Here is a 144,179-nt window from a genome sequence, read left to right as displayed (position 1 = left end):
CAAGAACCTTTAAGAGAGGAGTAAGAGGTTGTTTTGCTTCAGAACATCAATAAATTTCAGGCAGTAATGGCACCAGTTACAATATGAGGATGAATGTTCTCAACCCCATAGAACGAAATGGTGGCAACTCACCAAAAAGGGAGGGAAGGGGTTCCCAACAAAACTGTGTGTGTGAGCAGTAGTGGGTAAGGGCTGTGTGGTGGAAGGAATCTCATTTGGATACCAATCATTTACAGGGAAATCTCTGCTTGATAATAGTTCTCTTAAAAGAAGATGCTCTGTAGACTCTCCATCTTCACGGAGAATTAAAGAAGCTGTAAACAATAATTTTGAAAACAGCATAGACAGGGCTGTTATGATCCCAGCTTGCTACTGATACTCAGCATGTGACCTTTAAATAAAAAGCTGGACAAAAGAGACTGAACTCATAAACAGGTAGACCAAACCCTGGCTCTTCCTTCTTGCTCTCATCCACTCCTCGGAGCTGGTGGGGAAGGCCTTGAGCAGTGGAGGGAAGTGGCCTTCGAAGGCCATGGGTTCCCCAGGCTGCCCCAACACAATGGGAGTAGAAGTTGATCCCTTCTCTCTGATGCTTTCTCAGGACTAAGGATGACAAAGGCCGAGAGGCTCTCAGTCTGACCTGTCCAATACTATAGGCACTAGGCACATGTAGCTAGGCACACTAAAACTAACTAATTTTTAATAAAATTTAAAATTCAATTCCTCAGTCACACTGGCACATTTCAAGTGTTCAGTGGCCACAAGCGGCTAGTGGCTGCCATACCGGTCAGAGCAGACACAGAACATTTCCATCATCTTAGAGAATTCTGTTGGACAAGGATGCTCTATTGTGAGCTCACTGACAGAAGAAAGGCAGGTGTGCTGACCACCTGGGGGAAGTCTTTCAAAAGGGAAGGAACAGGATCTCCAACGTCACCTCACTTCCACATTTGGTGCAACTGTTGAAATAAGTTAAGTATCCATGGGAAACAGTGTAACACCCACTGTTTTTAAAATCTTATTTCTACCTTAATGAGTCTTAAGATATAATGGCAGGACATTTTCAAGTACTTAGTAAATGTATCCCTCAATTTGGCTAATTTTCCTCTTCCATTGGATGTTCTTAATTGTTAATATAGGGAAGTTTCTGGACAGAGGAAAAAGCATATTCTGGGCAAAATTATTTTCCATTTCTAAAAAGAAAAGAATAGTGATTGCAATGATAATATGAACTTTTGCATTAAAATATTACAAAATACATTATGTGGAATAAATTCCAAGATATCAGCATTTTATGAAAAGCTAAGATATGGTTACCATCACCCTCTGTCCCACCTGAGAGAGGACCAGGGTCAGCCCTCAGGTGTTCCATTTCCCACCTTCTATCAGGAGCCAGGCACTGTGGCTGGTTCTGAAGGGTATAAATGACCCAGACAGAAGATGCCAACCTCAGTATCAACCCAGGAAATGAGAAGTACAACAACAGGATGCCCTGGAAGGGCAGGGGAGGGGTGTGAGCCTGGATGAAATCTTAATGCCACGTGTAAACTCACTGGATGTGCTTCAAGATATAAATGATTCTGACTTCATATTTTTAAATGCCATATTTAAATAATGCAAATATTAGGATGCTAGAAAATACCAGTATGTTTTACTTTAAAAATAGCACAGGGCTTCCCTGGTGGCGCAGTGTTTGAGAATCTGCCTGCCGATGCAGGGGACACGGGTTCGAGCCCTGGTCTGGGAAGATCCCACATGCCGCGGAGCAACTAGGCCTGTGAGCCACAACTACTGAGCCTGCGCGTCTGGAGCCTGTGCTCTGCAACAAGAGAGGCCACGATAGTGAGAGGCCTGCGCACCGCAATGAAGAGTGGCCCCCGCTTGCCGCAACTAGAGAAAGCCCTCGCACAGAAATGAAGACCCAACACAGCCAAAAATAAATAAATTAATTAATTAATTTAAAAAAAAATAGCACAGACTATGGAATATTGGTGTACTACGCTTAGTATTACCATCACTAGGGGGAAAACAGGCATTCACATTTCTTATTCTTACACTTCGAATAAGAGCAGAAATTTTGAGAGATTTGTTCTGATGTACAGAACATTACACATTTATTTCAAATGTTATTCATCTTTTTTATGGAACTCTGATATCTGACATGACTTGATCACCTTGATTTTCTACCTCAGTATCTCAGATATTTATTCACTCATTGATTTATTCATCTATTCTTTGTTCCCTTGTTCATATACACAAATTTTTTCCTTTCAACAAAAACACACTGAGCATCAGCTATATGCTGTGGTGGATTCAAAGATGCATCAAAAGCCTCCCCAACTAGCAGGCTAGAAAAGACTGGTTCATTTGTTCATTTTTCAAGCATTGTTTACAGGAAGGATTGCCATATGCCGGGCTCTGTGCTAGCGTCTGATAAACCTTCTTTCAAGGTTTTGTAGTCATAAAGAAGAGAGAAACAAGCAGTTAGTCTAATAATGGCAGTGCACAACTGCATGATGATCGCTGAAGGGAAGTGCAGGGAAAGAAAGTACTTGGGGGTTTAGAAGCAGGGGCGCCCACTTCCTGCCTGGACAGCAGGGCCACTTCCTGAAAGAGGTGGCTTTTGAGCTGGATCTTAGAGCTGGAACCCTGGGTACCCCAGTTTAGCTGGATGATAAGCTGAGTAAAGGGAAGTGGAGTGGGGGGAAAGGCCAGAAAGGCAGGTCATGGTCACGGGAGTAACAGAGGACCTAAATGTTGACTGGGCCAGAAGCTTACTACCCTAGTACCATCCCAGTTAACAGTGGAAGGCAGACTCCAGCACCCGCCTTTCTTAACGAAGGGTGGTCACTTTATCCATACTTGTAAACACCTAGGAGCCTCTGTCTATTACATCCATTCTGTGACTGGTGCTCCACGTGACACGAAATAATTATGTCATCAGTTACAATGCCAGGCAGCCACCAACACCAGAATCCACTTACATTCCAACTTAGTTCTTCTCCTTTCCTTAAATGTATACCTGATAGTTCAATTCATCTTCAGAGTGATAGATCTTTTACAAAAGCCCCAGGAAAGTGAAGGAAAGGATTCATCCCCAACGAGCAGAAATTTGTAATGTGCGTGGTGGGAAGAACCCTGGACTTGAAGCCAGAAGACAACTTAGGCCTGGCTCTGTCATTTGGCAGCTGGTGACGAAGGGCAAAGCATATACATGCTCTGACCCTCGATTTCTTATCTTCCTATAAAGTGGAAGGAGACAAATGATGTCTGCCTTCACTCAGCTATAAAATACTGAGAAAATAGTAGCTATTACTACATTTAGATAAGAGTTTGGAATAGTTAAGTGTTGATTCATCATCTGCCAAAAATAAATCTGGAATAACTTTTTCTTTGTGAATAATGTCCTCTTCCTCATCAAAGTACTGATTTTCTTTCTATTTCAAAGCTACTCTTTCTTCAGAAATATTTTATAGGGTTGGCCAAAAAGTTCGTTCAGATTTTTCCATTAACACCTTACAGAAAAACCCAAATGAACTTTTTGGCCAACCCAATATACCCACATTAAGATGATTTCTTCTGTTCTTTTTTTATTCTCTTTCTTAGCTTTTGTTTGTTATTTAATTTAGGAAAAAGCAAAGGATTTATTTTGTGATTTAAATTCTGAAATTGATCATGAATTTTTTGATTTTCTACTATGTGCTTATTAAATTCATATTTCTGGTGGGGGAGGATACAGAAGCAGTATTGGGCATGAGCTCAGACCACAAAGACATTACACTCTAACTAGTTACTTAAGATCATTTATGTTGTTACATTATGTATGCAGTTAAAAAAACAATGTAAAAGAATAACTGAAGGTCATATTATGGTTGAGATTACATGTGCTTCAGAGCATAGGAAAACAGAGAACTCACCTAAAACAGAAGCAGCAGGGAAAGTTTCACACAGTAGGTGGGTTCTGGGGGAGCCCTGAAGGTTAGGCAGGATTTGAATGGACGACAGGAGAGGGAGGGCATCCTGGGCACTGAGAAGGCAAGGCAATGGTTACGAGCAGTACATGATGTGGCCCAGTGAGAAAAGTGGACAAATCAAGTGCATAGAAAATGCTGGAAAATCAAAGGAAATAAGGTTGGGTCAGATTACAAAAGATTCAGAAGCTTAGCTCCTTCGAGCAAATGACTTTTGATCATTTAAACTTCTTGGGGTCACGTGTAACTCACCGCAACGGGTAGAAGATAAGTGAGATACCCTCTTTGCTTCAAGACGCTGGTAGTCTGGGACAGAGGACTGAGTCTCCTAACAAATAACTATTTGCATCCACTGATTTGGGGGAGCCAAGGAACCTCCTAGGGGGAACCAAACAAGCAAGTCAACAAACTTGAAGTGTTTTTATAAATGTTGGTCAGGCAATTTTGTACATGTTTTGAGAGGGGAGGACATCAGAAGCCAAGTTGTGGGGAAGGATGGAGATATCGCCGGAGAGAACTCACCCTATGGGATGGGGTCTCAGAGGGCAAGCCAGTCTGTGAAGAAGGCCCAAGAGCCAGATATGGTAGCAATCCTGGGTAACTGGTGGTGCCTGGTACCTGGAGCCACCTGACCCAGCTAACTTGATGGTGTCTATATACCTGCGTAGGAACTGAGAGAGGGCCTCAATACATTTCTTTAACACCACAGTGCTCAAGCAACAGTATGGTGGGACCCCACTCTTACCGTAACATAATGGAAGGAGACCACCAAGCAGTCATAGCACCTATGAAAACCGCTCATATCAGCGGGGGCAGGCCACTCTTTCGGTATCTGCACTTAAGCAAGGGAGGAGGGCACCACAGAGCAGGCCAGAAGAAGCCACATGGTGGAGACAGCAAAGGCCAAAAGTATTATGATTGACTAGATATATCATCAAGAATATGTACTTTATCCCCCCAACCTCCGTACAAAGAGTGTGCTTCCCTACCCCTTGACTTTGGGAGGGCTAAGTAAATTACTTTGACCAAAAGGGGACACAGGCTGAAGCTTAAAATGTGCTTGTGTGGTGGGGCTTGCCCTCTTGTGCTTCTGCCACCATCTGGAGAAAACTCTGTCCCAGTGAGCCCCTTGGTCCAAGTCGGACCAGACCCAGACCCGCAGGATGAAGCAGAGCTAATCCTGGCCAGCCTGCAGATCCATGAGAATAAGCGACATAACGTAATTCACACAAACTGGTAATCCAAGTCACACAAATTGCAGGATCCAACATTCCACACACTGGGGATTGTCCCTGCCTACCTTGGTGACTGTACCTACCGATAACACAATAACCTGATTGTGTTATTCACAAAAAAAACTATAAATAAAGGCCCCACACAAGGAGTGTTGTTTTATTTTTTTTTCATTGAAAGCAATGATTTACTCCAGCTTTGGCCAAAATAAAGCACGTCTATGAACAAAAGCTAAAACTGGCCCAGACTTCAAGCTGGGTTCTGCGGTGGAAGTTTCTGGAACTCAAGCAAATTTTTTTCCTTTCAGTGCATCATTCCTTTTTTTATATTGTATAACTTTTTATTTTGGAATAACTTTAGACTTACAGAAAAGTTGCAAAAATAGTACGAACAGTTCCTATATTCCCTTCTCTCAGCTTCCCCTAATGCTAACATTTATTTGGATTTCACCAGTTTTTCCCCCGATGTCCTTTTTCTGTTCTAGGATCCAATGCAGAATCCCACAATGTTTTGTCTCCTTAGTCCCTTCAAATTCATGACAGTTCTTTAGTCTTCCTTAACATTCATGTCTTTGACACTCTTGAAGATTACTGGTCAGTTATTTTTCAGAACGGGTTTGTCTGATGTCTTTCATAATTGGAGTGAGGTTACACATTTTTAGTAAGAATACCATGATGTTGTGTTCTTCTCAGTGCATAACAGGGGTCGAGGGGAACTGTCTTATTACTAGTGATGTTAACCTTGATCACTTGGTTAAGGGGTATCTGCTGGGTTTCGCCACTGTAAAGTTACCATTTCTCCTTTGTAATTAATAAACATCTTGAGAAAGATACTTGGAGGCTGTACAAATATACTGTTTATCCTCCAACCTTCACCTGGTGGTTTTAGCATCCATCAGTGGATCTTGCTTGCAACAATTGCTGTGGCATTTGCCAAATGGTAGCTCACACCTGAAACCAGAGGGAAGCAGCTAATGAACCGTCCCTTTGCTTCCCAACCTCAACTTAACCAATAATGAGATTTGAACTAAGTGTGCAAAGGGATAAAAAAGGTCCGGTTCCTGAAACGAAGGCATCTCCGGCACAATTTCTGGGCTGCTTTGCAGAGTTGACTAAACAGCAGCTGACAGATCTTGCTTAGTAGGCAAAGAGCACAACCACGGAGCACACCCAACTCCCCTGCTAATCAAGGTGAATAAAGCCGTGACATACAACAGAAAACCACAGGACTCTGTTTAACACAAGCAGGGGCTCAACTTAGTGAGCCGGCTACCTTGTTTTCCATTTGTAATTAGAGTCACAAAGAAACCGCCTCCTTGAGTGCTACCCCACCAGCAGAGCCCCAGACAACATCCTCATTTTCAATAAGTCTTCCCCTTTATCTCACTCTGCCTGATGCCTAATAAGCTGATTGCTATTTACTTTGGACCAACAGCTAATCTGTTAATGATTGATTTTAAATTTTTACAGTCATTTGTCTCTGGCAGGACCTGAGACTGCAAAAGGCAGTCCTTTCCTACCTGATGAATTGGCTTTTTCTTTAAGAAAAAAAAAGAAAGAAAGAAGAAAAGAAGAAGAAAAAAGAAAGAAAGATTTAAGTCAAAAGTCTTCATGGTTGCATTCTGCTGACAAAGTATTGACATTCAATGAGAAATTTCAATGCAAAAAAAGAAATGGTAATTCTTCCTCTAAAATTCATCTGCTTTTGAAATTGTCAGCAAATAATAAAAGTGGACATTTTGCTAATGGTGGTGTGGGGTAAAGACCCTCTTCCATATGAAGTAAATTGTAATTGTACTATAAATTTGCAGAGCCTGAGATTGTTTTTTTTTTTTAAAGAAACTCACGTTCTTTTATTTATTTATTTATTTATTTATTTATTTATTTATTTATTTATTTATTTATTTATTTATTTATTTATTTATTTATTTATTTATTTATGGCTGTGTTGGGTCTTCGTTTCTGTGCAAGGGCTTTCTCTAGTTGTGGCAAGCGGGGACCACTCTTCATCGCGGTGCGCGGGCCTCTCACTCTCGCGGCCTCTCTTGTTGCGGAGCACAGGCTCCAGACGCGCAGGCTCGGTAATTGTGGCTCACGGGCTTAGTTGCTCCGCGGCATGTGGGATCTTCCCGGACCAGGGCTCGAACCCGTGTCTCCTGCATTGGCAGGCAGATTCTCAACCACTGCGCCACCAGGGAAGACCCCTTGAGATTCTTAATTACCAAAATTGATGCTCATTGCCCAACTGGGATGGGATATCTAAACTAATGTTTTTACTGTCCTTTAAAATGATCTAAATTGCACACCATATGATATGTATATTTTTTGTAGGACATATGCAGAAAACTAAATTTTACTTTCCGTAAAAAATAAAAATTAAAAAAAGTCTGTTTAATAGACAATAGGTGGTTTAACTGGTATCACACGGCAATGGTCTGCAATTTAATCACTGCTTCTGAAAATGGAACAGTGGATAACTACGGTGCTCTGAAAAGTAGAGGGAACAGCAGGCATGAGAGCACTGTGTGCATTTATAAACATCGCTTCTTCCACAAAGTTAAGCTTGCCTCAGAGATGCCATCTCTAACTTTGTAAATGAGCATGACCCCCATGGCTAGCATTCCCATCAAATATTTATTAAAACACACCCTGGTCTTCCCTGGTGGTGCAGTGGTTAAGAATCCACCTGCCAATGCGGGGGACATGGGTTCAAGCCCTGGTCTGGGAAGATCCCACATGCCGCGGAGCAACTAAGCCCGTACATCACAACTACTGAGACTGCACTTTAGAGCCCACGAGCCACAGCTACTGAGCCTGCGTGCCACAATTGCTGAAGCTCTTGCGCCTAGAGCCTGTGCTCTGCAACAAGAGAAGCCACCACAATGAGAAGCCCGTGCACCCCAACGAAGAGTAGCCCCCGCTTGCCGCAACTAGAGAAAGCCCGTGCGCAGCAGTGAAGACCCAATGCAGCCAAAATCAAACAAACAAACAAACAAACAAATAAATAAATAAATAAGCTATACTTAAAAAAAAAAAAACCCCAAGACCTCTCATCTCAAAATGGAATTAAACTCATCCAAGTGTCTCTGAAAGATGAGAGTGATTTAAAATGTGAACCAGCACTTCCACCAAGTAAAAAGGAAGAACTCTAGTACAAAACGGTGTTTGGGTACCTGTAAGTGGTAGCAGGTCTTCCTGGAGGGTCAGTGTTATAAATTAGCAGATTAGACATTTTGCAGAGCCTCTAAACGGAAAGGCTCAACTGTTTGAAGGATAAAAGCCCTAATCTTATTAATATTTTAGATCCTGCAAGACAGTGAGGCTCCATCTGCTATCAGCACTAACTGAGAAAGAACCGAGGCAGCTGGGGGACAGAAACCGCGGCCTCCCAAATGGTCTACTGACCTTCCTGAGAGGCAGATATCATGTGACAGCGATTGCCTATCTCAGCAGACAGGCTGGAAACAGGAGAAAGTGTTAAATATAACCAGGTAGACAGTGATGAATTGACATACTGAAAAATCGAACGCTTCAGTAATCAGCCTAAGGATCTGATATCAACAACATTTTTCAGTTTTGTCCAAATTCATTGAAAGGTGTACTTTAGCAAGTTCACTTCTCATTGGTAAGACCTTTCATCTTTATGCTGCTTTTCTGATTGGATTCTGTGTCATCACCGGTTTGGGTGGCTCTGTGCACAGGAAGCAGACAGACTGTTCACTTGTGAGAGAAGGAGGACTGGGATGAGCACACACATAAATGTGTTTTACGCCAACATTAATTACAAAACTATTAAATATCTATCATAATGGTTATTTAGAAAGAATTATTAAAGCCATGGTATATGAAAATGCATCAGGTACTGTGTTCTAACAGCACAGTAAACCTGAAATATTAATATATTGCCCTCTATTTTGCAGTAGGAAGCTTCTATAACTATAATTCTAATTATAGAACTCTAATTAATGTCTACATGGCCTCAGAAAACTTCATTAAATCTTTGGAATATTTATATTATCCAAAGACACTCTCTACCCATTAGAATAAAGAAATCTCTTAAAATAACTTTTTAAAATCCTACTGATATGCTTTTCTTTTTATAAGACACATAAGTCATATAATTTACTTTAAGATTTATTCATCTCTGTAGCAGTATTCCAAAAATTCTTTAACTCTAAACCACTTTTTGTCCCTGGGACAGACAGATGTAACAAGGTTGTCAGCTGAGGTCACTCCCTCCTTTGAGATTTAAATAAAAACTTGTTCAAGTCTCCAACCCTCATCCTGTGGGAAGTCCAATATTCTCCCCTAGATTTCTGAGAATTCCTGAGAGTTTATGTTCTCATAGTCACTTCTCTCTCCCCAGTGACTTCTTCCGGTTGAATTCTTGATCTCACTGTCTCTCGTATTTTATAGCTGCCCATGCCAACCCAGATTTTGAAGGTAAACCCTTTTTACTTGATTTCTGCCAAAACACCACTCCAATAAAGTATTTGTGTGGAAGAGACTTTCTGTTTCCTTAAAAGTCTCTCATCAGGTCCCATCACTTGCTGCCATCTTGCTTTCTGCCTATTTCATCCCTCTCCTGTCTTCTGTCTCTTCTGCTTTCCCCCATTCCCAAATTCCTCTAAACTTCTTCCACAGAGCAATTCGCTCTCTCTTAGCCTAGCTCCAGACTGTCCAGACTATCTCCTGGGGACCTTATCTTCACAGCCAAATGCTTCCATTAAGGTGGTAGACAGTCTCCTCCCTAAAAGGAATTCCTGGCTAGCTCTTAAAATAACAGCATTTTCCTCTAAGCTGCTCATATATTACAAGAGAGATGTGACTCATTCCTGCAAACATTCAGGAAAAGAAACACAAAGGACAACTAATTTTGTGATAAGCACCATAGGAAAGCATCTACAACAGAAGGTCTACAACAAACAGGGAGATAAGATCAGAATTGGGGGGCACTATAGCTTGGGAGGCAGGACTTTGAGGGGACCCTGCTTTCAAATTCACCCTGCAAGGGCCAATAAAAGTATTGACTCATAGATAGCCAGAGGACCATGTTGAGCTGGAAATAAGCCTCCATCCCAATGTCTTCCTAAGACTCTGAGCTCCTGGCTTTTCCCAGAAAGTTCAGTGTAGGAGCACCATAAATAGTGTTGTATGTGACTGATTTCCTATTGCAGACTAAGCCAGAGCTTAAGATGAGAAAATTCCCTGCTGCATGGATAAGTAGAAAGAGTTCCAGGAACTGACCAGAAGTCAAATTCTTTCACTTTACTCCCAGCTTGAATATAGGAGATAAAGCATCTCTCTACTACGCATAAGCTTCAAGCCAATCAGAAGTATGTGGACATCATTCAATGTGTGGCTCACATACACACATTAGATCAACAGCCTCAGCAGAGTGTTAAAGTCCCAGATCCAAGAACACAAAAAGAGGATGACACGATTCATTAGCAAATTCAGACACATCCTAACCTCTTTAAGATAATTCAAGCAGAAGAATTTTACTTTAAAATGCCCAAATAGGTTTCTATTCAGTGTATTTTTTTCTGGCTCTCATAGCAAAAAAATGATGATTTCTAAACAGATAACAAAAGTAAGTCAATTAGGTTCAAGGCTAAATAAGAATTTTCATTAGTTCAATGTTAGAAGTGTATATTCAATGACTACTACGTTTAACTCAGTGGGAGGCAAGTGTGAATGCCCATCGGTATACATTGGCATAAAATCATTGCAAACTGCTTGAGGGGGAATTCAGTAATTTTATTAAAATTTGTTGCAACTCATAGAAATATTTACCCAGCTATAATATGGCTGGCTCTATCAGAGACATGCTGGATAAAATTTGCCTGTGCACTGAGGAAACTGTTCCATCTCAAAGGTCCCGAAAAGAAAGTGACTTGTAATTGATCAAACAATTGTCCTTTACATCTTAATAATATGATTCACTCTATGCTTACTGAATTCATATATTTGATATATGATAGTACATAGCAAACATTTTCATACTTACTGTAAGCCAGACACCATTATAAAAACTTTATATATGCTAACTCATGTCTTCATCACAACAATATTATAGGATAGGTACTACTATTTTTCCCATTTTACAAATGGGGAAACTGAGACATGGAGAGAGAGTATAACTCACCTAAAGTCCCACAGATAACAAGTAGCCAAACTAGGATCTGAACACAGGCAATCTGGCTGCCCAGGCTTTTACACTTGGCTTCTCTGCTCTCTACAGCTTCCACTGAATGTGGGCCCACAGCTGACCCTCAGCAACTTCACAGTAGCAGCACCAGAAGCAAGAGCTGGCTTCCTGTGGTCTGATTGCCAATAAGTACTTGAGGTTTGAGGACACAAGAAAACCCCGCAAATCCAACCTAACTACAGGGAGGACAATGGCTGAATTGAGAGAATTTGCATTAAAAAGATTATTATTCATAAGTATAATTAATAATGAGAGAAATGCAAATCAACACTACAATGAGGTATCACCTCACACCAGTTAGAATGGGCATCATCAGAAAATCTACAAACAACAAATGCTGGAGAGGGTGTGGAGAAAAGGGAACCCTCTTGCACTGTTGGTGGAAATGTAAACTGATACAGCCACTATGGAGAACAGTATGGAGTTTCCTTAAAAAACTGAAAATAGAATTACCATATGACCCAGCAATCCCACTACTGGGCATATACCCAGAGAAAACCATAATTCAAAAAGACACATGCACCCCAATGTTCATTGCAGCACTATTTACAATAGCCAGGTCATGGAAGCAACCTAAATGCCCATCAACAGACAAATGGATAAAGAAGATGTGGTACATATATACAATGGAATATTACTCCGCCATAAAAAGGAATGAAACTGGGTCATTTGTAGAGACGTGGATGGATCTAGAGACTGTCAGACAGAGTGAAATAAGTCAGAAAGAGAAAAACAAATATCGTATATTAACGCATATATGCGGAACCTAGAAAAATGGTACAGATGAACCGGTTTGCAGGACAGAAATTGAGACACAGATGTAGAGAACAAACGTATGGACACCAAGGGGGGAAAGCGGCAGGGGGGTGGGGGTGGTGGTGTGATGAATTGGGAGATTGGGATTGACATGTATATGCTGATGTGTATAAAATGGATGACTAGTAAGAACCTGCTGTATAAAAAAACAAATTAAATTAAATTTAAAAAAAAAAGAAGTATTTTAGAATTTACTGGTTTGGTTAATTCCAAATGCATATAGTGCCCTTAACCACAAGCCATTTAGTGTGTCAAGTCTAGGTTCCAAGGACCTGCTTAAATAAGCAAATAAATATTATTTGCGTACGAGGTTTTATATGCCAGAATATTAAAAATAATTTGTCAACACATTCCAAAGAGTATAGTACTTGGACTACTCAATTTCTTTGCAAACAATTTCTCCCTCGATAATACCAGAGTAAATGCTAGCCTGGCCAAGTGAACTAGTGCATGCTTTGAGCTAATGGAGGATGCATTAGTGAGATTATACTGCCACAATAACAGTGGGTCTGCATCTCTAACCTAATCCATGAGACACTGCAACACTGCAAAATGTATCTTGCTCTACTTCATCTTGCATTTAAGCACCCCCTTTGTCATAGCCAGTTGGCAACCTTAAACGTATTTGTATTTGTATTTGAATCAGGCAGCAGGGTAGGCTATATTCCTCCAAGTCTCAACATGCAATTCTCTCTTCACTTATTAGCTCCAGCCCTTAATTAATTAATTAATTTATTTATTTGACCACAACATAAGCAACAATGATTGCAATTACCAAACACGAAACACACTCACCAGCCCTTAATTTAGATATGACATAAACATTTACTTGCTCATGTACTTGTTTAATTCATTTTTGCTTAATAATTCTTTTTTCCCTAAGACTCTAAAGAGTAGGTATATCCAACACAGCTGGCTGGCTGCCCTCTGCCCTTTTTGGCAGAGGCCAGAATCTGCTCGGATACCTACCTCTCCCAGACATAACTCAGGATTAATCCTAACTGATATCCAGCAATTGGTTTCAGTGTGTGCAAGTGAGCAAATGCCAGCTGAAGGGTTTCCAGCAAAAGTCAGCTAGAGCATCTCTGAGTTTCTATAGGGAAGACAGACAAGGATGATAGAGACTCTCCCCATTTCTGTTGGGTATTACTACGTCTAGATGTGATGTCTGGAACTGCAGCAGCCATTTATGACTATGAGATGAGCTAGGCCAAAAATGACAGAGCAGAAAGATGAGAAGGACCTGGGCCAGGCATGTGTTAGTGAGCCATCAAATTAATCAACCACAAAAGTTCTCTACTTCCAAACTTCTAGTTGTAGGAAATTACAGATGTTCTCACCAGTTTAGCAAGTTGATTCAAGGTTTTCTGTTGCTCAGAGCTAAAAGTATCCTAAAAGAGACAGCAGGAAATGTGACTGTATAATTCACTTTAATTAATTTGTTCAACATATATTAATTGAGCATCCACTATCCCCAGGCATTGTTCTAGAACTTGGGCATAGAGCAATAAATAAACTAGACGAATCCCTGCCCTTATGAGCATATGTTCTAGGGAGGAATTCACTTTGTGTGATGCCTTGTATGCTCAGCACAGCCCAAAGTGGGAAGAGAAAAGGCATCCAGTACTGGAAGAATGGGAGGAAAGTTGCATTTATTATGCATCAGAACACTTTTCAAAGGCTATCTCATTCAGTCACCATGGGTGCATGGTAAGATTGGTGTTATGGCCCCATTTTACAGATGAGGATGTTGGGGCTCACATATCCAAGGCAGAGCCAGGATAAGAATCCACATCTTCAACACCAACTCTGACACTCTTTCAGCTCTCGTGCTACATTAAGCCTACAGGGTGTCCAGTGGGTCAACAGGAACAGCACAACTAGAGACCCACCAGATCCTGGTGTCCCAGCAGATGGACACGTCATGGAGACATGTCTCTACCTGGTACAAACACAGGACTATTGTATGCCCTGTGAGGACTGTAAACAGGACAAGGCAGTAAAATTCAGAACAATCCCGAACAGATGGATATCTGGCAACTGTGAGATAAACACTCAGAGCTTTTGATGAGTTGGTGACGGTGCAGGAAGGAATGGAGATGAGAGCTCTGAAGGGTCTGTGATTTCCTGGCCTGTCAGCTCTGATCCAGGCTGCCCTGCAAGGGATGTGGCCGCACCCTCTGTAGAAGATAAACACAAACAGCTCTGTGATCATGATTAGGCTGACAAAACGGAGGGGAGTGGGAGCAGGGGTGCTGTTTCATTCAAGAACTGCGTGTTTTCCTATAATAATGCATAAAGGAATCCTTCCAGAAATTTCTGTTTGGGGTGCTATTTACTGACATAATAATGGGGGCTTCTATTTATTGAGCGTTTGATACATGCCAGGCAATGTGCTAAGTCCTTTCTCTGTAGGATCATATTACAAAGTTAATTCTATTGTTATTCTTGTTTTTACAGATGAGGAAACCAAGACACAAAGTGTTTTAGTCATTTGTCGAAGGTCTCAGAAAATAAGTGTCAGAACTGGGTTGTGAACCAAGTCTGTCTTTTGATTACTGGTCTATACTCCCCTCTGTGAGGGTTTATGGAACTTCAAGGCACTGTGTGCTTGCATTCTCCACTCTGACCTAGGACAGTGCTTCTCAGCTTATCCAAAGTGCAGGACTGGTTTGTTTGCTTGCTTTGTTTTGTCCAATCTGCCATGGGCTGATAGAGAGCTCTAATATGCCTACAGAGTTCCACCACATATGACTCATAACCCAATCTGTTCTATATCCTATAAGACCATCCTGACTACTTCTTGGATGGCGCAGCAATGTCAAATCACTATGAGGGTTTTCATTCTGAACATTTCCTCTCAGTGTCCATATTGCCTCATTGTGGACCAGCAGCAAACAGTCCAAGACAGGCACTGGTCCACAGACACACTTTGCACAGCACTGATCCAGGACATTTAACCTGCAGCCCCTAATACTGAAAAGGCAAGAGGGCCACTTAATGATGAGTGTTTGTATGTACAGGGACATCTCAGAGAAGGAAAGTCCAACATTTAAAGTTCCAAATGAAAAAGGGAAAAAAAGGAAGCAAAGACATTTATAAAAAGGTAGTTCACAGACCTAAAAGCGTCTTTCATATTATAAACTAATACGATGCACTTGTCTAACAGTAGAACAGAAAAATAATTCTAGTAAAGCCATTCATTGGAAAAGTACACAGCCATTGGAGGGGTAGATATAATGTTAAGTAGAAAACAAGATTAACATGCAAAATTATATATCCAATGTGATCCCATCTCCAACACATACAAATCTGCTATCAAGAAAGGACTTTATAAAATATCTTGTCCTTAATTGTAATTTGGTAGATTATTTTAGTTACTGACTAGTATCGCTTTTTTCCTTAGCATACGTATTCAGATCTCCTTAACTTATTTTAAGAAAGCTGTTATAGGGAGTTCCCTGGTGGCCTAGTGGTTAGGATTCCGGGCTTTCACTGCCATAGCTCGGGCTCAATCTCTGGTCAGGGAACTGAGATCCTGCAAGCCACAAGGCACGACCGAAAAAAAGAAAAAAAGAAAGCTGTTATAAATTCATACTCACTAAGGTATAAATGACTGATAACTCCTAATATTTCCCAGGGAGCATTTGCCTTTTAATGGAAGACATAGTTAGCTGAAAAGAATTAATTGTCAGATTTCAATCAGCTATGCAATAGGTAAGCTGAAATCAGGCAATAGATGAGGTTGGCTGGAATCCTTGATATTATATGCACGTGCCTCAAAAGCTTGGTCCCAGCTCTTCTTACAAATGAAAAGAACAAGAGTGCTGGCCAACAGCAAAAAACCATGAGACCAAAAATACAGGTGGCTGCCTTGCTCACCCACTTAGGAGGTATACATGTGGAGGCTTTTGAATTATTTACGATTTAAAACTCCCCTACTTCCCAAAAGAATTTGAAAGCACTGATGAAATTTTAAATAATTCAATTTAAAAAAACAGATTACAAACAGTTTACAATATCCAAATGACAGATATAAAGATATTACTATAGTGGAGTAATCAATTCATTTACATTTTCCTCCCAGGATACAGCATTATTTTTTACTCAACAAAAACCTGCTGATCGTTATCTCCCATAGCACTTTCCCCAGTAGGCATTCCAAATGAACAAATTAATCAAAGCACATCAACTTCAAGGTTTAACTATTTCTTCCTAAGGAAACTTGTGGAAATTGATACATAAATTATGAAGTATTTGTTAAATTCCAAAGCAACAGCATATTCTGATCACCATTTTGTTTTTCCACTAAGCCATCTAGAGCATCTCAGGCCTGAAGTACATTATGCACATTATGTGTTAACGCCTTATAATGTATTTAGAACTCAGCAGACTCTCCTTCCCCTCACCTCACCATTCAGATGATCCACACAGGTCGAATTTGGTGTCAAGCAAATTAAAAGTGTTATTTTATTATCCAAAGTAATTGTTTCAACATTAAAAGGCCATTATTATGAATCGGTTATGTTGGTGATTATGCCATTAAGAATGTGGGGCTAACTATTGGTTTAGCTGAACACCCATGTTTATGAAAGCCTTCTTTAGGCTCTACTCTATGTGGCAAACCATTCTTAACTGGGTACTCCAAATGGTCTTTGTACCTCAGATGTATTTTTCGAAGACATTAACACATTGAAGCCTGTCCCCAAACTCCCCAAGCGACCATTAATTAACAGTGTAAGAAGAAAGAACCAGGCCTCCCATTGTGATGTGGCTGAGACTAAAACTTTCAGCAGTGATGGTGCTCAGAACCACACAGTCACTGGATAAGATCTCTTACATCAAATTTTTCAATCATGGGAAGAGGGGTGAGGGGAGGGAAGGCTATTAGAACAGTGCTTTTACTCAGAGCACTCTTTAAAAATCTGCTGGATACAAATATGTTTTTGAAAGCTTCAAGGAATCTCAACCTTGTAAGGAATTTTGAAATGAACTCCTTAGCCTGGCCCTCAAACAGCTCCCATATCTGAGGACTCAGTAAGTGCTAAGCCCTACATTAGGTGTTTCGAGTATTATCACTGATGCTTACAAATCCCTGCAAGGTTTCTATTTTACAGATGAGGGAGAGAAGCTTAGAGAGGAGACTCTTCCCAAAGTATCACAGCAATCTGGAAGCTATAACAAAGATCCACATGGGTCTGTCTCCAAAACACAGGCTTCTATTGCATACCGACCCCTTAAAATGGCAATCCAGCTCCAAGCTTACATTCTATGCCACAGGGTAGCTTCCTTAAGCATATATCTAAGAACCATGTGATTAATCATAAAACCAACAAAACCCTGTAAAACACCCAAAAACAAACTTTACAGGAAACAGGCAATATCTGTTTGTGATACACACACAGAGGGACATTCAAACAAAGGCCTGAGCAACTGGGAAATCATGTGTCATTCTCATGCAAGACTCAGAATTGTGAAGAATCCAATTCTACCCCCAAAATTAAACTATAAATTAAGTGTGATTCTAATGAAAATCCCAACAGGATTTTTTTTGAAAATTTGAAAAATGATTCTAAAGTTCATCTGGAAGAATAAACATTTAAGAAGAGCCAGGGAAATTCTAAAAATGAACAGTAATGAGATATTAAAATGTGTGGACCTGGCACAAAAATGTAGAGTAATCAAATGACCACGGTAGAGCCCAGAAAGTATATATGGACATTTAGTACATAATAAAAGTGGCATTTTATATCAGTGGGAATAAAATAAATTATTCAAGAAACGATCTCAAAAAAATACCTAGTCATTTGGAAAAAAATAAATAGAGCTGGATCCCAACCTCATTCTTTACAGTGAGTTAAATTCCAGAGGGATCAACGATTTAAATATAAAAATTAGAACTATAAAGTAATAGGGGGAAAAAAGATAAAGATTTTTATTATCCTAGAAAAATGGCAGTCTTTCTTATCATGAGTCAGAGGCCACAAATGAAAAGGGGAAAACCTGATAAATTTTATTTTGTAAAAAATGTAAAATCCCTACCAGAGGGCAGACAGCAGAAGCAAGAAGAACTACAATCCTGCAGCCTGTGGAACAAAAACCACATTCACAGAAAGATAGACAAGATAAAAAGGCAGAGGGCTATGTACCAGATGAAGGAACAAGATAAAACCTCAGAAAAACAACTAAATGAAGTGGAGATAGGCAACCTTCCAGAAAAAGAATTCAGAATAATGATAGTGAAGATGATCCAGGACCTCAGAAAAAGAATGGAGGCAAAGATCAAGAAGATGCAGAAATGTTCAACAAAGATCTAGAAGAATTAAAGAACAAACAAACAGAGATGAACAATACAATAACTGAAATGAAAAATACACTAGAAGGAATCAACAGCAGAATAACTGAGGCAGAAGAAAGGATAAGTGAGCTGGAAGACAGAATGGTGGAATTCACTGCTGCGAAACAGAATAAAGAAAAAAGAATGAAAAGAAATGAAGACAGCCTAAGAGACCTCTGGGACAATATTAAACACAACAACATTGGCATTATAGGGGTCCCAGAAGGAGAAGAGAGAGAGAAAGGAACAGAGAAAATACGTGAAGAGATTTTAGTCAAAAACTTCCCTAACATGGGAGAGGAAATAGCCACCCAAGTCCAGGAAGCGCAGAGAGTCCCATACAGGATAAACCTGAGGAGAAACACGCCAAGACACATAGTAATCAAATTGGCAAAAATTAAAGACAAAGAAAAATTATTAAAAGCAGCAAGCGAAAAACGACAAATAACATACAAGGGAACTCCCATAAGGTTAACAGCTGATTTCTCAGCAGAAACTCTACAAGCCAGAAGGGAGTGGCATGATATACTTAAAGTGATGAAAGGGAAGAATGTACAACCAAGATTACTCTACCCAGCAAGGTCTCATTCAGATTCGATGGAGAAATCAAAAGCTTTACAGACAAGCAAAAGCTAAGAGAATTCAGCACCAACAAACCAGCTCTACAACAAATGCTAAAGGAACTTCTCTAAGTGGGAAACACAAGAGAAGAAAAGGACCTACAAAAACAAACCCAAAACAATTAAGAAAATGATAATAGGAACATACATATCAATAATTACCTTAAACATGAATGGATTAAATGCTCCAACCAAAAGACACAGGCTTGCTGAATGGATACAAAAACAAAACCCATATATATGCTGTCTACAAGAGACCCACTTCAGACCTAGGGATGCATACAGACTGAAAGTGAGGGGACAGAAAAAGATATTCCATGCAAATGCAAATCAAAAGAAAGCTGGAGCAGCAATACTCATATCAGATAAAATAGACTTTAAAATAAAGAATGCTACAAGAGACAAGGAAGGACACTACATAATGATCAAGGGATCAATTCAAAAAGAAGATAAAACAATTATAAATATATATACACCCAACATAGGAGCACCTCAATACATAAGGCAACTGCTAACAGCTATAAAAGCGGAAATCGACACTAACACAATAATAGTGGGGGAGTTTAACACCTCACTTACACCAATGGACAGATCATCCAAAATGAAAATTAATAAGGAAACACAAGCTTTAAATGACACCATAGACCAGATAGATTTAATTGATATTTATAGGACATTCCATCCAAAAACAGCAGATTACACTTTCTCCTCAAGTGCACATGGAACATTCTCCAGGACAGATCACATCTTGGGTCACAAATCAAGCCTCAGTAAATTTAAGAAAATTGAAATCATATCAAGCATCTTTTCTGACCACAACGCTATGAGATTAGACATCAATTACAGGGAAAAAAACGTAAAAAACACAGACACATGGAGGCTAAACAATACATTACTAAATAACTAAGAGATCACTGAAGAAATCAAAGAGGAAATCAAAAAATACCTAGAGACAAATGACAATGAAAACACAACAATCCAAAACCTATGGGATGCAGAAAAAGCAGTACTAAGAGGGAAGTTTATAGCTATACAAGGCTACCTCAAGAAACAAGAAAAATCTCAAATAAACAATCTAAACTTATACCTAAAGGAACTAGCGAAAGAAGAACAAACAAAACCCAAAGTTAGCAGAAGGAAAGAAATCATAAAGATCAGAGCAGAAATAAATGAAATAGAAACAAAGAAAACAATAGCAAAGATCAATAAAACTAAAAGCTGGTTCTCTGAGAAGATAAACAAAATTGATAAAGCATTAGCCAGACTCATCAAGAAAAAGAGGGAGAGGACTCAAATCAATAAAATGAGAAATGAAAAAGGAGAAGTTACAATAGACACCGCAGAAATACAAAGCATCCTAAGAGACGACTACAAGCAACTCTATGCCAATAAAATGGACAACCTGGAAGAAATGGACAAATTCTTAGAAAGGTATAACCTTCCAAAACTGAACCAGGATGAAATTGAAAATATGAACAGATCAATCACAAGCACTGAAATTGAAACTGTGATTAAAAATATTCCAACAAACATAAGTCCAGGACCAGATGGCTTCACAGGTGAATTCTATCAAACATTTAGAGAAGAGCTAACACCCATCCTTCTCAAACTCTTCCAAAAAATTGCACAGGAAGGAACAATGCCAAACTCATTCTACGAGGCCACCTTCACCCTAATACCAAAACCAGACAAAGATACTATAAAAAAAGAAAATTACCAACCAATATCACTGATGAATATAGATGCAAAAATCCTCAACAAAATACTAGCAAACAGAATCCAACAACACATTACAAGGGTCATACACCATGATCAAGTGGGATTTATCCCAGGGATGCAAGGATTCTTCAATATATGCAAATCAATCAATGTGATACACCATATTAACAAACTGAAGAATAAAAACCATATGATCATCTCAATAGATGCAGAAAAAGCTTTTGACAAAATTCAACACCCATTCATGTTAAAAAAAACTCTCCAGATAGTGGGCATAGAGGGAACCTACCTCAACATAATAAAGGCCATATATGACAAACCCACAGCAAACATCATTCTCAACGGTGAAAAACTGAAAGCATTTCCTCTAAGATCAGGAACAAGACAAGGATGTCCACTCTCGCCACTATTATTCAACATAGTTTTGGAAGTCCTAGCCACGGCAATCAGAGAAGAAAAAGAAATAAAAGGAATACAAATTGGAAAGGAAGAAGTAAAACTGTCACTGTTTGCAGATGACATGATACTATACATAGAGAATCCTAAAGATGTCACCAGAAAACTACTAGAGCTAATCAATGAATTTGGTAAAGTTGCAGGGTACAAAATTAAGGCACAGAAATCGCCTGCATTCCTATACACTAATGATGAAAAATCTGCAAGAGAAATTAAGGAAACACTCCCATTTACCACTGCAACAAAAAAGAATAAAATACCTAGGAATAAAACTACCTAGGGAGACAAAAGACCTGTATGCAAAAAACTATAAAACACTGATGAAAAAAATTAAAGATGATACTAACAGATGGAGAGATTTACCATGTGCTTGGATTGGAAGAATCAATATTGTGAAAATGACTACACTACCCAAAGCAATCTACAGATTCAATGCAATACCTACCAAATTACCAATGGCATTTTTTACGGAACTAGAACAAAAAATCGTAAAATCTGTATGGAGACACAAAAGACCCCAAATAGCCAAAGCAGTCTTGACGGGAAAAAACAGAGCTGGAGGAATCAGACTCCCTGACTTCAGACTATATTACAAAGCTACAGTAATCAAGACAATATGGTACTGGCACAAAAACAGAAATATAGATCAATGGAACAAGATAGAAAGCCCAGAGATAAACCCACGCACCTATGGTCAACTAATCTATGACAAAGGAGGCAAAGATATACAATGGAGAAAAGACAGTCTCTTCAATAAATGGTACTGGGAAAACTGGACAGCTACATGTAAAAGAATGAAATTAGAACACTCCCTAACACCATACATAAAAATAAACTCAAAATGGATTAAAGACCTAAATGTAAGACCGGACACTGTAAAACTCTTAGAGGAAAACATAGGAAGAACACTCTTTGACATAAATCACAGCAAGATCTTTTTTGATTCACCTCCTAGAGTAATGGAAATAAAAACAAAAATAAACAAATGGGACCTAATGAAACTTCAAAGCTTTTGCACAGCAAAGGAAACCATAAACAAGACAAAAAGACAACCCTCAAAATGGGAGAAAATATTTGCAAATGAATCAATGGACAAAGGATTAATCTCCAAAATATATAAACAGCTCATGCAGCTCAATATTAAAAAAACAAAAACCCAATCCAAAAATGGGCAGAAGACCTAAATAGACATTTCTCCAATGAAAACATACAGATGGCCAAGAAGCACATGAAAAGCTGCTCAACATCACTAATTATTAGAGAAATGCAAATCAAAACTACAATGAGGTATCACCTCACACCAGTTAGAATGGGCATCATCAGAAAATCTACAAACAACAAATGCTGGAGAGAGTGTGGAGAAAAGGGAACCCTCTTGCACTGTTGGTGGGAATGTAAATTGATACAGCCACTATGGAGAACAGTATGGAGGTTCCTTAAAAAACTAAAAATAGAATTACCATATGATCCAGCAATCCCACTACTGGGCATATACCCAGAGAAAACCATAATTCAAAAAGACACATGCACCCCAATGTTCATTGCAGCACTATTTACAATAGCCAGGTCATGGAAGCAACCTAAATGCCCATCGACAGACAAATGGATAAAGAAGATGTGGTACATATATACAATGGAATATCACTCAGCCATAAAAAGGAATGAAATTGGGTCATTTGTGGAGACGTGGATGGCTCTACAGTCTGTCATACAGAGTGAAGTAAGTGAGAAAGAGAAAAACAAATATAGTATATTAACGCATATATGTGGAATCTAGATAAATGGTACAGATGAACCGGTTTGCAGGGCAGAAATTGAGACACAGATGTAGAGAACTTACGTATGGACACCAAGGGGGGAAAGCGGCAGAGGGGTGGGGGTGGTGGTGTGATGAATTGGGAGATTGGGATTGACATGTATACACTGATGTGTATAAAATGGATGACTAATAAGAACCTGCTGTATAAAAAAATAAATTAAATTAAATTTAAAAATTAAAAAAATATATTTTATGTTCTGTTTAAAGCTACATCATAATGTTATAATTGAAGAGAATTCTACAATCCCTTAAGGAAAAAAGATTGGTAATAAATGTGCACACGAATTGAAAACACGTGTTAAAAAAAAAAAGTAAAATCCCTATAACTTAAAAAAGACAAATGAGAAACAGAAAAAATTTGCAACAAATACAACTTTTAGAGTTAATATCACTAATCTAAAAAGAGTGTATAAAAACTATATTTTCCAACATTGCTTGATTTTTTACAATGCGCATACACCATTTTTTCTCGTGAAGAAAATAACAAAGCTATTTTTATTTTTAAAATAAGTGTTTGTTTAACCATGCCTATTTCCTCCATTGTATAACTTCCAATATTTAAAGGAACCAACCAATAACTTTAGATCATACCATTGCAACTCTAACCACAGGGGGTCTCAAAGCTGGATGTTCTTAAGAATCACCCAGGGGCTTCCCTGGTGGCGCAGTGGTTAAGAATCTGCCTGCCAATGCAGGGGACACGGGTTCGAGCCCTGGTCCGGGAAGATCCCACATGCCGCGGAGCAACTAAGCCCGTGTGCCACAACTACTGAGCTTGTGCTCTAGAGCCTGCGAGCCACAACTACTGAGCCTATGTGCCCCAACTACTGAAGCCCGCGCGCCTAGAGCACATGCTCTGCAACAAGAGAAGCCACCACAATGAGAAGCCTGAGCACCGCAACGAAGAGTAGCCCCTACTTACTGCAACTATAGAAAGCCACATGCAGCAACGAAGACCCAACGCAGCCAAAAGTAAATAAATTAAATAAATAAATTTATTTAAAAAAAAAAAGAATCACCCAGAAAGGTTTTATTGCTGATTTCAGGGGTAGAGGAATTTGCCTTTAAAATTTAACAAGCATCTTGATGTGTCTCGCCTGCTAACCTCACTTTGAAAACTATAATAGAATATCCAGTCACAGAACATTTTAACCTGAAAATAAGTACACTGAGAGACTATCTCCATATTTACCAGGAGATGTAAAAATATCCAGTGCTTCTTAAAACAGCTACATTGGCCATTGAAGAATTGCTTTCTGTCTTGTAGCTTTGGTGGCCCCTTAAGACCTGATGTTAAAATGCTGGTGCCAAATGAAACTTATTGTCTAGGTTTTATCCTCAAGACGGCTTACGTTTTATGCCAGGAAAACAATTCTGGGGTATGACACTAAATTCTCTGCAGCTCCATGGTGTGAAGTATGCGAGGTCTGTCTTCCCCCAGTTAAATGCCTCTTACAGGAATTCAATCTTCTGTGTGCAGTATGAATTTCATTTAGTGGAGATGCTACACATGTTTTCTAAGGTGAAAAAATTCTGCTTCTTTATTGGAACTTTCCTGCTTCATCCTGGCAATCAGATTTGTTCATAAACTTGGAATGACCTTTATAAGTTTCTATTGGCTCCTCTTTCCCTCCTCAGTTTTCACGTCAATATTAGGAGCTTCACAGGCTTGAAGTATTGAGACAATAGTACAGTTCACTAGTTATGTGTGATTTATTCAAAACTATCTTGTTAGATTAGAAACTTAAGATTTCAAGTCAATTGATGACATGTCTAGACTTAAATGTAGTCTACTTTGAGACAGCTTCCTATAATTGGTTTTTCAAAGGATGTGAAGGCCTTAAAAATGGATCGTTTTTTCTAATTGTTTTTTCTCTTCTTTCAACTTTCAGTGACAAGTAGTTGGGTCCTGTAACCCACATGTTTAAGCTTTCAGTCATTTCTCTCCTCATACATATGTATTATTGTGCTAGATAAAAACAACTGTTACCTTTTTATTGTTTATCTAACATTAGATCATTCCTTCCTTCCTTCTTCAATCATTGTTTGATCAGTTCTTATTGAGCACCAAGATACAGTCTAATTACCTTGCTAGATCATAAGCACATAAGAATTTTGGAAACTAATTGAGTGATCTAATTTTGTTCTTCCCTATGCTTCCCCAGAAAGGAGCCAAACTCCACAATCACAACATAGCTCCAGAAATATCAGCTCTACAACTACCATGAGGTTAGGCTCAATAATCTTGGTAAATGGCCATGAAAAAATTTTAGCGAGGTATCTTACCAGTCAGGGACTAACAACTAGCATTACTTTCATCTGGTGCTCACAGCCCCCAGTTGGGTACTTTTGGATCTCCTGGTCTTCACTGGTATAGAAATACCTAAGCATCCTACCACCCGATGATATATATGACATGCTCTGCCAGTTGCTCTACTTCATACTGGTTGAGGGACACACTCTTTCACAATTACCGTTCTTCCAAAACAATCTTTACTCATTATCTTGAATCTGGGAGTGGATCACTGATAAAAGACTGCTGTCTGAACAGGGATTGCTTGTCTCCAAAGTCCTGATAATGATTTGGGATTGGCACCTGCTCACCCAGGCAGTAAAAATCTCTCTCTTCATGTCTCAACAAACTTGTACTGCTGTTTGATTTCTGAGAAAATTTAAAATTTACTCTCAGTGCCCAGGCCTCACTCCATGCCAAAGAAAGCATCAAATTGGGATCAGTCAGGAGTCTCCCTTGGAAGTCATTGCCACGGATTCCGCACATAAGATGATCTCACAGGAAGCTATTTTGGAAATCCCCAATATCAACGTGTGGGGCAGAGGCTTTGACTCTGTGAGGTTTCAGCAAAGCCTCTCTGATCTCTGGCTTGCATTTGTAGAATTCAAGACTCTGAACAGTGCCCAATAGGACTGGCAAAACATCCTTCTTCAATAATTCAATAATTTCACCAAACTCCCATATCTTAGACGAGTCACTGGTCACAAGAGTTGTTATCATGCCATGTGTTTGGTCCCATGGGCAATCTGCTTGTGTTTATTTTATTTGCTTCTAGATAGCCTCCAATACAACTTGGAAAACCCTGAGCCTAAAAATTGGGGGAATTACGTAAAGTTCATCTGGAAGTCAGCACAGACTTTAAGCAAGTCCCTCGTTCTTTGGGGCAAGATGGGCTGGGTAATAATTCTCAAGGTGTCAGCTTGGAGGAAGGTCTCTAATCAATAGGCCACAGCGTTCTTTCTGTCCTTAGACATTGTCTCAATCAAAATGCTTCCCTCTGCCACAGACAAGGACACGGATGGCATGCTTATCAAATCCGATGAAATTCATTCAGCATATGAATCCCAAGAAACAGACACTTGACATCCAATTCTGCAATACACTTCAGAGAAACCGTTTAAGCAGTGTCTGTTCAATTTTCAGTGAAGATAGGATTTAGTGGCATATGAAGAGTAATTATCAAAAGACTTATACTGCTGCTATTGTTTTGTTTTCTTCTTCATTCTCATTAGTAACCCTTTTTTGGGGTGGGGGCAAAAATGTGTGCAGACTTTGAGATCACGGTACGTGTCCATGGTAGTTAGTTCCAGCAAATTACAGCCAGCCATTTACTACCATCTTAAAGGAACACCCCAAGATATCACTCACACAAGATAAAGTCCTTGCAGGAAAGTTCAAGTCCTATAGCTCAAAGGCCACTGGATTTTAGAGCTGATAAAAATATTAGAAATTATCTAGCCTGTATGTCCCATATTACAAATGAGGCACTTTAAAGCTACAGGATTCTCAGGACTTCCAAATGCCCCACTACAATTCAGAGATAAAGCCTGAATGAGAAGCCCACTCCCTCCCTATACGTCACTCCCTTGATGCTCCAGGATGCCTGACTCAATGCTTCCTTATAAGTAGGTGGTGCCTCCCCTTCAGGTCCCCTTCTTCCCAACACACTCCCTGTGAGCCATTCACACCAGCATTCCCACAAAGCTCCATCCCTTTATTGTGACTTCCTCTGTCTAGAAGCCCTTCCTTGTTGGTCTGGAAACCACTGCCTAATCATCTTCCAGGACCCAGCTCAAATATCAGATTTCGGGGGAACTATTTACTCCACCACAGTTAGTTGCTCACGTTCACTTTGTCCATACTATGTGAATTTTCAGACTGGTTTACATCCCGCTGTCTCTTCCACTGTGAGCTGCTGGGAGCAAGGATAAAATGTCAGCCATCTTGAAAATCCAACTTCCGGTAGAGCCAGGTATATGGTGACAATAAGTGGCCAAATTAAAACAAGCAAATCGACAACAGCAGCGATTTAAAAAAAAATTTAGGCCCGGCCCCATTCCATAATTCTGTTGAAGCCACAGAGATTAAAAAGACAACAGTTTTGCTCTCAAGGGGCTTACAATCCAATGGAGAATTCACTTATAATTTCTCAACAAATATCTGCTGAATGATGAATTAACGTGATCTAATTCCAATTCTCCCATGTTGATAAGCTATTACCAAAATTCAAACGATCTCAGTGTGTTTTGTGGAGCCATCGTTTTTTATCTTGATTAACGAGACTTCCTACTTTGTGGTCCTGATTTTCTCACTTCACTGCATTTATCACAGCCCCCAGTGCTGGGCTCTCACCATAAAGCTGTACAGAGAACACAGTGGAAAAATTCATTCACACACATTAGAAGTGTCTCCCATGAAAAAACTAGGCGTTGATCTGGAGTGAGGAAATAGGCACACATACTGCTAGTTGGAGTATAAAGCAGTACAATCATTCTGGTTATCGACTTGGCGATATTTATCACCATTTTAAATGTACATCTCTTAGTCCCAGCATTTCCGCTGCTAAAAATTTATCCCATGAACATGTTTGCACAAATCTGCAAATGTATAACGATATTCACTGCAGTGATGGTTGAAGTAGCATAAATTTTTTAATTGTTACATCCATATCCTGGAATTCCATGCAATCATTACAAAGGATGCAACAGATCTAAATGCACTGAGAAGGAGAGATGTTCGATATATTATTAGTTCAAAATACAAGGCACTGGAGAGTTAAGGTTTGGTAATACCCCACTTGTGTAAACAAAGAATAGATACACTTATTCATATATGTATAAAAATTACTAAAAAATATACAAAGAATATTAACAGAGATTGTAACAGTGGACGGTACAGAAGAAAGGAAGGGACAGGAGGACAATTTTTTTATTTGATACACTTCTGCAGTGTTTGAATTATTTTTCTATTGAATATATTTTATGATTTCTTCCATCTTCCATCTTCTTATCACCTCCTTGTTTTATCTATTTCAGTTTAAGCAACTAGGTTTTCTCAAGACTAGGTTATTTATTCCATATTAACCCTCTCAAACTCATACACATCTCCCTAACTTATTCTCTCTTAACCACTTTTTCTGCTTTAAATATGACCTTTCCAAGATCTTTAGCTTATGATTAACCAGATGAAACCATCAGTACATGGACCCCCAATCCAGGCACTGAATTACAGAAAGTACTTTTGGAAAAAAAAATGCTAACTCAATTGAGTCAGTTCAAACATCCGCAAACATTAGCAATGCCACAGTGTCATGACGCAGGAGGTCAAAGGTCCATGCACTCCACACAGGGAGTCACAGCAGGGCTTAACTGGGGCAGTTCTGGTTCTGCCATTAGGACCACGCACACTCCAATCCCAGTGAAAGTACATAACACACCGCAATTATCCCCGGATCATTGGCACGGTAGACCCAAACAACTCCAGTCTACCATGTCAATGTATATTCCGGGAGTCTTTAACGCACGGATCATTGGCGAGCTGCACCATAAAAGCCCTGTAGGAGCCGTGGCCGTGTGTGGAGTCGATGCACACTGCGAGACTCCCCCAGGCCCGCATCACTGGCAGCGCATCATGTCAATGCATACTTCGGGAGCCCTGTGCGTGCTGAGGAACAGTGTATACCAAAAATACTTATGAAATAGTTGTTACAGTGCATACACAGTATTCACTCGTCTAAATGGCATGTCAGCAAGTTTAGTGTGCGACAAATAACTCCTAAAAGGCACAAAGCACTCCTCGAGGCCCAACTTCGCACACGGATGGTTAGTCCAGGGAATCACGGTTAGTCCAGGGAATTGCGGCAAGACTGTGGCGGGAGCGTGGGTCTTTCTTTACAGTGAACAAAGGGAAAGGAACAGCCAGTTCATGCAACCTAAGCCACTGCTTCAACTCTGTGTTGTCAAGGTTTTCAATAATCCTGATTACTTCCTAATTATCTGCCCGGGCATTTGATGCTTAAGATCCAAGAACCTTCTCTCTTTCCCTGCCCTGTTCCAAAGCACCTGCAGAGTAAGTTGAGAGGGTTAGAGGGAAGGGTCTTGGGTCTTAATTAAGCCTCTAGACCAGCACTGTCCAATAGAAATATAATGTGAGCCACATATGTCATTTTAAATGTTCTCTGTGGCCACATTTTTTAAAAGGTAAAAAGAGACAATAGATTTTAATAATATATCTTATTTCACCCAATATATCCAAAACATTATCATTTCAATAACCCATCAATATTTTAAAATGATTGAGACAGTTTACATCCTTTTTTTCAGTCTTCGCAATCCAGTCTGTATTTCACACTTACAGCACACCTCCATTTGGATCAGCCAAACTTCAAGTGCTCAATAGCCACATGTGTCCAAGTGGCTGACCCAGGGGACCGCACAGCTGCAGAGGCCTAGGAAAACGAATCCCAGCAGCTTAAACATTCACTGTGCCCCATCAACTACCTGTCTCAAAGCAGATGTGTGTCTAGCTTGCCGTCTCATCTCCTGACAGCGCTGCACCTGCCGAACCGCCTTTTCTCAGCCGCCTCAGCGGGTAGATCTGTTTGGGGCTTTGTAACCCTAAAAAGGACCACAAATAAGCCTTCAGAAAGGGGAGAGAACGACTTTAGGCCAAAATGATACTGTCAGTGTCAGGTCCTCTTTCTTGGAGATGGAGCTGAAGAGGAGAGCGAGGGGCTGCTGGGGGGAGGGAAAGGGAGCGGGGACGGCGCCCAGTGTGAGGGTGGCGGCCTCCCTGCCACTAACCCCCCAAAACGTGCCGTCAGCCGGGCTTGCGGGGTCACGTGGGGGGGGGGCGGCCCAGGTGGGGTGGCCGGGGTCTGAGGCTGAGTCTTCCCAGGGACACAAAGGGGGAGGAGGTGCAAAGAGAGGCAGAAGACAGGGAGAGCGGGAGCGGGCGCGGGTGCGGGCCGAGCCACAGACAAAGCCGGCGGCAGGCGGGGGACACGCGGCGCCGCGCTCATCCGGGTACTCGCGGGACGCAGCGGGCGGGGGAAGGGGGAAGGCCGGCGCCCGGCAGGCCTATTTGAATATCAGGTTCTGCCACGCTCGGGGCGCCGCTGACAACTTCATTACCTCCGCGGATAAAAATGACTGCGGGCGAATGCAAACAGCGCGCCCGTCTCGCCGCCTGCCTCCGCGACAGCCGGCTTCAGGCGGGGCTCCGCGCAGCACCGCCTCCTCCGCAAATCCCGCGCAGCGGCCCCTTCCCACCGGGCACCGCGCAGTGCCGCCCCCTCTCCGTGCCGCCGGCGACCCAACGGCGAGCCTGGCTAGGGACGCAACGGGGTGTGGGCGACTGGGAATTGCTAATCTACTAAGATTTGATCGTGAATGTTAAAATGCCCTGCCTCTTAACTATCATTGAATTAACGTATGGAAATGCCAGAAAAAGAGAGTACTCTGTGCGTAGGATTCCTAATCTTGAACCTTGATAGAAGAGGTTGGACCCCACTGGTTCCCGACCACCACTCCCCTGGTGATTAAGTTGGACGAAAGCATCCCCAGCGCCCCATCTTCACCCACTGAGCAAGCAGGTGAGGGGGTGTGCTACTCCCTGTTCCCCAGACCTTAGGGTCCTGCTGCCACCAGGACGTTGCTGCGTCACCGTGCAGAACCCCTTCCCAAACCCCCGGCCTAGTTGAGCAGTCCATATGGGAATGGAGGCAAGTCGTGTGCAGAGGGAAAAGCTGTGTTTCCAGAGCCTCTCTCCTTCCTTTGGCATAGAGAAAAAGGCGAGGACTGACTTCTGGCAAGAAGTCACCTCCTGCCTTGCGACAGCTGCGGTTATTCTGTGTGGACTCCTTGTGAACTTCTGGGGAGCAGGAGTGAGGTCATTTTTATTAATAATAAAAACAGCAGCAGCAATAACAATAATAGTAAACATCTACTGAAGGCTTATTATGCACAAAACATTATGCCCACTGCTTTAACGAGATTTTATTTTTGCCACAATGACCCTAGTGCTCTCCTGGAAACCGGGGTTTAGCCAAGCCTTGCAAGGAGCCCAGGGTAACCCAGCTAGGAAGGCGTGGAGCACAGGTGAGAAAGCAGGCATCCCTCCCTCCAGAGCCTGTGCCCTCAACCACTCCACAATTTTCTGGGCTTTTCTTGCAGCTCAGGCGGCTGTCCCATGCCCTCTTCCTTCTCCCCTACGTCCCCCAGCCCCCCAAGCCATTCCTCCCTTGCCACTGAAGGGTGAATCCTAAATAGTATAAATCAATCAGATCAACCCCTTCTTTTGTCCAGGGCTTGGTTCAGAAAAGAGCACGTGACCAGTCCTGGCCAACGCCAGGTAGGGGGGACATCTGTGAGGGGTGGGGGAGGGGGGGTTCTGGGAAATGCTTCCTTGCCACATGGTATCTTAGCGCTGTGCGTATTTGGGCGGTGTCCACCACCTGGTAACCAGCAGCAAAGCTACTCTACGGAGACAGATTTGCAAGATTTAGTACAATTCATGCGAGGGCTGAAGTTTAGGAAAGTGGCTTTCTAGTCCCATCTCTACCAGGAGTGAAATCATGCTGCTTCAGGATTATATTTAAGGTTGATTCCTTTTTGGAACAAGGGAAAATGTAAAGAAGTTAACAAATGAAAACTTGAGCAATTTCGTCATGTCTCTTCCCCACTCTGTTTCCGTTTCTTCATCAGTAAAATGACTGAAGAGCTTCTGCTCCTGGGCAAAGGGAACCTCACCATTCCAACTTCTCTTACTGGGCACCAACCTCATTCAGTCTCAAGGCTCTAAGCAGCTTTTCCTTGACTCCCTTTTCCATCAAGACATCTCTTTGCCTACACAGGCAAGGCATCCCTTCCCTCCCAGAGCATCAGACCCTCTATCTAACTGTCCTGCACGTGCACATCCACGTGTCTGAGCTTGACTGCCTTTGAAATGTTGTTTACTGGCCTTCAAGTAGTCTCTCTGGAGAACTTGCGTCTGGTTTTGAACGTCTGGAAAACAATGGCTACTTAACCAGTCACTTACTTGTTTCCCTTGGCAATTGCTTTAAAACATAGAATCCAAATTAGAATGGAAAATTGATTTTTATTGTTTCATTAAAGTCATGCACACTTATTAAAATATGCCAAAAACCCTTTGTAAAATATTAATATATACTATATGCTTTAACAATTCATCCAGAATCAATAAGTGGTGACCAGCTCAAACATCTCTAATGTTTCCCACCACTGAGGAAAGGAAACCCAAACTCCTTAGCAAGACATTCAGGACAAGGACAGCCCACAATCTGTACCTAACCAGCTCCAGCCTTATCTGTCTACCGTTATATATCCCCAAATCATACTGTTGCACTTCCTCTCCCATGGCATACAGTTCAGCAGGTTGGGGGCCCACATTGTCTAGAATGCCCTTGAACCTCACCTCCAACTTTTCCAAGTCCAGATTAAATACCACCTTTTGCAAGAAGCCTTTCCCATTCCTCACATTTAGCGACACAAAGTATTGAGTTGTCTAGTATTTGTTCTCAGTAATATTTGGCATATGTTTTGTATTTATTGACACCCGGTATTCTAGAAATAATGCACATGTCCAAATAGCAAAGGACTTAAATATTATTATGCAAAAAAGTAAAATGGGTTATAAATATTATCAGCAGAACGTATATACAGCTCATTCCCAGCTTAAGGATGAGCTGTTCTCTTAAAGGCAATAAAATAAAGTTTCTTTCACCTCTTGTTTTTGACAGAATAACTTTGATGTAATAAAATAGGAAACCTGTCTCTACTAGCTTAAACAACAAGGAAAACGTAATATCTCCTGTAGGAAGTCTCAGGTAGCAGGTGCTGAGGTTGATTAATTCATGTTTCATGTTGTCAAGGACCCAGGTTCTTCTCATCTTTCCACTCCTCCATCCTCAGCTTATTGACCTTGTCCTTAGCTAGTTCTCCTCAGGGTCTCAAGATGGCTGCCATAGTTCCAGGCATCACTTGAAGAAATGGTAAAGTCCAGCCAAAAAAGTGGGACTAGTCTTACTTTAAATTTCTTCTTAAGAGTGGGGAAGTTGGGGGCAGGGCGGTGGCAGGAGTGGGAGCAGCCGGGAGCCCAGGTGGCAATGCAGCCCCAGTCGGGTGGAGGACGAGGGCGAGTGCAGGGCTCTGCACTGCCCCAGCTCCCGCACCGCGCTCCTGCCCACCCTGTGGCCCGCAGCGGGCAGAGTCCAGGAGAGTTTGCCCCTGAGCTCGGGGAAGTTTCCCACAGAAGCTCCGCTCCCGCAAAAGCAGTACCTGCCAGTGCCCTCCGTTCTCCTGGCCGCTGGTGAGAAGGTATTGTGGAGAGGGACCTCCAAGATGGTGGAGGAGTAATACATGGAGATCACCTTCCTTCCCACCAATACATCAAAAATACATCTACGTGTGGAACAACTCCTACAGAACACATACTGAACGCTGGCAGAAGACCTCAGACTTCACAAAAGACACTCTCAGGCGACCTACTCACAGCAGAGGGGCCAAATCCAAAGCTGAATCCCAGGAGCTGTGCGAACAGAGAAAGGGAAATCTCTCCATGCAGCCTCAGGAGCAGCGGATTAAATCTCCAAAGTCAACTTGATGTACCCTGCATCTGTGGAATACCAGAATAGACAACGAATCATCCCAAAATTGAGGCGGTGGACTTTGGGAGCAACTGTAGACTTGGGGTTTGCTTTCTGCATCTAATTTATTTCTGGTTTTATGTTTATTTTATTTTAGTATTTAGAGCTTATTATCATTGGTAGATTTGTTTATTGATTTGGTTGCTCTCTTCCTTTTTTTATATATATATACTTTTTCCTTTTTCTCTTTTTGTGAGTGTGTAAGTATATGCTTCGTTGTGTGATTTTGTCTGTATAGCTTTGCTTTTACCATTTGTCCTAGGGTTCTGTCTGTCTGGCTTTTTTTTTTTTTTTTTTGATAGTTTTTAGCGCTTGTTTTCATTGGTGGATTTGTATTTTGGTTTGGTTGTTCTTTCTTTCCTTTTTTTGTTACTTTTTAATTTTTAATAATATTTTCTTATTTTAACAACTTTTTATTTTATTTTATTTTTTTCTTTCTTTCTTTCTTTCTTTTTCTCCCTCTTCTTCTGAGCCGTGTGGCTGACAGGGTCTTGGTGCTCTGCCAGGTGTCCAGCCTGAGCCTCTGAGGTGGGAGAGCTGAGTTCAGGACATTGGTCCACCAGAGACCTCCTGGCCCCACATGATATCAAACAGCAAAAACTCTCACAGAGATCTCCATCTCAAGGCTAAGACCCAGCTCCACTCAACGACCAGCAAGCTACAGTGCTGGACACCCTATGCCAAACTATTAGTGAGACAGGAACACAAACCCACCCATTAGCAGCAAGGCTGCCTAAACTCATAATAAGGTCACAGACACCCCAAAACACACCACCAGACGCAGTCCTGCCCACCAAAAAGACAAGATCCAGTCTCATCCACCAGAACACAGGCACCAGTCCCCTCCACCAGGAAGCCTACTCAACCCACTGAACCAACCTTACCCACTGGGGCAGACACCAAAAACAACGGGAACTACCAACCTGCAGCCTGCAAAAAGGAGCCTCCAAACACAGTAAGTTAAACAAACTGAGAAGACACAGAAATACACAGCAGATGAAGGAGCAAGGTAAAAACCCACCAGACCAAACAAATGAAGAGGAAATAGGCAGCCAACCTGAAAAAGAATTCAGAGTAATGATAATAAAGATGACCCCAAATCTTGGAAATAGAATGGAGAAAATACAAGAAACGTTTAACACGGACCTAGAAGAACTAAAGAGCAAACAAACAACGATGAACAGCCCAATAAATGAAACTAAAAATTCTCTAGAAGGAATCAATAGCAGAATAACTGAGGCAGAAGAACAGATAAGTGACCTGGAAGATAAAATAGTGGAAATAACCACCACAGAGCAGAATAAAGAAAAAAGAATGAAAAGAATTGAGGGCAGTCTCAGAGACCTCTGGGACAACATTAAGCGCACCAACATTCGAATTATAGGGGTCCCAGAAGAAGAAGAGAAAAAAAAAGGGACTGAGAAAATATTTGAAGAAATTATAGTTGAACACTTCCCTAATATGGGAAAGGAAATAGTCAATCAAGTCCAGGAAGCACAGAGAGTCCCAAACAGGATAAATCCAAGGAGAAACATGCCAAGACACATATTAATCAAACTATCAAAAATTAAATACAAAGGGAAAATATTAAAAGCAGCAAGGGAAAAGCAACAAATAACATACAAGGGAATCCCCATAAGGTTAACAGCTGATCTTTCAGCAGAAACTCTGCAAGCCAGAAAGGAGTGGCAGGACATATTTAAAGTGATGAAAGGGAAAAGCCTACAACCAAGATTACTCTACCCAGCAAGGATCTCATTCAGATTCGACAGAGAAATTAAAATTTTACAGACAAGCAAAAGTTAAGAGAGTTCAGCACCACCAAACCAGCTTTACAACAAATGCTAAAGGAACTTCTTTAGGCAGGAAACACAAGAGAAGGAAAAGACCTACAATAACAAATCCAAAACAATTAAGAAAATGCTAATAGGAACATGCATATCGATAACTACCTTAAACGTAAATGCATTAAATGCTCCCACCAAAAGACATCAACTGGCTGAATGGATACAAAAACAAGACCCATATATATGCTGTCTACAAGAGACCCAAGTCAGACCTAGGGACACATACAGACTGAAAGTAAGGGGATGGAAAAAGATATTCCATGCAAATGGAAATCAAAAGAAAGCTGGTATAGCAATTCTCATATCAGACAAAATACACTTTAAAATAAAGACTATTACAAGAGACAAAGAAGGACACTACATAATGATCAAGGGATCAATCCAAGAGGAAGATATAAAAATTGTAAATATTTATGCACCCAACATAGGAGCACCTCAACACATAAGGCAAATGCTAACAACCATAAAAGGGGAAATTGACTGTAACACAATCATAGTAGGGGACTTTAACGCCCCACTTTCACCAATGGACAGATCATCCAAAATGAAAATAAATAAGGAAGCACAAGCTTTAAATGATACATTAAGCAAGCTGCACTTAAATGATATTTATAGGACATTCCAGCCAAAAACAGCAGATTACACTTTCTTCTCAAGTGCTCATGGAACATTCTCCAGGATAGATCATATCTTGGGTCACAAATCAAGCCTTGGTAAATTTAAGAAACTTGAAATCATATCAAGTATCTTTTCCGACCACAATGCTATGAGATGATATCAATTACAGGAAAAAATCTGTAAAAAATACAGATACATGGAGGCTAAACAATACACTACTAAATAACCAAGAGCTCACTGAAGAAATCAAAGAGGAAATCAAAACATTCCTAGAAACAAATGACAATGAAAACACGATGATCCAAATCTATGGGATGCAGCAAAAGCAGTTCTAAGAGGGAACTTTATAGCAATACAATCCTACCACAAGAACAAGAAACATCTCAGACAAACAACTTAAACTTAAAACAAAAGCAATTAGAGAAAGAATAACAAAAAATCCCCAAAGTTAGCCGAAGGAAAGAAATCATAAAGATCAGATCAGAAATAAATGAAAAAGAAATGAAGAAAACAATAGCAAAGATCAATAAAACTAAACGCTGGTTCTTTGAGAAGATAAACAAAATTGACAAACCATTAGCCAGACTCATCAAGAAAAAAAGGGAGAAGACTCAAATCAATAGAATTAGAAATGAAAAAGGAGAAAACAACCGACACTGCAGAAATACAAAGGATCATGAGGGATTACTACACCAACTATATGCCAATGAAATGGACAACCTGGAAGAAATGGACAAATTCTTAGAAGAGCACAACCTTCCAAGACTGAACCAGGGAGAAATAGAAAATATAAACAGACCAATCACAAGCACTGAAATTGAGACTGTGAGTAAAAATCTTCCAACAAACAAAAGCCCAGGACCAGATGGCTTCACAGGCAAGTTCTATCAAACATTTAGAGAAGAGCTAACACCTATCCTTCTCAAACTCTTCCAAAATATAGCAGAGGGAGGAACACTCCCCAACTCATTCTACAAGGCCACCATCACCCTGATACCAAAACCAGACAATGATGTCACAAAAAAAGAAAACTATAGGTCAATATCACTGATGAACATAGATGCAAAAATCCTCAACAAAATACTAGCAAACAGAATCCAACAGCACATTAAAAGGACCATACACCATGATCAAGTGGGGTTTATCCCAGGAATGCAAGGATTCTTCAATATATGCAAATCAACCAATGTGATACACCGTATTAACAAACTGAAGGATAAAAACCATATGATCATCTCAATAGATGCAGAAAAAGCTTTCAACAAAATTCAACACCCATTTATGATAAAAAACCCTCCAGAAAGCAGGCATGGAGGGAACTTACCTCAACATAATAAAGGCCATATATGACAAATCCACAGCCAACATCATTCTCAATGGTGAAAAACTGAAAGCATTTCCTCTAAGATCAGGAAAAAGACAAGGTTGCCCACTCTCACCACTATTATTCAACATAGTTTTGGAAGTTTTAGCCCCAGCAATCAGAGAAGAAAAAGAAATAAAAGGAATCCAAATTGGAAAAGAAGAAGTAAAGCTTCACTGTTTGCAGATGGCATGATACTATACATAGAGAATCCTAAAGATGCTACCAGAAAACTACTAGAGCTAATCAATGAATTTGGTAAAGTAACAGGATACAAAATTAATGCACAGAAATCTCTTGCATCCCTATACACTAATGATGAAAACTCTGAAAGAGAAATTAAGGAAACACTCCCATTTACCATTGCAACAAAAAGAATAAAATACCTAGGAATAAACCTATCTAAGGAGACAAAAGACCTGTATGCAGAAAACTATAAGACACTGATGAAAGAAATTAAAGATGATACTAACAGATGGAGAGATATACCATGTTCTCGGATTGGAAGAATCAACATTGTGAAAATGACTATACTACCCAAAGCAATCTACAGATTCAATGCAATCCCTATCAAACTACCAATGGCATTTTTCACAGATCTAGAAAAAAAAATTTCACAATTTGTATGGAAACACAAAAGACCCCAAATAGCCAAAGCAATCTTGAGAAAGAAAAATGGAGCTTGAGGAATCAGGCTCCCAGACTTCAGACTATACTACAAAGCTACAGTAATCAAGACAGTATGGTACTGGCACAAAAACAGAAATATAGATCAATGGAACAGGATAGAAAGCCCTGAGGTAAACCCACGCATATATGGTCACTTTATCTTTGATAAAGGAAGCAAGAATATACAATTGAGAAAAGACAGCCTCTTCAATAAGTGGTGCTGGGAAAACTGGACAGCTACATGTAAAAGAATGAAATTAGAACACTCCCTAACACCATACACAAAAATAAACTCAAAATGGATTAAAGACCTAAATGTAAGGCCAGACACTATCAAACTCTTAGAGGAAAACACAGGCAGAACACTCTATGACATAAATCACAGCAAGATCCTTTTTGACCCACCACCTAGAGAAACGGAAATAAAAACAAAAATAAACAAATGGGACCTAATGAAACTTAAAAGCTTTTGCACAGCAAAGGAAACTATAAACGACAAAAAGACAACCCTCAGAATGGGAGAAAATATTTGCAAACGAAGAAACTGACAAAGGATTAATCTCCAAAATATACAAGCAGCTCATGCAGCTCAATATTAAAAAAACAAACAACCCATCCAAAAAATGGGCAGAAGACCTAAATAGACATTTCTCCAAAGAAGATATACAGATTGCCAACAAACACATGTAGGATGCTCAACATCACTAATCATTAGAGAAATGCAAATCAAAACTACAATGAGATATCACCTCACACCGGTCAGAATGGCCATCATCAAAAAATCTACAAACAATAAATGCTGGAGAGGGTATGGAGAAAAGGGAACCCTCTTGCACTGTTGGTGGGAATGTAAATTGATACAGCCACTATGGAGAACCATACTGAGGTTCCTTAAAAAACTAAAATTAGAACTACCATATGACCCAGCAATTCCACTACTGGGCATATACCCTGAGAAAACCATAATTCAAAAAGAGTCGTGTACCACAATGTTCATTGCAGCACTATTTACAATAGCCAGGACATGGAAGCCACCTAAATGTCCATCAACAGACGAATGGATAAAGAAGATGTGGAACATATATACAATGGAATATTACTCAGCCATAAAAAGAAACGAAATTGAGTTATTTGCAGTGAGGTGGATGGACCTAGAGACTGTCATACAGAGTGATGTAAGTCAGAAAGAGAAAAACAAATACCGTATGCTAACACATATATATGGAATCAAAAAAAAGATGGTTCTGAAGAACCTAGGGGTAGGACAGGAATAAAGACACAGACATAGAAAATGGACTTGAGGACACGGGGAGGGGGAAGAGTAAGCTGGGACGAAGTGAGAGAGTAGCATTGACATATATACACTACCAAATATAAAGTAGATAGCTCGTGGGAAGCAGCCGCATAGCACAGGGAGATCAGCTCGGTGCTTTTTGACCACCTAGTGGGGTGAGATAGGGAGGGTGGGAGGGAGATGCAAGAGGGAGGGGATATGGGAATATATGTATACATATAGCTGATATACTTTGTTGTACAGCAGAAACTAACACACCATTGTAAAGCAACTATACTCCAATAAAGATGTTAAAAAAAAAAAAAAAAAAGAGTGGGGAAGTTTTACCAAAAGCCCCTTTGGAAGATCTTTGCTCATATTTCTTTGGCCAGAACTGGGTCACATGCCTATCTCTAAACTTTCACTAGCAAGGGAGATGAGATTATCATCACTGATAATCAGGATTTACCCCTTGAGTTATATTGGGGGGTAGGTGTGGGAGGAGGCAGGAAATAAGACAGGCAATATTAAAACAAAAGCTGAATTTTAGTCTGTCTCCCAGCCACCTATTCCTGCATACAAATTATTGCAAAGCTTGTTGGCTTAAAAAAATTATCTATTTTTCTCAAGAATCTGTGCTGGGGAGACGGAAGTGATTCCCAAGGAAGAAAGGAAGATTATTGGGTTGGTAACTAAAAGTGTCTCTCTGCAACTTATGATGGTTTATCATTTGAAAGTCAAAGATAGTCATATTTAGATTATTCTTGTATTGGTCTTTTCCACAAAATGTGTTCCAAAAATGGTGTATATTGATTTAGCCAATAGTAAATTGGCTGAATTCAACTGGTAATTTTCTTAGAGAGTGGTAAAATCATTTTTACTCTTTGCTTTGTTTTTTTTCCGAAATAACTAGCCATATAATGGACTCCACATAGTTTTCCTTTTCAATACTAATGCTTGACTGAACTAAGTCATTTTTGCCCTAAATTCTTTAGTTTGCAGACATCTAAGAATTTAGATCAGGAGGATAGCAAATAATTCCTTTGATTTAGCAAATAATTTGATAAATGAATTGCTCACCATCAGAATATTACCCTTTTGAAAATCAGTAAATCACAGAAGCTTTTGAAGATTAAATTATTAAATAACCATCTCCCTCTTTTCATCAGGGCAGGTAGGAAAACTGCAACATACATTCTTTGTTTTGTAATGTCACTTCCTTATCCTAAATAGGCCTTCTAGTTCTCTTTTTTTATAAACTTATTTACTTATTTATTTTTGGCTGCGTTGGGTCTTCGTTGCCGCGCACCGGCTTTCTCTAGCTGCGGTGAGCAGGGGCTACTCTTCGTTGCGGTGCGCGGGCTTCTTATTGCGGTGCCTTCTCTTGTTGCAGAGCATGGGCTCTAGGTGCACGGGCTTCAGTAGTTGTGGCACACGGGCTTAGCTGCTCCGCGGCATGTGGGATCTTCCCGGCCCAGAGTTCAAACCTGTGTACCCTGCATTGGCAGGCGGATTCTTAACCACTGCGCCACCAGTGAAGCCCCTAGTTCTCTTTTAACTTTTATATACCTGAGGTAAAAAAAAGAAAGTTCTTAAGTGGTGGCTACAGTTAGATTCATATCATTTACTAAAATAATACATGGTCTTCCTTTTGTGATTATATCTTCCATCTTCTTATAAATGTATAGCTGCCTCTATAACAATACGTAGTCAGATGATGAATGTTCATATATTAATGCTACCTCTCACCTCTTTTTTCCCAAGAAGCTCAGGGCACTGCTTGCACAAAATTGGATGTATTTCAACATCACCTCTGTGAATTGTAGACCATTAAAGCCAGAATTACAGCCCTCTCATTTGATGAGTGAAGAAAGAGCCTAAAGAATTTTCTGGAAGTTTCCAGGCTAGCTAGTGGTAGTGTGAGATCTCATTATCTTGTTTCCTGGTTGACTGCCCTTTACACCACATAATACTATTAATGATTAACCTTTAGGACAGAACTAAGTTTAACCAGGTTATCAAGTCAAATTCCTTATGGAGTTGGTGGCACCCACTCAGCCTAGTCCCTGCAGGGTCAGGGTTCCCATTATATCCTCATGGGCAGAGAGCTTGTCCTCTACCTCCAGCCCATCATATCCAGAGATCCCACCTAGCACTACGTACCATCAAGCCCCACTCACAGGTAAGACCTCCTCAAGATCTCCCAAGATCTCCTCAAATCCCTGTTTTATAACATGTCCCAGCAGCCCAGGCAAAACCAGGGTACAAGAAACGTACTTGATAAGGTGCTTCTCTCTTCCACGCCTGTTTAGCTAGTGAGGAAAGGGGAAAATGGAAGAATGCAGTTGATGATGCATTGCTCTCCATCTTCTCACCATCGAAGTGAATTTAAAGCCAAATTTTAAGATTAGAATCTGACAGCTCAATCACATAAGTAGGTTTTTCGTTCTCAAATGTTAGTTGAATTTTCCCCCTTAAATAATTATCTGGACTTAGAAACCCTGGGGCCTGTATTTTCCCAGCATGGAATTATTCCATTTGCATCATTTATTTAAACCCACAACTCATTTGTTCAAATCGTATACTTCTAAACAGGAGAAAGGAAAACACGCTCTAATTCTCTAATATCTTTAACAATTAAAGCACAACTAGAGAATGAAGCCTCTTCATCCCCCTCTTCCTCCTCCTACTCCTCCTCCTCTTCTTCTTTGACCAGCAATTGCTAAAATCCACAGTAATGAGGTAGACTGTGCTAAGAATTTTCTTCATTTAACATTTCTCATTATTAATAAATTTTACACTGACAACTATAAAGTGAACACTTAGGATTTATGCACCTAACCTAATTACATATGCTACATGTACGCATTTCATTATTTACTTGACAGATTCATTCCTTGATATCATAAATAATTGAACAAGAATCAAATATTAACAATCAGATACATGTTAATTCTCCTCAAATCTGTAGAAACAAACTATATTTTTATTTTCAGTTCAACAAGCACTGATTAAAATGTCTTCATTAGGCAAATTTCATAAGCAAAGTTCTTGATCTACTTTTCGTACTTTCACTGAAAATTAAACCTGGACCAAATTATTCCAGGATCACTTCATGGAAAAAAAGGAATACAACAGTATTTCTAACAAGCCATTGGATTCATAATGTTTCTCAAGCACTGCTGTATCTTATATACGAAACATTAATCTGTGTGTTTTAAAAGAATTTGAAAAGGAATTTTCAAATATAGCTTTTATTATAAGCTAGGAACCAGCACCATATTGGTTCTTAGTAGTATATTACCAGAGCTTCTTGTCTTATGGGATGATGGGTTTAACCACACAATAATTATATAACTTGTTTAAAGAATAATTTCTAGGCATTGTGGATAATAGTAGAACTAAATTTATTGGGGCTGAAAATTTGCCCTGATATAGCTGTTACTTTTTCTGCTTTCATGAGCTAGGTTTAAATTTTTTAATTCATGTATATCAACATCTTCACCGATCAAACTATTCCCACATTTTATCAGATTTGCTTTGGTAGAGCATACCATACAATTTCATCATTTAAAAAATATTAAAGATTCATAGATAGCCACATTATTCATAATACAAGATTAATGCCAGGCTGACAGGTTTTTGTAAAGATCTGACTCTTTTTTTCTAAGTGCATATACCATATCTGTGAAATGTACCTCTGATGTTGCATATTGATTACTCCCTTCTCTTCTCTTCTAATGCTAAAGAGAGAATATTATAGAATGATTGTCAGGGTTAGTGTGTCTCTGACCCACACATGTACTATTAATAATTTATGAGCTGACTTGAAATACAGCACCAAGAAACCAACTGAGGACCACTGCCGCTGCCTGGAATGACATATACTCGGTTTTGACAGCATGTGCACCTGGATTTTGAGGTTCTGTTGTTAAAATACATAGAGAGACACAAGTGCTGTAAGTGCCAGGGCTAACTGAATGGAAGGAAGCCATGCTTCTTTGTTAGAAATCTCAAGTAGCTACATTTATCTCTTTTCATCCTATCCTTTCCATGCCATGAAATTTCCTTTTTAAATTATTTAATTAGATTTCCAAGTGAACTCATGGTGTCTATAAACATTAGAGAATCTACATTCAAGCAGTAGTGCTGGAGGTGTAGAAAGCAAAAGATCAGGTCTTCTTATTTCCCACATTCCTTCACACTCAGAGTTTGTCTGGTGTGGATCCTTCCAGACTGTGTTCTATGCTCACACAAAGATCGTGGAGGTAGGGATAGAGTTTCCCCTACCCTCAAAAATGGTATCACACTCTACATACTGCGCTGCAATTTGCTTTTTCACTCAACAATATATCAAAGACATTCCCCATATCAGCACATACATTTGTAGTTCAGTTTTTAAACAACAATATAGTGTTCTATTTTATAGAGGTACCATGGCTCATTTATCCATCCCCTTATTAACAGATTGTTAAGCTGTCTCAGATTTTTCACAATTAAAGAACAATGCCACATACACTGAACATACTATGCACTTGCTTAACTATTTCACTAAGGCAGCGTCCTGGAAGTGGAATTGCTAGGTCAGTAACTGATTGTTTAAATCCCCTTAACCGGTCAGTTAAGCGAGAACCAATAAATATTACCATTTAGGATTTAAATATTATAACATTTCATTAATAGATGTGCTCATAATATTTAAGTGTATTTTTAAAAAAACATACATTTAAAACTTTAAGAATAGGGAGTAATTTAGGAAAAAGATTATGTAAGGTTTTAGTTACATTAATTTCATATGTGAGTAGCTTTCTGCAAAAGCAGACTAAAGCCGAAGTCATTTCTAATGGTTTAGCAATATGTCATCAAGCCACGTGTCTGTATATACTATTTTTAACATCAATGTCTAAAGCAGCCAGTCTTCATTCTAGCAGTGCTACCCATAACTAAGGATGTTTATAGAGATTGACAACTGTTAAACCACTGAATGTTTTTCAAAATATATTCAAAGAATTTTATGTTTGAAAACATTTCATCTAGGAAATCTAATTAAAAACAAGGTTATATTTATTTGAAACCACCACAGGTAAGTATATTTATAAAATGTTCTGCTTTTCACCTAAATTGTTTGAAGCCTTCTACAAACAGTGTAATGGTTACCTAGTGTGTCTGTCAAGTTCTATTATGTGAACTAGAATATGCTTTCAGAAAGATGCCTTGCATCTGATGACAGGCACTTCCTATCTGCTAGGATTCATAAAAATTGGAACATTGATCATTTCATGTAGAGATTTTCCTTAGCAAGAAGATAAAGGGAAACCTTATTATGCTAAATGACTTACTAGTCAAAAGTAGCCAGGACACTGAAACCTAGAAACTAGTTAATGGTTTGTAACAAGTCAGAAATATAAAGATGTTCAACCAAGAAAATGACATCAAGCAGCACTGGCTACAAGAGAAAAGAGCAGCCTGTCAGAATCACGCGAAGACTGTGGTGACAGGTAGACAATAAGATGGGATGACACCGGTTCCTCTCACCGGGGGTGTTTTCAACAGCTTTCTCTTGGGAGTTTCCATGCACTTCCTTTGTAGGAAACCTTCCCTCTAAAAATGGCAGCAGACCCCTTGGAGGTCTTGTTAAAATTCTTGTTCTGTGTTATGAAGTGTGTTGTTTAAGGCAGATGGCAGTATGCGAACAGTTCATTCTTTGTTGTATAAAGGAAAGTGGGAACAACAGTCACACCAGTAAGGTAGCTCATGGCTGACATACCCCAGTAATATTGCACAGTAGTCATCGTGAAACAGGAAATGAGTCAAAGGGGAAAATCGGTCCACAATCCCACCTAAGATGGCAGACAGCATGAATCCAAACAGAAGCAATATGGCACATAATGAATATTTCATATTCAGATTGGTATCCATTATATCTGCAAACAAATTTCATACACCAGCTGAAACCTCCACATCACCATTAGGATGAACATCGTTTTTAGTTTTAAGAGAAATTTTCTTTCATTCACTCTCCGCTACAAAACTGCAGCTATAACAGTGTACCTCTACCTACCTCATTATGGACTATAAAGGCTATGCCACAAAAGAATTGAAAGAAAGCACGGAGCCCAACTATTGCCCAATGACTTCTTTAATACCAGTAATTTTAAGGAATCCATCTACTTTATCTAAAATAATGCATCTCTGTTTTTTACTTAACCCTGTTCTAATGTAAAGTTATATCATTTCCTATATGTCTACTTAAAGTGTTATAATACCACTAAACTATTTCCAATAGGGTAATAGCTGTTAAAACAGTCTTCTAAACTATTTCTCTCTTTTTTTATTCTATTCCCAACATATTTTAAGCTGTATGACAAAATAAACATTTCATAACCTTTTTCAGCTAAATTTTTTTTCTATTAATGTCATTTCAACCAGTGGGAGATCTGTATTTTCTGCGCTGCAGTTCTACATCTAAAATTATTTCTGATATAGATTAGCTGTCCCTCAGTGAGCCATGAAAGACAAAATCTTAGCCTCTTTAAGCCCGTCTTGTTTGACAGCATGCAAGCATTTACATGAAATATAAAGCAAATATTTGTTCTTTTCATACAAGCTGTCAGCACAAACTTGGGTTGTTTAGAAACCTGTTCAGACAAACAGAATTGGCATTTACTACATGACATATGGTAAAAGGTCAACAATAGGTAAAATCAAAGATTACTGAAAAAGAAATAAAGAGTTGACATGCATTTGTGGAACCAAAGTTGATCACATTATGCCATAACTTATATAGTAAATTGACAATTAAAACTTCATTGTTTATTCATTTGATTGTTTAAGAAAATGTGGGGCTTGATTTTAGTTGCTTACTTACCAGATATTAACTTTTGGTTCACTGCAGGGATAGGTATAAGAAAATTCTTATTACCCTGAAAAGTTCCCAATTAAAGTTGCTTTTCAGCTTTTTTCTCCACGGAAGTTTCTAATAGCTAATAGGAATGTATTCTGGAGATTTCTTGATATTACTGCCACCTAATCAGGGCCACTGAGCCACCACCTCCAATTGTTCAGCAAAGTCAGGCTTCTGCTTTAAGGAACTGGTGATTCCTGAGTGTGCAGGAGCAGTGGTTTACCAAAAGATGCAAATTTGCTTTCCTCGTGCCTCTAGGATTTGCACTATAATGGCTTCCCTGGGGAATACGTCCATCGTGGAGGCACATTTCCTCTGCCCCTAGACCCGCTCTGTTCTGAAGCCACAAGCATGGAACTTGTCCTGCTTCCTGTGGACAGCGTCCCATCTGCTGAACACACATTTTAATAAGGAAACTCTATTTCCAGGGAAATACCTATTGGTATTAACAAGAAAATAGCATCTCTACAAGATTCTCTGAAAAGAAATCCTGTCAGTGCCACTCATTCTGCTTTCAAAGACAAGTCCCTGTAATTACTTTCTCCCCTTCGTTTCCTTGTCTGGATGAAGCAACAAGATCAAGAGAATCTATCCATTTTCCCCAGATACCTTCCAAAATGTGCATCCACTTTGCAAGCTGGGATCAGAAATTTCATCATCTGTATTTGTATTAGTAATTCACTGCACAAAGAGAACAGGGGGCAGAGGAGGAGAGCAAGCATGCAAGCAAACATCAGACAGACAATTGTATATATGCAAATGCTTGCAAATTTCTGCCAGCATCTCCCTATCTATAACCAAGCAACATGGAAGCCTATTCATCCCTCAGCTTCTTCACTGCCAAATATGGTTGTGGATTTGGAGGAAGATACTCAGGAAACATTGAACTTTCAGCCACTGGGACTAAACCTAACTCAAAACCTACTATATAAAAAGCTAATGCATAAATATAATCAATGATTTTCTAGAAAGACACACAAGATATGCAACCTCCTGGCTACACAGGGCAGAAGAACAAGATGCCCTGCGAGCGGGCAAGGGAAGGGAACGGTTGCAAGCGGCTCTCCAGCCCAACTGACAGAGGACTGAAGGGTTGCCTCCTGGCTTCAGGGCGGTGCATGTGCATAAACAGCCTGGGCAAGAAGGGGCATGGGAAACCAGAAAGAGGCAGCATGCAGAAAATGCCCCAAATTCAAATTCATAAATACAAAGTGCTCACTTTCAAATGAATATATACATGGTGTTTGAAAATGACAGCAAAAATCATCCTGTATTTTGTTTTGTCTTGAAATCAATTATTCCCAAACAATATTGGTAATAGAAAATTTCATGACTTTATTCTTATATATTTATTTTACTCACTGCAAATCAGAAATAATGGTAATAACTCATATATACATGCTTTTCACAGACAATAATTCCATTCATCCTCAAAATGATGCTTCGAGGTAGGGTCAGTATACCCATTTTATAGGTAAAGAAACCTGGACATGGAGGTTGAATCAGCTCCACTGCGAACTGAGAGTGAAAGGTGTGGCCCAAAGAAAGCCAAGAGACTTGTGAGAAGAGAAGGGACAGTGGGCAGGTGAAACAACGGATGTTTACTATGTCTACTAGTTGTCCCTCAGCTACCGCCCCTGATTCATCCTGTCTGGTATTATGGTTAGATGTTTTCATGTGTATCTGCCCTCAGATTGAGAGCCCCTGAGAACTATATATCTGGACTATGTATTTGTTATCACTGTATCTCCTGGAGGACCCAGGACAACCCTCCGAATATAGTATATGCTCAGTAAATATTTCTTGACATTATTGTTTCATTAAACTAGTTTAAACCAGTTCATCTTTTGCTCATTTTAAGTTCTGTGGTGCCTTGTTCTTTTTACTACATGGATATACATAAAATCTCACACACACATACACCTTTTAACACCATCAGAGACAGGATTTCAACAGCAGAAGCAAATATCCTATGTTCATAATTTACACATATATTGACTGTCCTGTAAAATCATTCCCTCAGCTAACTTTACACAGGTGAGAAAAAGCAAGCTTCTGCGGTGCCTTTCTAAATCATTTCATTTTGCTGTTCTGTTTTTGTTCAGCAAATGGTGTATTTGCTGAAAATTCAAGTGCCTACAACTCTGTGTCCTTTCACAAGGTGTTAGTATGCAGTTGTCATCATTTGGATTTTACTGCGGTGTAGAAATGTCCTTACTCTTTCCTTGAGTCATTTAATTTCCATCTCTCTGGCCTTTCTCAAGGACTCCCCTCAAAGCCTATAATCTCAAGTATGGCCTTCTTTCCTTCTTCCTGGGTTTACAGCTGCCCAGCTAGAGACTCTGCCCAGCCTTGCTTGTAGCTAGACATGGCCATGTGACTGAGTTCCTACCAAGTGATGCAGCGATGTGTACAACTTCCAGATCATCTGCTTAAAGATGTCTGGGATTTGATTTCAAATAATCCAGCAAAGGAGGACATATCTGGGGGATATAATTGTACAAGTCCGACCATGTGAAGATAACTTGAAGCTGAGTGATGGGCACATGGGGATGTATTATACTACATTATCCCTACCTTTATATGGATATGTTTGTAATTTTCTATTGAAAAATAAATTCAAAGGTGCTTGCGCCAGATGTGTTGTCCCCTTTCCTTCTTACTGGCTGGAAATAGAAATGACTGGAGTGACGTTGGAAAGCACCTGTGGAGGATGGCAGAGCCACCCCACCAGACTGGGTCGCTGACTGACTTCCTGGAACAGGGCTTACTCACTTGCCTTGGAGACTTACTGAAAGAGAAATTGATTTCTCGCTCATTTGAGCCATTGCATTGTGGGGTCTCTTTGTTACAGCTACAGAGTTCTCTACATAACCCAGCTCCCTATTTACTTACATTCTGTTTCAAAAGTCTCCTTTACTCTAACAGAAAGTAGAATCTCACCTGCTTTCCCCATTCCTTTACTTTTCTCTGGCTCTCTTTTAGTTTGGCAGAGTGTTAGAACTCAATCAACCTTTACTATGGTTACATTTTTTGTTCCTCTGGAGATCAGGCAGAACCACAAGCCACACAAATAACTAGATTGCACTAAGACCAACTTAAATTAAATTGCTCACAATCCAACTCACTGTCAAAACCCTTACAAAAATGTCACTTTTGAGTTTGAAAGTCTACTATTTAATATAGCTATTGACAAACTTTATTCAAAAAAAGAACCCTACATTATTACAGCAAAACTTAGGATGAAATAGTAATGTTGAAAACATTTCAGCTAGACAATAAAAGGTTAAGAAAAAATTTAATTTTCTCCACACAAAATATGGTTGTATTCTAAACCACCATTTAGGCTGCATCTGACCCATCAGTGTCTTGTCTCTCCCTCTCCAAGGCTGGCAGAGTCCAGCACAGTGCTTTTAGGACTTTTGAATTTCAGTGTGTGTACAGGGAAGATGCTCTCCAGTCCAGAAGAGTTTCTGCCCTTCCCTGTGGCCTCACAGCAGCCTCTTCCACACTGACCCTGGCCATAGATTGGGCTTAACATGTAGCATGAGGCGTATGGGTTAAAATAATTTTCTAAAAGGAGTCGTTAATCCTTGTAATAAATTGCCTAAGAAGGTCACAGACTCTCTCTCCAATAGTCCTTAGAAATAAGGTAGATTTTCACACAATGGCTTTTAGGGGAGGTCCTGTGAAGGTCAGAGGGTGAACTTGGTAGGTAAACCAACAAAGAGGAAAGCAAAAATGAGATGCAAACTAATGTTTCTTATTCACTGAAACTAAACAAAATGAGGAGTTTCGGGAAGTTCTCTTTGCAGGGTTAGACTGCAGGTTTCACTTTGCGACTTTTGCTCACAGGAAAAAAAATAATCGGCTGTGAGTATAGCTGACCTGTTCCCACCCTCTGACCCCCAGCACACTCCACACTCCGCTCCCAGCCCTCCTGCCCCCACCCTTCAGGAGAATTCTGTCTTTGCCAGACTAGTTCCTGAGCTATGGCTGCACAGGTTGGAATTAGTGTGGGCAGGAATCGAGAGGATTGGGTTTACACCAAGAGCTACTGGGAGAAGTGCAAAGAAGGTTAGAGAAAAGGAGGAGAAAGACAAGAGCCAGTGTGGGCTGGGATCTGGAAGTTTGGAAAGAGGTTACAGTTGTCAGGAGTTTGAAAAAAGCTGACAAGGAATGTGAGGTGTACATAGATAGATAGACCTATATCTATCTACAGATAGAGAGGGAAGAGGGACTGGGGCTTTTAAGAAAGTTTTGGATGTTAATATTAGAATCCTTCAGTGTTTTTTAAGGAGAACTTAGTAAAGCTTTAAATTATTTTTCAATTGCTTTTTGAAAGCCAGACTGGGTTTCAGCTTTATGGGGTTATATGACATAGCAGCATACATTTGGAGAACATGCTAGTCTGTCCATATAGTCAAGTATTTCAACTTAATCATCAACCATTTATTGAACGTCAATCTAGTATGTACACACTGCGCTAGGCACAATGCCTTAGAAACAAGGTGACCAAATGAAATATTTCACCAAAGTATTTCATCAAATGGTCTCTTTGATCAAAGAAAAGAGGAATCTTGAGCAAAGCATTGATTGACCGCCACGTAGACCTCACGAATGGACAACTACATCACCATTTCAAGGTCTACTGCTGGAGAGAAATGAGAAATGAGGCACTGTAACAGAGGGTTCTCCTACACCCTCAGGACGACCAACATTTTCAAGTTCAAGGAGGCAGACATCTCTGAATTACCTACTACCATTCCTGAAGTTCTTCTTCAACTACTTTTGCTGGTTCTGCCACAGGAAAGGGGCTTTAAGAAGGGTCCTACATAGAGGAGACCTTCAAGATGGCAGAGCAGTAAGACGTGGAGATCACCTTCCTCCTCACAAATACATCAGAAATACATCTACATGTGGAACAACTCCTACAGAACACCTACTGAACGCTGGCAGAAGACCTCAGACTTCCCAAAAGTCAAGAAACTCCCCACGTACCTGGGTACAGCAAAAGAAAAAAGAAAAAACAGAGACAAAAGAATAGGGATGGGACCTGCACCAGTGGGAGGGAGCTGTGAAGGAGGAAAAGTTTCCACACACTAGAAGCCCCTTCACTGGTGGAGATGGGGGTGGGCAGGGAAGCTTCGGAGCAACGGAGGAGAGCTCAGCAACAGGGGTGCAGAGGGCAAAGCGGAGAGATTCCCGCACAGAGGATGGGTGCCAACCAGCACTCACCAGCCTGAGAGGCTTGTCTGCTCACCCGCCGGGGCGGGCGGGGCTGGGAGCTGAGACACGGGCTTCAGAGTTCGGATCCCAGGGAGAGGACTGGGGTTGGCGACATGAACACAGCCTGAAGGGGGCTAGTGCACCACGGCTAGCCGGGATGGAGTCTGGGAAAAAGTCTGGAACAGCCTAAGAGGCAAGAGACCATTGTTTTGGGGTGTGTGAGGAGAGGGGATTCAGAGCACTGCCTAAACAAGCTCCGGAGACGGGTGCGAGCCGTGGCTATCAGCACAGACCCCAGAGATGGGCATGAAACACTAAGGCTGCTGTTGCCACCACCAAGAAGCCTGTGTACAAGCACAGGTCACCATCCACACTTCCCCTCCCGGGAGCCTGTGCAGCCTGCCACTGCCAGGGTCCCGTGGTCCAGGGACAACTTCCCCGGAAGAACACACGGCGCACCTCAGGCTGGTGCAACGTCACACCGGCCTCTGCCGCCACAGGCTCGCCCCACATTCCGTACCCTGCCCTCCACCCAGCCTGAGTGAGGCAGAGCCCCCTAATAAGCCGCTCCTTTAACCCTGTGCTGTCTGAGCGAAGATCAGACACACTTAGGCGACCTACACGCAGAGGCGGGGCCAAATGCAAAGCTGAACCCCGGGAGCTGTGTGAACAAAGAAGAGAAAGGGAAATCTCTCCCAGCACCCTCAGGAGCAGCGGATTAAATCTCCACAATCAACGTGATGTACCCTGCATCTGTGGAATACCTGAATAGACAACGAATCATCCCAAAATTGAGGTGGTGTACTTTGGGAGCAATTGTAGACTTGGGGTTTGCTTTCTGCATCTAATTTGTTTCTGGTCTTATGTTTATCTTAGTTTAGTATGTAGAGTTTATTAGCATTAGATTTGTTTATTGATTTGGTTGCTCGCTTCCTTTTTTATTTTTATATATACAGACGTATATATTTTTTTCCTTTTTCTCTTTTTGTGAGTGTGTATGTGTATGCTTCTTTGTGTGATTTTTTCTGTATGGCTTTGCTTTTATCATTTGTTGTAGGGTTCTGTCTGTCCTTTTTTTTTTTTTTTTTTTAGTATAGTTTTTAGCGCTTGTTATCATTGGTGCATTTGTTTTTTGGTTTGGTTGATCTATTCTTTCTTTCTTTCTTTTTTCTTTTAGTTTAGGTTTTAGCACTTGTTATCATTGGTGGATTTCTTTTTTGGTTTGGCTGCTCTCTACTTTCATTATTTTTTTTTCTTTTTTTATTACTTTTTAATTTTTTATTTTAATAACTTTATTTTATTTCCTTCCTTCCTTTCTTCCTTTTTTTCTCACTTTTCTTCTGAGATGGGTGGCTGATAGGGTCTTTGTGCTCCAACCGGGTGTCAGGCCTGTACCTCTGAGGTGGGAGAGCCGAGTTCAGGACATTGGGCCACCGGAGACCTCCCCGCTCTATGTAATATCAAACGGCAAAAATCTCCCAGAGATCTCCATCTCAATGCAAAGACCCAGCTCCACTCAACGACCAGCAAGCTACAGTGCTGGACACCCTATGCCAAACAACTAGCAAGACAGGAACACAACCCCACCCATTAGCAGAGAGGCTGCCTAAAAGCATAATAAGGTCACAGACACCCCAAAACACACCACCAGACGCAGTCCTGCCCACAAGAAAGACAAGATCCAGTCTCCTCCACCAGAACACAGGCACCAGTCCCCTCCACCAGGAAGCCTACACAACCCACTGAACCAACCTTAGCCACTGAGGGCAGACACCAAAAACAACAGGAACTACCAACCTGCAGCCTGCAAAAAGAAGCCCCCAAACACAGTAAGTTAAGCAAAATGAGAAGACAGAAAAAAACAGAGCAGACGAAGGAGTAAGGTAAAAACCCACCAGACCAAACAAATGAAGAGGAAATAGGAAGGCTACCTGAAAAAGAATTCAGAGTAATGATAGTAAACGCGATCCAAAATCTTGGAAATAGAATGGAGAAAATACAAGAAACATTTAACAAGGACCTAGAGGAACTAAAGAGCAAACAAATGATGAACAACCCAATAAATGAAATTAAAAATTCTCTAGAAAGAATCAATAGCAGAATAACTGAGGCAGAAGAACAGATAAGTGACCTGGAAGATAAACTAGTGGAAATAACTACCGCAGAGCAGAATAAAGAAAAAAGAATGAAAAGAATTGAGGGCAGTCTCAGAGACCTCTGGGACAACATTAAGCTCACCAACATTCGAATTATAGGGGTCCCAGAAGACGAAGAGAAAAAAAAAAGGACTGAGAAAATATTTGAAGAGATTATAGTTGAACACTTCCTTAATATGGGAAAGGAAATAGTCAATCAAGTCCAGGAAGCACGGAGAGTCCCATACAGGATAAATCCAAGGAGAAACATGCCAAGACACATATTAATCAAACTATCAAAAATTAAATACAAAGAAAACATATTAAAAGCAGCAAGGGAAAAACAACAAATAACATGTAAGGGAACCCCCATAAGGTTAACAGCTGATCTTTCAGCAGAAACTCTACAAGCCAGAAGGGAGTGGCAGGACATATTTAAAGTGATGAAAGGGAAAAGCCTACAACCAAGATTACTCTACCCAGCAAGGATCTCATTCAGATTCCACGGAGAAATTAAAACCTTTACAGACAAGCAAAAGCTACGAGAGTTCAGCACCACCAAACCAGCTTTACAACAAATGCTAACGGAACTTCTTTAGGCAGGAAACACAAGAGAAGGAAAAGACCTACAATAACAAATCCAAACCAATTAAGAAAATGGTAATAGGAACATACATATCGATTACTACCTTAAATGTAAATGGATTAAATACTCCAACCAAAAGACATCGACTGGCTGAATGGATGCAAAAACAAGAGCTGTATATATGCTGTTTACAAGAGACCCACTTCAGACATAGGGACACATACAGACTGAAAGTGAGGGGATGGAAAAAGATACTCCATGCAAATGGAAATCAAAAGAAAGCTGGAATAGCAATTCTCATATCAGACAAAATAGACTTTAAAATAAAGACTACTACAAGAGACAAAGAAGGACACTACATAATGATCAAGGGATCAATCCAAGAAGAAGATATAAAAATTGTAAATATTTATGCACCCAACAAAGGAGCATCTCAATACATAAGGCAAATGCTAACATCCATAAAAGGGGAAATCGACAGTAACACAATCATAGTAGAGGACTTTAACACCCCACTTTCACCAATGAACAGATCATCCAAAATGAAAATAAATAAGTAAACACAAGCTTTAAATGATACATTAAGCAGGATGGACTTAAATGATATTTATAGGACATTCCAGCCAAACACAACAGAATACACTTTCTTCTCAAGTGCTCATGGAACATTCTCCAGGAGAGACCATATCTTGGGTCACAAATCAAGCCTTGGTAAATTTAAGAAAACTGAAATCGTATCAAGTATCATTTCCAACCACAATGCTATGAGACTAAATATCAATTACAGGAAAAAATCTGTAAAAAATACATATACATGGAGGCTAAACAATACACTACTAAATAACCAAGAGATCACTGAAGAAATCAAAAGAGGAAATCAAAAAATACCTAGAAACAAATGACAGTGAAAACACGACGACCAAAAACCTATGGGATGCAGCAAGAGCAGTTCTAAGAGGGAAGTTTATAGCAATACAATCTTACCTCAAGAAACAAGAAACATCTCAAATAAACAACCTAACCTTACACCTAAAGCAATTAGAGAAAGAAGAATAAAAAAACCCCAAAGTTAGCACAAGGAAAGAAATCATAAAGATCACATCAGAAATAAATGAAAAAGAAATGAAAGAAACAATAGCAAAGATCAATAAAACTAAAAGCTAGTTCTTTGAGAAGATAAACAAAATTGATAAACCATTAGCCAGACTCATCAAGAAAAAAAGGGAGAAGACTCAAATCAATAGAATTAGAAATGAAAAAGGAGAAGTAACAACAGACACTGCAGAAATACAAAGGATCATAAGAGATTACCACAAGCAACTATATGCCAATAAAATGGACAACCTGGAAGAAATGGACAACTTCTTAGAAAAGCACAACCTTCCGAGATTGAACCAGGAAGAAATAGAAAATATAAACAGACCAATCACAAGCACTGAAATTGAAACTGTGATTTAAAATATTCCAACAAACTAAAGCCCAGGACCAGATGGCTTCACAGGCGAATTCTATCAAACATTTAGAGAAGCACTAACACCTATCCTTCTCAAACTCTTCCAAGATATAGCAGAGGGAGGAACACTCCCCAACTCATTCTACGAGGCCACCATCACCCTGATACCAAACCAGACAAAGATGTCACAAAGAAAGAAAACTACAGGCCAATATCACTGATGAACACAGATGCAAAAATCCTCAACAAAATACTAGCAAACAGAATCCAACAGCACATTAAAAGGACCATACACCATGATCAAGTGGGGTTTATCCCAGGAATGCAAGGATTCTTCAATATATGCAAATCAATCAATGTGATAAAACATATTAACAAATTGAAGGAGAAAAACCATATGATCATCTCAATAGATGCAGAAAAAGCTTTTGACAAAATTCAACACCCATTTATGATGAAAACCCTCCAGAAAGTAGGCATGGAGGGAACTTACCTCAACATAATAAAGGCCATATATGACAAACCCACAGCCAACATCATTCTCAATGGTGAAAAACTGAAACCATTTCCTCTAAGATCAGGAACAAGACAAGGCTGTCCACTCTCACCACTATTATTCAACATAGTTTTGGAAGTTTTAGCCCCAGCAATCAGAGAAGAAAAAGAAATAAAAGGAATCCAAATCAGAAAAGAGGACGTAAAACTGTCACTGTTTGCAGATGACATGACACTATACATAGAGAATCCTAAAGATGCTACCAGAAAACTACTAGAGCTAATCAATGAATTTGGTAGAGTAGCAGGATACAAAATTAATGCACAGAAATCTCTTGCATTCCTATACACTAATGATGAAAAATCTGAAAGAGAAATTAAGGAAACACTCCCATTTACCATTGCAACAAAAAGAATAAAATATCTAGGAATAAACCTACCTTAGGAGACAAAAGACCTGTATGCAGAAAACTATAAAACACTGATGAAAGAAATTAAAGACGATACTAACAGATGGAGAGATATACCATGTTCTTGGATTGGAAGAATCAACATTGTGAAAATGACTATACTACTCAAAGCAATCTACAGATTCAGTGCAATCCCTATCAGACTACCAATGGCATTTTTCACAGATCTAGAAAAAAATTTCAATTTGTATGGAAACACAAAAGACCCCAAATAGCCAAAGCAATATTGAGAAAGAAAAACGGAGCTGGAGGAATCAGGCTCCCAGACTTCAGACTATACTACAAAGCCACAGTAATCAAGACAGTATGGTACTGGCACAAAAACAGACATACAGATCAATGGAACAGGATAGAAAGCCCAGAGATAAACCCACACACATATGGTCACCTTATTTTTGATAAAGGAAGCAAGAATATACAATGGAGAAAAGACAGTCTCTTCGATAAGTGGTGCTGGGAAAACTGGACAGCTACATGTAAAAGAATGAAATTAGAACACTCCCTAACACCATACACAAAAATAAACTCAAAATGGATTAAAGACCTAAATGTAAGGCCAGACACTATCAAACTCTTAGAGGAAAACACAGGCAGAACACTCTATGACATAAATCACAGCAAGATCCTTTTTGACCCACCTCCTAGAGAAATGGAAATAAAAACAAAAATAAACAAATGGGACCTAATGAAACTTAAAAGCTTTTGCACAGCAAAGGAAAACATAAACAAGACGAAAAGACAACCCTCAGAATGGGAGAAAATATTTGCAAATGAAGCAACTGACAAAGGATTAATCTCTAAAATTTACAAGCAGCTCATGAAGCTCAACATCAAAAAAAACAAACAACCCAACCCAAAAATGGGCAAAAGGCCTAAATAGACATTTCTCCAATGAAGATATACAGATTGCCAACAAACACATGAAAGGATGCTCAACATCACTAATCATTAGAGAAATGCAAATCAAAACTACAGTGAGGTATCACCTCACACCAGTCAGAATGGCCATCATCAAAAAATCTAGAAACAATAAATGCTGGAGAGGGTGTGGAGAAAAGGGAACACTCTTGCACTGTTGGTGGGAATGTAAATGGATACAGCCACTATGGAGAACAGTATGGAGGTTCCTTAAAAAACTACAAATAGAACTACCATACGACCCAGCAATCCCACTACTGGGCATATACCCTGAGAAAACCATAATTCAAAAAGAGTCATGTACCACAATGTTCATTACAGCTCTATTTTCAATAGCCAGGACATGGAAACAACCTAAGTGTCCATCAACAGATGAATGGATAAAGAAGATGTGGCACATATATACAATGGAATATTGCTCAGCCATAAAAAGAAACAAAATTGAGTTATTGTAGTGAGGTGGATGGACCTAGAAACTGTCATACAGAGTGAAGTAAGTCATAAAGAGAAAAACAAATACCGTATGCAAAAACAAATAGTTCTGAAGAACCTAGGGGCAGGACAGGTATAAAGACGCAGACGCAGAGAATGGACTTGAGGACATGGGGAGGGGGAAGGGTAAGCTGGGACGAAGTGAGAGAGTGGCATGGACATATATACACTACCTAATGTAAAATAGACAGCTAGTGGGAAGCAGCTGCATGGCACAGGGAGATCAGCTCGGTGCTTTGTGACCACCTAGAGGGGTGGAATAGGGATGATGGGAGGGAGACACAAGAGGTAGGAGATACGGTGATATATGTATATGTATAGCTGATTCACTTTGTTATAAAGCAGAAACTAACACATCATTGTAAAGCAATTATACTCCAATAAAGATGTAATAAACAAATAAATAAATAAAATTAATTAAAAAAAAAAAAAAGAAGAAGGGTCCTATGTAGGACAGTAATTCATCCCTGACCCTGGAACGTGCTCCTTATTAAACTGTGGCTGGCGCTGGGAGGGCGGGGCGGGTCAGAGATAAAATTCAGTCCTCGCCCTCCGGGGGCTACTGCCTGAAGAGAAGATGGGTGAACAACGATGCAGCACAGGGGGATGGGTGCTGCCAGAAAGGCATGTGCGAATGTGAGGCAGGTCCTGCCCAGAAAACACTGCAAGCGTCCCTGCTCTGTAGAGGGTGTGGTCAGAGTGGGCATCTGCACCAGGAGGCATTTCATCAGAGTCCTGAAAAGGAGAAATTAGCCAAGCAAGAAGGCATAGGAGGGGAAATGAAAAGACCCTTCCAAGTACCGGGAACACGCAGTGATTTCATCAGCACCTCACACCTGCTCTCAGGTTGTATTATTATCTTCATGTGGTAAATGAAGAAACAAACTCCAAAAGGTTGAGGGACCTCCCCCAAGTCACTCATCTTTAGACAGTGAACCTAAGATTTAAACTTAGCACCATACTCCCTGCCTCTTTACAGAACGTAGTCTCAGAAGGGGATTCCTTCTCATTTGGTGATGTCCACACATCCCTCACACCTTGGCCTCAGGAACACTTAGGATGAACACAAGTGTCCCTTAACCATTCTGGGAAGGAATCCAAAGTATTATAGATTCAAAAGATCATAAAATTTTTATTGTCTTCTTGGATACGGTTTTAAAAAACAGTATTCCCCCCCCCACCACACACACACACACACACACACACACACACACACACTCTCTCACTCACTCACTGTATATCAACATATGAAAGGCACTGAGAAGTCCTGCAGAAATAAGACCATGAAAACCTCTGCCCTCTCTCTTTCTTCCTTCCTTCCTTCTTCCCTTTCTTTTACTTTCTTCTTTCTTTCTTTCTCTTTCTTTTTCTTTCTTTCTTTCTTTCTCTTTCTTTCTCTCTCTCTTTTTCTTTCTTTCTTTCTTTCTTTCTTTCTTTGAATAACCCTTATTAACACCTTTAAAGACATTCTGTATTGTCTTCTTATTGTACTGATGAGGAAACTGCAGTCTACAGAGGGTGGGAGTTGCCTTTGGGTACACGTTAGTGGCAGAGCCAGAACCCCGTTCACTAGACTTCCTTCCTGTCAACACCCTCTTGGCTAAATCACACTTCAAAGTGTCCATTCCATACCTCCAATATATAAACAGTACATACAGCACATGAGCTGATAACCTTGTAATTGTCAACTTACAAATTACCCTTTTAAAAAAATACAAAGAAATCCCTAGGTGAGAGCTGAGATGGTGTATACAAATTTGAAGTGTGTTTATATACACTATTAATCGCCCTTGTCAAGGTTTATACTAGTTATCCAAGTCTTGCTGATATCAATTGTTTATCTTCACAGACTTCCCACTGAAATAATAATACCAACAACAACTACTAGCTCTTTTTTTGCTCTCAAAGTGAAGGATAATATTAATGTACTGATGCAAATTTCCAGTCTTTATGCACGCACTTAAATGGAACCAAAGCTGAAGAAATCACACCTTAACAAGATAATCACAAAACAAATCTTTGTATCAAGCACTTCACTGCTAGATCATATCCCATTATCACTAAATAAAAAAAAAAAATTCTTTACTTTGGAATTTGGTTGGAATCAAGACAGCAAAAAAAGTGGGAGAGGAGATTGGAAATCCTTTCGTTTTTGCAAAGATTCACACTGTAACAATATTTCTTATATTAAAATTAAAGTTGTTTGGAAAATTTTTTAAGTAATATACAAATTTTAAAACATATTTCAAGAGCAGTCAGTATCCAACTTTGAAGAGTATTTATGAATATTCTAGTATGAATAACATACTAGAAAAGGTCAACTGGGCTTTATGTCTAAAAAGTTAAATATGCAGTGCTTGTATTCTGCATTAGCAGAAGGAGGCAAATGATACCCTGAAAATGTTTTAAACGTGCAACTTTGCTTATCTTCCTGTATTAATGATCCTTATGGCAGTTGTTATTTAACCTTATCATGTTGCACAGTAATTGGGGAAACCTATTGTGAAAGAAAGGAAAAGAAAAAGCATTTAGTTTAATCTTGGAACTTTTTTCCAACCTAGCATTTTTCTGGTTATCAAGGAGGGTGAAAATGAAAGTTAGATTTCTACTGGATTTTCTTAAAATCTCAAAGAAGAAACTAGAGAGTTCCAAATGGGTGATTCATTAAACATCGTATTCTGTGAAAAGGACACAAATTAGATTATCGACGAACTGCTCATTATGTGAATTCTGGGTTTCATGAGGTCCACGAAGGAGCTCTGACTAGGAGACAGTCAGTGGCTCCTGAGAAAGCCAGTTTCTCCTTCAGGGCTCTGAATCGCTCATTTGTGGATATGATATTCAGAAAATGCCATTTGCCCCTCATAAGACTTCTGTGTCCTTCTTCATACGTTTCTGTGTGCACACAGAGGAAATTCAAAGCCTCCATCTTTTAATCCCTTTTAACTTTGACAACTGTACTAAACCTGACCCTGAGACCCTTCTACCTTCACATGCTCTCAAAGTGCTTGAGAAACCAGCTAACTTTATGATTGAAATTAATGTTTTCATTCAACTGCAGATGCTTGAGCTCAATACACATACCAGCAGTGTGAGCACCAGCCCCTTCTGCTCCTTCAGCCAGGTAATATGCTTTTTCCTTTTTTTTTTTCTCACTTTTTTTTTTTCCCATTATCCTTTTAATACAGAGCAGGGCTACTGATTACAAAGAGGCAGTTTGACTCCAGCAATAGGTCTTCTTCACTAATCCTCACTGTCATGGAAATTCCAGCTGCTACAAGAATAAGAGGCTCAATCCATATTTGCCAGCTCTAATATGAAATCTGTCAGAACCCAAATTAATGAGATCCAAATTCCTTACATCACGATAACAGGTTAAGACTGGTCAATTAATTACATAAATCCTTCCCGATTCATTGTGCATTTGCAGCCCAGATTGTGTCTTACATTACTCCATGACACAAGGCCTTTTGGCTCCTGTTGTTCTGCAGAAAGGCCCCATTTAAGTGGAGGCTGCCTGCCACAGCAAAATGTTAAATGTCACACGTTAAATTTACACTTTTCTGTAATTGCTTTTGTTAAAAAAAAAAAAAATTTAAACTACAGCACAGGGCTCCCAGTACACCACTATGCAGAGGGCTGGGATTGTACTGAATGGATCCCAGGGCAGGCAAGCTATCTTTTACAGTTTACACAGGTCTGAGAGTTTACAGTCTCCTTTGTACCTGGTGCCCAGTAGGCAGCAGAGCCCAGAATGTGCATGTTTGTGAAAATAAACCAAGTTTCCCTAAGATCTGTGGCAACAAAAGCATATATTCAGAAGATTCTTTTCCTTATGAAAGGATTAAAATAGGATTCTTTAGCCAGTTTCCTTTTTGTTTACCAGTAAAAGTATTAGATATATAAAACACTGTTGATCTACTCACCTTTTCAGGACCATATATTGTACAAATATATGTTATACTTGTGCAGGTCTTTGTGTAGGCTTTGCTATTTGTATTTGTAACTGGCACACACCTACAGAGGGAGAATAATTGAGGATTAAGATCTCAAAGGACTTCAAAACTTATCCTGGCCTTATCCTTCTTAAAACATCAAAATGCACCTGGAATCACAACTAGTTAGATTTAGACCTAGAACTATAGGCGTCCAGTGCCATCTCTCTTCACCACACTACATTTCCTGGTGGGGTGGACTTTTTAAGTACCTAGGTACTCTGTATCCAATGGAACTTGTTCCGGTTGTGTTTCCTGCATCATCCTTTTGAGGGCTGGGTGTTCTGCGAATACACAAGCGAGCAGATGATGCACCGACGGAAAGCTGTGTGAGGCGTGGGTTCTTTCCACTTGTGAGCCCTAACACCACGCCACCACGCCACCACACAGACAGCTAGCCAGACCCCAGGCGGCGCGTTCTGCCGCGGACCGCCGGGCCACCGCGCTGGCCCGGCAGCGCCCCCCTCTGTCCTCCCGCAGCCTTGCATCGGGTCGCCACTGGCCGCGCGCTTTCTTCCAAGGTAAAGGAAGCTCGGCCTCCGGGCTCCGAGCCTGATGGGGTGAGGGACTTGTCCCTCCCTATACGTCCCCCACCCTCCCACACACACACATTAAACCCTGACCCTGGGCCGTTTCTGGACCCGGAGGCACGCGCTTCTTCCTCGGCGAGCCAGTCGCGACACCAAGCGTCGTCGGTCCGCTCCCTTCCCAGACAGATTAACGGATTAACGCGACGGCGCGCCCACCCGCAGGTTTTATTTAGGGTTCTGGGGAGACTAGAGGAGAAAGGGGTCGACTAATGTGTGCGGTGCGTGCGCAGGTAAAACTTTCGCAACGCGTGGTCTTCGCCCCAACCCCGCCGCGACCCCGGGACGCTCCGGGGCCGCTCTAGGCCTGAACCATACCCGCGCCGGCGGCGCGTCGTCGCCCCTTCTCGGGCCGGGCGGCGGGGCGGAGGCCTTAGTGCCGCGCGAGCATCTGCAGAACAAAGACTCGGGTCCAGCCCTAGACTGAGAACGGCCGCCGCCGTCTCCCCGGCCCGGCCGCCCTGACCCAGCTAAGCCCGAAACCCACCCGAGCAGCGGGGGCCGGCTCCACGCGCGCTGCCAAACCAGCGGGGCCCTGGAGACAACTGAACCCGGAGGCCCCAGGGGGTCCTCGGTATTCAAAGCTCCCTCCTGCACCAAACCCACCACCCCAGGCCCCTCTGCATTATTATTATTTTTTTTTCTCAAGCCGCCAAGCTGTCATTCTAACGCTGGGAAGGGGGCCTCGCGGTGCCCACGTTCGAGGCAGGTGGGCAGGGGAGGGGGCGCTGCAGGTCGGTGCTGTAAATCCTGTCTTTTTGCGGTTGTTGTTCCCACTCACCACCCGCCGCCCCCCTCCACCCGGGTTCCCCCCCTTTCTTTCCGCCGCGCAGTTGCTATGGGTTACCAGGGCGGTTGCCATGGGTTACCGGACCGAGGCCGACTGGCTCGCTACCTGCCACCCAGTCACCGCCGCCGCCGCCGGCGGAGCGGCCAGGGCGGGAGGCAGCGGGAGCGCGCGTGTGCGGGCCGCAGCGCGGGGAGTGTGCGCGAGCCGGCCGGGCGCTGCAGCCAACAGGCGGGCCGGGTGCCGCCGCGGGAGCGCCGCCGCCGGTGGGGTGGGGGGCAGAGCTATAAAGAAGGCCCAGAGGTAAGAAACAAGCAAAAACACAACCGCAAGTTATGCCCGTGCTGTGCCTCTAGCGGCAAAGACAAGCGGTGTGGGGCTTTGGATGCGTCTACACTTCTCGTCGGGGGAGAAAGGGTATTTTCCTCTTTAGCATAAACCATTTGCATAGTGTCTTTAGACCAGAGTTTAAATTCCGCGTAAAATTGTAGCTTAATTTTTTTTTCTCGTTTCCTATCTTTTGAAAACAAGTCTTTGGAATTTTGGAGAAAGAGAAAAGGGTCACTACCAGAGTTTGCGCAGCTAAAATCAATTAGTGTCCAATGCACTGTTCATAACAATGATCTAGAAAAGTTTCCAGCAAGAGTGAAGAGCAATTGTGCCTGACTTAAAGGAACAATGGTGACTCGTTTGTGAGCTGCATATGGCAAAGAATAGAGCCAAAATCCTTTGTTAATACTTCAAACTTAAAGAAATTGTTGCTTATTTACGTCCTAAACTTTTTGAACTCCATTCTACTAAAATGTATTAATTTCTTGTGACCTTTATGTGCAAAGGAAATTGTATCTATGCTTTGACTGTCAAACTGCAATAACTAATTTCAGACAGCTTTGTGTATTTGAAAATATGTGTATATATATTATATATATAATAAAGGTCTATATTCCAAACAAAAGCAGAACATTGTATTGAAATAAATTGTTCCTACATTGAAAAGATGCTGCATTGTATTCATAGGATACCAACTAAGTGATTTAAATATTAAGAGGAAAACTATTTAGAAATAGAATTAACTTTTGTTATTTTTATCTTTAAAATTTTAGAGGCCTTTCATGGAAAAGGGTCTTCCTTTATAGCTGAAATACTGAAAACCTTATTTGTACCACAGTAGCTCAATAATGATGACTCCTTAAGGCACCAAAAAACATAAACTGAGTTCAAAACAACATTCAGTTTACTGTTGGGATATAATGGTAATTGTGGCTAGGCTAAATGAATTTGTTTAAATTCTTAATAGCCATAAAAGAAATTTTTTTTTTTACCAGACTATAGTAAGCTTATTGCGTATCACTTGTTTGTATTTAATTACTTAGTAAACTGTGAACTAGGCTTAAAAAGCTCCTGCAAGATATTTAATATCTTAATGGACATAACTACTTAAAGATTAACATTTCTGTTTTTCCTTAGTAATTTTTAAAACTTGAAATTTTAACTAGAATTTAAATCACTTTCTTCCAAGTGAGACTTTAAAAGAAGCCCTAAGTAACAGGTTATTGACTTTCATTGTTGACACCTTTGGGTTATATATAAAACCAGTTCTCAAACAGAACACATAAACTATCTCTATAGGTGAATAAGTGTGCCCTTTAAGAATTAGCCAGGGAAATACAGTTTTTTGTATGTAAATCATAAAGCAACCAGGATTAGAATTCTTTAAATCTGTTACATTTAAAATAGTTTTAAATAAACATCTATGCTATTTAGTTATTTAAGTAATTGTTTTCTTTTTCTAAAGAAAGCTTTATAAAAATATGGCGGAGAAAAATAAGAGACTTGAACAAAACAAGAAAGCCATTGGGGGCTGAAGTTCATTTAAATATCTCAGCTGCAGGAAATCAGTTTAAAGAAGCCAGTGCTTAGATATCAAAACAACCAAACCAAGGCTAAACGCCTTAAATGTACACAACTACAGTGAATATGAAACCAAATTTTACCAAAATTATTCATTAAAAATTACTAATCATTCAGAAACACACTGAATTTAGATCTAACACAGAAGAAATATATTCTCTTGTATAAAATAAGCGATCCAACAAACTGAAGTTGATTTTTTCATGTTTAATGTGAAAATGAAGATCTCATGAAGTTTACATATCACAGTATTAGGCATTACTTAATATCAATTTTGATAGCTATAGTTACATCATCTAAAAATCACATGACGATTGGTGGCACGTTATATGCTTTTCAAAACTGCAGTAAAACAGAAATAACGTGAATGCAAATACGTATTGCCAAGGACCTAGGGATCACATTCAAATGACTGGATGGCAAACTACATGTTAGCAAGATAAAAAGAAATTGCTTAATCTTTTTTTCCCCCTGTATTAAAATAATGAGTCTTAAATGACAAAGTAACAAGATCCAAGATACCTTAAATCAAAATATTTACGAAAAGTTCAATAATGTTTTAGAGCAAACAAAAAACAAAAAGGCGAAATTAAGGAGATCATGCGTATTCTAAATTTAATTTTTTCTGTTGGTTCTTAGTTACAAGCATTTCAAAGGCTCTTTAAATAATACTTTTAAACTCCTAGTTAAAATAAAATGAGGTGAGGTAATATTTAATTAAAGCAACAAGTTATACCGGTTATGTAAAAATATCTTCCTGTTAATTTCAGAGATATTTTGTACCATTCAACAGGAAGAAACTTGAACAATTATCTCAAGAAAATGCTGCTTTATCTGAAAGTTTGAAGTTCAATGTACTTTATCTAAGACATTTAATCTTTGGGCCACTAAAAAAAGAAAAAAAACATTTAATTAATGCTTTATAAAATAAGCATTTATAGATGCTCAGGCAAATGCCTTAAAAGAAAGGACTTTTTAGAAATGAATAATTAATTCTGAAATTAGCAAGTTCATATCCTTTTCTAAATTATGGGAATATTTATTGGCAAAATTTATTAATTTTTATAAGATCCTACTTTTAACTTAAAAAAGTAACAAGCAACTGTCACTGACACTGAAAGTTATCTAGTGATAAGAAATTGCACATTAAGTCAGAAAATAAATCATGAACCTGTAATTCTAATTACACATAGATAATGAAAACAAATGGTTTGTTTCCAGAAGCCATGTGTTAAAGCTGATTTTGGACAATGAAAATGTATTTCTGAATCTATATATTGCAAATATAAGCAAAATGACTAGTGCTATTTCTGGGCTTTTTCTCTAAGATGTAAACATTATTTTAACATGTCTCTCTATTCATAAGATACATTTTCCATTTACGTGTGAAATAGAATACTGGAAAGGTTAAACACTCTTAAAATATTTCAATCAACCACCCCAAAAGTAAGTGTTTTCCCAGTGCAGGGGAGGTACCCACAGAATTCCAACCGCCTGTCTGAGAGGCATTCTGGTCTGTGCCGAAAGTCTTCGTAGTGGCTAAGACCATACCTGCTGTGTTTATGCTAACACTGCCCCAGTGATACAAGAAGGAATTCTCTATCTGGATTTCAAATGCTACCTATTTACCTATCTTTTAAAATGCAATAAAGCCAACTAGGTTTTTTTAAACATATAAATCATTTCATTTGAGGGCAGGATCTTGTTTTACCAATAGCGTGCGCCTATCAAGGAGAATACTGCATTCACTGGCTTTTAGCTTTTTACAGAAGCTTAGCCAAAATAGGACAACATAAAAATACCACTAATAAACAACACAACATCTTTACGAATTTAAATACTTAATATGACAGTGAGCTTTAGGTAAGAATATATTATTAGCAAGCTTTCTGCTCTATGACTGGACACAGTTTGCTATTCCTAAAATGGTAACATTACAATTATTTTTCAGGATTCCTGCAGAGCTGTGCTCATTTTACATCCGTGTGAACTGCTGTCATCACTACTATGTCCAAACCCAGAGGATGAACTGGAAAAGAAGAGAGGGGGAAAATAATAAAAAGAGGAAATTGGTTTTCACAACACACTCAAAGCCTGAGTAACAGAGGAGAACTTTAATTATCTCCAGTCACAGAGAGAGACAGGAAATTTGGACTTTTAATTAGCCATTTGGAGTGCAGTTGGATATTTTTTTAGCTAGATAATTTAAACGCGAATAATTCAAGTCTGACTAAATGAAAGTCACATAATCAGAATGCAGATAATTGAATTTCTACTGCATTCATTAATTCAGTGTGGAGGTGTGTGTGAAGACTTCTATGATGAACTGTCACAGCTCAATGAAATCTCAGTCAATTAATTTTTTCATTATCTTAGTATTACATCAACAAAAAAGTGGAGTGTGTGTATATATCTATACACACGCATATGTGCACGATGTGTTATATAAATACGTATACATTAAATCAAAATGCAAGGAAATACCTTTCCGAATCATAATCTATATCATTTTCTTTTTTTCCTTCTTCTTCTTCTTCAGGGAAACGTCTGTTCATCAAGGCAAACTTGTGAATTGCTTCTTCTACGGAGTACTTAGTCTGCCCGGAAACACATGCCTCGATGTCTTCTGAATTCAGATGGCTTTGCAGGAAGAGGTGAAGGCTGCTATCTGAAAGCAGAAGTGCATTCTGTAGGACCCTACGTAAAAGAAAAAAGGAGACATGACCAGTGGACGGGGATGGACAATTATAGGGTGGGAAAGAGAAAAAACATTAGAAATGTGCCACTGAAGTAATTTCTCTACTATGGCAAACTTGGCATCAATTGCGACTCTTCCTATTAAAGGGATGAAAGCATATGTTAACTTTTATTCGATTATTTGGAAATTTAGGTGAGTAAAAACATGAAACTAATAGTTAAGAACATCTGTTAAAAGAATAACTTCAAGGACATTTCTTCAGTTTAACCATCTGTTGTGACCATGTGGATTAATTATGGAAATATTTTGCTTAGATAGTCACAGAAATTTATTCTGCTTTTAAAAAATTTACTGCCAACCAGCATGCCAATTCTGTGATCTTTATTGGCTAGGCTGTCATGAAACATCAAAACTTTCAACGACTATTAAAAACTATATTGAAAAGTCAATAGATTTCTCAGCATGTCTTACATTTTCGAACTTTACGAGGATGCTTATATACACGTTCACAAGGGCTCGCTGCGAGGTGGCTTTTTTGAATACTTAAAATTGACTGGAAATTTCTATAAAATCTTCAGCAGCACTGCGTATCTATTTTAAAATGAGTCCCTAAATAAAATTGCTCCCAGCCAATTTTACCATATATGTAATTAAAGTATGATAATTTTGTAATAAGTACATACTAGCCTTCCCACATGCAAGATCAAAGTTTACAAAGAGAGTACAAATTTCAGCAGGTGCATCAGAACTACATGGAGAATGAAAAACTGCCCTGTAGCAAAATCTGCACGTGCTCAAATTCATATTAGCAGTGAATGTGTCTTTTTCTGAAATGCATTATTTATATTTAAATAAAAACTGGTTTTCTCTTTTTAGCAAAGATTTTGATGTATGATAATTTAGTCTCTATTAATAGCTCGATAATGATATAACACAGACACTAAAACCAGATATAGGGGACAAAACTGAAACACTGAAACCCAAGTATAACTCTGTCCAACATGGGATTTTTCATATAGAGGTCTATGAAAAAGAGTATGTATTTCATACCAAACGAAACTTAGTTTATATTCTGCATTTTTTAAACAAGTAATTAGATAAGTAAATCTCTTTTGGCCATTCATATCAATTTACTAAAAATCCAAGGCCACTGGAATACTTCCTTCTCTTCCAAATAAAACAGAATTATTTCTTCAAGAAGGCGAGCGTCTAAAAATGCACAGTATCAAAACCAAAATCTAGCTGTCCTCTTTGCTTCAAATAAGCTTACAAATGTAGTTTGAGAAATATTCTTTACTGACCTACTAAAAGGAAAAGGAAAACCTTTGTGCCTTTTTAAAAGGCAAAGTCTCAAGCAAAGCAGTTAAATATTTACACTCCCTCCATGTCCTCTGCCCTGGGTGGCCTCAGAAGATGACCATATCACATGATAAAGATTAATTTACCAAGTATAAGGAGTAAAGTAGTAAATCCCTTTTACTACTCTTTGAGATTTATTTTCTACCTTTATAAATGTTTACCACTCTTGTTTTAAATGCTTCAAATCAAGAGAAGATTTATATAGCAACGACCCATTAATATTACCTTGCATTTGCTGTGAAGTTTGAACGGAGTGTTTCCTGTGTCCTTTTGTCAGTGGTTTCCTGCCAGCGATGTTACAAGTAACTGTTCATGGGATTATACTTACTGCTTTGTTTCTGTTGGAAATGTATTTTCTTGATAAAATAATGGGTAATCTTTAAAATTGATTTTAGATGGTTCGAGGCATTACACCACAAAAGTAATGAGCACTAATGCCAATGATATTGGACACAAATTCATTTTAGCGTTATTTCATGTCTAAAGCAATTCTACTGAGCCTTGAACTGGTCATACACTGTTATTAACTTGCTAGTAACCTAACACATGGGTACAGCAAACAAAAGTGATCGAGTCCAGGTTGATCGGGACCTCAAGGCTACTGTCCTTTTTCTTGAGCTATAATTCAATTTCCAATTTTACTGTGCATTAGACTCATTTCCCAGTGTTTTCTTTTCTGCTTAATACTGCCATCTGGAGGACACACAGGTGAACAGCCAGAGGGAGCCTGGCACACCCAGCTCACAATTCTAAACTGGGAGAAGGATGTTCAGGGAACATCTGAACACCCACACAGGCCCTGAGTTCAAAAACATCTGCCAGGCACAGTTTAGGTTTTTTGAATTGCTTCTGTCTGATTGGCTAAATGTATGCCACCGTACTCCATGGGTATGAGTTTTAAATAAGCAAAAATACTTTTTTATTGTATTTAGGATTTTTATTTTCAGTCCCGTATTTCATTCCACAATTAAAAATACAAAATTTTTAGAGTGCTTTCCCATCCGGTTCAGTGAGCATAATTAGTTCATTTTAAGTAATATCTGGTTTATTATACATCAGAGAGTGTTGTGACTGCCATCATAATATTAAACCTTATTTTTACCTTAGTCATACTTGTGCCACATTTTCCACCAACAAATCTAACAGCAGAAAATCAACTTCAAACTTAATATAAAGAGTACTTTGTAAAACAGTCAATAAAATGTCATCTTTATAAGCCTCCATAAAAATAAATGTATACAATTTTCAAGCCTTTATAAAAGGAACAAAAAATAGCCTCTAGAATTTTAAAGGAATTTCTGAAAGGATATTTACAACACAAGTCAAAAGTTATTCCTTTCTCCATACCAACTTATAAATTAAACAAAGCAAAACCTGTTCTTCCTTGAATTAAACACAGCTGAAAATCTGGTTTTCCTCAACGTGATTTTATTAGGTGTATTATATATTGGTTCAGCTGAGAATATATATAGCTATGCAAAACCATGTAATCCTAACTAAGGATGCCCTGAGTCTACTGAACCCAATATAATGATATATATACACATCTGTATAGCGTGTGGAAGGTTAGCAGTTTGATGTAGGAAAAAAAAATTAATTCAGCCTGTTTACCTCTTACCATGAGAAAAAAATAAAACCTACAAATCTTCATTGAAGACACTCATGATCTGTGCTGTGGTGCCCTCTATTGAACACAAAGTCTTATAAAAATTGTGTGTGTGTGTGTGTGTGTGTGTGTGTGTGTGTGTGTGTGTATAAAACTAGCTGTAGTGTTTCCATGGTATCCTTTTGCAAAAAAAAATTTTTTTTTCAATTCCTTAAATTTTTAAGAAATACAAAACTGTAATACAAAAGTCTACATTGTAAGGTACATGTAGTTATATTAATGGGGTGGATTCAGTAAAGAAGGAAAGCTGGCTCCCATGTGTGATAGCAATCAAATGTAAAAAATTAGTAGGAATGCCATTTTCATAGTTAGAGACTTACCAACAGAGTTTATAATTTAGTCTATAACTTCTTTTTTCATAACTATTAGTAAAAGTGACTTACAATTTAAAAGTAGCCGGGGGGCGGGGGGAGACCCAAAAGGGAGATTATAGCCAAGACTGAGGAAAAATGAATATATTTGAAAAATCTCACAATCATACTGACCAAATTTAGCTAGCATTTAAGAGTTCTAATTATAAACCTGCCAGTTCCTGGGATTAATATAGTGCCTCTACCTTTCTTATAATTTCCTTGTCTATAAAATTGAGATGAAACCTGACTCCTAACATTGTAAGTATTGAGATAAAACATGTAAAAAGCTAAACATAGCCAGTGTTCAATAAAATAGTATGAATTACTCTTATTTGATATCCTGGCAAAGAAACAACTTTCTAATTCCTCTATGAAGACCGGCCTGGATATGTACTTTGCTATTAATTATGTATTACTTCACAAATGACCTTGAAATGGAAAAACTATATATTTGTATTACAGACACACACCTATGCACAGAGACAGCAGCATTTTGGTTTCAAAGGGTTTGAACATATATAGCACTCTTAGTTCATAACTTCAAAACTTACCTAAAAACCAAGTTTTAAAAATACCTGCTAAAAATCTGCAACACAGGCATGTTTCACATTTTAATGCTGTGGTGTTTCCCTCTCAAGTTCCGAAAGTGCTCTACAAACAAGGTACAGGCTACTAACAGTGGCCCTACTTAATGGGTAACCAACAGGGCCTCAGAGGACATCAAGGTGGGGTCAGGACACAGATGGCTGAGTTGCATGTCACATCCAGTTTCCCAAAGTGGACTTAGGCTGGGGTGACAGAGGGGGTGTACCCAGGGCAAAGATATGCGAGGTTGCTATTTCTACACAAACTACACAAAGAACATAAAGACTATGCATCAGAATCTGAGGGGCACAGAAAAGAAGGTGGGGAGGATTGGAAGGGCCACAGTATTCAGGGCATTTAGGTCAGGACTGAATCCAACCGTGTGGTATTAGACTTCCTTCAGGTTCAAACCACGTAGAAGCACCAGCTTTCATTTTTAATGTGAAACTCATCACTTGGAGACTAATGTTCACAGACCATAATGGAACAAATAACATCACAAGAGAACTTGGTGTCTGTTTCATGATTTGACTTCTGGATGGTAATCCAGATCCAATTTTAATGAATCTAGCCATCCCTGGTATGTATATAGTTGCTTCCCACTAGAATGGAAGCTTCAAGAGGTCAAGGATATGTGTCCATCTTGTGCAGTCCTATATCCCCAGTACCCAGCCTGGTCCAAAGCAGTCACTTAATAAATAGGTTTGCAGAGTCCTTTCCAAGCCATCCTCTGAATGACTTAACTACCCATGAGGTCGGTAATACATGTGTTACATTATTGCATTCTTTCTAGCAAACCAAGGCTCACAGGAATGAAGTGACTTTTCCAAGGTCGAAGAGCCAGAAAACAATCAGGAGCCAAGATTCACAGGAGACCTGGAACCCAGTTCCTCAAGCCCCTGACCCACGACACTTTCCATTATGACCTCTGCATCAAATTCAACCAGCAAACTGCCAAACGACACAGCATGCCAAAACAACCTAGAGTAACTAAGCACAACCCCTCTGCAGCCCAATGACTCTCACTCTGGCATGAATCTGGTTGACCAATTGTGCAAGGAAAGGTCATGTTTAAAACAATGAAGTGATTCCTGGTCGAAAAACACATGCCCTGCACTTAACCAGCAACATAGAGACACAGGCTGTCCTTTGATCTCAAATAAGGAGATTTCTCTACCAAAAACACGTAGCTCCCCAACGCTTATGGGGACTGCAGGATTTGACTAGCTCTGTCCAGGCCTCACTGGCGATGGCCAGTCTGCAGCTTCCCTGAGCAGCATCTGGAGCGACAAGCCACTCTGCAAATTTGGCTGCGGGGACCACGTCTTAAGGGAGAGGCCATTAGCCACCTGGGTCCCATACAGACAGTTAAAATTGGAGCTATCCCCAAAGGGAAAGGGCAGAAGAAAGTTGACTGGGTCTTTGTCATGCCTATGATACCCCAAAGAACACCACTGTGAGGTTTTCCGAGAACTTGGCTCGGTTAATCAATTCTTCTGGTCTCTTGCCATTTTTATTCTTCTGCCTTCTTGTTCTCTTCCGGCTCTCCCTCAATTTATAACCTTGGATGTTTCTGTATGTCTCCATGACCCTCTCAAAGGAAAAGCATGATATCAATCTAATAGAAATAAACGTTAATATTCATGTGGATACTTAATACCCAAACCCTTGATGAGTGAGCCATATGGGGAGAGGGCAGTATATTATTTCAGGCTAGCTCAAAGTTACCGTGTAGCAAACTCAAAAGGAGATGGCTTCAGATCCTGAAGCTAGTAGAAAAAGACAGTTCAGGGTCTCCTGTTAGTGGCCCTGCCACTAACTAGTGGTCATAGGACTCATCCTATTTCCTTATCTACAAAATAGGAAGATAAAAAAATTAGCTCAAAGCTATTTCATTTAAGTGCATTAAAATAATGGCTGATACTTGGATACCACACATTATATGTCAGTCTGTTGTGAGTGCTTTACATTTGTTAACTGATTTAATCCTCTCGACAACCTTATGAAGTAGCTACTATTATTACCCCATTTTATAGATGGGCAAACACAGGCACAGAGGAGGTAAAAGACTTGCCCAAGTCCCCAGCTAATAAGTAGCAGAAGCAGGATTTGAACCCAGGCAGTCTGGCCTTAGGGTCTGTGTGCAAACCACTGTGTTGTCCCGTGGGATAGGTAGGTATTCCAGCATTCCAGAGTGGAAAAAAAGGGGAATTATAGCAGTGTGAATTCAAGTCACTTTCACTGCAGTACCAACCATCACCAAGTACCCCAGAGTTAATAACCCACCGAGACTATTCAAACACCAATTAATACTCCCTTATAAACATTCTCTCCAAAGAGTATCATTAAGCTATTCATTTAGAGGAGCTCAGAAGGGTATTAGCAGCCCAACGTAGAGCTGATTTTGGTCTGTCGATCCTAAATGTTGTAAATAAAGAGAATTTCTAAGAAGTGCCTTTTTAATAAGACACATTAGTTTCCTGGCAAATTTTACTTTTGTCAGCTAAACTCCCAAGCAATTTGGCTCTGCTTTATAGCTTAAGGGAGTATATATTTATTATCTGATTCAATTAGTTTATTGTTTTCTTTCTGGAAAGTTTGGTCCTGAATATGCACTGTGTAATGTGAGCCACGAGATGGTGCTCTAATATAGGAAATGAACTACTGAGCGTCCCTCCAGAGCACATTACTAGCATTTTAGAAACGGGAACATTCTCTCCAACTTGATCACAGGACACTCAACTCTTGCAAAGAGTTATATCTCCCGTCTGGCTGCAAAAGTTTCTGCACACTTACTTTCTGAGGAAATCTTCCAAACCCTGACGGCGTTGATCTACATGCTGGCGATTGTTCATGTTGAAAAATAGGTTTTTAGATGGAAGTTCTGGCAGTTGCCTTATGAGAAAGAAAAAAAATGTTTTTAATCATCAAATTAAGGTGGTTTTGTTACAGAAATCCCTCAAAATGAAAGCAAATTGTGCATGCACACAACTATTATATACATATTATATGGTTATATTATACAATAAGGGTGTGAGAAAATCAATTAACTTAAAGAAAAAACATTTTTAAACATTTTTGAGGACTTTCATGGTCAATACTCATACAAGTTGGTATAATTCAAGTGATAAGTTTTGAATTCAGATGCAGTGGCCAAAAAAAATAACTAAAGCTATATATTGCGATCAAGAAGAAAGCCTACAAAATCCTTCATATTTTATATATCTTAATACATGTCAATTTTTTAATTGAAGTATAGTTGATTTACAATACTGTGTTAGTTTCAGGTGTTTTCCATTGTTTTTCAGATTGTTTTCCATTATAGGTTATCACAAGATATTGAATATAGTTCTCTGTGCTATACAGTAAATCACTGTTGTTTATTTTATATATAGTGGCATGTCAAATTTTAAAATATTGAATATAACAATAAGGTCTCCTCAATATACTCTTTAAATCACTTACACCAGTAATGCATTACTTTGGAGTCTCTGCCTCAGCCACACAAATTCTCTGTATCTTCTTCGTACACAGGATGTTTTCATTGTAAAACACATGCTATTGGTCTGTTTAAAGAAAACAAAAAATATAAGCCTCACTTGAGGAAAAAATGCTTTTCTTATATCTGTAACTCCCTATATGCCCCCAATATTCATCTAAAGTAGGATTTTAAAAATCAAAACTACATTTGCATTTATGCCAGACTCAAATCGTGCACATAACCCACCAATATAGCATCCATGAAGACAGCTGGGGTGACATAAATGAGCAGTGTTGTCCTGGAGCAAGGCATGACCCTGCCCTTCCCTGAGTCCTGAAGTAGCTTCCTGCTCACCTATTAGCACTCCCTTCAGAGACAAATCACAAACATTAAACAAATCCTGAAGAATAAATGACCAATAAGAGCTCAGGGTCATCCACTGCATTCAACCCCATCCATCCATCCGTGGAGAAGCCTTTGGGGATTAGAAACACCTTCTCTTGGTCCTTGACATGACATCGCAGAAGCTGTTGTGTCCTTGATATGGCCATCGCCACAGATCACACAAATGACCCAGAATCCTGAAATCACTTTTAAACAAGAGATCAGCATTTCCCTTCTCTACTTAGATGTGCAAGGAAGCATGATCAAGTAAAAAGAGACATGTGGTGCACAGGACGAGCATGTGCATGGAGGACCCAAATTCCAGTCCTGGCTCTGCTATAAGGCAAGTCACTTAAACTCCAGTGTCCTGAATGGTAAAATAGGGATGAAATAGTACATCCCAATTTCACAGGGTTGTTGTTATTAGGATTGATAATATGCACATGGCAAATGTTATCTCTTAATAGTATTATTAGTTACTAGACATTGGTTTCCTTCCAGCTACCTTAAGGCAGACTTAGAAAAAGCCACCCTCAGAGTCCCTACCCAAAGCAAAACAGCAATGCTTCTCCTTTGGGTAAACACAAGGCTGGTAAATATGTGTGTTTCTCCTTTCTGTAAAACAAGAGACTGGCTTATTTGTCTGTTGGTTTTGTAAGAAGATCTCTATTCTGCTTATTAATTTCAAAATTCTATTTCATAATCTTTACACTGCCAAATGGGAAATTTTTTTGCCCCCAAGATTTATATCATTTCAAAAACTGTTATCAATCTACCACTTAATAAGCACCCAGACGCTGTTTTCCTTGGGAAGTGTCAGTGATGGCGTGCATTAGTTCCTAACCATTCCCATGAAATGTATGGCACAGTTCCTGGTATTCCTGAACTTCCTAAAATTCAAAGAACCTCAGGATGCAGAGAGGTTAAGAGACTTGCCCCCAAAATACTTACTGGCCTAAATCCCGTCATGGACGATACAGCAGCAAACGCACTGGATGGAGTCTGTGGCACAATAATAACGTTGTGGGACTTCCCTGGTGGCGCAGTGGTTGAGAATCCGCCTGCCAGTGCAGGGGACACGGGTTCGATCCCTGGTCCGGGAAGATCCCACGTGCCGCAGAGCAACTAAGCCTGTGCACCACAACTACTGAGCCGGCGCTCTAGAGCCCACGAGCCACAACTACTGAGCCCGCGTGCTGCAACTACCAAAGCCCGCATGCCTAGAGCCCATGCTCCGCAACAAGAGAAGCCACCACAATGAGAAGCCTGCGCACCGCAACCAAGAGTAGGCCCCGCTCCCCCGCAACCAGAGAAAGCCTGAGCACAGCAACAAAGACCCAACACAGCCATAAATAAATAAGTAAAATAAATTTATTAAAAAAATAATAATAATAATGTTGTGTGTGTGGATTTCAAAGCACACCAGGGCCTCCCTCTAACGTGACCCTTAGGGACTCAGGCAGCAGGCGTTTACTCCAGAATTCGTGCCCTAACAAGGCCTGGGTGAGTATCCTCTCAGTGCTCTCTCCCCAGAGGGGACCAGGCCACTGCAGGGCCTCTTGAACCTCAGGCAGAGATGGAGTTCAGTTCAACTGCCTTTCATTTCTCTGCTCAGAATCACTGTGCATGCAATAAGTGGAGATCCATCTGGTGCCTGCACCAGACAAGGGTCTGTCTATAAGTCCTTCATTTGCAGGACAAGCTCAGGAGAGGATATATGAAGGACTACCCACCTCGGCAGTCCACTAGTTTAAAATTCCAGGTAAATGCTACAACTTCGGAGTTGCCTGGTATCATTTCCCTTGAGGTTAATTTAAGCGCGTTAAACACCAGCTTCTCTACCTGCAAAGCTCTATGGGTACAGCATCTAAGTGAGGGTAACTAGAACTCTCCAGTCTCCCCACCCATTCCTAATCGTACAACAATAGGTAGAAGCCTCTCCAGGATCAGGCTACACTGAGATCACTAATTTATTAAGTTCCTCTAAATCTAGTTGCTTGTTTCTGCTATCTATCAAGCCAAGAACATTTATTCATTGTCAGTTTATTAGCATCTCAGAGAAACACCAGAGCCGCCACCAAATAACATGTGTGGAACCCATTATTTCTGGTTTTAGATGGACATTTCTGAATTCACGTCATGTTATTTATGTAGAAGAGAAGGATCTATACTTTCATTAACTCCCTGAAGATAATTAAATTTCATGCCTACTATAGTGTGTCATAAGGACCCACAAATTTTTTAGAGGAAGTCAAAAGGCAACTAAAGAATTTCATTTCATTTTCAAATGCTTAGTCTTACGTATTTGTGTTATAATTTTCCACACAGAATGCATATCTGGTGTGACCTCATGAGTAAAACCAAGACAAAATCAAAATACATGGCACACCCTGGCAATGGCCTTCAACACAATCATCAAAAAAAGCAATTCTGAGTTTTTACTTTATTTTCTAAGTTGGGGAACTTTGAAAGAAAAAAGGGAAGAAAGGAGAAAAAAGAGAAGTTTTGTGGGTGGTATTTGGGTACCCAATATACCAATGTAGCTATTAACAATGTGAAGATCAAAGGATGGCTAAATTTTATCTCACCTGTTCTATACAGTCACAGATAAAATCTGAGCCCATTTCTATGCTCTCAAGAAAAGTCTGGACTAAATTAGACAAAAGAAGTGACTATCTTCATGATCAAGGGCCAATAAACTATATACACCTGTGGGCCAAATCCAGCCACCACCTGTCTTCACAAATAAATTTTTATTGGAACACAATTACACTCATTCATTTACGTATTGTTTATGGCTACTTTCGCCCTACGACAGCAGAACTGAGTAATTTTGAGAGTCTGTATGGCCCACAAAGCCAAAGATATTTACTACCTGGCCTTTTACAGAAAAAGATTGCTGACCCTTATTCAAGATAATCAGAGGAGGCGACACACCACACAACACTGCTCAAGAGATTATGATACAGTACTATTTCCAAGTAAAGTAAATCATTTCTAGTTATTTACTTATCTTAATTACTCAGAATTGAGACTAAGGCAAAATAATTCCATATATTCATTTCCTACTTTCCTGTTCTACATATAAAACACTGCACATCTCTTTTCCCAGAGAACTCTACATCCTCTCAAAACCTAAGATTTATCAGGCAATATAGTCTCCAGAAATATGCTGTAACAGATCATAAAGAAATACCATTAATGAGCTCTAAAAACTCTTTCTGAATTTTAGATGTATTCACATCTTCATACATGAAGGCAATAAACATTAAAATATTAACAAAGGTACAATAAGGAATTCAAATAAAGAACTTTAGGAACCATCGTACTACTTCATTTAAGAGACAAGCACTAATTGTAATCATTCAAATTCAGTTCTTTGAATTAGAAAAATTTTTATAAATTTCAATTAAGTATATCATAGTATCCCATCAAATGTATACTACCTAAAAATTACTATGATTTCTATGGACTACTGATGGCATACTTACATGAATACATATCTCATAGTCAATATAAGAATGCCAGAAGTCCTCCTTCTGAATCCTAGGATCTCGAACCCAAACACTTACAAATTCCTGTAAGGGCATCACAAGCAAAGAAATAGGTTTCAGAATCGCAAGTAGGGTTAAGAAGGGCTGAGAGAAACGACTGTACAAGAACAAAACTGAAATGAGCTTTAACCGATGTGGTTGTAATCCTTTAAAAAACAAGAAGTTAATGAATCAGGCACCACAGGAAGTCTAAAAAACGCTGTTGCCACAAATGGAATTTTTACAATAACGCAAAACCGAGCTGCTTGCACTTTTGGATAGCTTTACAGGTTATGTGAAGACAATAAGAACAGATACTCTAAAACTGATTTTTAATTTTGCATCATGAAAAATAGGTTCACATTTTTATCAAGTTTTAAAAGTGGTCATTTCTTACCTTCTTCATTTCTCTCAATTAAAACTATAGGCCCTGGGCTTCCCTGGTGGCGCAGTGGTTGAGAGTCTGCCTGCCAATGCAGGGGACACGGGTTCGAGTCCTGGTCTGGGAAGATCCCACATGCCGCGGAGCAACTGGGCCCGTGAGCCACAACTACTGAGCCTGCGTGTCTGGAGCCTGTGCTCCACAACAAGAGAGGCCGTGATAGTGAGAGGCCCACGCACCGCGATGAAGAGTGGCCCCCACTTGCCACAACTAGAGAAAGCCCTCGCACAGAAACGAAGACCCAACACAGCCATAAATAAATAAATTAATTAATTAATTAATTAATTAATTTAAAAAAAACAAAAAAACAAAAAAAACTATAGGCCCTGCCTGATAAATCACTTGCTAGAACACAAGTAAGAAAGAGTGACAAAGGTCATGTGAAAAGCAAGCAAGGAGAGTTGAAAATGACTTTGTGTGTGCACCCCGACTTCCTGAGAATAAGCACTACTAACTTAGTAATAGAAAGATGAGCACCTTTGACACACTCTTCTATTTTAAAAATATACTTTCCCATGTAGTAAATCATTTCATCTTCATAACAACCTCATGTTATAGATAAGAGTTAGAAAAGTTAAGAAAAATACAAAGTAGATCATTTTGTTCCTTTTTAAAGATAATAAGAACAGGAGATAGGGGGTAAAGTTTAAAATACAATATTTTTTTTAAAAAGTGCTCTTCACTAAATCAGCTTAATTTTAAAATATGAAAACGTACAACCAAAAAAGTGTTATGTTTGGCACAACAATTCATTGCTAACTGTATTTCATTTTAAATATTTTAACTTTTTGTTTTGAAAAAAAAAGACTTCAGGGCTGAAATTTTAGGCATTTTTTACTGCTTTGCTTTGGCACATCTGAAAAGCAGGCCGTCAGTGCTCTAGAGCAGAAGAAGAAAAAAGATTATGAGGTTTTCTGGACAGAGCACCTCCATTCTGTTATGCAGATAATAAAATGAGAATTTTCAGGACAGAGGATTAAGAGAGGAGGAGAAAAATAGTCCACATTCCCTTAAATCACTTTTGCCACCTATCAAGTTCGCCTTCTAAAGTAATGCTTTGCTCTTGCATTGGAGACTTCTGCCCCACTGTTTGCCCTCAGTATATATACAGGGATGATGAGTTAATGTTCCAAAAAGTCTTATTTTAAAATCTTTTCATTATGTATTTTTAAAGTCATTTAGAAGACAGACAATAAAAACAAGACAACAATATAGCAATACTCTAAACGTTTTGGCCATTTTTTCTTAACAGCGTACTCTAAATTATAAGAGGGACTGTAAAGACAATTGTTAATAAGAAGCCCTCTTACATATAGTGTGATTGGGTCAGGGTACAGTAGATCCTGCCCAGAGGTGGAAATGAAACAGAACCCAGGCACCCTGCCCTTAGTGCATGTGTGTGCGTGTGTGTGTGTGTAACTCATTTTCCCAGAGTGCTTTTCACACATCCATAGTTCTTAGAAGGAGTGAATCAATCATCAATGAATCAATGAACAGAAGGACAAATAGGTCAGGAATAGGAGAGAAGACCAGAATCCAGGGTAGACCACATCTAGCCCTCCAAATACCCCCAACACACCCAGGGCAAGGCAGAATGTTGACAAGGGCTGACAAGGTTATCCTACCCCCGTTAAGCCAGCCTAAGGGAGAAGGCTGCTAGTCATCAGGTCACATGTAAGCCACACTCCTTCACAGGGTGCTGGCAGCTCCACTTTTCCACTGGAGAGGCGGAAGTTCTTGAATATCCCACAGGGGAAATTAAATATTTCCAACAGCTCAATGTTCCATATTAACAGTAGAAGATATGCACCTGTTACTGAAATAGTGGGCCTCCACTCAGGTTAAACAAAAATGAAAAGACAAAGAAATGCATTTGTCAATTTTTTACAAACCTGTCATTTAAAAAAAGGTTTCTGAACTAAAATTATAAAATCCACAGTTACCACAGCATCACAGACCCCTTGAACACTCAACATATTATTAATTGAAGATGGTAGTAATGACAAATAGTTCTCAAAAAAATCAGGACTTTTCTCCCCGTATTTGTTCGCTACTGCCTAACTACGTAATCTACACTTTTGGTAACATGTCCCTCTTCATGGAAAGAGCATTGAAATTGTGGTCACAAGACCAGGGGTAAATTCTGGTTCACTTACTTCCTAAATTATGAAATTATTCACTGAGCCTCCATTTCTACATCAGGAAAATAGGAATGATGCCTGTCCAGCCCATCTCAGCTGTTGGTTAGGAGGATCAAATTTAAAAATACCTGTGAGAGCACTGGGAAAATTTTCATTAAGTGCTACATGAAAGTCAACTATTATTACATAGAAAGGAAAATGCTTATAAACCCAAAGCACAGAGGTCTTTCCATAGACCTTGGCAATAAGCAATTCAGAAAAGCTAATCCAGATGTATATCTTTTTTTAAGTAAAAATTTATTAATTTAAGAACCTAGTTGCAAATACTTTAATACTGTAATTTTTCAGGGAAAGGCAGAGTGACCTAAAGATTTCACAGAACTTGCTTGGAGCAGGCCCCTCATAATATTTGTAAAAGGAATGAACACCATAATGAATACTGTAGATTCTACAGTAAAGAATCTACTTTCCTCATCTTAGTGGATTGTAATTCTTGGATTGTACCATTATTATTACTCATTATGACTAATCTTTATGTAGGAAAGATATGTTGAAAACATATTCTAAAGCCATGCTGGAAAAAGAATCTCCTAAGAACACAGCAATGCACTTTAAATGAACACTCAAAATTAACTGTGGTGCTAAGGCTCCAAATGCTTTTTCAATCCTGAAAATCTTTAACTTGGTTGAAGTGCTAAATGGCGAACTTTCTTCCTTCTCGTTCCCTTCAACGTTGCTGTTGCCCTGAGAGCCATCCCAGGCTGCTGTTCTTCACACCCTGTTAGGAATCCAGGACGACCTCATCCAAACATATGGTTTCAAGTGCTCAGCATGAGCTGATGATTCTCTCTCCATCCCAGCCCAGGCATCTCCCCACATACCCAGCCTCCTGCCTAGACAGCTCACTGGGAAATCCCACGAGCACAGAGAGTCCACACCCTTCCCACATTCTCCTCCGCATCTCATCCCCCGCAACCCCAGCCAGAAACCCAGAGTCCCCAGACTTCTCTATTTGACTCACTGACCACGTCCTCCAGATTCACCCTTCTTTGATCCACCCACAACTCTATTCCCACTGTGAGTGCTTTGACCCAAGGACTGCTTGCCCAACATTAATGCAAGGGCTGCTAATTGATCTCTGGGCCCGTAATTCATCCCCCACACTAAAACAAGAATGGTTCCAAAGCACACATCTGATGATGTCCTTTTTCCGCTGAAAATCCTACAAAACCTGCCCCATAACCTTCAAGATCAAGTTCAAACTCTGTAGTTAGCACAATATAGCCTTTCATGATTTTCACTCTCCTCATCTCCAAAGGCGAAGCTTACATCCCCATACACAACATGCAATTTCACACCTGCATGCCTTTGAACATGCTGTTCTCTCTGCCTGCACTGCTGTCCTCACTCCAGTTTCTGCTTTTTCCTTCATCGCCATCACCTGGTTCTTTCTTTTATGTTCTGCTAACTCCAATCCATTTTCAAAATGTAACTCAGTCTCCAGAAATTCTTCTGGAATTCCTCTGGAAATCCTCAGATTCACCCAGTCTGATTAATTTGACTCTACTCCGAGCCCCTACTGCCTCTGGGCATACCTAGGGCATCCTCCCTCTTCACCATGCCTTACTGCACTGTAATTACCTGCAGGCCTCCTCCACTAGATGCTAAGCTCCTTTAGGGTAGCTTAGGCTGTCCAGCATGACTTGAGTGCCTGGTGCACCCAATGCAGTCCGTTAATATCATTTAATGAATAAATGCATGCCTGCAGGAATAAATGAACTGGCTTCAGGAAAAAAAAAAAGATGAGATCAAACTTCAACTGAAATAAAAACCTCATCCACCTGGGTTCTTGGACTCCACGAATTAATGGTAAGTTATTTAGCAGCTGGTCTAAAGTTTATCTTAATTTAACAAACCCCTTCCTCTCAGGGTGTGCCAATTAACAGCACATGGCTACAAGAGCAATGTTTAAGATCTATGAGAATCAACTGTTTTCAAGCACCCTAAAGAACTCCAGAAGCACCTATTTACATAGAAATAATTGAAAATCATTCTGAGAGCGCCAATAACTTGAGTCCCCTAAGACTTGTACCAGACAACAATTTGTTCGCATAGTTGGAGTTAAAATATGTACTTGAAAGTAATAAAAGTACATTTATTTTAAAATATTCTATAATTCAGATGGGCCCCCCTCCCCCAATCTGCAATTAGTAGGAATTAGTGAAGTTTCACGATACTTCCAGCTACGAATAGCACACCCAGGAAGCCAAGGTTCACCTATAATCTCTTAATTAGACGCATCCCTCATGACGCTGCCCACCATCCTTCAAAGGAATGTTGACAGCCTGTCAGCCGCAGAGGACAGCTCCAAGTTCCATAACTAGAATCATATGGATTTCCTATGAAAATTGCTTCAGTAGCAGCAGTTAGTCAATTTAATAACCTTATTAAACACTTTAATGACTTCTTGGGCCTAATGATTATATCTAGTATGAAGGAAGAAGTCAGGCCAAGGAGAATTAAAAATTTAAGCTAACTGATCCCTGTCAAGCTAACTGCTCTCCATGTGAAAACAAAGTTCTGAAGAAAGAGAACTGCACTCTTTGAAAATCGAATTCCTGTGTTGTCTTATAATAATCACTCTTCAATTTCAATGTACCCCCTTCCCTCCCCAACTCCCACCCCAGGTTCAACCTTTATCCATTTATCCATCTACCTCGTCTTTTTTTCCTTAGCCCTGATATATGAGAATAAATCAACAATAAAAATAACCATACTGAACAAGGCATGTGCATGTGCCAGGCACTGTGGTTAAGTGTTTTATACATGTTTTCCTTTCATCTTTATGACAATCCTAAGAGGTCAGTAATATTATCACCCCCTTTTTACAGATAAGAAAAATAAGGCTTCTTAAGCTTAAGCAACTGGCCCAAAGTCAAATGGCCAACAGGCTGAGCTAGGTTTCAAACTCTGTTCTGCCTTGCTCCAAAGCCTGTGCTCTCAAACATGTTCTACTGGGTGGTTCTTTAACAATAAATAATACATCTCCGATTTCACTATATTTCCAATGTCACATAAGTGCATTATTTTGGAGGGGAAAAAATTATTTTCTTTGCTATTAGCTAAAATATCAGTTCAAACAACATGTTCTTCTGAAACTCTGTCCCACTAGCTTCTCAAAGGCCTTGTATTTCATTTTTATATTTCTAGCACCAAGCACAGTATTGGCACTCATTAGTAAGTGCTCATGAAATGTCTGAGAATTAACCAATTGATTATAAACAAGATTCAAAAACAAAGGATGTACAGGTTCTGTATGCTGAAAACTATAAGATGCTATTGAAAGAAATCGAAGAAGTATATACTTCTTTGTATATATCTGTGTAAGTATATTCTATACTGTGTTCATGTATTGGAAGAGTCAACACAGTAAAGAGATAAATTCTCCCCAAATTGATCTATAAGTTTAATGCAATTCCTGTAAAAATCCCAGCAAGATTTTTTGAAGACACAGCTGACCTTATTCTAAAATGTACATGGAAAGGAAAAGACCCTAGAATAGTCAAAATAATTCTGAAAGAGAATAAAGTGGGAGGAATCCTTCTTCCTGATGTTAAGGCTTACTATACAGCTATAGTAATCAGGATAGTGTGGTACGGGTAGAGGGGCACAGGTCAATGGAACAGAACAGAAAACCCAGAAATAGACTTATGCAAATATGCCCAACTGATTTTAGACAAGGGTGTAAAAACAATTCAATGGAGGAGAGATAGCCTTTTCAACAAGTGGTTCTGGACCAACTGGACATCCCCAGGCCAAAAGATGAACCTTGACCTGAACTTTGCCCCTTACGTAAAAATTAACTCAAAATGGACCGTAGATTTAAATGGAAACATAAAACCATAAAACTTTTAGAAAAAAACATAGGAGAAAATCTTTGTGACCTATGATTAGACAGAGTTCTTAGACTTGACACCAAAATGATAATCCACGTAAGGAAAGAGAGCTAAATTAGACCTCGCCAAACCTAAAAACCTTTGCTCTGCACCTCCTGTGAAGAGGTTGAAAAGAAAAATTACAGGCTGGAAAATATCTGCAAATCACTCATCCCTCCAAGGACTTGTAGCTAGAATACATAAAGAACTCTCAAAACTCAACATGTAAAAAAAACAAAGAATTCAATTAGAAAATAGGCAAAACACATGAAGAGGCATTTCACTAAGGAAGACATACAGATGGCAAACAAGCACATGAAAAGATGTTCAACATCATTAGCCATTAGGGAAATGCAAATTAACACCACAATGATATGTCACTACATACCTATCACAGTTTCTACTATTTTTATAGTACAGTAAACATAACTGTGTGCTAACTGTAAAAATATTTATTCTTATTACAAAAAGATGAGTACAGACAAAAGCTAACAAACAAAGAATCTCTAGGTGTTAGTATTAGTTTTTCATAGCCTTGATGAGAATCTTCTACCACAAAAATGAAAACTTGTTTCATTTTGTGCTCACTTTCTCAGGCCATTTTTATCCTATTCCAAAGTATATATCCATTTTATATGTTTATGTATTTGAACTGGAGACTCATTCATTCAATTAAAATGTATTGAGTCCTGGTTCAGTGCGAGGCACTGACATTTAACCAATGTCTTATTCGCCAAGGTTCTATCCAGGACTCCCACATAACAATCTCAAAACTAAAATTTAGCCCCTTTAACACACCATACATTCTTTACAAATAACATGCTTGAAAGGCAGAAGGAATGTATCAAGTAACCTTCCTTTATTTCCTAATAATATTTATGACAAATAACCTAAAAGACATACTCCAAGGAATGTTACTTGTCACTTTACAGCTTTGAGTGTGTTTAAATGCCGTTCTCTGGCAGTTTTGAACGATGACTTTTAAGAAAGCTTTTATTACGTCGGGATAAATAGCTGTGAATGAAATTCAACTAGGCCTGCCTTTTACATGACTTATAATAATTCATGATGTTACGAGTTTCTTTACACAAGCAGTGTCCAGAATTAAGGAGAGTTACCTTTTGGTATGTCATAATACATTAGTGGAAAAAACTCATCTTTTACAACAAGAAATAACTGCCAACCTGTGTTAAACTACACCACAAGGACACGATCAGCAAAATCCAGAATGTGAAAACATCTATAGGTCAAAAGATGCAGTTTCTTCAACAAATAAATTGCACAAGGGGGAAAATGGGCAGAATGAGAGGTTTTAAGCAATATATTAACCAAATGCAATGTGTAGTTCTTATTTGGATCATGATTAGAACAACCAAATATACAATTTTTTTTTCAACATCATCAGGGAGACTTGAACACTGACTGAATATTTGATGATATGAAGGAATTAATGTTAATTATTTAAGGTGTGATAATGTGGTTTGTTTCTAAGAAGGGTCATTTGTTATAAATGCATACTAAAATATTGACAGATGAAATTACACTATGCCTAAAATTCGTTTCAGATAATTCACTGTGTGATAGCAGGAGGGAATGGGTGGCAGTGGGGCAATAGCTTGGTCATGAATTAATAACGTGTTAACTCTTGAACCCTCAGGTACATAAGGGCTCATTATATTAGTCTCTCTATTTGTGTATGTTTAAAATTTATAATGAAAAGTTAAAACCAGTAAAGGAAGCGAAGGAAGGGAGGAAGGGAAGAAGGGAAGAGGTCATCTCAAGGGGACTGCTTTATGAAAAGAGACACATGTGGCACTTGAAAGCGAAAGTAAGTCAGAAACATGAATCTGAAAGCGTTAACCATGAGTTCAACAGGTACTGACACCGTTAACATAATGACATCCTAATACTTATCCACATTTGAAAAATTAGATTTTTTCATTATTATAAAAATAAAATACGTATGTGGTTAAAGAAAGAGAAAGAGATCATTTCAAGTACAGATGAGAACACCATGAAAATGAAGTCCCCCTCCTACTGGACTTCCAGTTTCCTGTCAGCCTATCTAGGACTTTTATATACTTTTTCTATTATACACATAATTGGCACATACATGTATATATATGTTTGTGTATATACATGTATATATAATTTTTAATGCAAATGGGAGCACACTGTAAATACTGTTTTGTACCTTGGTTTATTCATTGCACAGTCTTTTAGAAATCTTTATGTGTGAGCACATATAATTCAATGTTATCTGTTTTAAAATTAACTGTTTTAGAGCAGTTTTAAAAATACAGAAAAATTGTTCAAAGACAGTAGAGAATTCCCATATATCCCATACCCAGTTTTCCCTATTATTACATCACGTCACATAGGCAGGGAGGAAAGGAGGAAGGAAGAAAAATTGAGTTTTGGGGATTGGGAAAGGGTCTTGTCACTTCCCTTCAAAGTCCCCAGCATCGCAGGACACCAGGTGGAGGTCTTGCTTATGGGATATTCTTTAACGTTATTCACTGGTTCCAGCTCAGTCAGTTTCCAATCAGAAATCAATATTAAAACCACGCTTTCCTAGAGCAAGCCCAAAATGTTACCATCAATCAGTGTAAGTGTATCTTGAACACTTAAATGTTAAGCTTAGAGCCAACACATCCAAAACAGCAGCACATCCTTCCCACCTCTCCCTGTAGGGCCCTGTGTGGCAGGGTCCTCATGGTGCCTGGAACTGTCCCGGGCCCACTTGGGTCTGCTCCACTCAAGGGATCTCCTGCCACGGAGCTTTGGATTTACTGTCACTCAAGTGTCAATAAATGCTAATTGCCATTATATCCAATATAAAGTATGTACATTTTGAAGGAGAAAAATCTCTTATACAAAAGGTATGAATCTCTAAAGGTAGAATTCAGCCATCATGATTCAGGAGAGCTGGGGAGATACACACACACACACACACACAGAAAAGAGGTTTCAGCCCACCCTTCCAGTCACATCACATATGAAGGACTATCCCACTTCCACCAAGCAAGCCCTGGGCAGAGACACAAACACAGTTCCTTGGAGGGGCTAGAATGTCAGACTCCATGAAAGAGTGTAAACTGCTTATTTACATACCACATAAGATGAGCTCAATGTGGCTGAAGCCAAAGGTCCTTAGTGATGCAGGAAAATCAACCTGTTCATTCTGGGTGTTAGAATATAAAGAGAACGAAAAACGCCTGGCTCCGCACAAGACGCCGTCTGAAACGCGTTTCCTGTCACAGCCACCTGCCTTTTCATTAGGGTTCTGAGTTCTGTCTCATTAAACAGAAGAGTTGATTCAGTTGGGTCCACCTAATTATTCTTATTAAAATATGTAACCATAATATTTTAATTGTAAATTAAAGCTGCATGCATGAATGAATCTGAATTCATTTTAATTTCACAATGGCCCAATGCCAAGGCCTTTTTACAGGGAAGATCCATCAGCACGGATACCGCTCTCGTGGGAGTTCAAACCAATGTGCAAATGGAACATGTTTAGCTAACAAGGGAGCCTCTCCCTCCCTGTTCTCCTCTCTCTAGATTTATTGCGGTAATAAAGCTATTTTAACAAGAGAGACTGCAATCGACTCCCCACTCTACCCACCCCATCTTTAAAAAAAAAAATTTTACCGAACTCCTAAGCTGGCACTACCAGCTTAGGTAGAACCAAGATGTCAGTCCTGGGCCGTTTGCATCTTGAACAAGGATGGTAACTAGGTCTCAATTCACATGTCAACCTTACGATTAATTAGCAATGTCTCCTGTGGGCACCAAGCGCAAAGGGCTTACACACACGCTGCCCCCTGGTCTAGATTCTAGAACAATCAGTGATATTGCATTCAGCTCTTACATATGCAGTTAGGTGGGACTTGAATTATTTTCCACTAAACAACCACCAGCCACCAGGATATTTAAAGGCTCAGCCAAAACCTCCTCCACTTCTAACTGGCATTAACTACAGGGTGCTGATGCGGTAGCTGCTGAGATAAAAATATCTTGATAACTGAGGCTTTAGGAAAGCCTCTCCTTGACTTCTAAGCTGAGGCCTGAAAGATAAGAAGTCGTCAGCCTGTCAAGGTGGTGTGAAGGCTGGGGAGAGAGATTATTCCAGGCAGTGGGAAAAACATCTGTGAAACCCCAGGGGCCCAGGGCACACAGAGCAATCAAGTTTCCAAAATAAGGCGTGAGAAGGGCAGTGGGCGGAGGGAGGAGCAGGAGACAAGCCTGGGGAAAGAAGTAGGGTCAGATCATACAGGGCCTTAGAAACCACATTTAGGAGTTTGGACTTTGTTCTAAGAGCAACATGAGAGAAACCAAGAAATTCTGGCCACACACAGAAAATGAATTGATATGTGATGAACAGTAGTATGTTACGGCACATCCAGAATCTCGCCTTGCTGTGCTTATTTCTTGCTGACAGAGGCTCAAGTAAATTTCTGGGCATTATACCTCTTTCTCCTTAACGGTATTTTCCTTTTCAATTGAAGGACTTTCCAGTTTAAAACTGCTTAATGTTATAATATTATTACATAATTAATTATAATAAAGGACTTTGCAAGGTCAATATAATGCTTTCTTTATGCAGTTGGTTAAAGTTTGTGTCTAGTTTTTATTAACTGAAATGAACTTTAAAAAATCATGATTAAACCGACAAAGCAAAAAAAAAAAAAAAAAAGAAAGAAAAAGCTTCTCATTGGAAAAAAGTCTTTGTTGCTTTCATGGGTAGCTTTCTCCCCCCGAGAACAATTTTTAAAATGTGCCTTTGGAATAGTGCCGGCTGTCAGCACAGCTCCACTCTCAGGCCAATACAGGTGTGTAGTGAAGCATTCAGCTTACCTGAAAGGAGGCCTGGCCTCTGCCCTTGGCTTCTGGGAGGTGATCTCTAGGCCCCTGGAATGTCTTGCCTGACAAGAGTATCTTTGTTTGCCTGGGCTTTGGCCACTGGACAGTCTAACAATGTGAATATGATGGAGGCTTAGGGCCACGCTCTATCAGCTGTGACCTCTGGAGGAACTAGAGACTAATGGTACTAGCCTGATCCCAGGAGAAGCGGACAAAAAGTCGGCCATGCAGGCAGGATGAGCCCCAATAAAAACTCTGGACACCAAGGGCACAGGGGAGCTTCCCTGTGGAAATTATCACACACTGACTCCTTGTGGAGAAAATAAGCAGTAGCTCTGCGTTTGGGCCCCTTCCCAACTTGGCCCTCTGCATCTCTTCCTTCAGCTGGTTCTAACTGGTGTCCTTTCCCTGTAATAAACCATAACGGTGAGTATAACTGCTCTCAGTGAGTTCTGTGAGTCTTTCTTGTGAATTATCAAAACTGAAGATGGTCTGGGGAACCTCCAAATTTGAAATTGGTATCAGAAGTGAGGGCAGTGTGGAGACTTGCAGTTTGGCCACCTTCGCAGAGAAGGTATTTCCTGAAGCAGGCACCGTGGTCCCAGCACTGTTTAACACAGGGACAAGGAATAAGCATGCCTGGTCTTCGTACTGGGTAGGGCCAAGAAGGCTGCACTGACGCTGGGGAGTGGGGGTCAGCAGGTTCAGGAGGGCAGCTGTTTTGTTCTTTCATTAGCCCCCTTCTATGATGTCCTGTGGTATATCTTGACTCTCCTCTACAGATTTATGGTTAGAGAATGAAGAACTAACCTGTAGTGAGTCAAAGCACATGGATTATCTATTTGGGGATTTCTGATGACATACCTCTTTCTGCTGTTCTGGAAACATCTTCAACACAGGACACGATCGACCTGAAAAATAAGATACCAACACTCAGTGATTTGGAACCTCCATACAGGAGCAGATATGCCTCTCAGGGCCTCCCACCCAGATCCCCCTTGAGAGCCTGCCCTCCCACAGTCTCTGAAAAGTGTACCCATGCTTCTCCCCCACCCTGTCTCCTGCTGACCCAACCAAGGTGAACATCGGTCCACCTGGGAATTGGGAGCTTAGGACATGGCAAGGCCAAAACAGCCAGATGATGACCGGCCCTCAAACTGAAGGCCAGGCAGAGTCAGGCTGGAGGTGGAGCCTTGGGGAAATCAGAGGAGGCTGGAGATGTTGGGGAGCAGAGGGCCACGAGGGGCAGCAGGGGATGCTGGTTGGCAGTGAGGTGAAGAGAATGGAAAAGATGCCCAGAGAGCCACCACTGAGAACAGCCCTGACGGTTTCACCAGCAACCCAAGCTTTCAAGGGACAGGTCACTCCTGTGACATTTAAACTACTCCAGAGTTCAGATAAGAGACGGTGTGGCCCCAAGAGGGATGAAGATCGGAACCTTGATTCTGAGCCTCCAGTCAGTGCAGTCAGCCTCTGGGCTGATTCCAGGCCCTGCATGTTCCTAAGATTGTCTATTGTTCCTTAAAACCCCACTTAGCTAGTTGGACTTAACACCTACTCCCTGCCAAAAAAAAAAAAAATTTTAATCCCCTCACTCTATGCATGCACATGTATTTTACAACAGAAAGGTGGCTATGGCTGCATGGTCACGATTTGCCTTTATTTTGATAATATAAGTCTGACCCCACTTTCCAGATGATTATTATCATCCACAAGTATTTCCTGAGTCTCCACGAACGTCCCTGGCACTGCAGGAAATACGAGGAAGCAAGAATTCCAGTTCTGGTCTCCAGTCCCACATGGTGGGTGTCGGGGAGGAGAACCGAGAGCAGGCAGAGGAAAGAGCTCCCAAAGGAGGTGAGCGAGCCACACGGTGAGCAGTGGCTGCGCTTCCAAGGGGAAGGAAGGTCCTTTCAGCCAGAGTGAGTGAGGGAGCAGGAGGACCCCCAGGGGAATTTCAGTGTTCACGGAAAGAGGAGGAAGAGGTGTGACAGTGGCATACACAGAGGATGGGGGAAAAGCGTGATGGACAATCCAGAGATGGGGGCCAGGCCTGTTCAGCTGAGGGAAAGGGTTCATGGAAGGTGGGAAGCTGCCAAAAAGGTAGGTCTGCATCCTAACCTCTGGAACCTGTGAAGGTGATCTTATTTGGAAAAGGTGTCTTTGCAGATGGGTGGGCCCCAAATCCAATGACAACTGTCCTTATAAGAGACAGAAGAGAAGAAATCATCCACACACAGAGGAGAAGGCCATGTGAAGATGGAGGCAGAGACTGGAGTGATGCAGCCACAAGCCAAGGACACCTGGAGTCACCAGAAGCTGGAAGAGCAAGAAAGCCTTCTCTCCTAGCGCCTACAGAGGGAGCACAGTCCTGCCAACACCTTGATTTCAAATTTCTGGCCTCAGGAATGGTGAAGAGAATAAATTTCTGTTGTTTTAAGCCACAAAGTTTGTGGTAATTTCTTATGGCAGCCACAGGAAACTAATACAGAGAGGTTCTCTGGGGATTAGACTAGAAAGGTAGGCTGGGAACGTAGCTGGGGAAGGGGGAATTCATTCATTCACTCACTCACTCACTCAGTATTTATGTGCCATGTGCTGGAGTAGGAGTGGAACATACAGTGGAGTGCAGAGCAGACTCAGAGCTTACGAGATGACTTCATAAATATAGTGTAGAAATGACAGGAAAGGAAAGGAAAGGACAGCCTCTTGAAAGAACAGAGAGACTAAATAGGGAGGTGGGGGAATGTCGCCTGGGAAGGCTGTACTGAGAAAGTGGCACTTAAGCTGAGGCCTAAAGGGTGGTGTGACTTAGCCAGGAAGGCTACAGGAGAAAGGCATTTTAAGCAGAGGGCCTGGCATGTGCAAAGGGGCGGAGGCTGGAAGGAGGAGCAGCTCAAGAGTTCAGGTTATTGAAGGAATCCCTGCATTGGCTGAAGGCTAGGCCATGGGTTACATCCATCTTGGGATTCCGCCCGAAACACTGATCGGGTGGGTCCTTGACCCCATGCCGCCACCCCTTCCAGATCCTCCTGCCACCTCCCACTCCTCTTCCCCACCCCTGCTCAGAAACCACTTCCCCGCTCCTGCCCCAGCTCTTCACCCCCATTACACAGCGTGTTGTGCAAGTCCCTGCTGGCATTAACCTCACTTGCATCATAATACTTGTATATTCTCTTTCTCCCAGTTGACTGAATGTCTCCAACAAAGCACATCTGCGTTTTCTTGTGTAAACTTCACAACCATTCTGTGAGGGAGATTTGAGTGTCCTCACTTTACAGGTAAGAAAACAGAAGGTTGGAGGGAGCGGGTTGCCCCAGGTCACATAGGGAGGGAGAGAGCTCGATTAGTCCAGTGTGAACTCAAGCCAGTCTGCTTCCCAACCCAGGTCTTCCTATTGCCTGAGGCTGCCTCCATGACTGTGTGGCTGGACAAACGGTTCAAATTTTGGGTCTTAATTTAATTCTCCCCAAAGGACTTGAGCTTTTCACCCACCCCCACCCAAGGCAGGAGGATTGAACAGTTCTCACAGGGCATTGGCCACCCTGAGATGCTACAGACCAAGTCAAACTGTACAAATAGGAAACTGAAAGTTTAAACTGGCTCCAAAACATCACAGATAACACACAATCAAGCTTTAATATTTTAAAGCTGGATAGAGGGATGGGGGTGGGGTTAGAGGGGAGAAGACTTTCATTTTCCACTCCATCCACTTCCACATTGTTTGAATTTTTCCAGTGAACACAAATTAATTTTACATTTTTTCAGGTAACAATCATTTAAAAATAAACACAATAATTCTATCAGAAGTATTAAAAAAGAAATGACAGGCCCAAAATGGAGACACCTGTGCTAAAACCAAGACTTAATACCTAACCAAACTGCCATTACAACCTTCCCCAGGAATGTAATCCCAACTAGAAAATGTGAAATTTTCTAGTCAGCACCAATTAGGTCACTCTTTTGATCCCCCCAAAGGAAGATGAGGTAACTCCTTCGGTCCCCCATAGGGAGGTTACCTAAGCCAGAAATAATCTTTTTGTTTGTTTATGGCTTGTCTTGCCTTTGAAAACCTCTCCCTCTCTGCAGCCCTTTGGAGCTCCCCTCTACTTGCTAGATGGGATGCTGCCCAATTCATGAATCGTTCAATAATGCTAATTAGATCTTTAAATCTACTTGGTTGAATTTTTGTTATTCAACAGAAGAAATAATGACTCAAACATAAATTATGGAAGATTTTTACTTCATGTAAAATAAACAGCAGATTCAAACGTAGGAAAAGATGCTACCTTTATAACGCAATAGAAAATGTCATCTGGTACTAGACCTTGCCATGGCATTTACTGATGGGGAGAAGGAAATTAGATGATAGCACAATAGAATGGTTTGAGAGAAAAGTTAGATGTCTATAATTTAGCAAACCAAAGCCGCTAGTCAGGAACTGCCCCCTGATAAACTATGCCCTCCTGGTGGGTTGTAAAATTTTTCATTTGTTTAGATTTCCAAATTCCCCAGGTTAGCCCCTATGCCTGTCAAAATAATGGATATGGAGAATTCTTGCCTCACTGAAAGACTTACAGGAACCAGTGTGGAGATCTGACCCCAGGTGACCATCAACAAGGCTGTGCTTGGAGCATTTTCTCTCCCCACCACAACCAGGGAACCACAGCATACGTCCATGGTCACCCACTGCAATCCATTCTCCCTCCCGCTTACTATCCTCACAAGAATTGGTCAATCTCACAGCCATTCCAAACAACAGGGATGATTTCTCAAACCTGTTATTCAGGTTAGAGTTGGGGACACACAGATGACGGAGCTACATGGTGACCCACCCCACTGGAAAATATGGCAGCTACCGAGAATCCTCTGAGAGACTCAACGTGTGTCTTCATGACTGCATCACCACCTTGAAAGTAGGATTTGCCAAAACCAGAAACTCCAGGAGGAACCTGCCTCCACTTTTCACCCTGAAATATTTCTTCTATAAAACAGAAAACATTTGTGAAACAAACAGAATTCTCTAGAGCAGAGGTCAGCACTATTTTTCTATGAAGGGCCAAATGGTAAACATTTGAGGCTTTGCAGGTCATATGGACTCTGCTGCAACTATTCAAATCTGCCATTCGTAGTAAGAAAGTCCCCACAGACGGTAAGTAATCAAATGAACACGGCAGTGTTCCAGTAAAACTTTATCTACAAAAACAGGTGACAGTAGTTTGCAGACCCCTGCTACAGAGCAATCGAGTATTGTGCTTTCAGTTCTATACCTTAAAAGCCCTTTCTTAAATCAACAGGGGACAACCTTCGTATCGCTAAGCTTGGTCTGTACACCTAATGGTGGTCTCCTCTCCGCCAAGCAAATTACTGACCAAAACTAGGCTCTATATGTGAGTGGAGTGAAAAAGGGTTACACATGTTCTCCACCGGTGAAATAAGGAATAACAAGCACGGTTTTTAGATTTCTTTAAAATGAAAATAGAAGGGGGTGAGGTTCAAGTAGCACAGTTTTGGTTTTTCCTACCATCCCATGTCCAAACAACAAACTTGTTAATCATGAAACAAGATCTGAATTTACATCAAAGTCACAAGGATATCCTGAACAGAATGAAACTGGTTTTATCAAAAATCTACAGTTATTGACCCACCATAACAATATACAATTTCATAAACCAAATAGACATGTTTTCCTGTACTTCCAATACAGAAACCAAGAGAAACCTCCTGTGTTTCCAGAATAAAGTGCAGGTGGATTCATAACTAACCTCACAGTGGACAAGGCCTAAGCGTAAGGGGAGATGAGTGTATTTTTATAAGGAAACAACTTTATCTTTCTTTTCTTTGCTGTGTTAGGAGGAAATATACTTAAAAATACAAAACATACTTAACCTCTTCTCCCTTCGGGAAGTGTGGCCAGCTTCCAAGAGTGGGGGGCTTCAGGCTGGGGACAGGCCTGTAAGTTGGGTGTGGAGAAGGCAAAAAACTAAAAAAGATACCATCTGATTATTATTTCCCTCCATGTCTCACCGTCTTGCTTTGACACTGCTTCCTGCCTAGTCTTAGAGAAGAGACTCCACTACGGGACACCCGTGCTTGGGGAATGGCATCACTTACCTGGTTCCTTTCCTATTACAATTCTGCCTCCAGAGAGGGTTATAAGACAGTTAGACAAGAGCCTTGGTACTGAGGTGGGGGAAAGGGTGTGAGATAGGAACCCCAGGGAGCACCTGAGAGGGTCCAAGGGGAGTTGGCCGAATAGCCTGGGTCACTCTCAGAGGTATCTAAGAAGTCGGGGGGGGGGGGGGCTTCCCTGGTGGTGCAGTGGTTGAGAATCTGCCTGCAAATGCAGGGGACACGGGTTCGAGCCCTGGTCTGGGAAGATCCCACATGCCGCGGAGCAACTAGGCCCGTGAGCCACAACTACTGAGCCTGCGCGTCTGGAGCCTGTGCTCCGCAACAAGAGAGGCCGCGATAGTGAGAGGCCCGTGCACCGTGATGAAGAGTGGCCCCCGCTTGCCACAACTAGAGAAAGCCCTCACACAGAAACGAAGACCCAACACAACCAAAAAAATAATTAATTTTTTAAAAAAAGGAATAGCTCTTTAAAAAAAAAAAAAAAAAAAGAAGTGGTGGGCGGGGGGTGGCTACTTCCAGGGGCATCCAGTAGCTGTGTTGATCTGGGGTTCTCAAAAGCTTCGTGCCCACCCTTCAAAGGGAGAACTTCCTCCCACTGCACCAGTCCTGTGCCTGCGGCTCCTCGAGTGTGCACAGAGGAGAGAGCCGTGTTCTGCCATGCCTGTGTCTCACCAGCTCACTGCCTCACAGGGGAAAGGCTGGCCATGCCAGGGAGTTTATGCTGTGGCCATCATGCTCCCTAGGGCACTGAAGTCCCCAAGGAGTCCTCTAGGACACCGAGAGGAATTGGTCCTAGTAGTATGGTTAGTAAACATCTCCCTACCCTCACATAAACATAAAAACAATACAAAGAACTTGAGAAAACAGTGATAGACATGACCATATGAAAATTTAAACCTGCTGTATGTTTCAAAAGGGATTTAAAGACAAATGTCACATAATAATAATATTTATAATATGTATGACAAAGTATTAATATTTCTTAATTTGTGGAAAGCTCTTACAAATCCATAGCAAAGAATATTCCTGTAGAAAAGTGAACAAAGGTTACTAACAATCAGTTCACAAAACAACGACAATAAAGGTCAAACTCAACAAGAAAACAACCTGATTTTTAAAATGGGCAAAGGACCTGAATAGATATTTCTCCAAAGGTAATGTACAAATGGCCAAAAAGCTTATGAAATATACTCAATATCACCTCACATCCATAAGGATAGCTACTACCAAAAAAACAGAAAACAAGTATTGGTGAGGATATAGAGAAATTGGAACCTTTGTGCTGGTGGGAATGTAAAATGGTGTAGCTGCTATAGAAAATAGTATGGAGGTTCCTAAAAAAATTAAAGTAGAATTACCTTATGATCCAGTAATCCCACTTCCGGGTATATATCTAAAAGAGTGGAAAGCAGGATCTCAAAGAGACATTTGCACACCCATGTTCATAGCAGCGTTATTCATAACAGCCAAGAGGAGGAAGCAAATCAAGTGTCCATCAACAAACGAGGGATAAGCAAAATGTGGTGTGTGTATACACAATGGAATACCATTCAGCCTTTAAAAGGAAGGAAATTCTGACACACTCTACAACATGGATGAACCTTGAGGACATTATGCTAAGTGAAATAACCCAAACACAAAAAGACAAATATTTTATGATTACACTTACTTTATGAGGTTTCTAAAGTAGTCAAATTCATAGAAACAGAAAGTAGAACGGTGGTTTGCCAGGGCTGGGAGGAAGGGGAAATGGCGAGTTCTTGTTTAATGGGTATAGGGTTTCAGTTTCAAAGATCTGGAGATTTGTTACACAACAATGTGAATATACTCAACACTATTGAACTGTACGCTTAAAACAGGCAAGACGATAAATTCTATGTTTCTTACCACAATTAAAAATAACATTTTTTTTGATAAAAAGGTCAATAATCTATTTCGAGTGTTTAACCTTGCTGTAAGTGCAAATAAAAATGAGATGCCATATTTCTGTCTATCAAATTAGAATGTTTCTTCAATGATATCCATTGCTGGCAAGCATCATGGGAAATGGAACTGAATGCTGCTGGTAGGAATGTGAGCTATTTCAATATTTCTCAAAAACAATTTGGCCATATGTTTCAAAAGCATTTTGAAATTGCTTATGTTCTTTGACTCAATTATTCCACATCTGGAATCTCAACCTAAAAAAACTGGTCAGACATGTGCAAATAATTTTTGTATAAATGTTCACGATGCAGTATTTTTCATTTAAAAAATCAAATAAAATAGAAACCTAAATGTCCATAAGTAGTACACTAGGAAAAGTGAATTATGGTAGGGCTGCATAAGAGACCACCTTGTAGCCATTCCAAATTATGTTACAGAAGAATATTAAATGATACGAACTGTTCAAGAAGTATTAAGTGATCTTTTTACATATGTTTTTATTTCTTTACTTATTTATTTAAGAACCGAAACCTACATTTGACAAGTCAACAGTGGTCACTTCTGTTCTATTTCCTTCTTTTCTGTATTTTTCCAAAAGTTTACAATGCGTCTGTTAAAGTAAGAAAACCATGATGATATCACTTATATTCAGAATCTTAAAAGATGATACAAATGAACTTATTTACAAAACAGAAATAGACTCACAGACATAGAAAGCAAACTTACAGTTACCAAAGTGGGGGGGGGATAAATTGGGAATTTGTTATTAACAGATACACACTACTATATATGAAATAGGTAGACAACAAGGATACTGTATAGCACAGGAAAGTATATCAATATCTTGTAATAACCTATAATGGAAAAGAATCTGAAAAAATCTGTGTGTGTGTGTGTGTATGTGTGTGTGTGTGTATATATGACTGAATCACTTTGTACACCTGAAACGTAAATCAACTACATCCCAATAAGAAAGTGGGGAAAAAAAAAGAAAACTATATATATATATATATATATATATATATATATATATATGGATTTCTTTTCTTTTTTGGCCATATGGCTTGGCGTGCAGGATCTTAGTTCCCCAACCAGGGATTGAACCCAGGCCTACGGCAGTGGAAGCACCAAGTCCTAACCACTGGACCACCAGGGAACTCCCAGAAAACCATATATTTTTAAAAAGATAGTAAACAATGTATTCAATTACTTTTATTATTCCCCCCTCCAAAAAAAAAAAAACAATAGCTAATTTCACTTTCAGTGTTTGTTTCATTTCCTCCTAAATGTTCAGCAATTTTTTATTTAAATTTAAAAAATCACTGGCTTCTTACTTTCATCTGTATAAGGATATGCCATCAGTGGTGTTATTTAAAATTCAAAATTTAATTTAGTGCCAGTTTTTCCCAGACCTGCTCTCAGTGCTACCTATGTCCTTTGCAGGTCTGTAGTGGGGATAGGGGCGGGGGGGGGGGGGGCACGGTATAGCCCTCCCAAATCTCCCCTAGGGGGAAGTTCTTGGCCAGGGTCTTGCTGGAGGGGTAGTTCTACAGGTAGCCCTGTTTTCTATCACCTGTGGGGCCCTCCTCGGACACAGGAAACAGCATCAGTGATGGGCATCGGACTCCAGGGAAGCCCATGCACAGGTTAGCCAGGTGCCTGAGGCACGGCCTGGCATGGGAAGCAGGGACGGCTGGACGCCAGCTCCCTCCCAGCATTTAGACTAGGAAACACCAAGACTTGGCAGTTCTCTGGGTCCTGAAGCTAGGAAATGATGATGAGAAAAGGGAGAGATAACGATGTCTTAACTGGAGTTCTAAGGGACCAGAGCTTACACTTAAACAGAAGCCATGATGTAAATAAAAGATCTCTTGAGGTATTAAAGAAACCGGCCACCAGAAAAGTTGAATTACAGAAGCCGTCTTCAGCTGCTGATGTCCGCAGGGCTGCCTGGTGCCAGCGCCGTAACCCAGAGTTCTTACTTCCCCAGTGGCTTAAGTGCCCAGCGTCTCCTGGGTTCCCATGCACAGTGTCCTTACAATAAGCAACCCCGTACTTGATGTAGCTTGAGGGAGATCCCAATTTGTGCAATCAAAAGAGCTCAACCAAAATGAAAAAGGAAAAAGAGCTACACCAAACATGAGAATGGACTGAAGTGGGGCAGTCATGCGCTTTTGAGGAGGGCCGGCAAGGTGTGCAGAACCATGTGTAAATCAAGCCCAAGCTGTTTTTCCTCAGTCTGATCTTAGAACTTTAAAAAGGCAAAACCAAAATGGAAAATGGAAAAAAAAGCAGAAATCTGAAATTCAGTGAACGTTGGAAAGACAAATAAAATTACCATTAAATTTTTCCAGCATTTATCACACATACACAAAAATATATTAAAGAGGGTTAGCAGTCTAAAAAAATACTGGTTCCTAACACATAAAATAATGAAACCACTAACTTGCTAATCTCGATGATATAACCTCTATAATGAATATGATGCTAGGACAAATTTAGGGTTTGAAATCCAGAGACAAGAAAAAGAAAAAAAAAATATATATATATATACATATATATATATAATTTTAGCCTCACAACCATTTTGGTGGCATTTAGGAAAAGTGCTACCTTAGACTTACAGATGCTCCGGACACAGGCATGTGTATGTTGGGCCTGACCTCCACCTCCCTTCATACACATGCTAAGGAGAGCCACTGAGGGGAGAACAAAACACAACTAGGATAAACAGAGGAAGGAAAATAGCCATAAAAAGCAGATGTAGGAGAGAGGAGCAGACCGCTAGAGCAGACAGGCAGGTAATAATGGACTTCCTAACTTGTGCTGTGACATCTTCTTTCCTCACAAGAAACTTAACCTCCCAGATCAAATCCAAAAATATTTTTCACACTTCCCAAATGGTCTCCTTCCTTTTTTATGCTACTAAGTTTCTCCTATTACTGATTCATCTGGGCTACTCATTTTCCCCTTTTAGAAAAGCAGACAAACCTCAGAAGTTGGGGGAGGGGTATTAGTAACTTAAATATTAATGTGAATTAGTCCAATCGGATTGCATTCCTATTAACCAAGAGTGATCAATCTTCAGCTACTCACTCTCCTCCCCCACCACACAAGACCATCGGCTTTTGGGTTTATGGAGTTCTTTGCAGGCTGATGTATCCCTCAGTGCCCTGCCACAGGACCGTGAAAGACCTAAACACACAGCCTCCTAAAGAATGACAGAAAATGCCCTGCTCCTCTCTCCAGCCAACAGTTGGAGAGACATTTTTTTAACTCTCCACTCACCCCACCCCTTCACCTGATAAGAAGACTTTGCGAAAGTATTACCACAAAAGTTCCCATCAAAACACTACCTGAAGAAAAGCATCAAAAGAATAAAATACCTAGGATTAAATTTACCAAAAGTGCAAAACATATACTCTGAAAACTACAAAACACTGTTGAAAGAAATTAAAGAAGATCTAAATAAATGGAAAAACATCCCGTGTTCATGGATTGGAAAACTTAACATTGTTAAGATGGCAATTCTCCCCAAAATGATCTATAGATTCAGTGCAATCTATCATAATCCCAGCTGAATTCTTTGTACAAATTGACAAACCGATTCTAAAATTCACATCTAATTGCAGGGGACCCAAAACAGCCAAAACAACCCTGAAAAAGAAGAACAAAGTAGGAGGACTCTCACTTCCTGATTTTAAAACTCACTACAAAGCAACAGTACTCAAGACAGTGTGGGACTGGCACGAGGATAAACAAATAGACGAACAGAATAGAAATGAGAGTCCAAAAATAAACCCATATTTCTATGATCAACTGTTTTCATCAAGGGTACCAAAACCATTCAATGGGGAAAGAACAGTCTTTTTAATAAATGGTGCTGGGACAACAGGATAGCCAAGAATTAAGTTGGACCCCTACATTATACCATATATAAAAATTAACTCAAAATGTATCAAAGACCTAAATGTTAAGAGCAAAAACTATGAAGTCTTAGGAGAAAACAGGTAAATCTTCATGGCCTTGGATTTAGCAAAGGATTCTTAGATATAATAAAAGCATGAGCAATAAAAGAAAAAATAGATAAATTAGACTTCACAAAAATTAAAAACTTTTGCGCTTCAAAGGATACCATCAAGAAAGTGAAAAGTCAACGCACAGAATGGGAGAAAACATCTGCAAATTGTTTATCTGATAAGGAACTTGTACTATCCAAAATATATAAAGAACTCTTACAACTCAGTAATAAAAAGACTTAAGGATCTAATGTATAACATGGTGACTATAGTTGATAAGACTGTACTGTATAACTGAAATTTTCTAAGAGAGCAGAATTTAAATGTTCTCACCAAAAAAAAAAAAAAACGTAAATAAGTGAGGTGGTGGATGTGTTAATCAACTCAGTGGGGGAACCTTTCACAACGTATACACATATTATCACATTGTACACTTTAAATACCTCACAAATTTGTCAACTGTACCTCAATAAAGCTGGAAAAAATAATAAAAAGACTAATAACTCAATTCAAAAATGGGCAAAGGATCCTGAATAGACATTCTTCCAAGGAAGATATACAAATGGACAATAGGCACATAAAAAGATGCTTGATGTCATTAGTCATTGGGGAAAGCAAATCAAAACCACAGTGAGATACCACTTCACTCCCAGTAGGCTGGCTAGAATCAAAAAGTCAGATAATAACAAATGTTGGCAAGAATGTAGAGAAATTGGAACTGTCATATATTGCTGGTGGATATATAAAATGGTGCAGCCACTTTGGAAAACACTCGCATTTTCTCAAACAATTAAACATAGTTTACCATTTGACCTGGCAATTCTATTTTAGGTATATACACATATGTCCACAGAGAAACTGGTATATAAATAGCAGCATTATTCATAATAGTCAAAAAGTGGAAACAACCCAACTGTCCAGTAATGGGCGAATGGATAGACAAAGTGTGGTATATCTATACAATGGAGTATTATCCGACAATAAAAAAGAGTGAAATACTGACACATCCTACAACAGAGATAAACCTTGAAAACACCATGGTAAGTGAGAGAAGCCAGTCACAAAAGTCCACATATTATATGACTTCCATTCACATGAAAGTCCAGAATAGGGAACTCTATAGAGACAGAAAAGAGATTCTGGGTTGCTTGGGGCTTGGGTGGAGTGGGTGGAAAGGTGGAGATTGGGGGTACAGAGGGTGATAGCTAAAGGACAGTGAAATGAGGTAGTGAAATATTCTAAAATTGGCTGTGATGATGGTTGCACGTATCTGTGAATATGCTAAAAACCACTGAATTGTACACTGCAATTGGGAAATTGTATAGTATGCAGATATCACAACAAAGCCACTTAAAAAAATAAAAAGTAAAGTACTATCTGAAACCCTTCATTCGTGGCCCTAGTGTCACTCATCCTGCAAACCACAACGTCTGCCAAGCTGAAGGCCCTCCAGGCATCAACCCTCCCCTGGGGTTCTCTCATCCCTACCTGGCTCCTGTCCCTCTGCCATCTCTCCTAACCCTGCCTTCCAATATGCCCCTGGAACCCTCAATCTAGAGCCAGCAAATGTCCCACATTTGCACTTATCTCAGCAGCTTTATCTTAGCTGGGTCCTGGTTCTTCCACCCTCCCCTTCCATGGTAACCCTCCCAAGTCAAAACTGCTCATTTCCTCAGCCCTCCTGTTTTTCAGGACCAGGATAAACCAAATTTCCCTGGTCACTGTTATCTCCAGACAGTAACCTACCAAGAAGCACCCAGAACCTAGGCATGGGACCAACTAACTCCCCTCTCCTCACTTCCTAGCATCAATTCCTTCTCTCCAGGCTCCTGCTCCTCATTTCTACATTTTTAGGGACCTCCTCCTCTGTGTGTTCCTCCCCACTTTTTCCTGATCCCTCCAAGGAGAACCTCACTCACAGAATGACCTAACATTCCCTGGTCTCACCTTAGCCTGTTCTCCTTCATTCCTGTGACCTAACACTTTGTTTACCAACAATGTATTTACCATGTGGCTACATCCCAACCAGGAACTGTTCTTTGAAATGGAAAACTAAAAAGTCCCCTCTGGGGGCTTCCCTGGTGGCGCAGTGGTTGAGAGTCCGCCTGCCAATGCAGGGGACACGGGTTCGAGCCCTGGTCCAGGAAGATCCCACATGCCACGGAGCAACTAAGCCCGTGCGCCACAACTACTGAGCCTGTGCTCTAGAGCCTGCGAGCCACAACTACTGAGCCTGTGTGCCGCAACTACTGAAGCCCATACGCCTAGAGCCTGTGCTCTGCAACGGGGGAAGCCACTGCAATGGGAAGCCCACGCACTGCAAGGAAGAGTGGCCCCCGCTTGCCGCAACTAGAGAAAGCCGGCGTGCAGCAACGAAGACCCAACACAGCCAAAAATAAAAAAAAAAAAAAAAAAAAAAAAAAAAAAAGTCCCCTCTGACCACCACCTTCCCACCCTTCCTTTTCTCACTTCCTCATTCTCACCCAAATTGCTCTTCCACTTGAATGAAAAGCCACTAAAACTTTTGATCCTACCCTTCTTATTCTCCCTCTGGACTTCACTTCCTTCTACCATTCAAATATTCTCCCCCCTCCAGCATCCTTTTTTTCCTGCTTCATTGACACATAGCTCCTTCTACCTGCCAGCCCCCCAAACATGGATCAACATAGGCTCTGCCTCCTCCACTTTCTCTCTTGTCCTGTCCAATACTGAAGAAAAATCCAGTCGTTCTGTGACAGGCTCCATCACCAGGTTCTGAGTTCCAGCCTAAGTGCGGCCCTCCAGGGTTCAGGAGTCTTTCCACTCATCCAGCAGCTTCAGACCATTATCTCTCATCCCAGCCTCCTTCCTCCTCCCAGTCTACTCCTCCTCTATCATCTGATAACTGTATCTCCCACTTCATCAGATAGTAAGACCATCAGGTTTACACTCTTCATCTTGATCCTCTGCCGCCTTGAAATCTACCCATATATTCACTCACTTCCCTTAGTCTCAAAGAAAAGCATCAAACTCTCTCTTGTCTTCATGATCTTACCTCCCTGACCTCCTCCAAGACCTCAGCCCATCAATTATTCCACCCCCTTAATAACTACAGCTTCTTTCTTTTCATTAGTCCCTTCTCCTTCCCCAACAAGCAAGCTCAGGTTCTTCTCATCCCAGTGTAGATGGGCAGCCCTGCCTAATTCATCAACCTATGAAAGACCAGGCGCTGCTGCAGACATTGGAGATGGGGCAACAAACAAAACAACCCCAGGTCCCAGGTTTCACTTACATCAGAGTGGGAGGAGAAGGAAGGTTCTCCAATAAATGTACAACTCAGCCATAAAAAAAGAATGAAATTTTGCCATTTGTAATAACATGGATGGACTCGGAAGGTATTATGCTTAGTGAAATAAGTCAGACGGAGAGAGACAAATACTATATGATATCACTTATACGTGTAATCGAAAAAATACAACAAAACTAGTGAATATAACAAAAAAGAAACAGAATCACAGATATAAAGAACAAATTAGTGGTTACCATTGGGGAGAGGGAAGGGAGAGGGGCAATATAGGGGTAGGGGATTAAGAGGTACAAACTATTAGGTATAAAATAAATAAGGTACAAGGATATATTGTATAACACAGGCAATATAATCAATGTTTTATAATAACTATAAATGGAGCATAATCTTTAAAAATTGTGAGTCACTATATTGTACACCTGTAACATATAATATTGTACATCAACAGTACTTCAATCTTTAAAAAGATAATAAACAAGCTTAATGACGAAAATGGAACAGGTGTACAATATAGTGATTCACAATCACTTGGTGGGGACTTGGTGGGGACGACTTCACATTCGGGTCATCAGGGAAGGCTTCTCTGAGGAGGTGACATTTGAGCTGAAACCTGAAAGGCAGGAGGGAGCCAGTGCAAGGCAGTCTGGGGAAAGAGCACTCCAGGAGGAGCAATCACCTCGTGCCAAAGCCCCAAGGCGGAACAAGCTTGGCTTACCTGGGGAGCCAAGGAAGCCATGTGGTCGGATGGAGTGTGGGGGATGAGAGAGAGGAGCTCAGAGAGGGAGGCAGGTGCCCTGTGGACCACAGTGAAGAATCTGGAAGCCATGGGAGCATTTCCAGCAGAGGAGTGACATAATCTGACTTATGCGTTAGCAGGATCCCTCTGGCTGCTGGGTGGGGAATAGATTATCAGGGGCCACAGCCGAAGCAGGGAGGCCCGTTGGGAGGCTACTGACATGGCGCAGACCAGACGTGATAGTGGCTCAGACACAGGAGTAGCAGCAGAGGTGTGTATGAGGGGAAGTAGCTATTGGTGTGCTTCCTCATCTGTGCATATCCAATCAGACAAGAGAGAAAGTGATGAGCCACAGTTGCTAAGAGAGAGGGACCACAGCATCTATTCAAGAAGGGTTCTATGAGACATGCTGCAGGGGAAGGAGACAGACACTCGCTGCAGCTTAGGGCCTGCAGGTGATGCAGTGAGGCCCCCGTGGGAAAGAGGGCATTCTTCTCCCCACCTCCGCACTGACACCCCAAAGGCTGGTCTTGACCTGCAGACAGTGAGCGGTGTGTGGTTGGCGGAGGACATGAGCAGTTTCTGTGGTGAGGAACCACACGTGGCTTCCCAGGAGAAGCCACAGACTCACTGTCACCTTCCACTTTAATCAGGGCAGTTCCCCAAAGGGCCACTGGCAGCCCTCTTCTCTTCCACTCTACACTCTTCTCCGTCTCGGCCACCACCCCCATCTCACATGCAAAGGAGTCCACAATCAGAACCTCCTAGTGGACATCCAGGTCCAGACATCCTTCAGGCACCTCAAACTGACTGTGTCCAATCCAGGCTGGTTGTCACATGACACCTCTTCCTGGCCCTTCCAAAACGCAGCCAATTTATCACCTCCTATGCCATCCATTTTAGTTAGTGGTGTCAGTATCCACACGTTGACTCAAGTGAGATCCCAGAGGCTGTCTTTGATTGCTTCCTTTCCCTTACTTTCCAAATCCAGCTGGTCAGCAAGCCCTGACCATCCTCTCTCTCAATGCCTCCTAAGTCCATTCCCTTCTCACAGCCCCCAATGTCACTGGCCTAATTCAGGCTCTTGTCATTTCTCTCCTGGACCCGAGCTGGAACAATGGTAGATTCTTGGGCCCAACACACTTAGCAACTTCTCATAAATGATTTTTGAACAAATGAGAGAGAATGCATGAATAAAGAAAATGACTGAGTGGACAGATGAATGAGGAAAACAAACAAAAGAATCAATCAATGCTGTGTAGAAACAAAGAAAACTAAGGAATATATAGTCTAATGGAGGAGATGCAACCAAGCAGGTACAAGGCATCAGGTGATAAACAGAGTGCTATGGGGGGAGGAGGACGGAAAATAACACAAATAGATTGTCTTCCAGTTGTCAAGTACTGCCAGGCACTTCACACATGGTTCACACATGACTCACCCAGAAACCATGTGATATATTGTGCTCCAGATGGGGAAACCAACATTCAAAGAAGTTAAGTAACCATCCAAGGCCACCCAACACATAAGGGGCAGTGTTCAGACTCAAACTTAGGTCCACAGTCCCTAAATCCCACGTTGGTTAGTGGACACAGGCTTATACGACAGGCTAGACTTCAAAAGATAATAATAATAACCAACACCCAGAGAGTCCTTCTGACCAACAGTCACTGTGCTAAGCACTTTACATATATCCTCATAAAAACCCTATGAAGCAGATATGAACATTATCCCCCTTTTACAGTTAGGAAAACAGAAGTACCAAGAAGGTAACAAGTCATTTGTCAAAGGTCATACAGCTACTAAGCGACAGAACTGAGATTTGAGCCCAGGCGGTCTTGCTGCAGTGTCCATGCTGGTCGTCCCTTTAAGCTTCTGTTGTGTTGCCCTAAGGATGGAGGTAAGATGGCAGAGGTGGGTTCCAGGTGGAGGGGACAGTCTGCTTACCTCCAGGGAGGCAAGAAGTTGCAAGCCACTTTGGGGAACAGGAAGTGGCTCGCTGTGGCAGGCTCCAGGGAGTGGTGGAAAGTGAGACTCCAGGCAAAGGTGGGATCGGACATGCGGCTTCCTGTCACCTGGCCCAGGTCCTTGGCCTGTCTTGTTTGATATATAAAGTTCCTCCCTCTTTCACAACGTAGTGAACAGTTGGAGGAGTACGTTCGCTCTGTTTTCTTAACCAAAGTATTTCGTTCTCTTGCATCTGAAGGTGGAAAAGCTAAAAGGCAAAGGAATCACTGATTTGTTGGTCTTACCGTTAACTAGACGGTACGACCTTCTCTCCCACAGTCCATGCAGATAAATATCAGTGCCATGATCCCTTGGCATTGATTCTTTTTATTCTTCTTCTTTTTTTTTTTGGCCGCATTGGGTCTTCGTTTCGGTGCGTGGGCTTCTCATCGCGGTGGCTTCTCTTGTGGTGGAACACGGGCTCTAGGCACGCGGGCTTCAGTAGCTGTGGCGCGTGGGCTCAGTAGTTGTGGCACGCAGGCTCTAGAGCGCAGGCTCAGTAGTTGTGGCGCACAGGCTTAGTTGCTCCGCAGCATGTGGGATCTTCCCAGACCAGGACCAGGGCTTGAACCCGTGTCCCCTGCATTGGCGGGAGGACTCCTATCCACTATGCCACCAGGGAAATCCCGGCACTGATTCTTGACACAGATTTAGTTTGAAAAGATTACACATACTTTAAAAATCTGTCTCTGATTTTATTTCCTGGTACTATAAGTGTGAGCCGATACACTGCCATCTTTACAGCTCACTACTACAAGGTTATATACAAGTCGGTCACACATAAATTTATATTAGGAACACTTTAGTAGAAGAAATTAAAAGGCAGATCCCCAAAACTAACATTTAATTTGAAAACTGCTTTGGGAAATTAAAAAAAAAGAAGAAGAAGAAGAAGAAGACCAGGTCTGCCAAGTAATCTAAGCAAGTCCTTGAGTCATTTTGAACCTACTGGGGTCATAATCTCATCAGTCACAGGAAAAGGTCATCTTGGAATCTGCAAGTGCTATTCTAGTTCCTTCCTGCATGAAAATCTAGGGGGGGAAAAATGATCACAACTGGAAAGCCTCCCAACTTGAAGGAGACCAACATAGTCATTCCGCATGGTCAGGAGGACAGACTAAGTAAAAGAGCCCCAAGAAATGTTCTCTGACCTCCGAGAGTAAATATTCTAAAGCAAAATAATTATTTTTACATATTTTAGTTCAAATTAAATTTAAAGTAGTATAATTCAGGAAGTTTGAAAAACAGAGGAGTAAAATTACCACCCATAATTAGGGTGACCACATACCCTGGGTTAGTCAGGACAGTCTTGGTTTATACTCCTCACACTGTAATTATTAAGAGCACACACACACATACACACACATTTTAAGAGTGCTCAAAAGTACTGTGGTTTAAATGGTAAGTTATTTCTGGTCACCCTAGCATAATCCAGTGCTATAAACAACCGTCACCACAGTTCTGGTATATTTCTTTGCTGTCTTTTTCTCACATGCATATTTTTTATCATCATAATCAAGTGTTTTCACAAACCTATATATTCTTTTCTTCAATTTTCATTACAACAAAAATAGCATTCTATGTTCCTAGATAATAGGTCATAGCATTCCACTGGGTAGATGCTACCTTTCCTCTATTGTTGAACATTTAGGTGGCTTCAAGACAGTTTTAAAGGAAATGAATTTGTGGGGTACTTAGAGGACCAGTGTATAGGTGAGGAAGAGTCAAGACAATAGTAATGAGGAGGAAATTTCACAAATTCTATTTTTTATGAACAGGGGAGTGCCCCTGTTCCCTTCTAGACCAACGAATTTCTTCATTCTTCCCTGATCAAGGGTTCCCAGACCCATTCCAGTGTGTGTGTGTGGCCTTTGCATTCTTGCCCATACAATCCGTGCTCCAAACATGCAGAGTGATCCTCTCAATACAAAATTCAGATCAAACGCCTCTCCTGCCTGAAGTGCCCCCACGGCTGCCCACTGCAATAAGAATAAACTCCAAAGCCATTGCCATGTCTTATAAGCCCCATGTGGTCTGATCCCAGCCTACATTCCTGCTTCACCTGCTTCCCCTCTCTTCTTTACTCTCTGCCCCTCTGGCCTTCTCTCCATCTCTCATGTATACCAACTTCATTCCATCCCAGGGCCTCTGCACTTACTAGTCCCTCTTTCTAGAATGTTATTCTCTGTATCTTCTCTGACTATGTCTTCAACTCAGATGTCACCAGAGTCATCTATGCTGCAATACCTTAACTAAAGTTTCCTCCCAAAGTCATTCTCTTTCCAGTTACACTATTTTATTTTCCTTGTGGCATTCAACACAATCTGAATGTATATTATTTGTTTCTATGTATTTTTTCCCCCTGTGATGTGGGCTCCAAGAGGGCAGAGACTCTGCCCAGTTCACTGCTGCACCCCAGTGCCCAGCCCGTAATAGCAGATGGCAAGCAAGTAACTAGAATGAGTGAACGACAGTGGACAGGAGAGTTGCCGTGAGAACAGATCCTTATTCAATCAGCAAAGTACTACAAACCCCTTTTTGTTATTCTGCAAAATGATCAACCAGAACTATTATGTGGAAATAATGAAATTAATGAAACAAAATATTCATCCAAGAACACATCATCAACACCAATAAACAATATCACCTGGATTAAAGGAATTAAATTTTTGCTTTGTAGGACCCCCCCACCAAAATATAAAGAAAAAACTTCTAGCAGTCTGAAATATATAACAGGGGTCCCTATATGGCATTTAGGTCCATGACCAAGTTTTTAACGGTCCACAGTAAAATGGGAAAAAGAAAACAATGCATTCAATTTTTAGAAAGCTAAAATCTTTCAATTTAAAGGACTCTCCATTATTCTTAGATTATGCCTTTCCTACTTTTGGGGTATCAAAATATTCTTTTATACGACAACAGGGATTGTATCCAATAGGTTGTGAGGAGGTTTTTATGCCCTTTATATGGAAAGCAAAAAGTTAGTGATCCTGGGGCTTCCCTGATGGCGCAGTGGTTAAGGATCTGCCTGCCAATGCAGGGGACATGGGTTCAAGCCCTTGTCTGGGAAGATCCCACATGCCACGGAGCAGCTAAGCCCGTGCGCCACAGCTACTGAGCCTGCGCTCTAGAGCCCTTGCGCCACAACTACTGAGCCTACGTGCCGCAACTACTGAAGCCCGCGTGCCTAGAGCCCGTGCTCCGCAACAAAAGAAGCCACTGCAATGAGAAGCCCGCGCACCGCAACGGAGTAGCTCCCACTTACCGCAACTAGAGAAAGCCCTCGTGCAGCTATGAAGACCCAAAGCAGCCAAAAATAAAATAAATAAATTTATTTTAAATAAAAAACGTTAGTGATCCTGTGCTAGGCCTCAACGTTCTTTTATCATTTTAGAAATCCAAGAATTCCACAGATCTGGGTATCATTCATCTCTGCATTCCCCTCACTCCTTCTTCTCAACTGTGGCCCTTGGAGGTTTTACTAGGCCCACAGTTGTACCAACTCTAATCCTAGAGTGCCAGACCCTCTGGCTCTGTGGGAAAGAGGCAGGACCAATCAATGATTCAATCAATTAGTGACGCCTGCCATGGTGAGGAGGAGGGTGGGCAGGAGATGGGAGATGCAGTGGAGGGAGAGTGGCATGAGCAATGCGTCTAGAAAAATAACCCCTCCCCCTAAGACATGTCAGAGCCCAATATTAAAACCACTTGGAAAATCATAAGTGAGAAATCTAAGTGACTTGTTCAGTCCCTTAACATAAGTCGTTGCTGAACAGAGAGAAGTGAGGACAGTGAAGTCACGAGGGTGCCCAGCGGTCAGCCAGCCTCCCTCGTTACCTCCTGGTACATGACTCATTGCCTGCCTCACCAAAACTGTGGGAAGCTGTCAGTGCGGAATCCATGAGCTCACCAGGCTGCGGTGCACCTGGGAAGGAACCTTGGCCAAGGTAGTCTGGCCAGGAAAGGGCTCAGGGGGGAAGGGGTCACAAAACTGACCAAATTAAACTAAGCCAGTGGGAGTCGTTTTCAAAGAAGGCTAATCTTGTGATCTTGTCAGCAATTTTAAAGTCCAACCATTAACAAAATACCAAGAAGGAAAACAAATGCAGGTGGTTGGGGAGTGGGAAAGAAAACGAAGACCAGCCTTGTTCTAGGAGCAGACCTGGCATACTGGAGTTCTCTGTGAATTCATCTGGAGTGAAGCAAAAGTCAAGATTTGAAACTTGTTACCTTCATAAATTGGAAAAGGGTGAAACAGCTGGGACAAGCATCATGCCCATTAACTAGCTCTGTCCAGGCCCAGGGCTCCGGGTGCTGCTGCTTTGCCTGCCTCATGGAAACCAAGACAGGATTCCATCCAAGTCAGGCCAGAGCTCGCACCTCCACCCTGACCGGAACACAGGGTCACTGGCTCCAAAGTCTAGAGCTCACACACCCTTTGACCTGGCAGCCCCACCTCTGGGAAGGGATCCTCGAGAAAGACCAGCACCCAGGCGCCAAGCCACACATGTGAGGCTGCTCACTGTGGCCGTGTTTATAACTAAAAAAGTTGAGACAACCGAATGCCCATTCCTAAGGGAGTGATCAAATAAAGTGAGCCGCATTCACAGAATAACTTGCCGTTGTTCAAAAAAGAGGGAAATCTGGAAGTGCTAAGGTGGGGGGATGTCCATGATGCACTAAGTGGAAACAACAAATTGCAGAACAACATGCAGTGTGATCCCGTTGTTTCAGTGTGTACGTACACTTGTATACACTGATATGCTTGGAGATGCATAGAAAAAGATTCCAGAAGAATTAAAAAAGACATATGCACCCCAATGTTCATTGCAGCACTATTTACAATAGCCAGGACATGGAAGCAACCTAAATGTCCATCAACAGAGGAATGGATAAAGCAGATGTGGTACATATATACAGTGGAATATTACTTAGCCATAAAAAGGAACAAAATTGGGTCATTTGTAGAGACGTGGATGGATCTAGAGACTGTCATACAGAGTGAAGTAAGTCAGAAAGAGAAAAATAAATATTGTACATTAACGCATATATGTGGAACCTAGAAAAATGGTACAGATGAACTGGTTTGCAGGGCAGAAATAGAGATACAGATGTAGAGAACAAACATATGGACACCAAGGGGGGAAAGTGGCAGGTGGTGGGTGGTGGTGTGATGAATTGGGAGATTGGGATTGACATATATACACTAATATGTATAAAATGGATAACTAATAAGAACCTGCTGTATAAAAAAATAAATAAAATAAAATTCAAAAATTCAAAAAAATAAAAGATGTGGTACATATATACAATGGAATATTACTCAGCCATAAAAAGGAATGAAATTGGGTCATTTGTAGAGACATGGATGGACCTAGAGACTGCCATACAGAGTGAAGTAAGTCAGAAAGAGAAAAACAAATATCATATAATAACACATATATGTGGAATCTGATAAAACTGGTATAGACGACCTTATTTACAAAGCAGAAATAGAGACACAGACGTAGAGAACAAACGTGTGGATACCAAGGGGGAAAGGGGGGGGGGATGAATTGGGAGATTGGGATTGACACATATACGCTATTGATACTATGTATAAAACAGATAACTAATGAGAACCTACTGTATAGCACAGGGAACTCTACTCAATGCTCTGTGGTGACCTAAATGGGAAGGAAATCCAAAAAGGAGGGGATATATGTATACATATGTATACGTATAGCTGATTCACTTTGTTGTACAGTATAAATTAACACAATATTGTAAAGCAACTATACTCCAATAAAAAAAAATCTTTAACTTAAAAAAAAATGAATGCAATTGGAGCAGGGGAGGGGGACTTCCTTTTTTTTTTTTTTACTTTATACACTCCTGGATTGTTAACTTCTTTTTCTTTTAATATATTACCTTTGTGATTTGAAAATACAGATCAAATAAATATGTAAGTACATATAACATATATAAAATAAACAAGAGCCCCGCCCAAATCATCTTTATTCCTCTTGCTGAATCAGGAAAAAACAATTACTAGGACAGAAAGCAAGGCTGGAGAAGGGACCACTCAAGTCCTCTCTCCAGCAGCTGTTTGATATTTCTCCCTCCCTTAGCTGACATGTCAGGTTGGATTTTTATTTAGTTCTGATGAAGAACACTTACTTTTTGAAGCAGGATTTGAATTAGCAGAAAACAAAACAAGAAGTGCAGAGCAAATCGGTTTAGATGAAGAACCTAGTGGTAAGACGGGAATAAAGACACAGACCTACTAGAGAATGGACTTGAGGATATGGGGAGGGGGAAGGGTAAACTGTGACAAAGTGAGAGTGGCATGGACATATATACACTACCAAACGTAAAATAGATAGCTACTGGGAAGCAGCCGCATAGCACAGGGAGATCAGCTCGGTGCTTTGTGATCACCTACAGGGGTGGGATAGGGAGGGTGGGAGGGAGGGAGATGCAAGAGGGAAGAGATATGGGAACATATGTATATGTATAACTGATTCACTTTGTTATAAAGCAGAAACTAACACACCATTGTAAAGCAATTATACTCCAATAAAGATGTTAAAAAAAAAAAAGAAGTGAGCTCTGCCAGTTTGCGGCGCTATCAGGCACTGACAGCCAACAGCTTTTTTGGCCCAAGGTCTCATTGATATACCTTTCCAACTCCACCCACAGAGCCTGCACCCATCTCTGAATATACTATTTATTTATAATGCATCCTCCCCTTGCTTCCAAATGAATGTGAAGTAGTTCCCCAATAGATTCAAGGCAGTGAACAATAGTTGACCTAAAGATGGTAAAGCTATTAATATAGGAATTGAGGTAAGAATAAGGAAAAAACTAAAATGTTATTTTAAGTATAAACCCTTAACACACATAAGCATATTTAATTTTTGGTTGATATACACTAATGCTCCTTAAGGTCTATACTGCAAAACCAAGGTTTATAACAATCAGGAAAATCACCTAGAAAGACATTGCTACAGTGTCCACTTCTGATTCACTGAATAAATCTAAATTCCACAAGCTTCCTCACGCTCTTCAGAGGCACCAACATTTTTCATAAGCCTTTCTCATGACCATATAAAAGTATAATAAATCTTTGGACACATACCTACCTTGCTGACACAGGGGTTTGATCATCTTCAAAAACTAGCTTGAAAGGCAGCATCAGAGTGTTTGGAGCTCAGGTTTGGAGCCACTCACATCTGGGTTCAATCCCAACTATGCTACTCATGGCTGTGTGACCTTGAACAAGTTATTTAACCTCTCTGAGCTTCCATTTTCTTGTGGGGGGGGGAAAGCATCCTTAATAGTGCTTATTTCATAAGGTCACTGTGAGAACTAAATCAGGTAAGTAATTAAAGCACTTAGCAAGCATGCAATAAAAATTAAGTTTGACCACTGGCTGAATTCTTGGTACCTTTCTTTTCAAAATGTAAGAACAATGGAAAATGCATAAAATTATATATCCAATCCAGTAAAAAGCTGGACTGGATATATGCATATACATGTGTATCTCCACAGATCAGAGAGAGAAAAGCAAGACTTGCCTTTCCCAAAGGATGCACAGGGACCCCTGCACATTTAGCTATAAGAAATATCCATCCATAACTACAAACACTGCAGCAAAAATCACTGGGCAAATAGAATATGGTATTAGAACAGAAAATATACATTAGCCTAGCTACGTATGACTGACTGCCATGAGAAATGTAGGAGATGTGATCTAATAATACTCGTGTCTTAAAATCCTAGTATATTCCAATTGCTTCCAAGGCAGCCCCATCATGAATGTGACTTCACACCAAAGACTCTATAAGAACCTTTCCCACATCTTAGATGCTGAGGACACTTGGCCTATTTGACGACCATCATTAAATCTCCCTTTAGCTTCCATTTTCCAAGTAAACTATTCTCAGTTATTTAGTGGCTCCTGTTAACCAGAACAAGGAAAGATTTAAGTAAGTATCTTTTCAAAGTGTCCAGCAAAATAAACAGAAAGCACAGACAGTAATAAAAACAGCTACCATTTACAAGCGTCAACTGTATGCTGGCACCATGCTGAGTAGATGCTGTGCGCTGTGTCATTTAATTCTCACAACCATCCAGTTCACAGATGAAGACACTAAGGCTTAGAGAGGGGAAGTAACTTGCTCAAGGTCACCACCACAAGGTCACCAACTTGGTCAAGGGCAATGCTGGAATTCAAACCCAACTGTCACTAGATAACTGCTACTCACTTTTCAGATCTCGGTTCCATTCTCACTAACTCAGGGGAGCTTGCCCTAACTTCCTCCAGCACAGGCAAATCCCCTTCGTTACACTTCTGCTGTACCATGGTCTAACTCTGTAGTTCTGATCTCAGCGACAGTCTTACCCTTATTCATTTAAGTACTGAATTCATGTCTGTCTCCCCACCAAACTGTAGGCTTGGGGACAACACAACTCTCACTGTTCTTTATTGAGGGCCTCTGGCCTCTATCACAGCACCAGGCACTTAATGGGTCCTCTGCACACATTTACACTGATTGAACAAATAAATGGGAAAAAACAGTGCTCAGAAATCACCCAGCCACTTGTGCACCGCATTAAGGAAGCACAGGCAGCCCAGTGTTCGTCAATGTGCAGGCACCACACGCCAGCTGCTCACTCGGAGGGGGAGGGTCAAGATAACACTGAGGCAGAGGTCTTTTTCGGAACGGGAAAAGGATCTCAGGTACAAAGCGCTGCAGTGGTGAGACGGACACAGCTGCATCTTCGCATTTGAAGGAGGGCAGCGCGAGGTATGGACTCTTCATCAATCCAATTAATACCCTGTTAACAATAAATCGCTTTTCTGATTCATTTTGGTTGAGTTTTTTCACTACGTATGGCTCATTTCTGTTTTGATTACTTTTCCCACTATTGTAATCTGCTTTCTAGTCCCTTCCTCGAATATCTTTTTTGTTAAAATATTTTAAGCAGAATCACATGCCATTCACAGGCTAGGTTCTTAACACTCGACTAGAAAACTGAAATCAACTGAAATAAAGGAAGCTATATACACAACAAAAAACAGTTATCAAGGGGACTTCCCTGGTGGTACAGTGGTTGGGAAGAAGCCTGCCAATGTAGGGGACACAGGTTCGATCCCTGGTCCAGGAAGATCCCACATGCCATGGAGCAACTAAGCCCGTGCGCCACAACTACTGAGCCAACCTGCTGCAACTACTGAAGCCCGCGTGCCTAGAGCCCATGCTCCACAAGAGAAGCCACCGCAATGAGAAGCTCGCGCACTGCAAGGAAGAGCCAACGCAGCAAAAAAAAAAACAAAAACAAAAACCGTTATCAAATCTCAGCACTTCATCACAAGTCACGGTCATAAGGAAAAGCCCAAGGGTTTCAGAACACTATATTTTAAGCAAGTCATATAGCACCATCCCACATTATACTCACTCCTAGTATAAAAATATTAAACCAGAAGAAGGATTAAGTCCTTTATGAGAATAGACTACCCTTTGAAAACATATCCACAGGCAACTTATTTTAGTCTAAAAAGATTTTTTAAAAAAAAAGGAAAAAGAAAATTATATGTGTTGCCTGTCAAAAAGTGAGGTTCTTAGGGTCTCAGGATTTGATTATCACGATGACAGGCTCAATTTCATAATGTTTTTATTTTTATGCCACAAGTGAACAATGAACTTTAAGAGGAGAGAGAAAGTAGAGACAAGCAGGAGGTGGGGCTTTGCTACATGAATGTTCAGGAAAAACAGGGAAATAACAAACTTAGCTACACTGGTTTGGCAGAGCCTCAAATCCACATAAGGCCTAAACTATTTGCCCCTTTTTAATAGGTAGATAATTCCTCTGCGTAGTCTTTTCAGAGAGTTACGGATAAAGCAGGTCCCACCAGACAAGCAAAACCATCTTGAAAAGCCCAGTTAAGCAACCTCCTGACCAAGAAAGGTGCCTCAGGTGAGTGAAACCTTGGGGAGGCCTTGGGGAGGAAAGAATTCCATTTACAGGTTCTAACAAGATCAAGTATCTGCTAGATGAGTACATTCTAGAGATCTGCTATACAACCTTGTACCTATCGTTAACGATACTGTATTGTTCACTTAAAATTTTACTAAGAGGGTAGATCTCGTGCTAAATGTTCTTACCACGATAAAATTATTATTTTTTTTTAATAATCAGGTATCTGCTAAGTGTTTTCTAGTGAGCCCTTCAGGAAGGACTAAGGGAGAGAAACACCAATATCCCTAAAATGCTGCTGACACAATCACCCCTTCATGCCTCTCTGACACACACACACACCCCCTAGCTTCTCTCTCCTTTTCCTTGCTAACTTCACGTTTTTGTTTCATGTGACCCCTCGGTTCTCTCCTGAGAGGCAGCGCGGTGCAGGATGTACCATGTGATATCTTGTGCTCCAGGTGGGGAAACCGGCTGAGGGAAAAGGAAAAGCACAGCGCTCTCAGCCGTCTCCCCACCACCGCCCAGGACCAAGGAGGCCACCAGTCAGGCCGCTGCTTCACGGGGAGGCCTCGGTCCTGGTCAACCGAAGGCCGCCATTTCAAATCACAACTCGGCCCTGTCACAGACATTACCGTGTACCTGTAAGCCGACATCACATAACGCTTTTATTGGCTGTTTGTTATCTGTCCCCACAAGAGCAGGGCAGGCGCTGTGTCTGTCTCATCACTAGTTGTTACCAGCTGCTTGGCACAGAACCGGCCACAAGGCAGGTGCCCTTTTTCGGGACGGATCCCTGATTTCTGGGCCCTGGGCAGCCCAGAGTCAGCAAGAGGAATCTGAGCAGCTGTGGCAGAAAAGGGATTTCGAAAAGGCAGAGGGAGAACACACGGGGAAGAGGCCCTGGGTCTGGGAAATCCAGATTCCCATTTCTGCTTAAAGGGCCCCTGCCCCAGGGCCGTTCTCTCCAAGAACCCCGAAGAGCCTGGTGGCTCAGCAGCTCTACGTGCTGAGAGGCAAAGCCCAGATGGCCGAGGCCGGAAGGGAGCCAGCTTCTGAAAGACAACACGGCAGGCCCAGCCGTCAGCCCCTGGGGACCTGCCAAAGCCACAGGGCTGGGGTTTCTGCTCCTCTCTCTGCGGGGACACAGCAGAGGCCGAAAACTGGCTTTGAAGAAGCAGGTAGCCATGAGTGCCCATTCAGGAGAGCCATTATAGACCCCAGAGTGTTCTCTCTCTAGAGACACTGAGCCCTGGGGTCTAGTACCAGGTACTAGGTGGTGGCCCCTGATCCAGACATACCTCCAGGGTGGCTCGGGGGGGCAGAGAGGGAGGATGAGATGTGATCATCTTGGTTAGAGGTCAGGCCACTCAGGGTAAGGAGACAGAGAAGACAAGGGGAGGAAGAAGATTCTGGAGTCAGGGCTCAGAAACTAAGCCTGCCTCCCCACTTAAAGAAACCTGATCAGCACCCTAACTGCACTCATTGTCATCCTACCTGCTGAACCCCCTCAGGCGCTAAGTGGACGCGCCTCAGCCCAGCTTCCAAGGCCACCACCATCTGGCTCCATGCTCCTCACCAGTGCTCCCACCACTGAGGTGAGCGCCCCCTCCTCCTCTCCCCGGCAGGAGGCCTGGCATCCCCGGATAACCCCCCCCCCTCTCTGTCTGCCCCTGCCTTACCCACCCCAGTTGAGGGCAAAACATCAACCGCAAACACTCCCACATCCCTTAAGAAGGCCAGGAACTACTCCAAGCACTTTACACACATCCACTGCTTTCCTCTGCACAACAGCCCCTTCAGGAGGCATCATTAGTATCCCCACTTTACACATTAGAAAACTGAGGCACAGAGAGATTACGTGACTGTCTCAAGGCCCCATAGCTAGCAGGAGGCAGAGGCAGCAGGCAGCACCTGAGTCCCTGCTCCCAAGCAGGGAGTTGCAGTGCGTCTCACAGCACAACTCAACTGCCACCTTCTCCCCAGGCCTCCCTGACCCCTCATGGACAGCCCCTTGCAAATCTCCATGCCACTTTCCACACTGGCTGGGCGTGAGGACTGGCTAGGTTCTTGTCTTCTCTCCCTTTCTAGATTAGAAAGCTCATGAGTAAAGCTTCGGGGTATTTCTACATCATCTTCTTATTAGTTTCCTGTTGCTGCTGTAACAAACTGCCATTGACTTAGTGGCTTAAAACCACACAAATTTATGATCTTACAGTTTTGTAGGTCAGAAATCCAACACAGATCTCTTTTGGTTAAAATCAAGGCATCTGCAGCATCGTATTCTTTCTGGAAACTTTAAGGGAGAATCTGTTTCCTGGCCTTTTCTAGGTTCCAGAGGCTTGGCCCCTTCCTCCATCTTCAAAGCCAGCAACACATCATCTCTTTGACCCTTCTGTGGTCACACCTCCCTGAGCACAGCCAGGAAAGGTTCTCTGCTTTTAAGGACTCTCATGATCAGATTGGGCTCACCTGCATAACCCAGGATACTCTCCCCATTAATCAAGGCCCTTAACTTAATTACACCTGCAAAGTTTCTTTTGCCATGCAAGGAAAAATATTCACAGGTTCCAGGGGTTAGGACGTGGACATCTTCGGAGGCCGTTATTCTACCTACCACAATCGTTGTACATAAACCTTGAACACCATGGTCCCCATCATACTTCAGCTGCACCAGCCCTGAAGGCTTGAATATATGGTCCTCTCACTGGCCTCTGATTGAGGTGGACATTAGTTCTTTGCCCCCAAGTCAACTGAGAACTCTTTGAAGGAGTATCCCCAAACAGTGATAGTGATAGTATATGGTGGACACATAAAGATGTTTGATAATCTGAGGATCAAATACAATGCTAATGGATCTACTACATTTGGTTCAATCCCTACCTCATCACTACTTTCTGTTTTTTGCTTTGTATTTTACTTTTATTATGTTTGAAAACAACATTTGTTTCAAAATGTAAAAAAAATGCAAAAGGGTCAAGAATAAACATTCTCACTCTCTCTCTTCTGCCTCTTAGTCACCTTTGGTATCCTTCCAGGGACATTTTATGCATCTGCAAGTAGAATATACTCCTATTTATTACTTCCCCCCCTTCTTTTCTGTAAATGGTAGCATCACATACAGTGCTTCCCATGCCTCCCTCTTTACTTAACAACATAGACTGCTCCACAGCTATCCACAGGGCACCCTGGTTCTCTTTCTGTGTGCTATTCCACTGTGCAGCCACAGCATAATTCATTTCACCAGCCCCCACTGATACTCTTTTGCTCTTAGAAACAGTGCTCAGCGAATACCTGTGATTTTGTCTGAGGGATAAATTTCTATAAGTGGAATGTCTGAGTCAAGCAAGGCCATGTGAATTATTCACTCTGATACTGGCAACATGCCCTCTGCGGGGAACTAATACACATTCGCCAAGTGTGTATGTATGAGTTCTGTTTTCCCACATCTTCCCTAACACGGATGGTTATCAAAGTCTTTATTTTTGCCAACCCCAGATAGGTGAAATGTAGTATATTTCAATGCACTTCAATCGGTATTTTTAAAATTATGTGTGAGGTCAAGCATTCTTCATGTGTTTAGGAGCCACTAATTTATTTTATATGGATTATTTGTTCATATCCTTTGACCATTTTCCTATAGAGTTCTGTTCTTTTCCTTATTGATTTGTAATTCTTTACGTATTAGGGAAATTAATCCCTAATGTATAACATGAAGTGCAAATATATTCTTCCATTTGTAATCTGTCTTTTGTTTTGCTTACAGGGGTTTTGCTATGCCAACTGTTTTTAAGCAATGAATTTTATCAATCTTCTCCTTATGGCTTCTAAGTTTTGTACCATACTTAGAAAGCCCATTCCTACTGCAAAGTTATAAAAATATGCTCCTTTGGATTATTCTAGAGACTAGTCATCTATGAGCAGTGAAAAGTTATTTTCTATGGTCTTGGATTACATCCTGGTCATAATGTGCTACTGGCCATAACATATGCAAACAAATTTTAATTTTTATACAGAAACTTTTATTTTCTGATACTTTGCAGTTTATAAAACATTGTCCCATGACAATCAGTGAGACAGGCAGCACAGGACTTATCTGTCTTATTTTACAGAAGAGAACTTCCCAAGCCAATACCCAGAGAGGGTAAACGACCACCCAACGCTGCACTGTGTGGTCCAGACTCACACTGAGGACTCCTGAAGCTGTTCTCTCCTCTCTGCTCCACTGCCTCTCTCCACAAAAGGACAACATCCATATGCATTAAAATCTTAAAGAACATCTCCAAAGGCATTTCCGAATAATGTCCACAGAACGTGAATAACTTTTCTATTCAAAAAACAGTATTTATTTATTTAAATGGGCCACACAGTGATCCAATTAAACAGTGACTCATCCTCAAACGTCCCATGCCAATGTTCTCAGCAACGGACAGAATTCCGTGTTTCTACACTGTGCCTATATAACCCTGCAAAATTTAATTGAAATGTAAGAGATGTAAATGTCCCCAGATCCCAAGGCTTCTGAGTGGGTCATCAAGAGCAGTGCTTCTCAATTTATGGAGGGGGAGAAGGTGAGTTATATTTTAATTATGGAGGGCTCTTTTCAAATCACACATACCCCAGCGTTCCCCATCACCCACCCCCCAACAGTGCCACCCCAGGAGCGCATAGCATGCCCCTTCAAGTGTATTGATGGTAGAAAATTTTTGAAAAATCACTGTCCAGAGGACAGGGTCTGTGTCTGCACAATCCCTACACACCACACCCTTTGGTTCTCCAACCAACCCCAACTCTTCTGCACCATCACAGTTTTCAGTCACCCTAACCAGGTCATTTCTGAAACTCCCCCCTCAGGCCCTTTGCACCTCTTGTTCCCTCTGACATCCCCCCACCTCCCCGGCCCAACCCACCAAGGTGGCTCCTTGGTTTAAATGACACCTCCTCAGAGGAGCCTTGCCTGACCACCCACTAAAGCAAATTTCCCCAGTAATGCCCTATCCTTTTATTTTTCCTTAGAATGTATCACAGTCTGTATTATTTTTATCTATTAATTTACCTTCTTGTTTATTGTCTGTCCTCTCGAAAGTGCCATGAACTCAGGGACTTGTCTAAATCATTCACACTTTATAACCTTAGCACTAAGCAGAGTGATTGGCATATAGTAAGTGCCCAATAAAAAATGGGTCAATTGAGAATCACAACTAGCTGCTGGACAATCATCGACAGGAAGACACTGGAACTCACCAAAAAAGACACCCCACATCCAAAGACAAAGGAGAAGCCACAATGAGATGGTAGGAAGGGCGCAATCACAGTAAAATCAAATCCCATAACCACTGGGTGGGTGACTCACAATCTGGAGAACACTTATACCACAGAAGTCCACCCACTGGAGTGAAGGTTCTGAGCCTCACGTCAGGCTTCTGAACCTGGGCATCCAGCAACGGGAGGAGGAATTCCTAGAGAATCAGAATTTGAAGGCTAGTGGGATTTGATTGCAGGACTTCGACAGGACTGGGGAAACAGAGACTCCACTCTTGGAGGGCACACACAAAGTAGTGTGCGCATCGGGACCCAGGGAAAGGAGCAGTGACCCCATAGGAGACTGAACCAGACCTACCTGCTGGTGTTGGAGGGTCTCCTGCAGAGGCAGGGGGTGGCTCTGTCTCACCGTGAGGACAAGGACACTGGCAGCATAAGTTCTGGGAAGTACTCCTTGGCGTGAGCCCTCCCAGAGTCCACCATTAGCCCCATCAAAGAGCCCAGGTAGGCTCCAGTGTTGGGTCGCCTCAGGCCAAACAACGAACAGGGAGGGAACCCAGCCCCACCCATCAGCAGACAAGTGGATTAAAGTTTTACTGAGCTCTGCCCACGAGAGCAACAGCCAGCTCTACCCACCACCAGTCCCTCCTATCAGGAAACCTGCAAAAGCCTCTTAGATAGCCTCATCCACCAGAGGGCAGACAGCAGAAGCAAGAAGAACTATAATCCTGCAGCCTGTGGAACAAAAACCACATTCACAGAAAGATAGACAAGATGAAAAGGCAGAGGGCTATGTACCAGATGAAGGAACAAGATAAAACCCCAGAAAAACAACTAAATGAAGTGGAGATAGGCAACCTTCCAGAAAAAGAATTCAGAATAATGATAGTGAAGGTGATCCAGGACCTTGGAAAAAGAATGGAGGCAAAGATCAAGAAGATGCAAGAAATGTTTAACAAAGATCTACAAGAATTAAAGAACAAACAAACAGAGATGAACAATAAAATAACTGAAATGAAAACTCCACTAGAAGGAATCAATAGCAGAATAACTGAGGCAGAAGACCGGATAAGTGACCTGGAAGACAGAATGGTGGAATTCACTGCTGCGGAACAGACTAAAGAAAAAAGAATGAAAAGAAATGAAGACAGCCTAAGAGACCTCTGGGACAACATTAAACGCAACAACATTCACATTATAGGGGTCCCAGAAGGAGAAGAGAGAGAGAAAGGACCAGAGAAAATATTTGAAGAGATTATAGTCAAAAACTTCGCTAACATGGGAGAGGAAATAGCCACCCAAGTCCAGGAAGCACAGAGTCCCATACAGGATAAACCCAAGGAGGAACACGCCAAGACACATAGTAATCGAATTGGCAAAAATTAAACACAAAGAAAAATTATTAAAAGCAGCAAGGGAAAAACAACAAATAACATACAAGGGAACTCCCATAAGGTCAACAGCTGATTTCTCAGCAGAAACTCTACAAGCCAGAAGGGAGTGGTATGATATACTTAAAGTGATGAAAGGGAAGAACCTACAACCAAGATTACTCTACCCAGCAAGGATCTCATTCAGATTCGATGGAGAAATCAAAAGCTTTACAGACAAGCAAAAGCTAAGAGAATTCAGCACCACCAAACCAGCTCTACAGCAAATGCTAAAGGAACTTCTCTAAGTGGGAAACACAAGAGAAGAAAAGGACCTACAAAAACAAACCCAAAACAATCAAGAAAATGGTCATAGGAACATACATATCAATAATTACCTTAAACGTGAATGGATTAAATGCTCCAACCAAAAGACCCAGGCTTGCTGAATGGATACAAAAACAACACCCATCTATATCCTGTCTACAAGAGACCCACTTCAGACCTAGGGACACATACAGACTGAAAGTGAGGGGATGGAAAAAGATATTCCATGCAAATGGAAATCAAAAGAAAGCTGGAGTAGCAATACTCATATCAGATAAAATAGACTTTAAAATAAAGAATGCTACAAGAGACAAAGAAGGACACTACATAATGATCAAGGGATCAATCCAAGAAGAAGATATAACAATTATAAATATATATGCACCCAACATAGGAGCACCTCAATACATAAGGCAACTGCTAACAGCTATAAAAGCGGAAATCAACAGTAACACAATAATAGTGGGGGACTTTAACACCTCACTTACACCAATGGACAGATCATCCAAAATGAAAATAAATAAGGAAACAGAAGCTTTAAATGACACAATAGACCAGATAGATTTAATTGATATTTACAGGACATTCCATCCAAAAACAGCAGATTACACTTTCTTCTCAAGTGCGCACGGAACATTCTCCAGGATAGATCACATCTTGGGTCACAAATCAAGCCTCAGTAAATTTAAGAAAATTGAAATCATATCAAGCATCTTTTCTGACTACAACGCTATGAGATTAGAAATGAATTACAGGGAAGAAAACATAAAAAACACAAACACATGGAGGCTAAACAATACGTTACTAAATAACCAAGAGATCACTGAAGAAATCAAAGAGGCAATCAAAAAATACTTAGAGGGCTTCCCTGGTGGTGCAGTCATTGAGAATCTGCCTGCCAATGCAGGGGACGTGGGTTCGAGCCCTGGTATGCGAAGATCCCACATGCCACGGAGCAACTAGGCCTGTGAGCCACAACTACTGAGCCTGCGTGTCTGGAGCCTGTGCTCCGCAACAGGAGAGGCCACGACAGTGAGAGGCCTGCGCACCGCGATGAAGAGTGGCTCCCCACTTGCCACAACTAGAGAAAGCCCTCGCACAGAAACGAAGACCCAACACAGCCAAAAATAAATAAATTAATTAATTAGTTAAATAAAAAAAGAAAAAATACCTAGAGACAAATGACAATGAAAACACGACGATCCAAAACCTATGGGATGCAGCAAAAGCAGTTCTAAGAGGGAAGTTTACAGCTATACATGCCTACCTCAAGAAACAAGAAAAATCTCAAATAAACAATCTAACCTTACACCTAAAGGAACTAGAGAAAGAAGAACAAACAAAACCCAAAGTTAGCAGAAGGAAAGAAATCATAAAGATCAGAGCAGAAATACATGAAATAGAAACAAAGAAAACAATAGCAAAGATCAATAAAACTAAAAGCTGGTTCTTTGAGAAGATAAACAAAATTGATAAAGCATTAGCCAGACTCATCAAGAAAAAGAGGGAGACGACTCAAATCAATAAAATTAGAAATGAAAAAGAAGTTACAACAGACGCCGCAGAAATACAAAGCATCCTAAGAGACTACTAAAAGCAACTCTATGCCAATAAAATTGACAACTTGGAAGAAATGGACAAATTCTTAGAAAGGTATAACCTTCCAAGACTGAATCAGGAAGAAACAGAAAATATGAACAGACCAATCACAAGTAATGAAATTGAAACTGTGATTAAAAATCTTCCAACAAACAAAAGTCCAGGACCAGATGGCTTCACAGGTGAATTCTATCAAACTTTTAGAGAACAGCTAACATACATCCTTCTCAAACTCTTCCAAAAAATTGCACAGGAAGGAACACTCCCAAACTCATTCTATGAGGCCACCATCACCCTGATACCAAAACCAGACAAAGATACTACAAAAAAAGAAAATTACAGACCAATATCACTGATGAATATAGATGCTAAAATCCTCAACAAAATACTAGCAAACAGAATCCAACAACACATTAAAAGGATCATACACCATGATCAAGTGGGATTTATCCCAGGAATGCAAGGATTCTTCAATATACGCAAATCAATCAATGTGATACATCATATTAACAAATTGAAGAATAAAAACCATATGATCATCTCAATAGATGCAGAAAAAGCCTTTCACAAAATTCAACACCCATTTATGATAAAAACTCTCCAGAAAGTGGGCATAGAGGGAACCTACCTCAACATAATAAAGGCCATATACGACAAACCCACAGCAAACATCATTCTCAATGGTGAAAAACTGAAAGCATTTCCTCTAAGATCAGGAACAAGACAAGAATGTCCACTCTCGCCACTATTATTCAACATAGTTTTGGAAGTCCTAGCCACGGCAATCAGAGAAGAAAAAGAAATAAAAGGAATACAAATTGGAAAAGAAGAAGTAAAACTGTCACTGTTTGCAGATGACATGATACTATACATAAAGAATCCTAAAGATGCCACCAGAAAACTACTAGAGCTAATCAATGAATTTGGTAAAGTTGTAGGATATAAAATTAATGCACAGAAAACTCTTGCATTCTTATACACTAATGATGAAAAATCTGAAAGAGAAATTAAGGAAACACTCCCATTTACCATTGCAACAAAAAGAATAAAATACCTAGGAATAAACCTACCTTAGGAGACAAAAGACCTGTATGCAGAAAACTATAAGACACTGATGAAAGAAATTAAAGGTGATACCAACAGACGGAGAGATATACCATGTTCTTGGATTGGAAGAATCAATATTGTGAAAATGACTATACTACCCAAAGCAATCTACAGATTCAGTGCAATCCCTATCAAATTCCCAATGGCATTTTTTACGGAACTAGAACAAAAAATCTTAAAATCTGTAGGGAGACACAAAAGACCCCGAATAGGCAAAGCAGTCTTGAGGGAAAAAAACGGAGCTGGAGGAATCAGACTCCCTGACTTCAGACTATACTATAAAGCTACAGTAATCTAGACAATATGGTACTGGCACAAAAACAGAAACATAGATCAATGCAACAAGATAGAAAGCCCAGAGAGAAACCCACACACATATGGTCAACTAATCTATGACAAAGGAGGCAAGGATATACAATGGAGAAAAGACAGTCTCTTCGATAAGTGGTACTGGGGAAACTAGACAGCTACATGTAAAAGAATGAAATTAGAACACTCCCTAACACCATACACAAAAATAAACTCAAAATGGATTAGAGACCTAAATGTAAGACCGGACACTATAAAACCCTTAGAGGAAAACATAGGAAGAACACTCTTTCACATAAATCACAACAAGATCTTTTTTGATCCACCTCCTAGAGTCATGGAAATAAAAACAAAAATAAACAAATGGGACCTAATGAAACTTCAAAGCTTTTGCACAGCCAAGGAAACCATAAACAAGACGAAAAGACAACCCTCGGGATGGGAGAAAATATTTGCAAACAAATCAACGGACAAATGATTAATCTCCAAAATATATAAACAGCTCATGCAGCTGAATATTAAAAAAACAAACAACCCAATCCAAAAATGGGCAGAAGACCTAAATAGACATTTCTCCAAAGAAGACATACAGATGGCCAAGAAGCACATGAAAAGCTGCTCAACATCACTAATTATTAGAGAAATGCAAATCAAAACTACAATGAGGTATCACCTCACAGAATGGGCATCATCAGAAAATCTACAAACAAGAAATGCTGGAGAGGGTGTGGAGAAAAGGGAACCCTCTTGCACTGTTGGTGGGAAAGTAAATTGATACAGCCACCATGGAGAACAGTATGGAAGTTCCTTTAAAAACTAAAAATAGAATTACCATATGATCCAGCAATCCCACTGCTGGGCATATACCCAGAAAAAACCATAATTCAAAAAGACACATGCACCCCAATGTTCATTGCAGCACTATTTACAATAGCCAGGTCATGGAAGCAACCTAAATGCCCATCGACAGACGAATGGATAAAGAAGATGTGGTACATGTATACAGTGGAATATTACTCAGTCATAAAAAGGAACAAAATTGGGTCATTTGTTGAGATGTGGATGGATCTAGAGACTGTCAGACAGAGTGAAGTAAGTCAGAAAGAGAAAAATATCGTATATTAACGCATATATGTGGAACCTAGAAAAATGGTTCAGATGAACTGGTTTGCAGGGCAGAAATAGAGACACAGATGTAGTGAACAAGTGTATGGACACCAAGCGGGGAAAGCGGCGGGGTGGTGGGGGTGGTGGTATGATGAATTGGGCGATTGGGATTGACATATATACACTGATGTGTATAAAATTGATGACGAATAAGAAGCTGCTGTATAAAAAAATTAAATTTAATTTAAAAATTTTTTTAAAAATAGGGTCAATTAAGTTTGACTGAATTAGTCCCAGCTAATTCTCTCCATTTCTGCATCACCATCAAGTTTCTAAGCAGTCCAACCACGTGGGCTCGGAGGATGGACAGAGAACATGTTCCTGGACCCTCCCGCAGCCCACCTCTGCTCATGGTTACTCATTCATCTTGGGAGAAAAGAAAGCATTTATCCAGCAACAGTCCAGGATGGAATGTCTTGAAGGCCATGTGCCTTCCTCTATTGTTTTCTCTCTTTCCTCCTGACCTAACTCCACTAGACTGTGGAGGATGAGACTGGAGAATGATGTTAAAGTCACACCATTCATAATCAAAAACAGCAACCCAACGAAAAATAACTGATTGTTAACTATGGGGCCAGACACTGTACAAAGACTATAACATGAAAGATCTCATCTCATCCTCAAGATAGCCCCACAGGCAAGTCTTATTACCCCAATTTTACAAATAAGGAAACAGCATCCAAGGTCATGCAGCTAGTAAGTGAAGGAGCCAGGGTCCAAACCCAGCTAGGTACCACACGGTACCTGCCTACATCTAATATGGCATCCAAGCTACATGCTTAGAGGTAAATGCTTAAAAGATAGCAATGAGTGGAGAATATCAACCAGTAAATTGAGTTATTAATGTCTCAAATGCTTTAGGGATGTCAGGTTGGGGGCAGAGTTCTGTCTATACATGAACTGGGAAAGCCAACAACCAAACATCTGGAAGTGACTTTTTCATCCTCAGAAAGGAGGTAATATTGAGAGAAGTGTAGTGCCTTCATATGACCTCTTTAGGGTCATTAGCTACAAAGGAGGACCCCCAAGAATAACTAGAGGACAACAACAATCCACTTCAATGAGCAATCACTGAGAGCCCACTGTGTGATGGTTCTAGGATTGGTCCTGGCGAGGGTTAAGTCACACTCCCTGAGTTCTAAGACCTAAAGATGTCCAGACACAGATATGAAACAGTTTGCTTCTAATGCAGAGTTCACTGTATGTGCCAAAAAAAATAGCACTGGTAACAGGATTACAGGAAGGAGGACAGTGGAGAGAGAGAAGCTTCACGAAGAACGTAGCAATTGATGAGGCCTCGATGCTTGCATGAGGACAAGCAGAGAAAACAGGACCAGCTTGGGGTGATTAAGAAGCAGCACCACATGGGACTTCCCTGGCGGTCCGGTGGTGAGGACTCCGAGCTTCCATTGCAGGGGGCACGGGTTCGATCCCTGGTTGGGGAACTAAGATCCCGCAAGCCACATGGCATGGCCAAAAATAAAAAATAAACAAAAGCAGCAGCAGGAGCACCACTTTCAGTAGACCTAGGGGTCCAGTCAACCAAGAGTGAAGGGACTGTGTTGGTAGAATATCACAAGGAGGTAAGTCTGGAAGAGCTTCAGTGGGCATCCTAGGATGGGGAAGTCCTGAATGATGAGAGGAGGAATGCTGACTTCTGCTAGAAGGCAGGGATGTAGTACACGGAAACCTGCCACGATGGTGATGACTCATCTGGGGATGGGGTGGAGGATGGATTGATAGGCCGTGAGCTTCATCACTGGGCTGCTGGAATGCACCGGCCAGCAGAAGAGATCATGAGCTCAAGGTGGGAGGGGGGATGGCCAAGCGCATTTGAAAATAACAAGAAGCAGAGCCCAGAGGATTTGGGGGGCAGTGAAATCATTCCGTGTGATACTATAATGGTGGACACATCATATACTTGTCAAAATCCAGAGTGTACAACACTATGAGTTAAATGAACCTCAATGTAAAGTGTGGACTTTGGGTGACAATGATGTGTCAATACAGGTTCATTGTAATGACATATGTACACTCTGATGCTGAGGTTGATAATGGGAGAGGGGAGGCAGGCAGGACATAGGCCGTCTCTGTACTTTCCCTCAGTTTTGCTGTGAACCTAAAACTGCTCTTAAAAATCAAGTCTAGGGACTTCCCTGGTGGTGCAGTGGTTAAGAATCCGCCTGCCAGTGCAGGGGACTTGGGTTCGAGCCCTGGTCCGGGAAGATCCCACATGCAGCGGAACAGCTAAGCCTGTGTGCCACAACTACTGACCCTGTGCTCTAGAGCCCACGGGCCGCAACCACTGAGCCCACATGCCACAACTACTGAAGCCCGTGCACCTAGAGCCCATGCTCCACAACAAGAGAAGCCACCACAATGAGAAGCCCACGCACAGCAACAAAGACCCAACGCAACCAAAAATAAACAAATACGAAATGGTCATTTAAAAATAAATAAATAAATAACAACAACAACCAAAAAAATCAAGTCTATTAGGGACTTCCCTGGTGGTCCAGTGGTTAGGACTCTGTGCTTCCACTGCAGGGGGGGCCCAGTTCAATCCCTGGTCAGGCAACTAAGATCCCACAAGCTGTGCAGCCAAAAAAAAAAAATCAAGTTTATTAAAAAAGATGTACGTAACAAGAATAACTTGAAGACAGAGCATGATGGAAGAAAGGGAGTCAAGGGTGACTCACCAGCCAGGTGACTGGGGTCATAAGCAATGGGGAAGTTGGAAAGGAGGTCTGTTTTTGGACGTAAGAGAGAAAGAAGCTGAGTTCAGTTAGGAACAAGCTAGGATGATGATGGACATCCACACGGAACAGTCTTCAGGCACCTGGAGAACAGTTTGGGATTGAGATAAGAAAAGGGTACAGGCATGCAAATTGGAGACAAAAGTCAGCATTAAATGTTCCCCTTTTAAACTGAGTGATAAATTCTCTTTCAAAAAGGAAATCATTGCAACACACTGGAAATAGTCTTCCCACCAAGCTCGCCACCTCTGTCACAAAGAACTGCCACTGGGGAGGCAAGTTCAATTACATGGGAAGACAGCAGCACCAGGGGTAGTGATCTACTGGTCAAGTCAACTCTCCCCAAACTGACATCAGTCCAGATAGGAAGAACTGGCAAGTCATCTGAGGGACCAGCAAGAAGGGAGATTTCACTTTTGAGCAAGGAGTGTCCCCCTAACAGGAGTAGGAAGGGCACAGTGAATGCCAAAAAGCCTGGCTGCGAATTCTTATTCTGCCCCTTGCCCAGGGAAATTCTTCCACGTCTCTGTGCCTTAGCTTCCTCATCTGTAAAAGATCACATGAGCGAATGTGGAGGTACGCACCTGAAGCTCACTGTGTCAGCTACTGTCACTGCTCATTATTGTCTAGATTTTTCCAAGACCCTTGAAGGGGGAAATGCTGAGGTCTCTTCCTGATGATCACAGAGTACTGTGCCTTTTAAAAATGTGCCTTTTTAAAAATGTCCCCTTCAAGTATCTGATTTGTCAGGTGGGACAGTAATATTTACAGGAACAGAATATTTTAAATCCATATGCTCTGATGAAACAGCCCACGTGGTGAAGCACACACCTTGGCCATTCCCTGCGGCACATACTTACCCACGGGTGTCCAATGCCTGGCCTTGACTCAAGAAGGCTGAGATAAGACATAGAGAAAGTCCTTTTAAAAGTGAGTAAAATGCCAAACTTATTATTCCTTAAACTATCTGCCCGAAGCACTGACTGCAATCCAAGGCATCTGACTCATATCTGTCCACAGACTCAGTTTGGCAAAGTTCTCAAAATAGAGGTCACCTTTTTTCAAGATTTCCCAACCGTCAGGGAAATGAGCTGGCTACAAAAAGCCAGCAACCAGTCTGTGCCTCCCTGTAAAAGGTTAAGTTGATTTCCTGGTGTAGGAATTTTCACATGCACCTGGGCAGAAGGAGTCCCGATTCTCGGGGTCTGATCACCCAGAGATAGCCCACAGAAAGGCTCCACGTCTCCCGCTCTGAGACACCAGAACCCAGGGCTGTGGGAACACCTGCATTCTCCTCAGCTGTCCCAAATGCCACTCTACAGCAAACAGAGCCGCTGTGTCAGTGACAAAGGGGAGGATAATTGTCAGTAATAGAAACCTCCTTCCTGTGTATTGTGTTTATAATTTCTAAGAAGCATAGGTTCCCTTCGTACAAGGCCCCCTGCTCTGTTCCGCACTTGGAACCATTTGGGTTTGTAAGTCTGAGAGGAACTGGGGAGCATCCACAGGCATCAAAATAAAGAGAAAAGACCCTGGAGCTCATGGGAAAGGGGGGAGAGGGAGGGGCAGGGCTGAGAGACCGAGAGAGGGACCCAGGAGAAAGTGGAAGGTCAGGAGCCCCGCAAGGTGACTGCTCCACTAGCTTAGTAAAGTCTTCTGAACCAACAAAGCACGTGGTGGGGTGGATTTCTCCATCAACATGTCAGGGCTGTCACCAAGGTAAACCAGGAAGAACACATGAGCCCTCCCCCAACGCACAGCCCAGGGAATCAGCAGCAAACCTGGGAGGCCTTTGGAACTCCCTGGGCCATGGGCTCGTGGGTTCTCACCAAGGTTAATTGGTTCTCTAAGGAACAAGGACTGGCAGGCCCCCAGATGACACCTAGGTTAGAAGAGAATGTGTCTTTCTTCTCCAAAACTAGTTAAAGATAGTCTAATTTTACTATTTAACATCTAAGCACCAGAGGAATGCATTGAAAAGACTGAAGGGACATCCACCCCAGCTTGCTTGGTTCAGCAGGGACAGGTGCCCCGCACTGATGACAGCCCTTTAAGGTTCTGGGCCCCCGAGGCTTGAGTTGCGTGTGTCCTTCCATGTTTTCTCTGATGTCCAGGGAACTTTGGCCAAATGCTGCAGGAGCCTGAGTGGAATCAGGGAAGCATAAAAAGGCACAAAGAAGGAAAATGCACACCTGCGATGGAAAGTGGGAAAGGAGGGTGGAAAAAAGGAGAAGAAAATAACTTTGCACCACTGATTTCAAAGCTAAAATGCTCTGAAGTGTTAAATCTACCTCACGGTTCGTAAATAATTAGGACAAAACCCTGGCGGCCTATGATATCACTGAAAATCTTTATGATAACGCAGCCTCCAAATTACAGCCTTTTATAATCTGCATGGAGAATGTCTGAGCATCAGAAATGGAAACCTCAGAGTCCTATAGCTAATAATGCACCCAGTATGGCTTTCAAAAATTTCCCCTAATCGTTTTGTCAGAGAGCATGCCATCTTGGCCCTAAAAGTAAACACAATGGTGGGAATTTTAAAATAGAGCACTGAAGAAAAATAAAAATCAGGCATGGAAGCAGCTGTGGGTTCAATTCCTGCCTTATCCACTTGGTCAAGTCATGAAATATCTCTGAACAGTATAAGATGGCTATAATAATTCCTATTTCACAGGGGTCAATGACATAATGTAAATCAAAGTGCCCAAGGCCGTGCACAGTGTGTGGTGAATTCTGCATAGGTGTCGGTCCCCATCTCTTTCCTAAACCTGCCATCATGCCAAACATATAAAAAAAATTTTCCTGGAAACAAGTCAGAAAGCTTTATCACATGCCTGGACACAGAACTAGGACTAGGACTAGATGAAGTCTGTCTTGCCCTCTGGTGCCCCCTTTTATTCCCCTCCCCCTTTCCCTCTTTCTGTTTTTCCATCTCCAGGAATCCAGCACTCCCTAAAGGAGGGCATCAGCTATTAGGAATTTAATTAGGAATTTCCAGTCTGAATCCGAAAGGGGTTCGAGATTTCCTTTTCTTATCTTCCTAAGGGTATCCAGGCTGTCGGGGGGGGGGGGGGGGACGGCAGACATAAAAGATATCTACATATGTAGTTCATTATAATTTCCACTATTAATAAGCCAGATTTGTTGAGTAAGAGAGAATATACTTCCCTTATATTCTCTTCTGCAGGAGAATATGTTCTCAAGAGAATAGATTTCTTGAGTGCAGTTTTAAACTGCATAGGTGGATAATACGCAATCTGGACTCTCAAAGTCAGAAAGCCCAGGTTAGACATTTACTGGGGTCGGGGTGGAGGGGGGATGCTGAGAAAATACCATGAAAGGGTAACAGAACTAGTTTTGCGCTATACCCAGGAAACAAAAACTAAATTGAGAGATGAATGCTGATATTTTTTTAAATGCTTAAAGACTACGTAATCTAGGGCCAATGTACTTCTGAACTGAGCAACTTCCTTGCTACATACAACTCCTGCCTTCAGGAGTGGGGGCTGGAGCACATCTTTGGAATGAGTAGCAGAAAGGGCAGCTGGGGAGAGGACAGCTCGCCTGGAAATCCAGAGGACTGGGTCCTCCACGCATGGGAAACCATACCCTACCCAGGCATTTATGTCATGTTATGTCCTTTTTTTTATCAAAAGCATTCTTAAGAAATGTTTTTTTTATTTTCAGTACTATATACTCATTATTTTTAAAAATAAAAGATTTATTACTTTTGGTCATTGTGCTGTAAGGTTAAAATCATTTCAAAATTTAAAAGATTTTTAAAAATAGGAATCTACTGATGAAATCCTCCATACTACCAACCCCTTTCAATTCCACTGCCCAAACATAATCACTGTCTACAGATTAGGGGTATATCCTTACAGACTATTTTTTCCCCAAAAAAATGAGATCATAATATACCTACTGCTCTGTACTTTGCTTTCATTACTTAATATATAATAGACATTCTCCATATCAGCTCATTTATAGCAATTTCCTCCTTTGTTCAAGGAGGCAAGTATTTCTGAGGGATAAAGTCCTAGAAGGGGAACTGATACATCAGAAAGTAGGCAAAGTTTTAAATGTTATAAATACTGCCACAGTGCCTTTCCAAAAAGCTGTACCAATTTACACTCCCCAGAGAAGTATATGGTGACAATCTATTTTCCCACGCCCTCACCATGGTTGCTTTTTTCCTTTCTTTTTTTAAAAAAATTTTAAAATTTACTTGGCTGAGCCGGGTCTTAGTTGCGGCACACGGGATCTTTACTGCCACGTGCGGGATCTTTAGTTGTGGCATGCAGGATCTAGTTCCCTAACCAGGGATCAAACCCAGGCCCCTGCACTGGAAGTGCAGAGTCTTAACTTCTGCGCCACCAGGGAAGTCCCACCATGGTTGCTTTTAATCCACACTTACCTGATACTAATGAGGTTTAGGACTAAACCTTTCCAATAAGACTAAATATTAGTCCTATTTAGTCACTGGGGCATCAAGCTTTGGCTAAGAGGTGGCCTGGCTTCCCAGTGATTCACACCCTACCCTTAATCTCAGACTTACTGGAATTTTGCTTGAATTTACAAATCTCTCAGCAAAAACTTTCCAACACTATAATTCTACCAAGAGGCCTAAATGGCCTCCTTGTGCCTCAACCAATGCATTTTCTGACTCTTTCCAAGTCTTTTCCCCAAATTTTATCCTCTTGGCTTGTATTTTTCAGCATTGTAGATTCCCATCCTAAATCACTGTAGAGTGGTTGAGCTAACAAGATGGCATGCCAAGGATGATATATTTTGATAGCGCTTCCAGGTAGCTTCGCTGGTCTCTCCCACAGTGGGGAAGTCTAGTGGGCGAGTCGGGCGTCTTTTGGCATTTCATAATTTATTCACCTGGCACCACTCATTCCAAAAGGAGGTATTGGGGTGTGATGGAAAGAATATGAGGCTGGAAGTCAGGAGACCTGAGTTTTAGTCCCCTTTCTACTTCTACTTCTAATTAGCTGCATAGTTCAGATTAAACTATGCTGCCTCTCCACTGGGCTGCCTCATTTGTAAAACAAGATTATTGGACTAGAATAGTCATTACTAACCTTTCTTTCTACCATGGGTGACCCTTTAAGAATCTAAAGTAAGTTGTGCATTCTCACCCCCAGAATAATATAGTCTTGCACAAGAGTATGAAATCATACATTTTCAGGGAGTTCACAGACTCCCTAAAGCCTATCTCTGTATTCCCAGGGTCAAGATCACTGAGACCTACCATAAGCTTTTTAAAAATAACAGAGAATACAACAGAAATGTATGCAGAATCACAAAACCTTAAGCGAAGTTGAATCATTTCCAGAACTAAAAGCATCTCCTCTGCAGAGACTGGGAGGAGGAAGTGGTTACTTAGGGAAAAATAAATGAAAATGCCAATTAAGAGCTGCCCTTGATTGAGGTCTGGCTAAGCCCTTTACCTACATTCACAGAGGAGTGGCTGAGGGAGAGTACCCATTCCAGAGCCAGGCTGCCTCATTCAAATCGTGGCTCCATCATTTATTAATTGACTTAGGCTCTGTGCCTGTTCCTTCTTCTGTTATTAAAAAAAAAAAAAAAAAAAAAAAAGGAAAGAAAAGAAAAGAAAAAAGGAGGCGAGGATTAAAACAATACCTATCTCAAGGATTGTTAATACACATATGGTATTTGAAACCAGGCCTGGCACACACTAAGCCCTAAATAACTATTCCATGTTATAGAAATATGGGACGCATTTGCTGGGTGGTTAAGATTGTGAGCTGAAGAGTTTAGGAAAGCCATAGATATCTTGATAACTCATTTTCTCCCAGATGTAAGCAGAATCTGCTTCAGAAGTTTGCTGTAAGGATTCAAACGTATGGACACCAAGGGGGTAAAAGTGGCGGGGGGTGGTGGTGGTGGTGGTAGGATGAATTGGGAGATTGGGATTGACATATATACACTAATATGTATAAAATAGATAACTAATAAGAACCTGCTGTATAAAAAAATAAAATAGGGACTTACCTGGTGGCGCAGTGGTTACGAATCCGCCTGCCAATGCAGGAGACATGGGTTTGAGCCCTGCTCCAGGAAGATCCCACATGCCGCGGACCAACTAAGCCCGTGCGCCACAACTACTGAGCCTGCGCTCTAGAGCCCGCGAGCCACGGCTACTGAGCCTGAGTGCCACAACTACTGAAGCCCGTGTGCCTAGAGTCCGTGCTCCACAACAAGAGAAGCCACTGCAATGAGAAGCCCACGCACTGCAACGAAGAGTAGCCCCCACTCAACGCAACTAGAGAAAGTCCGCATGCAGCAGTGAAGACCCAATGCAGCCAAAAATAAATAATAAATAAATTTAATAAATAAATAAATAAAATAAATAAATAAAATAAAATTTAAAAATTAAAAAAAAAAGAAGTTTGTTGTAAAGATTAATGAGCCTGCCACATAAAAACTCTTTTCACAATGCCTAGCACATAATCAGTGCTCATTAAGTGTCAACTAATGTTATGAACAATTCTGGGAGGCAAGGATTATCAGTTCCTTTTTTTATCTCTGAATAAAGGATAAATCAGACTTTGAGAGTTAAGTGCCCTGCTGACAGTACCTCAGTTAGCAAATGATTATCCCAGATTTCAACTCTAATGAGTCTGAAACCAGAAGCTGTAACCACTACCACATATAACCTCTTAGTTTGAACAGGGCTTAGAGAACATAAAAGCTGATTCATACCTACTAGATTCTAAGAGAAAAAAAAAAAAAAGACGTTGGTGATAACAGTTCAAAATGCAGGGAATTCTCCATGGAGGTCAACCATGACTTTGGCCAAAAGCCCTCCTTTGCCACTCTTAGAAACGGAAGACTGCAAAGCCCTCCTTTGCCACTCTTAGAAACGGAAGACTGCAAAGGCTGGACCCTGGTCTTAGTCAATTCTAAACCCCTCGCAAGTGGTTCTTAAACCACAGCCCTGACACCAAAAGAGGAAAAAGAAGCCATTTCCCATAATAGCTCAACTAACAAACTGAGCCCTCTAAAATGAAAGTAGAGACCCTAAGGCTGAGAAAAGCTATTATTAAGAATGTTCCAAGGGAGGGTGGGAGGGAGATGCAAGAGGGAGGAGATATGGGGATATATGTATATGTATAGCTGATTCACTTTGTTATAAAGCAGAAACTAACACACCATTGTAAAGCAATTATACTCCAATAAAGATGTTAAAAAAAAAAAAAAACAATGCTCCAAAATCAAGTAGAAATGCTGCAGTAGAACACAACATTAGTCTTTAAACAACAAACTTTTATGTGGGAAAGAATGAAGGTGTTTATTTCTATGTTTGGATACCAAGATCCGGGAGGCCTTCCCCTAAGTAAAATAAGAGGAAGTTACCACAGCCCAGTATGGTGGGGGGAGAAGCAGAATGCCAGTCAGTCAAGAGACATCTGGAGAGGAGCAATGTCACCTGAGCAAGAAGTCCCCACTCTCAACACCAATATCCTCCCTAGCGAAACAGTCACCTCGGAAATGAGAATGAAATAGACCGGCAGGCGAAACAGGGTGATCCAGTGAAATACAGGTCAGTGCTAATCACCTTACTTCACATCTTATATATATTTACTTCTGGATGTATTTTATTTTGTATCTTTATTGAAAACAGTCCCATTAGGCAACCTTAAATCTCCCATGCCTTTAAAAAAAAAAAAAAAGGCCTTAGGATTAGGCATCACTGGAAGGGATGGTAGAAGCAGGAGAAGCACCTCACTCACCTCCATTCTCAGACTGAGGCAACCCAGCTGAGCTTGGTCCAAGGTTGGAGCAGCCAGTTCTCCCCAGTGGCTTCACTCACCCAGCCCACTCCCCGGGGAGAAGAGGTTGTTTATGTATTCCAAGCCTACACCCACCCCAGGCCCCCAGGGGTGGGGAGAACGCTGGAGTCGGGAGAACGCTGGAGTCAGAAGTCCGCCAGAATCTAGGCCTGTTTCTGCTCCCACCCGGCTGAACGACTCTCCTCCCTGGGGCCTTAGTTTCCCATCCCTCAAATGAAAGGTTTGAAGGAGATCACATGAAAGCCTCCTTCCTGCTCTAAATTTCTAATTCCATTATTCTTACACATAAACGTGCCTTGCAGAAATAGAAGCCCTTCCTTTCAAGCAGGACATGTGGCTCTACGTCCCCGTGACCATTCCCCTCAATCACCCGCAGACCATCTTACAGCAGTATAATGCATCGGAGAACAAACGTATGGACACCAACGGGGGAAAGCGGCGGGGTGGGGTGGTGGGATGAATTGGGAGATTTTGATTGACATATATACACTAATATGTATAAAATAGATAACGAACAAGAATCTGCTGTATAAAAATTAATTAAATTAAATTAAAAAAAAAAAGAAGTATGATGCATCAGAACTGAAAAACAGGCTGTTGCTTTCCCGTGGCACCAGACCTAGTAATCAGTCAACGTGGATTTTCTCTCGGGCCTTTCCCCGCAATCCCACAATCCCACGAAAACCCCCTGCCTACCCCTCCCAATTTACCCTTCCGTGAATTGAAAAATACCCACTCACAACCCGGCCTGGTGTAAGGTGCCTCAGCACTTTTCCTGGCATCCAGGATTCCACCTCTGCCCCACCCTCTCCCCGGGGTGTCTTTTTAGCCGGATCGATCCGATCCTTGCCCTCCCCTGGCAAACAGGCCGACCAATTTCTCCTCCCCGGCAGGAAAGGAGGCAGCGCCCGGCTCCAATCCCAGGAGACCCAAACCTCTTCCCAGCCCGCAGGGAGTGGCACCTGGGCGCAGCAGGAAGGGCCCCACGCCTCGGGAAAGGAAAGGAAAGGGCGGCCGGCTCGCTCCCAGCCGCGGTCCTCCCCCCGGCGGCGCGGGGGAGGCCTCCCCAGCAGGTCTCCTGTCACTTACGGGCTGCACCTCCGGGCAGAGCCTGGCACAGCAGGACCGGCGGGCCGGCGGGCCGGCGGGCAGGCGGGCGGCGGAGTTTGCTGACTCAAAGGCGCGTCGGAGGCGGCGGCGAGCGCACACGAGCGCAGCCCCGCGCGCCCAGCTCACGTAGCGGCCCCGCGCCCGCGCTCCGCGCCCGCCTCCCGCTTCCTTGGCCACCGCACCGCCCAGCCCAGGTGCTGCCCGGCGCCGGTCCGCCCCGCCCCCTGCCGCGGACCTGGAGGCGGCCCCTCGGCCCCGGGGGCTAGGGAGAGCCGAGCGGCCGCCGGGGGGCGCAGCGCGCTCGGAGCCCGCTTCCCCCTCCCGCGTCCGCGAAATGGGGCTGCGGAGGAGGCATCCGTGTTTGGCCCCAAGCTGAGACTGAAGGGGTGCGAGTCGCGCCCTTGGAATCGCCACTGGAAAGCCACCTTGAGCTTGCTAACCACTCTCCGCCCCCTTAGTTAAGGGGAGGATTGATGAATGGGGAAGAGGGATGGTAGATAACGGTAGACTGTCAATAATAGAACCTAGGTGGTGGGCATATGGGTGTTTACTGAAAAACTCAACTTTTATGTATGTTTGAAATTTTTCACAAGGAAACTTTGGGGGGAAAGAAATGAGATCTGCCAAGGAGCCTGAATCAGTAAACCATTTTCCAGGTGGCACCTTGGGCTGCATCTGACCCACCTGTTTGCATGGAAAACCGCAATAATCACTTAAACCGCTAATGGGTGACTACATGGCAGAATAATAAACGTAGTGTTTAAAAAAGAAATTCCACTGAGTACATTTGAAAGATTTTATTGGCTTTATTCAGTGATTCATGATTGGGCAGCGTCCAATCCAGCAGATAGGAGGGAGCTCTAAGGAGCTGTACAAAATGAAAGACTTTTACAGACATAAGGAGGCAAGACAAGGAAGTTATCACAGCAAAAAGCAGATTGGTCATGGCAAGGTCATGTCTTTCCTCTAGGAAAAGACAGGGGTCTATCAAGGAGATTCACCTCGCCAGTGCTGACCAGGTAATTGCAGATTGACTGCATTCCTTTACTGGGAGAGGCTGAAACCACTATTAAGTTAGGCACTGAGGGGCTTCCCTGGTGGCGCAGTGGTTGAGAATCTGCCTGCCAATGCAGGGGACACGGGTTCGAGCCCTGGTCTGGGAAGATCCCACATGCCGCGGAGCAACTGGGCCCGTGAGCCACAACTACTGAGCCTGAGCATCTGGAGCCTCTGCTCTGCAACAAGAGAGGCCACGAGAGTGAGAGTCCCGCGCGCCGCGATGAAGAGTGGCCCCCACTTGCCGCAACTGGAGAAGGCCCTCGCACAGAAACGAAGACCCAACACAGCCAAAAAAAAGTTAGGTACTAAGTTCCCATTTGGTGATGTCTCAGCATAAGTGCTTAGCATAAGTGACTCCCTTTGGGGCCTATTGTCTCTTTTTTTAACAGGAGCCTAACATTTCATTATTTAAGCATGAATTTTCCCATTAGACACAGCCAGCTCTGATGATCATTCAGGGCCATTACAGGCCCACCTGAAAATGTACACGTCTATCCTCCATACCCAAATTGGCTTAACATAACAAAACTTCTAAATCTACAATGTTGTGTCTTAGCATCTTGGATCCTGACATTGCATCACTGAATCTTGAATCACCTGTATTTAATTTCCTAAAATTACACCCCAGTTATAACACACAAGTGAATGTAAACATGATCACTTCTGAAAATCGAATTAAAGTGTATTTTTCAAATTCTCTTCCCTATGCTCCACAAAGAAAAGCATTGACTGGAAAACAAAATGCAATATGTGTCTAAGATCCTAAGAGCTTCTGCAAAATTAAAATCTTTCTGGATTATTATCATCAGGAGCACACCCTTACAAATGTGGGCAGAGCAGCAAAAAAAAACCTTTAGAGAGTCTATAGGAGGTCATTTAAATATCTGTTAGAATTATGGCC

General features: G+C 41.1%; 1 protein-coding gene and 1 long non-coding RNA gene across 5 annotated transcripts; one reads left to right on the top strand and one right to left on the bottom strand.

The window, feature by feature from the left end:
* Positions 1-64,263: 64,263 nt before the first annotated feature.
* LOC309632277 lies at positions 64,264-70,750 on the top strand. Its single transcript, XR_014246830.1, has 2 exons — positions 64,264-64,377; positions 68,411-70,750. It is a non-coding gene; the product is annotated as an uncharacterized lncRNA (long non-coding RNA).
* Positions 66,064-142,323, bottom strand: SNX10 (sorting nexin 10). 4 transcript variants are annotated; one of them, XM_082399594.1, is made up of 7 exons: positions 142,199-142,323; positions 92,179-92,225; positions 79,889-79,975; positions 75,998-76,098; positions 75,329-75,427; positions 68,356-68,568; positions 66,064-67,900 (listed from the first exon to the last, which is right to left on the bottom strand). In XM_082399594.1, exons 2-7 carry the CDS (start codon positions 92,200-92,202, stop codon positions 67,819-67,821), a joined length of 606 nt encoding a protein of 201 aa, XP_082255720.1. In that variant the 5' UTR covers positions 92,203-92,225; positions 142,199-142,323; the 3' UTR covers positions 66,064-67,818. The 4 variants fall into 4 exon arrangements, with proteins under 4 accessions (XP_082255720.1, XP_082255721.1, XP_082255723.1 ...); XM_082399595.1 differs by lacking the exon at positions 142,199-142,323 and adding an exon at positions 142,072-142,141; XM_082399597.1 differs by lacking the exon at positions 79,889-79,975.
* Between the last annotated feature and the right edge of the window lie 1,856 nt (positions 142,324-144,179).

The sequence above is a fragment of the Balaenoptera borealis genome (assembly GCF_965194805.1).
Source record: "Balaenoptera borealis genome assembly, chromosome: 7".
Lineage (NCBI taxonomy): Eukaryota > Metazoa > Chordata > Mammalia > Artiodactyla > Balaenopteridae > Balaenoptera > Balaenoptera borealis.
Note: the sequence above shows the minus strand (reverse complement) of the source record. Positions and strands in the feature narration are given on the sequence as shown.

Coding starts and splice junctions, on each gene's coding strand:
- SNX10 (XM_082399594.1), bottom strand. CDS start 92,202: ATGTTTCCAGAACAGCAGAAAGAG. Junction 79,976..92,178: donor TTCCAGAACAGCAGAAAGAG/GTATGTCATCAG, acceptor ATGCCCTTACAG/GAATTTGTAAGTGTTTGGGT. Junction 75,428..75,997: donor CAAAGTAATGCATTACTGGT/GTAAGTGATTTA, acceptor CTTTCTCATAAG/GCAACTGCCAGAACTTCCAT.